We start from the raw sequence: 141936 nt of genomic DNA on the forward strand, positions 1-141936 counted from the left end.
AGGATACACCTCTGTTGCTGTAAGCCCTCAGTTTGTGGTCATTTGTTACAGCAGCCCCAAGAAACAAATATAAGCAGTTAGGAGGGGGAAAGAAACAACTTCTCTACATCAGGAGACTCCATTAACAAAGCAAAAATGGCATGTTCGGAGAAGGAGAAAATATCTACAATATTTTCTATAAACAGATTAGGAAAGGGATAAAGATATAATAGAAAGCCTAGACATGAGGTGTCCACAGGCCATTCACAGAAGTCACACGGGATCAATAAACTCATAACTATATGCTTAGTCTCCTCAGTAACCAGAAAAAGTAAATTTTAAGGATCATCAGGTTGCATATCTGTCAAAACCCCAGTAATTTCTTCAAGTTTGATAGCACGCAGTTTTAAGAAAGATTCCAAGAAAGTTACCTGAAACTGCCAGGGAAAGCTCTTGTGAGGGTACGTTGCCACTAAATATTAAATTTTTAAGAAATCATAAACTGTGACACAGTATTTGTGGCTTCTCCCCCTGGGGAAACCCTCAGCCAGCAGGCAAAAGTAAGGAGTAAGGATGTTCATTGTAACATTGCTTTTACATGGGGTCAGGCTGAAGCCCGCTGAAAGCATGCTGAACAGGAGCGGCTCAATAAATGGGAGCATATTCATCACGCAGAAATCTATGTTATCTTCTTTAAAATAAGGAAGATGCACTCCTTGATCTTTTGGGATTCTTTGATGGTAAAGCTGTATAATTCTGTGAGGCATTCCTCAACCGCAGCTGAAATCCAAACAGTAATTACTTTTATGGGACCTTTCATCCAAGGACACCGCGATGCTACCTGGGTGTTATCCCCTTAAGCTTTGAGGAAGGACAGTAATCCTATGATTGCTCCCACTCTTCTGCGGATACAGGGGGTTCCAGGAACTAGGGTATAGCTTAGGGCCACCTAATAAAGCCAAATGCAAACTCTCCACTAATTAAAACATTCTCCCTGTTAATATTCACTAACAAAAATCTTCTAGCCACTGAGACCAGTCTCGAAAGTGCCTGAATGTTCTTCCAAAAAAACAGAAGCTCCTTCTTTCCCCTACACACCTGGAAAATCATGCATTATATATAACCAAAGCCGCAGTCGACTTGCAGAGCGGACCCGTGGTGGTGGCTGGATGTCCAGTGGAGGACCACCACTATCTTCCTGGTAGTTGTCCGTGTGTAGGTGAGCGAGTCAAAGACATAATTGCAACCCAGGCGGAACTAGGCAAAATTCAGCAATCATACTTGAAATGGAGCAAACAATTGATCATAATTTTCAATTGAGCATCTCCTTCCTTTCTTTGCTATGTGCTGAGAACCAACACCTGCAGCTGGGCCAGTCAACGCAACTAAAGCAGAGGAGATGCTTAAAGACATAAATTCCCACCTGTGTCCCTAACAAGAGCATGAAAGGCACAATCGGGAAATGGGTCAAAAGCACCAGGACAGGCTCTCTCAGTCTCAGCACTGTGGGCATCTGGGGCTGGATAGCTCTCTGGGGGTGGGGCATCCTCGACACTGTAGGATGATGAGCAGCAGAGCGCCCCCTCCCCAGATATGACAACCCCAATTATTCCCACACATCGCCAAACAGCATGAAATCATCCTGTCTCCGTGGTGAGCTCCACTGAACCAGACTGATAGGAAATCATTCTTGATGATTTCAAATCCTGTTTATTCATCAGGCAAGATTCTGATTTTCTCATCCAGGGTTGTTGATTTAGAATAGAATCTCTGTGGTTTTATTATTTTTCTCTCCTAATTTAAATATATGAATAAAAAGTGAACGTAGCAATTTTCTCATTGCTTTATTTTACTAATTCCTGCTGGAAAGAATTTAATATGTTGACTGTAGTATCTTGTGGTTCCTCACTGAAGAGACTTCTAAAAAGATTCACATAAATCCCCAAGCTTCCTCCAAACTGACTGATATTCAATGACTTTTTAAAAAAAATTTATTTATTGGGCACCTGGGTGGCTCAGTTCATTGGGCGACTGCCTTCGGCTCAGGTCATGATCCTGGAGTCCCGGGATCGAGTCCCGCATCGGGCTCCCTGCTCAGCAGGGAGTCTGCTTCTCCCTCTGACCCTCTTCCCTCTCGTGCTCTCTCTCTCTCATTCTCTCTCTCTCAAGTAAATAAATAAAATCTCAAAAAATAAATAAATAAATAAATAAGTATTTATTTATTTATTTGAGAGATCGAGAGAGAGAGCATGAGTAGGGAGGAGGGGCAGAGGCAGACGGAGAAGCAGACGCCCCACTGAGCAGGAAGCTGGACATGGGGCTTGATCTCAGGACCCTGGGATCATGACCTGAGTTGAAGGCAGATGCTTAACCGACTGAGCCATCCAGGTTCCCCTATTCAATGACTCTTGCAACATCATTATTATAAAATATAAAGGAGAATACTCAACAGCATGAAAAAAATTTAAATACATCTGTTATCAAAAACATACTCTTCCCCCGTCAACAATTCATATAAACCCACATTTTCTGCTGGATGAGATAAACCCATCTCTCCATTATTTGCTTTCCAATAAGAAAAAGTCCACTAGTAAAACATTAAATGACAACAATTATGGAGTAAATTCAGAGACCAGAAGCCTGGTTTCTAAATCAGCAAAACTGTTATGCTATGTGTCAACTTATGATTTTCAATATTTTGGTGTTCGTTGACTCACTGTAATGGTATGAGCTGCATTATCCCATTCAGGGATTATAACAGACAGTGTCAAGAAAGAAAGAAGGAAAGAAAGGAAGAAAGGAAGAAAGAAAAAGAAAGAAAGAAAGAAAAAGAAAGAAGAAAGAAAGAAAGAAAGAAAGAAAGAAAGAAAGAAAGACAGAAAGAAAGAAAGAAAGAAAGAAAGAAAGAAAGAAAGAAAGAAGAAAGAAAGAAAGAAAGAAAGAAAGAAAGAAAGAAAGAAAGAAAGAAAGAAGAAAGAAAGAAAGAAAGAAAGAAAGAAAGAAAGAAAGAAAGAAAGAAAGAAAGAAAGAAAGAAAGAAAGAAGAAAGAAAGAAAGAAAGAAAAAGAAAGGAGGGAGGGAGGGAGGAAAGGAAGGAAGAAAAAAAGGAAGGAAGGGAGGAAGGACGAACAAATTTTAAAGTTTGTAAACTTACTTGTACAGACTTTATCATTTTACTGCCGAGCAAAAGCCCCCCACCTCCATGACCTTTGATTAGCGCACTTACTTGTATCCCTTGGAATAGCATAAATACCCTTAAACACATAAAATCCATATTCTACAAGTGTCCACTCACAGGTGAATGGATAAATCAAGTCTGGGACATCCCAAATCCCATGCAATACCACCCAGAACGACAAGGAGTACTCTGTTGATAATCTAGTCAACAACCTTGAGGGATCTCCAAATTGAGTATGCCGAGTGAAAGAAGCTACACAAAACAGTATATAATATCTCCTGATCCCATTTATATAAAATCCTAGAAAACACAAAAGAGAGAGAGAGATGATTTGATACAACGAATCCTCAGCCCTTCACTCTCCACCTTGTTGACCGTTAAAGATTTAAGCACGCCAAACTGGAATTACATTAACTTCACATATTTTCTTTTTTTTTTCTTTTTTTTTTAAGATTTTATTTATTTGACATAGAGAGAGACAAAGTGAGCACAAGCAGGGGGAGTGGCAGGCAGAGGCAGAGGGAGAAGCAGGTTCCCCACAGAGAAGGGGGAGCCCGATGTGGGACTCAATCCCAGGACTCCGGGATCATGACCTGAGCCGAAGGCAGTCGCTTAACCAACTGAGCCACCCAGGCGCCCCAACTTCACATATTTTCTATTGAATTACATGAACTTAACATATTTTACTTACCGGAAACAAGTTGTTTCTCCAGCTCCTGCATTGGTGGACACTGGTCCTGTGTGTCCAGGCTCCTGCCACAGTTCCAAGTGACTGCACTCATTATTATAATTAAATATTTATTAAGTACCATGGTTGGGCACTACTCAAGTCTGTCAATTATCTTTATATGTAAGCATAACCCACCATAGCAGCTGGTACATAGTTATTTAGCAAAGGGATCTTTCATCTCAGCTTTCAACTGCTATCAAACATACATATATAATTAAGGGGACTTAATTAACTCAAATACGTTTTCTGCCAGGATAATTTTGTTAAAAAATTTAAATTTTTTTAGAAGGTTAAAAAAAACCTCCACTGACGGCTCCAGTTAGGTTTTTCAAAATAGCAGAGAGTAGGCGTACAACAAGGTGCTTTTCAGCATTTTAAATTCTATCACAAATTTTGAAGAGTAGCTTCTGTCTTCTGGTCTAAATGTGTCTTATAAACATTGCATCTTTAAGCCTCCACGCACACCTCTGAGGAGGGTGAGCATCGCTAGCTGCATTTATAGGTGGAGATATAATGGCACAGAAGACACCCTGTATGCAAGATTCAGTTACACACTCCTAGAAGAGTAGATGATAGAAAACATGTTTAGAAGATAGACAGGTAGACAGATAGATGATAGATCGGTGGACAGATGGATGGATGGTTGGATAGATGATGGACAGATGGATGGATGGATAGATGATGGATAGATAGATGGATGATGGGTGGTTGGGTAGATAGATGATAGATGGTTGGGATATAAGAATTGCTTCTATCATAGGACTTTTTCTCATTTAATTGTACCCTTTATTACAGTCTACCCTTTCTTACAGTCTGAAAATGGGGATAGGTGTACGAGGACGAGGAGAGACGTTCACATGAGGATTACCATGAAAAAGACAGCCATGTCATCATCCCAGCAACACAGTTTACCCAGGGCTCCATAATTTCTGCAGCTACAAGCAAGGAGCCAAGCTTGCAAGGAGGCCATACTTCAAAGACATTCTAATCCTGGGATCCTCCAAGCCCTCACCCTGCAGTGCAATCTCTGCAGACAGACCCTTCTCCCTAGGGATCAAGTTTCACCTTTAAGGCAATCCCGCAGTCTCCGTGTGATGTCTGGGCTGCTGCTGAATACTATAAAATATGACTCCACAGTCATGAGGCATAAAAGCAAATAGAGTGGAAACCCAAGGTCCAGGTGGGCAGCGGAGGTGGGGGGGGGGAAATACAGTCCAAATTAGAACTTACCTGGCAGGAATTCATGAACGCTATATAGATGCACAGTTACATGTCATCTTAGAGCCCCCAAATGACTCAAAACCCAAGCACACAATGACCTGGTTTCAGGGCAGCAATAAAATAGGTTTCTCAGGAGGCGTTAAATCCAGGGTGTGTACAAAGTAGCCGAGGGCTTTGCTTCTGTGATTTCTCAGCTACGAGGAAGAACCCCCAGCTCCCAGGAGAAGGAGCAAGAAGCCATAAGTCTGGGTTCAGAGCCTCCTTGTGCCCCCTGCCCTGCAGGACTGTGATGATCACATGTGTGTCAGCCATCTGTGAAAGGCATTATCACTGGGGGGTCCTCAATGCAGCAATGTCGGCAGGCATTATGGGTTGTCACGACCCCGGGGTGGGGTGGGGGCTAGTGGCATCTGGTGGGTGCAGACCAGAGATGCCATGTAACACTCCTCAATGCACAGGACCGCCCCTACAGAAGAGAATTTCCTGGTCCCTAAATGTCAAAAGGTCCCCAACCAAGAATGCGGTCTTCTCACTGAAGGGAGAGCAAGGTGCACTGAACCTCAGGTCACCTGGGACTTGTGATTTAGATCTCAGAGACCTGTCTTCTCTTAGTTGACGTCGGGTAAAAAAACAACAGAAGGAGTCTGGCTGCCTTCATTAAATACCAGCATCATTCAGCAGACCTGCCATGGAGCGCCAGGTATCCCCACGGAAAGGGCGCCTACCCTTCTTCCTTTGATTTATGAAATTTGCAAAGAATTTTTGAAGCTGTGGAGTTATAAGACGGTTATCTGCCCAGCGTGAGCCTCAAATCACAACTCGGCCATGCTCAGGCTGCTGAGAGCAAGAAGAAAATACATGAGGGGCTTCGAGGATGCTCTTATTCAGGAAAGTTTTGGAAAGGATCACATTTGCATCTAATGCTGCCTGAAATCTGCATCCTGGCCCCCCCCCCAGGAAGGAACGTGCTCCCTCGTGAATAGAAAACAAACAAACAAACAAATATGGCATAAAACCCAGAAGGAGATCATAAATACAGTTATACGGTTAAGGAGGTGCAAAGCTATTTGCATAGGATGGTGCTTGCTGATGTAAGCAGAGCTGTGTTCTGTTCCACTCCCCCGGCTTTTTTTTTTTTTTTTTTTTTTTTTTTTTTTTTTTTTTTTATTTCTGAGGCAGATGCCAGAGTTAGGGGGGAAAAAAGCTACAAAATTTAAGGACCGTTTAAGAGGCATTTTTCAAGGCGACGACTTTCCCATTTTGGAACACCGCCAGCAAATATCCCTCTGAGTTGAACAAAGGTCGGGAATGAATGAGTCACTGTTCTCAGCACGAGTCCTCCGGGCTCCTTCTGGGAGGGTTCCGTTTTGTAATGAAGAACAGAAGGTGTTCTGTAGGAAACGGGCCCTACCTTAGCACCCAGTCGCCGGCGACTGCCTTGTCCATTCTCTCTGGACAACCGAACTTGGTTTCTGCCACCTCCTTGCTGTGGGTTTGAAGAGTGAATCAGCTGTGCACATGCGTGTAGCAGCCTGAGCAGGCCTGGGGACTCGCAGCGGGTGAGTGCCTCCGGCCCCCGGCAAGGAGAGGCCGTTCCCTGCCTTGCACGAGCAGCCCTCGCCTCCAACCTCCAACCTCCAGCCATTCAGGTAAGCGGCTCTCCTGGGGCTCCTGGCAGGGAGGTCCCAGCACGTCCAGGGATGCTGGGCAGCTGTCCTGAACAGCACGCCGCCATGGAGAGCACACCATGTCCTCGGAGGCGGTCTGTAGAAATCTTTTAGAAGCAATTTTGTAGAAAAGGGGGAAGAAAATGAAAAGCAAAAACATCAGTGACACATTTCTAACCCCTCCCCTTCCCCAGGGTGATTTCAAAAAGCAATGCAGATAGGAAGGAACTAGACACATAATCCAGAGGTGGGGGAAATGGAAGGGTCCTAGGTTCCTACAGGTCTCAAAGCATGTGGACTGGATGTGGAAGGGATCCTGGAGATTGGAAACTCAGCTAAATTTGGGAACAGGGCTCAGACGGAGTGGCAAAGGCAGGCTTGCTGCCCTGGGGCTGGAGGACAGCCAGGAAGCAGGGTTGCAATCTCATCCCGGTCTGGAAGAGAGTCAAAGCCTATATTATGCGTTGCACCCCATTTTCCCTATCTTTTTTCTGTTATCGGTTCAATTGACCGATAACATTGTCCAAGTTTGACGGACACAACGTGTGCCTTTGGTACATGCAGGAATTGCTTTGTGATTACGACACCGGCCTTAGCTAATACCTTCAGGACGTCACAGAGTTACCATTCCTTTTTTTTTTTTGCTTTGAAAAAGATTAAGATCTGGTCTGTTAGCCACTTTGAGCACTGTTGAGGATGAGTGCTCCGTTGTGCAATCGGTCGCCAGAACTTAATGCTCTTCTGGTTGCAAGTTTGTCCCTGAAACCTCACCTCTCCAGCGCCCCCCAACACCAGCCCCTAGGAACCACCACACTGCTCTCTGCTATTCTCTGCCTGTACTTTCTTAAAGTTTTCTCTGCTAACAGGAAGCCAATCTGGAGGAAAGTATGCAGCATTCTATAAACTGCTGAGGTCATTGCAAATATATGTGTGTGTGTGTGTGTGTGTGTGTGTGTGTGTGTGTATACACACTCCCTTTATGTAGCTAAATATCTAGAGCATATCCTTTAGAAGATAGGCCAAAGATTTGGTGTAAGGAAACCTCATATGAGTTTTCAATTACGATTGATTGTCAGATATAGAGTCTCAACTGTAACCAGACACGACAGATAAAACCAGCCACCTTCCCCAGAAAAGTCAGAAGCATCCCCTAATAGGTTTTTTCTGGAAAAAAAACCCAAAATTTTAGGTATAAATAGATAAAATTCCTGTCTCAGCTGCACATAACGGCCATGTCTACTTTATCCTATAGCATATATTTTATATTTTTATGTAGTACATACATATTATACATTACCATATAATAATGTATAGTATGTGTATATATATATTACCATATAATGTATAATATAGTATGTAACTTATAAATGTACACAAATAAAAACATTTATACAGACCCCCCTAAGAGGTCATGATTTAAGATGTGTAGCCCAAAGTCGTGCACTGGACCAAACTAAAGGTAGGTTGCACATGGATAGTATGAAAAGAAAGTATTTCCACCTTCCCTCCTCTGCTCATTCTGAGACACGCTGTTCGAAACCCTCTACCTGTAAAAGCAAGTCAGGTAGACAGAATCCCTGACATCTTAGCTGTCCATCAGAGGAGTGGAGTGGCTTCACCAACAACACACACCCTATGCGCTTCTGACTCTAGGACATTCCGGAAAAGGCAAACTTATGGAGATAGTAAAAGGTCAGTGGTTGCCGGGGTTGGGGGCGGGGAGGGATGAACAGGTGCAGCAGTGGGGATTTTTAGGGCTATGAAACCAGTCTGTAGGATACTATAACGGTGGATCCATGTCATTATACATTTGTCCAAACCCATAGAATGAGCGCCACGAAGAGTGAGCCTCGATGTAAACTAAGCATTTTGGATGGTAGAGAAAACACATAGGTACTATCACAAGGCATAACATCACGCACCCTCCAGAAGCAAAATAAAAATGTGCACGGGGCTGGGTGGCTCACACCTCACGGAAATCCTTCCTGGGAATAAGTGAAGTGAATAAACAGCCATGACTTGGTGCTAGACCTTGCCCGTTGGTGGAACCCATCAGCCTTTATTGAACCTGAAAACTTCCTTACGATGGATGCAGTCTCCGGTATCCACATATGGCCCGCAAAGGAACCTATCTTGTAGGGTCTTTTCCTGCACAAGCTTTGCCTTGTTCCAGTGGCACGTAATGGCCATCCGGTTGACCACAGGCTCATTGCCCTGTCCTTCCGCTGAGATGAATGCCGTGTGCAAAGGTGTGAGAAATCACCTGAGATGGCCAGGGATCTTGCAAAGAACCCTGTATCACCTGTGAGCAAGGACTGACATCCACAGAACATGAAGGATGCAGAAAGGTCAGTCTGGATTGGAAGGACACAGAGCTCGTTGGCCTCTCCCAGGGAGTAGCTCACACGGGACAGGGTAGTGCTCACAGGAGGGCTGGAGGCTCCCCAGACTCAGGAGCACCCTCCCCCGACACCATGGAAGCCATCATCTCTTCAAACAACTGATGAGTAGAGCTTCAAGGTCACTGCAAGGGCCAAGCCAGGTCAAGGTCATTGACCCACAAAAATCCAAAGTTGGCTTTGCCTTAATGTCTGAGCCAGGGGCTGTAGGGTGGGATGGCGAGTTTGTATTTTATCAGGACAGAGTTTCAGTTCGAACAGATGAGAAATTTCCAGAGGTGGATGGTTGCACAATGGTGTGAATCTGTTCAATGCCACTGAGGTTTACACTTAAAAATGGTCACGATGGTAAATTTTGTTATCTGTATTTATGGCAAGTAAAAATTTTTTGAAAGATACATGTATTGGAGATCATTTCAACTCAATAATCGTATCACTTAATTTTGCATTTTCTTTCCTTTCTACCTTCTGTGTCAAAGATCAGGAATCTATGGTTCATGGGGGCAAAACTCACCTGATCTATAAATAAGGTTTCAGTGGAAGACAACAACATCTGGTCATGCGTCTATCGCCCATGGGCTCTGCCATGTTATAGCCACAGAGCAGAATAGTAGCAACAAGGATTATCTGGGTAGAAAAGCCCCAAATGTGTATCATTTGGCCCTCAATAGACACACGTTCTACTTTCTTAAGACAGTGTTCAGCATTTTAAGGGCCTTTTCAATGGGGAAGACCATTCTTTTTATGAGTTTTCAGTCGTTGTTTTAAGGTTTCATTGATAGCATTAGAGAGAGTCAAACTAGTGCACATCTACTGCCTTTGTTCTGATAGACCTCTTTCTTTCTTCCAGGAAATAAAAGGCAGGAGAGAACATGTTACCTCAGGAGCACTCTTGGTAAGACAGCATTACATGCGATCCTTAATCTTCTGCTTCTATGTTTCTTTTTGTCCCTTTGTCAGGACACATGGACAGAGTGGTCTTGCTCACCTAGTCACTGATGGTGCATCTGGGGGAGTGATCGTGGGACTCAGGATTCCTATCAGTGATCCATGCTTCCCCACCCGGGAGCCTCTGAAGGAATTCTATTTCACTTTTCCCAAACCCAGTTGTCTGGTTTTCCAGGGAGCCCCTATTGCAGATCTTCTTCGGAGACTCCGATCTCATCTTTATTCCATGGCACTGGGGATTGCAACCATCTTGTCCTGCTGCGTATGCATGTGCCCAAGGTGGCTTCCATATATATATATATAGGAGGGACTCCACGGACGCCACAGTTATGGTAGTAATGATAGTGGGATACCCACCAAGCTCCATGGCAATTTTTTCTCCTGATATGCCACCACCATATCAGGTGTCTCTGCTCTGGGCTGCAACCTCCATCACCTCAAAAGACCCTCTTCCCATCAGGTATCCGTGAATGAAAAAAGTCAGTTACATTCATGCTGGAACATATGGAGACTTTTAACAGACTCAGAATCACCAGTTGGCATTGGTAAGCCCTTGCCCTGACTTTTCATCTCTGTCTTGCTCTGCTCAGTGGCCCAACTGCCTACAAAGTGCCACAGATACCCAAGTTCAACACAGTTTCCTTATTTAAGGAAAAATCAAGAAGGGGCAAAGAGGAAGGAGCTATAACTCTTCTGGGGACCTAATCCATGCATAAAAAGAAAACCAAATAAGGCTTTTTCTTAATCAAGGGTATGATCACCTAACAACAGACCCCACGGCTTAAAATTTAAAAAAAAAGGGTTTACAGTTAAAATAAAACCATCAAGAGCATGAATTGTTTTCAACGAAGAAAAAAAAAAAATCAAATGCCTAAGAATGTATTCAAACTCTTTGGCAATGGGATGCTAATATCAAAGTCCCCCAAAATGGTGACACACCTACAAAAGTCTCACTTACAGAAGTCACGTACATGACATGCAATAGCAGCGTTAATTAAGCGTTCATCGGCACCTTGTCTTTCAGGAGCTGGTTGACTGTGACAGTCAGCGTGCTTCTGGGTGTGAGGCCATCAGCTTGTGGGGATTTATCTGGTGCGCGTCCAAACATCCTTCTTCTGATGGCGGACGATTTCGGCATTGGCGACATTGGCTGCTATGGCAACAACAGCATCAGGCAAGGGTCTGAGAGTCGCTCATCTGGCACCCTGAGGAAGACACCACTGACAATGGATCTAACTCTTCATATGCGCCATCCAAACTTCCACAGGGTTCTGCACACACTCCCTTTCATGCCCCCTAACCCTTCCTTCTTCCCACCCCAGTGCTAACCCCAGCTCAGATCCATCCTACCTGTGACTCATCACTTCACTTTTAGACGTGGTTTCCATCAGCACGGTCCATGATGGACAAATGTTCAAAAAATCAATGGTGTTGCATCAGAGTCACAGACCCAAGCTTACTCACACTCCAGTTCCACCCATCAGCCCAAGTCCACGCACTCATGCATGACTTCAGGGCTCCCTGCTGAAAAGCTCTGCTTCCGACGGACAAATCCCTGTCCCTGTCACCACCAGATATGACAGGCTCACCTGTCATTGCTGGCCCATCTCTCTTAGAATGAGCTTACCCCATCACCTTGATCACATTCTAATTGCCCTTGGGGACCTAGCTCAGGCAACACCACCTACGTGCATCTGAATCCCACCCTCACGTACCGACTACAATATGTTGGTGCCAAGAGGTCCCATTTTCCGATCAAAACTGTGAGTCCCATGAGAGAAGGCACCCCAGACTCTAAATTCTGCATTACCCATGATGCCCATCTCTGTACCAGTAGCATGTTGCAGAAACAGTAAACAATATTGAATTGAGTTTATGTTTTTTTGATGGTTCAGATGACATTTGAAGTTCTTGCCACTGACTTTTGATTATTCCTAAGAATACCTTGATGTGTTAAATGATGATGCGCCGATTTTCTTTCTTTTCTTAAAATTCAAATTCAATTAATTAACATATAATGTATTATTGGTTTCAGAGGTAGAACTCAGTGACTCATCAGTGTTATATAAGTACCCAGTGTTCATCACATCATGTGCCCTCCTTAATGTCCATCACCCAGTTACCCCATCCCCCCACCCACCTCTCCTCCAGCAACCCTTAGTTTGTTTCTATAGCTAAGTGTCTCTTATGGTTTGTCTCCCTTTCTGATTTCATCTTGTTTTATTTTTTTCCTTCCCTTCCCCTATGATCCTCTGTTTTATTTCTTAAATTCCACATATGAATGAGATCATATGGTAATTGTCTTTCTCTGACTGACTTATTTTGCTTACCATAACACCCTCTAGTTCCATCCACCTCATTGCAAATGGCAAGATTTCATTCTTTGTGATGGCTGAGTAATATTCCATTGTCTATATATGGACCACATCTTCTTTATCCATTCATCTGTTGGTGGACATAAGGGCTCTTTCTATAGCTTGGCTATTGTGGACATTGATGGGCCAAATTTCTATTAAATATGTATAGATATGCTTGTAGAAAAACCTATGTGCTTGTTTGTTAAGGAATAACACTGTTCATGTTTCCCTCTGCAGGACTCCAAATATTGACCGCCTTGCAGAGGATGGTGTGATGCTCACCCAGCACGTGGCAGCTGCGTCAGTGTGCACCCCCAGCAGGGCTGCTTTCCTAACAGGCAGATACCCTCTCCGATCAGGTTTGTCCTCTCTCATGTCTAACCATGGCTCTGGAGAAGAACACGCTCCCTGTATTAGAGGTATTAAAGCGGGGGCCCACTGCTATAGTGGGGAGAGAATAATCTACTCCCTCCATATTTCTACCATCAGATTAGAGTCAGTAAGAGCCATAGAACCCCACAGGTAATGAGGTGACACAGGCAGGGGGACTGAGTAGAGAGTAGACCAAAAGTTCAAAAGTCTGTGTGATGTCTTTGGCATCCTTCTGACCTTTGGCCCTAAAGATAACGAACCTCCATATCAAGGGTTATCTCCTTTAGTTGAAGCCAACTGATTGTAGATGTTAACCATATCTTGAAAGACCTTCACAGAAACACCTAAACTAGTGGACTAGTGTTTGAATAACTGGGGACTGGCCTGGCCATGTGACACACTAAACTGACTCTCACAGACCCTCATATGTATGGGTCCCTGGTACCTTCTCATGCCCCCAAGGAAGAAGGAATCCTGGCTAATGTAAATTTTTGTTCCACTGGTCTTCCACTGAACCAGATGCATGGTCAAAGTTTTGGAAAATCTCAGAAAGAATTCTCCTAGTTCCCAAATGATGACCGATGAGATATGTTCAGTCTTGGAGCCAAGTAGATCTTCTCTAGTAAGACTGAGCTGCATTCATCAAAACGGTCTAGCAGGCACAGAGCATCTTCCAAGTCAGTGTTTCTCCGCCATATACTGCAGAGCTTTAGAAAAATACTTAACCTACATTTTTAAACACTTGAGTAGATGCCTTGGGTATATTGGGTCAGTGTGAACTATATCCATGGCTCCCTACTTTGTTACCACACATGAATCTTCTGGGGCATCTTGCAACCATTACAAATCCCAAATTCCACCCCAACCAAGTAAAATCACAGTCTCTGGGGGGGCACCTGATTGGCTCAGTTGGCTAAGCATCCGACTCTTGATTTCAGCTCAGGTCATGATCTCACTGTTGTGAGATCGAGCCTCGCGTTGGGCTCCACATTCAGCCTGGAGTCTGCTTGAGATTCTTTCCCTCTCCCTCCCCCCCATCTCTCCCCCTGCTCACACTCTCTCTCTCTCCCTTAAACAAACAAATAAATAAATACATAAATACATAAATAAAATCTTAAAATAAAATAAAATCACAACCTCTGGATTGACAACCAGGTTTCAGAATATTTTGGAGCTTCCCAAATGATTCCAAAGTACAGATGAGTTTGAGAATCTCTGCATTATATCAAGAGTTTGGTAAAATTATAAAATCATTTTTAATTCTCTTTCCTTTTTCACTTAATTCTCTTTGTGTTTATAGCCTTCACATAACAGGACAATAAGTCTTCTCACTACGTTTTCAATTAATGTTTCACTGCATATTTTAAATGAAAATTAATAATAACGATAAATGTCAATGTGTGATAGTAACATTTCTTTGAAAATGGTTCCCCAAAGGTATGGTTTCCAGCAATGGTTATCGTGTTCTTCAGTGGACCGGAGTATCTGGAGGGCTCCCAACCAATGAGACAACTTTTGCAAAAATATTAAAAGACAGAGGATATGCCACTGGCCTAATAGGTATGTACATTTTTTTAAGTATTAAGCACATTTCCTTTATATGGAGAGTGTATTCAACCAAAAAACTTGGAAATGAAATGGTTTTAATGCAGTGGGACTGTCCACCACACAGAAAGCTCCATGAATGCAGGAATGACCTCAGTACACAGACTGCCTAGTGCAAAGTAGATGCTCAAGATATATCTCCAGCTTAATGAAACACCTGGCATTTCATAGTATTTGCTGATACACATCATAAAAAAAAAAGGAAAATTTTTTTCTAATGTCAACAAGTTACCAACAATTTCCATAATGTTGTTTTCCCTAAATTCTGCACAGAAATGTGACTGCAGGGCATAATTATTCCCTCTCTGTTTCCATAAATAGCATGCTTATTTTTCTGGATGTCAATAACCATGTCATGTACAGAATGAAGTACAGTTAAGGGTAGTAGTTTCTTGGGGTGCCTGGGTGACTCAGTCGGTTTAAGCAGCTGCCTTCAGCTCAGGTCGTGATCCCGGGGTCCTGGATCGAGTCCCATGTCGGGCTCCCTGCTCAGCAGGGAGTGTGCTTCTCCCTCTCCCTCTGCCTGCAGCTCCCCCTGCTTGTGCTCTCTCTCTATCTCTCTGTCAAATAAATAAATAAAATCTTAAAAAAAAAAGGAGAGTAGTTTCTTGACAGGGGACCAACCTGTCACTGTCGTTATCATGTTATAAGTGACAGTTTTTATTAACAAGGCCATTTATTGATGATAAAGACCAAGACTAGCTGATACACCAAATATCAAATCAAACAGGCTCATTATCTTTTTTTTTTTTTGAGACAGAAATCTATTCTCATGGAACATTCCCTGGAAAATCTCATGAGGTTTTCCGGATGAGAGACAGTCATTTGGGGTGGTGGGAAGACACACAGGTCTCTATCAACACTCTAGTAGGGACGGTAGAGAAGCTAAGCATCTGCCATTGATTGAACTTGAAAGGTGTGCTCTGTAGAACCTATCTCCTACCGTGACCCTGACCACCATTACAGTGGTTTAACAAAGAGAAGGACAATTCCAAAGTCAGGAAACCTTTTACCCATGCTGAGTACAGCAGATTGTTTTCTAGAACAATGTGAGCCTCTGTGCCTTCCTTATTGCTCTGCCACAGACCTTTGCAAATTCAGGTACAGTAGAGTGAATAATGGTCACCAAAGATGTCATGTCCTACATGCTGGAAGCTAAAAAAATATTACCTTATATGGAAAAAGGGTCTTTGCAGATGTGATTAAATTAAGGATCTTGAGATGAGGAGGTTATCCAGGATTACCCAGGTGGTCCTTATAGGCAAGGGCAAAAGTCCTTTTAGAGAGACACAGAAGAATATATGACACAGAAGGGGAGAAGGCAGTGTGCCCACAGAGGCAGAGATGGGAGGGATATGACCACAAGTCAAGGAATGCTTGGAGCCCCCAGAAGCTAGAAGAGGCAGGAAGGATGCTCCCGAGGAGTGTACAAAGGGAGCATGGCCTTATCACACCTTGATTCTGGACTTCTGGCCTCAGAACTATGGGAGCATAAATTCCTATTGTTTTAAGCAACCACATTCATGGTAATTTGTTTCAGCAGCACGGGAACCAATATACCACGTAACGCTGCCACACAGGGTTTTCATTCCTCTGTCTCAGTGAAGCCAGGTTGTGGTCGAAATAGCAGTGAACACTACCTACGTCCCCGTACTTCCCTACCCTATTCCTGCATGCAGCACAGCACCTGGAATGTGGCAAGCACGCAACACCTACTAATCAATGATCAGCTAGTTGTCACGTGGGCATCCTTTTTGCCTTTCAGGAAAATGGCATCTGGGTCTCAACTGTGAATCTTCCAACGATCACTGCCACCACCCGCTCAACCATGGATTCGACCATTTCTACGGAATGCCCTTTTCCATGATGGGAGATTGCATCCACTGGGAACTATCAGAGAAGCGCGCAGGCATGGAGCGCAAACTGAATGTCTGCTTCCAAATCATGGCCTTCACTGCCCTCACGCTCACCACTGGGAAACTCACCCACCTGACATCGGGCTCCTGGACTCCGGTCATCTGGTCAACCATTGCAGCCATCCTGCTCTTCATGACGTCCTATTTCATGGGGGTCTTGATTGTTCACGCAGACTGCTTTCTGATGAGAAACCACACCATCACTGAGCAGCCCATGGACTTTCAAAGGACGACGTCTCTTATTCTCAAAGAGGTCTCGTCCTTTGTCCAAAGGTGAGCACCGAAGGGGTTACCTTCATCCTAGTGCTCTGGTCCCTGATGAAAATGCATTTCAAGAAGTCTTTCCACTTTCTTTCTGTAATGGAGAGATGAATGGTGAAATCGCCCTGGGCCAGAAAGGTATTTTTGGTAAAGTGTGTCAGAGATGATGTTCAGTCGAGTCCAATCTGATTGTGCCCATTGAAACAGGTGACAAGTCAGTTGAAATTTGCTGCTGTCCCCTCCTCCTTGGAGCCAGCGCCATTATATAAGCACCCGCTCATCACCACGGGCCATATTTAACTAACAAAACAAACTGAATCCCTTGAAGACTTATAATAAATTATAAATATTTTTTTATAAGGGGATTAACTTTTTTTCTAGGTTTTTATTTATTTATTTGACAGAGAGAGACAGCGAGAGAAGGAACACAAGCAGGGGAAATGGGAGAGGGAGAAGCAGGCTTCCTGCCGAGCAGGGAGCCTGATGCAGGGCTCGATCCCAGGACCCTGGGATCATGACCTGAGCAGAAGGCAGACGCTTAACGACTGAGCCACCCAGGCACCCCTTAAATTATAAATATTTTTAAGCTCTATCCTCAGAACCTAAGTTGTCCTGTTGCTAACCTTTATCAACTGAATGTAAATTTGAATAACAAAGGCACTTAGTATGTCAAAGCCAAAAGCCGCATGATGAAAAGCTACACCACACAGGGGCAACTCCATGCTCCCCAAGTGGGTTCCAGTAAAGTATGGGATACCATTGAATCCCAATTCACCTGGTGGTGATAAGGTTGTGATCATGTTTCAGAACATTCTTTTCATGGAATTGCCTAACATGGGTCAGAAATGATGCTGATAATTACAGTTGACCCTTGGGGGGAAACTGACACTATGTGCTGCTAAAAATCACATATAACTTTGACTCCCCCGAAACTTAACTGTTAATAGCTTATTGTTGAGTGGAAATCTTACTGATAGCATAAGCAGTTGATCAACACATAGTTTGTATGTTACATGCTGAGTCCTTACTACAAAGTGAGCTAGAGAAAAGAAAACATTATTAAAGAAATCATAAGGAAAATACTTTATAGTACTCTACTGTATTTATATTTTTAAAAAATACACATATAAGTGGACCTGCACAGTTCAAACCTGTGTTAGTCAAGGGTCAACCGTACCTTGCAAACACAGCGGGTGAGCCTAATGTGTCCTAAGTTAAGTCCTAAGATGTTCGCCTTTGTTTCCGTTCTTTAAGAACAGAGTGGACCATAGAGATCAGATGGAGAGACGGACAGATGAGGCATCACCTAGATGGGGGGACAATCAAATTGAAATTAATAACCTAATGTCATTTTTAAAGTGTGCTTTAAAATAACCATGTCATATCCTAAACTTTGTTGCTTGAGAGCAATTAAAAAGAAAACCAAATATGCAGTATCACTTTATTCTGTATGCTAAGGTTCGAGGTGGGAACGTATCCTGAAGTAATTGAAATAAATGTCAGATCAGACAGTTGCCTGCTGTTCTGTTTTACCTTCACTTGCGAGAAGTATGTAGACTTATAAATTGCTAAAATTCAGGAAAAATACGTATAACATCAGTGCAAATTTTTCAACAGACTTTAGAAAGTTAGTCATCACATTAAAGAGTAACAGATACACTCGTTTAAGGACGTGACAGTCTAGATCCTTACTTTGCACCTCTAGGACCTCAGTCTGCACTGTACGTAGAAATAACTCCAGTCACTGTTATTTCAGGAACAAGCACAGACCTTTCCTTCTCTTTGTCTCCTTTCTACATGTGCACACCCCTCTGATCACTACGGAGACATTCCACGGGAAGAGTGTGCATGGGCTTTACGGGGATAACACAGAAGAGATGGACTGGATGCTGGGTAAGTGCCTTTTCCCGGTGAAAACAGGACTGGTGCCCCTTCCAAAACAGCAGGAGGAAGGGACATACACAATGAGATGAGATTAATCCAGCCTGAAGCTGGAAGAGGCAGGGTGCGTACTGTGATCTCATTGAATGTGAAGGGTGCAAGCAGGCATGGCCTTTTCCTCACTGTGTTTGCTTTCTTTCTGTTCATCACACTGTCTTAGGTGGGTTGATTTTTTTTATTTTTCCCTGGGAGAACATAGATTAAAATCCCCGTGGGTGGGATTGTCTTGCTCTGTTCTCCCCGTGCATCTCCTGGGTTTGGAATGACGCGTGGTATGACACAGAGTGCACATTTTTTTCAGTGGGTACATGGATATGGACACAGCCACTCCCCTGAGTCCCAAGCAAGGACTTGGGTGCCCTTGGGTTGACATGGTGGTGGACAGGGAGAGCTAGGGGCTGCAGCATAATGGGAATCAGAGATTTTAGGAGAAAACATACTTTTAAAAATCCATTGAAAACATCACCTTGGAGGAAAATGCATCATTTGAGTGGACTGTTGGGGAAAATGCTGGAGGTTGGGAGACATGTAAGCAAAGATAGATATCACATCACATCCCCAGTGGGGCTTCAGGACAAACTCACTCATCATTGCCATTATGGTCCTTGTGTGGAAAAGATTAAGAATCACTGGAAAATACAGGCTATTTTATGTGATATCAAATCTTGAGTGTTTAAAACAGAATTCACCATGCCACAACTTGAGGGAAAATCTTTTAAATGAATACATGCGCTAATATATCTAATCATATACATATGCAATGATAAAGTCTGAAATTCTACAGCACAGAGCTAAGAACCCCCCTAAGTCCATCAGATAAGGAACTGTTAAGACATAGTTCAAGAATCTTCTCTATGGTTTCAATGCCCCTGTGTTCAGTTTCAAACTCAATCAAGCCATGGTATGATAAGTTTTTTAGTGAAAATTCATTGTCCTGGTGTAGGTAGGGGGGGGGACAGGGGATTTTTAGGAGAGAGAAACCATTTTTCTCTCGTACTATAATGCTGAGTACATGGCATTATGCATTTAATCAAAACCCTTAGAATGTACAACACCAAGAGTGAACCACCATAGAAACTACGGACTTTAGTTAATAATAGTTTATCAGTATTGGCTCATTGATGACACTACGACTCAGCTTATCTATAAAACCTAAAGCTGTTCTAAAAAAAATAAATAAAATCTAATAATTAAAGGAAGGGGATTTCATAGAACCACAAATTTAAAATCTGTGGCCAAAAGAAAGCAACTGAAGACAAAGAAGTGGCTGAACAAGGGATGGAACAAAGAAAGAAAAAGTAGTGACTTGGTTAATTTTAAGCTAAGCAAATGGACAATTGTCTTAATTGTGCTCAATCAAACCAATGAAAATGCATGGTCATCAGACGGTAGGAAAAAAACAAGACCTAACCCAAAAGACCTACTCTTTTAAATATAAGGACACAGATAAGGTAGAAGTAAAAGCTATCCAATAACAGGATCTATTTGAGACCATAGTCAGCTTTCACAGCACCGGGTCCTCATGAAAAAGTAGATTGAAAGTTTTGTCTACTGTTAGAAATAAAATAATATGATTCTTCCCATCCAATTAAAAAAAATCTCATAGACATGGTGAATTGCATCAGCCATAAGATTTCCCTTTGAGGTAACCATAAGAAACTTGGAGCCACAGTGTAAACTATTCTTCATCAATGGACATACATCGCCAGTGCCATTGTCAGCCTTTTTCCTAGACTCTGTTGATCTCTTTCCTTTTTTGCCCCTCTTTCCCTTGTTTAATTGAAGTATGGTTGACTCTATAATCTTCTTTTGCCTCCTTTTTAAGTTTTTGCTATTTTGTCCTATGTAGTCTACACACTGTAGCTTGCCTGAAACTTTTTGGAAACAGAATGGGGCATATATGAATCTTGGGTCAGTGACACTCAGGATAGCACGATTTGACTGCTACTTGCTGCCATTATATGTTCACACTAAAGGCTCATTCTCATGGAGAGGTCCAAAATGCTGAAGCACACACTGAAGACTTTGGTTTAAGATAATTTTCCATTTTGACCAGCTCAAATACACATATTCTTTGCAGGGCAGATCCTTGCTACTTTGGATATGGAAGGTTTGACTAACAGCACCCTTGTTTATTTTACGTCGGATCATGGGGGATCTTTAGAGGCTCAAGTCAGAAACAACCAGTATGGCGGCTGGAATGGAATCTACAAAGGTAGAGATATGACCAGATTCTTGTGTATGGTCTTTATCCCACCCTCTAGTTCCCAACCCTTCCCATGGAATGGGTCCATCCACCTCAAGAGAGTCCCCAGGGACTACTGCTTTTTATAATTGGTCATGTTCCTACTCGATTTTCTTTTCTTTTGCACAATGCAGTGGTTTTGGGTATATTCACAGAATTGTGCAACCATCATCACCACTAAATTGCAGAACATGGTCATCTCCTCAAAAAGAAATTCGTACCCATTTGCAATCATTCCCTGGTTCCCCCTGTGCCCAGCCCCTGGCAACCACCGACTTATTTCAATCTCTGTATATTTCCCTATTGTAACCATTTCATGTAAATGGAATCATGCAGTATGTGGTCCTTGGCCACTGGCTTGCATTTTCATCAAACATGATGTTTTCCAGGTTCATCCACATTGTGCCAAGTGTCAGTGCTTCATTCCTTTGCATGGCTGAATAATCTTCCATTGTATGGATGAGCCACATTTTGATTATCCATTCATCAAGTGATGGACTCGGGAATTAGGCAATGCAGCCCAGGAGAGTGGTGGCCACATCATATTCAAACTGGAATTCTATCAACTACAGACACATCATTATTGGGGTGCACCCAAAGATTGTAAAACATGCTGCCAAAAAACATGGCACAATCACATTCTTTCCTGTTCATGTTTACACACAGGTGGCAAAGGGATGGGGGGCTGGGAAGGCGGCATCCGCGTCCGGCGATCTTCCGCTGGCCTGGGGTGCTGCCGGCCGGCCGAGTGATCCACGAGCCCACCAGCCTGATGGATGTTTTTCCCCACCGTGGTCCAGCTGGGGGGCGGTGAGGTGCCCCAGGACCAGGTACAGAACAGCCCAAGGAAACCCAAGCAACTCAATTTTTCATAGACACAAACATATACGTGAAAGGTCGATGTCACTTTTGCATTGTGTAACACATCCATGAGATCAGTCTCTGGGAAACATTCTAGGCTCCCTGCCATTAGCTGGCCAGGATCAGCTGTCTGCTTCATTTTATACATAGAATGTCCATTTTCCTTCTCCTGATTCTTAAGTGGAGCCATTTTTTTTTTTTTTTTATGGTGGTCATGAAAAATAACAATTCATCACAGGAAATTCCTTTTCATGTAGTGTGGTAGAGATTTTGCATAGATTCCAATTTTCCTCTGTCTAAAAAATTATAGAAATTTTGGGGGGAGATAGAAAATAAAACTGTTTCAGAATCTGATAATTAATTATGTATACAATATATAATCATAATTATTATGCAGTCATATAATAAATGTAGGATTCTCATAAGTTACATATTGTATGATATATATCATCTATCTAGATCTATATTTAGATCTATCTAGATATGTAGATTTAGATATATCATTTATATATATTTTCCATGTTTTATATATATTTATGCAAATATATATATTTAGAAATTTTTGTGCATAGACAAAAAAATTTAATGCCTTTATGTTATTTTCTTTCAACCATCCCCTTAGATGTGGACATTAGCTTCGCCTTAAAAAAAATACCATCTTGTCATGTTATTGCCTTGTCACAATGACCTCCTTAGTAAGAATCCCTTAGAAGGTGAATTCCTGAGTCAAAGAGTATGACTGTTTATAGGTAAATCTCTTGATATATTTTGTCAAATTGTTCCTTAGGAATCACTACTAGCCATATGTGAGATGTCTATTTTAAAACGTAACAGACCTAAAATAAATATAAATTCTGTACATGTAATATATACATATAAATTACGCATACATGTCTATACAAATATACATATATGTGTATATTATAATTTTCAGTTTTATCCTTAGAGAGGTTGAATATTTCATACCTTAACATTCTCCTGTTTTTTCTTGCACTGAATATCATATCTCTGGTTGATTATTTTTTCCTAAGTGGGTGCTAATTTTTAAATTAATGTATAATATATCTTTTGCTTTGAAAATAAAAATTTGTCTGACATGTATATTCCAAATGTGTTGTTGCACTAGAAGGTAAGTAAATATAGCCATATAGCATTGGAGATATATATATATATACACACACACATAGATAGATAGATAGATAATTTTATTTCATTTTTCCGGGTAACTAGTAACTCTAAGTAAAATCTACCTGGGGTTCTGAATTCTCCACCTTGATGAAGAACATTAGTCAAATTAGAAAAAAAGATCCCTTTTTTATGGCTTTTCTAAGTTCATGGCATTTGTAAAAATCCATCCTCAGTACTGATGATTTATATTTGACACACAAGATCCTGAAAACTGACCACGTCCCTGGGACATAAAATGCTCAGGGCCATCCCCTCAAATCACAAGTGGTGGATTTAGGTTTTCTCCTAGGAAGGGTGGAGAAAATGGAAGTGGAATCCCAAGAAACCTCCATCCTGAATGGAAATGGAGCTGGATCTTGGAAACTGAAGAAGACAAGGAAGGGAAGGGGGAGGAAGACAAGGCAGGCAGGGAGGGAGGAGGGGTGTGGAGGCAAGGCGCTCTGCGGACAAGGAAACGGTACCCAGTGTTGACGAAGAATACACTGTATACTATAATGGCTTGGAGTCCAATACAGTATAAAACCAAAAAGACATTTCAGTGAATCTTCAGCTTATTCTTGCATTCCTAATAAGGTTGGGCAGGTAATAACCTAAGCCGAGCATGTTGGATACTTGGTGATCTTTTAGCCAAAGGTGGTGTTTGTAGATGAATAATGGAGGTGGCTGTTCCCATGCTTCCCTAAGCTTGCTAAGGCTCGAGCATGCCTTCTGGGCACCCTTGCAGCATCCCTGAGTCCCTGTGCTCCTGTCTGCAGGGTGATTGATGGCCGGGACCTGCTGCCCTTGCTGCTGGGGGCAGCACAGCACTCTGATCATGAGTTCCTGCTGCACTACTGTGAGAATTTCCTGCACGCAGTCCGCTGGCTCCAACGGGACAGTGAGTACTCTGGGTGACTGAGTCGCATCTTGGCTTCTGCTCCAATGGCCCTGCTTCACACTAGCCCTTTTCTCTCTTTCTTGGCAGTATCTTCCCCTGACTCCAGCAACATAATTCCTGATGCAAGCCGTCAATCACCTTATCACCATATTACCATTGCTTAGGGGATTTTCATATGGCTTTCCTGCACACAAATGTTCCGGTCTGCCTCTCACCTTTGAAGCCTGTGCTCTTAATCTACATTGGTTTCCACCTGTCTCAACCACCTTCACTCAATGACGTGATTTCATCCTTGTAATAATCATAACTTTGTGATATAAGCAGCAAAGTCCATACTGAATAATTTTTGCATTTCAAAATTTCCTGGGTTATTTTGGCCCAACTGGCCTTTTAAAGGAACTGTAAAATCATTTGCAAGATTTTTTTTAATCCCATGGGAATCTGAATTGGCTTTGCATCCCATGTGTAAATTAACGCAGGAAAAAGACTGGTTATCTTTACAATATCAGATTTTCCCAACTGAAACATGTTATGTCCCTCCACTTATTCTTCTTATTTAAAAAGTATTCCTTTCATCAAGCATATTGTTCCTGTCCCAAGTAATTTCATTGTATTTTAATTGCCTCCATGTTTATATGAATCTATTGTCCATCTTCACCTAACTGTCATTCCCAGAGGTTTTCTGTTTTTAGGGATTATTTTTCTTTTAAAAATTCACTTCTTGCATTTACTTAAGAACTGTTATTTTTAAATTTTATACACAATTGATTTCTGCTGCTAACTTTATCTTCTGATAACAAAGTTTTCACCTATTTGAGTGACTTTTCATCATTTCTATTTCCCTATTACTCCGTCGTTTCCTGGTATTTTCTCCTGTCTTTTGGATTTGCCCTACGGATTGATTAGATTTGTGACTTTGTGATTGCATAGGTTTTGTGATTCTTTTTTCCTCCAGTGTTTGGGAAGGGCTGTATTCTCCCTGTGATTTTACTCATCTTTCCATTCCTATTCTCTAGAAGTCTTTAGCCCTCTGAATCAAGAGTGAAGAAATACCTCTTGGGAACTCCCTTGTTTGAGGAAGCTACCATTGACTTTTTTTTTCTTTAAATGCCCCTCCCTTGTCATCCATTCTTTTCAATATTATTGTAATCTGGTAAGGCTTTTATTGCTACCTTTCATTTTTTTAAATTATGTATTACACATTTCCTTCCCTTTTGGGGGGTTTTCTAAAAACTGTCATTCCATTGTACATCTCAATCTACATCCATGCATGCCTGGCAGCACAAATACCTGGGTCCAGTGTTCAAATCTGTTCTTTTACATTGTGGCTACCCCATCACTGACCTCTCATCTGTCAGTCATTGGGTGAATACTTCCGTATTTCTTCCAGGGCAGTAGATGGGGAGTGTATTCTCATTATCCAAGCCTCTTCAGTGGCACCCTAACTGGCCTTCACAGATTCACTGTTTATCCTACATGCATAATCCACTTAGCTCCCTTCTGAAAGCCATCCCAAGACCACCTGCGGCACACACATCAGAACAAATTCCTCCCAATTCCTCCTTGTCCTGTGAGCTAGCCCCTCCCCAAATCTTTGAGAACACTCATAGGGGGACAGGACTTCCACGTGACTGGCTCATTCTTGATATTCAAATGCAATATTACCTTCTCAGCAAGGCTTTCTTGACCCAAACAATTGCCCGCATGAGGCACCCATGCCCCGCCCCCCCCACTCACACCTTCACCATCATCTTCCACACTGCACAATTTTCTTATTTCTGTGTGTTTACCACTGTCGGACCTGTTTCCCCTCACTAAGACTTTGTCTTCTCTTTGTGCTCAACACATTTGCTGAATTATGATAGCAAGGAGTGACCTTAATGAGCATGAGATGGATAGTATTCCATTTCACCCTGGAAACAATGGCAGATGAAGATGGCTATCCCCAGGTCACAGGCTAGCAAGCTGGGAACTGCTAGGTCACCATAAGTGCTCAGAGGCAGACAGAAGCCAGAGATTTTAATCACAGGGTACACATCTCTAAATACCAAAGCACAGTGGTGCCAACCCCAGGAAGCAGGACTCAGGCAGGGGGTAGGAAGGAGGGAGGCATGCCCTCCTTTGCACACACTTGCTAGGTGCACAGGGCTGTGCTTCCTGGCCTCCTTCCTAGATCTCAGGAGCAGCCCTGATCCTGACCCATATCTGTCCCTGCTTCCTGGTCTTTCTGCCCCTGGAGCTGCTCCTGGAGGAGGCAGGCCCACCAGAATCCTGCTCTCTACCTTCTGGTTACACACATGACTTCCCCAGACTCACTGCCCTGTGGCGGATACAAAGGATGGGCGTGGAGGCCTCCCTCCCAAAGCAGCAGGAAGCCAGGGAGGACAGGCTGTGCGGTTGGCACAACCCAACTCGGGGCAGGAGGCTGGTGCAGGGACCTCCATGGTCCCTCCTTCCATTCTTTCAAAGTCCCTTCCTGAGGCAGAGCTCAGTCTGGTGCCCTCCCAGAGGCTGGAGGTGGTTTGCTATAGCTTGCTCCGCCCTTCCTCCTTCCTTTCTTCCTTCCTCCTTCCTTCCCTTCCTTTTCCTATCGATGTTTTCCTGTAGCTGCCTTCCTAGCTAGCTGCCAGGAGCCTTGGAGCAAGCTTCAGGAGGAAGCTGTTGCCAGGGGCGCCTGGGTGGCTCAGTTGGTTAAGCGACTGCCTTCGGCTCAGGTCATGATCCTGGAGTCCCGGCATCGAGTCCCGCATCGGGCTCCCTGCTCAGCGGGGAGTCTGCTTCTCCCTCTGACCCTCCTCCCTCTCGTGCTCTCTGTCTCTCATTCTCTCTCTCAAATAAATAAATAAAATCTTTAAAAAAGAAAAAAGAAAAAAAAAGAAAAGAAAGCTGTTGCCATTTTAAGGCTCTGAGCATCCTGCTTGGAACTACCTAAGACCCTGAGGAATTCCCTTCTTTGCAAACAGCGTACGGAGCTGTAACTCAGTCTTAGCAGATCACCAGGGACTGGTGGCTTACAAACAACAGACTTATTTCTCCCAGTTCTGGGGGCTGGACATCCTTAGATGGGCTTCTGCTGGGCGGTAGACCACCACCTTCTTGCTGTGTCCTCACATGGTGGAGACACACAAGGGAAGCAAGCTCTGTTCTGACTCTTGTAAGGGCACTCACCCCATTTTTGAGGGCTCTGTCGTTGTGACCTGATCATCTCTCAAAGCCTCCACCTCCCAATTCCATTCTGTTGAGGGTCAGGGCTGTAATATATGAATTCTGGAGGGACACGATTTCCATCCGTAACATTCACACACTGTAAAATTCACTCGTTTAAAATGTACAACTCTGGGGCATTTGGCATATTCACCATGTTGTGCAAACATCACCTGTATCTAGTACCAGAACATTCCCTTCCCCCAAAGAGACCCTGTCCTCATTAGCGCTCACTCCCCATTCTCCTCCCCAGCCTCTGGCATCCACTCACGTCCTTTCTGGGTCTCTGGATTTCCCTGTTGTGCACGTCTCATACAAATGAGATCCCGCACTCGGTGGCCTGGTGTGTCTGGCTTCTCTCACTGATCATCCCGTTTTTGAGGTTTATGCACAGGTCTCAGAGCTTTATTTATTTTTATGGCTGAATCTCATCCCATGGCGTGGATGGACCACATCTGTTTGTCCATTCATTTGGGCTTCACTCCAGCAATGCGTTCTATTTCTCCACATCAACCCTCTGAGATTCTTGTCCTTCCCTCAGGAGGAAGACTGTGGAAAGTCCACTACATGACCCCAGTGTTCCACCCAGAGGGAGCCGGCGCCTGCTACGGGAGAGGGGTCTGCCCATGCTCCGGGGACCAAGTGGCCCACCACGACCCACCTTTGCTCTTCGACCTGTCCAAAGACCCTTCCGAAGCCCACGCCCTCACCCCGGACACGGAGCCCTTGTTCTATCAGGTGATGGACACGGTCGCATGGGCCGTGGAGGAGCATCGCCAGACGCTCAGCCCGGTTCCTCTGCAGCTGGACACGTGGGGCAACATCTGGAGACCTTGGCTCCAGCCCTGCTGCGGCCGGTTTCCCCCTCTGCTGGTGTGATCGGGAGGGAGACCCAGAATCACTGCCTGCCAGGGAGAGCTGGCTCCTTCCCTGATCCCCGCACTTCTGGTCGAAATACAACTCCCCTGTGAAGTTTCAGTCGTCGTCCGTTTATGTGCAGTTCCAAACACAGAAGGTATGAGGAAGACGCAGCGGCGTGCGGTCACCCCTAAGTAAACCAAAGCACTGAAGGATTGTTCAGGCCCCCTGCCCCCCAACAACGAAGTGAGGAGTAAAGCCCCTCCAGCCATGGGGATTTCCATCACCGGACCCCAAGCCCCACCTGGAGGAGGCTGTTCTGACCCCCATCCAGAATTCACAGTCCCAGTGGAGGGTATTTCTGTACCAAATGGATGTGCGGACAAGGGCCCGGTGAGCACCACGTATAAGTAGCCCTGAAAAGGTGTGACAGGGGCCAATTTAAAGAGTGTAGGTTTATTAACTCTTTTCAAGCGATTATTCTCAGTGCGTGGATGCCCTAGAGATTTAAGGAAAACCCAGAATTTGGGGGCTGTGCTGGGTTATTCAGTGTTCTTCCGCTCTGAATTGGGAGGTCACTGCATGAAGACCAAGCTCCCAGGTCCACTGGCTTTGCACTGGACATGCCCAGGATGGGACACCAGCAGGACGGGGATTTTATTCCAGACCCCGCACCCAAGACCCCCTCTCTGCACACACGTACCCCTGCACCCCACCACTATCACTCTGCTGAGGCCACCATAACAACCACCAAGACAGTAGCTTTAACCCCGTAAATTTATTCCTTCAAAGCTCCGGATGGGGGAAGTCCGAGATCAAGGCATGGACAGGGGGGGGCTTCTCCCCGAGGCCTCTCAGGAAACGTGAGCTAACTACCTCTGCCAAATCAAAGGCAAAAGGGTCTTTTCTCTGAACATATCCTTCAGCAATGAGTTTTCAAGAAGCACCCCCAGGAGAGTTAAGGCAACCTACCCCAACCCCCAAGCTTTTGGCAAGCCTTAATTCGCAATCACTATCTCCCCCAAATGCAGAACTGAGTTGGAAAGGGAAAAGGAGAACTCGGGGCAGCTAATGGGGTCGAGGACGTGGATATGACTACCAGGTAGACCCCCGATGTCAAGTCCCTGGGTGCGGGTCTAACTAGCCTAGGTGGCATCTAAGCCCTGCCCCCACCTTGGCCATGGAGAAGGGGGCTGGCATCCTGGACCCTAGGGAAACAATTCGCATCCAGGCAGCCTGCTTGCACGCAGCCAGTCCCCAGACCTTTCGAGAGCTTGCTGGAAAAGGGAGCTCCCTGGCCGAGGGCTTGCTGGGGTTCCCCGAGCGCAGGCCCAGCCGGGATTTAGCACCCTCTCCTCCACCCCAGTATATCCCGGGAGTGCCCGCCCGGAGGTGACTGGGACTCGGAAAGCTCAATTCCCGGAAGGCCTGGGGCGACAGGACATTAAACGGATTGGGGCGGGACAGGGCCCTCCCGCCGGCAGGGCTCCGCTGCGTGGGCGGGTCCGGGCACCTGGCGCTGGGGACGAGGTCCTGCGCGCCCGGCCCGCGCGCGGCCATGGGACCCAGGGCTCCGAGGGGATGCAGCGCGTCCGCTGCCAGGTGCGCGGGGGCCCGAGGACGCGTCCCCCACTCGGGACGGGGCTGGGGGGCTGGGGGAGGTGCACACTGGGCGAGAGTGGCCTCCGGGACGCGCGGGCGGTGTGTACTCCTTGGAGTGACCGGAACACAGCTAGACGTCCGTCTCGCAGTCGGAGGGACGCGGGACCGGAGAGCTGACGTCGGAGGGGAGGGCAGAGGAGGCCAGACGGAGGGAAGGGGGGGGCGGCCAGCGGAAGGGGAACCGCCAGGCTGGTGCTCGGAGGCCACGCCCCGGCAGAACGAGGCCTGGTCGCGATCCCGCACCGCGTGGGACGCGCTCCCTCGCCCCGAGTAGCCCCCACGAGCAAGACATGCCCCTCAAACACTCTCCCCTCATAGCGCTGCGGCGTGCCCCCCTAGCACGTGCTCCCAGCCAGCTAGCCCCGGAGCGCGGCCGTGTCCGCAAACCCCAGTCGCTACCACACGCCCGGTCCCCGCCTTGATTCCGTCCCCACAACAGCACGGCGGCGTCTCCCTCTCTAGCACGCGTTCCCCCCACCCCCCGCTCCTTTCCTTCCCCCATCCCCCCTTTGTTCCGTCCCGCCCGCCCATCCCAGCCCGGCCGCACCCTCCCCCACTCTGAGACACGTCCGGCCCAGGCCCTGATGCCCGCCTCCCGGAGCGCGCCTCTTCCTCTTTGCACGGCCCCGCCCCTGCCTGGCCCCGGTCCGCCAGCCCGAGCGGAGCCTTGACCGTAATCCCAAAAACATGGCCAGTCCCCCAAGACCCCCTCGGCCGCGTCCCGGCCCACACCTCCCCACCGCCCTCTAAGACGCACCAGGCCCGCTCCCCGCCCGGAATGCGGCCACCCCCTTAACGCTCCACCTAGGCCCTGTCCCGCCGCGCCTTTCCAGTCCCTGCCCCCCTGCTCCGGACTGCTGGCGCACCAGGGCGCAATCAGAGGACCGGACAGCGGTGGGGGCCCTGCTGGGGGACCCCGGGGCACGCTCGCGCTGCCAGCCAGGAGCCAGGAATGAGGATCAGGGCGCTCCAGGCCCCGCGTCCCTCCCGCTTTATGGGGCGGGCAGGGCCGGGGATCCGCGTCCGGGACGCCCCAGATCCCTTGTCCCGCGCGGTCGCGGGTGCGCCCCGGCCTCGCTGGCAACGCGCGCTGCAAGCCCGTGTTGTCACTACTGGGTCACACCAGCAGTGCCGTGTCTCCCTGTCGTGGCTGGGGTGCTTTGAATCCCACATTCTTCCTTAAAATGCATGTCTCCCGCCGCTCCAGCCCTCTGGGTCCGCCTCCCTCCTGTGCGGTCGCTCCGGGGACGGAAGGCGCGCTCTGGCCGCCTTTGCACCGGGAAAGGGAGGAAGGCGCGCCCGGAAGGCAAGCGCTCAGCCCTCTGACCCTGCCCTTTAGGGAGCTCCCCACACAGGTAGCAGGATTAATGACCAAGGGGAGGGGAGGAGGTCCCTGGGCAAGATCCTCGCGCGTTCCCGTTTTCTGCTCCGCGTGTTAGTATGCGAGCAGTCCGAACAAAAGGAACCAGCACCTAGATGGGATCCCTCGGTAAACCCAATTTAGGGCAAATGCATGTGCCTTCCCAGCAAGCGGCTTTGAAATACCGACTGAACATTCCCTAAATCGTCGACGTTAATTTCGGCCTTTTTGTTTGTCTCTCCAGGGACTCTTTGTCGGTTCTACTCCTTCTGTGTTTGCTCTCGAGGACTTCCGAGTTAAAAGCTGCAAATGCCTTTAAACCCAATATTCTACTGATAATGGCAGACGATCTTGGCATTGGGGATCTTGGTTGCTATGGGAACGATACGCTCAGGTATAATGTCCTGGTGATGGTGGGGGTCCTGGTGCTGTGTGTGTGTGTGTGGCGCGCGCGTGCGTGCATGTGTGTGTGTGTGTGTGTGTGTGTGTGTGTGTGTAAGGGGCTGCATCTGGCTGAATGATGCATTTAAAATCTGCCTGTACTGGGAAATTCCTTAGCGCATCAGATCTGAACACCCAAGAAATTATTTTTTGATCGGGAAGCAGGGTCTTAAACTGAAATGTTCAAACAGCGCAGCACTCTGGCTGCGCGTGGGTGTGTTCCTTTCTTAGGGCTGCCTGAACAAAGGACCTCAAATGGAGTAACTTTAGACAACAGGAATTTCTTCTCGTTTCAGTCCTGGAGACCAGAAGTCTGAGATCCAGGCAGGGCAGGGCTGCTGAGATCCAGGCGGGGCAGGACCACTGAGATCCAGGCGGGGCAGGACCATGCTCCCTCCCAAGGCTCCAGGGGAGGGTCCTTCCTGCCTCTTCCAGCTTCTGGGGCTCCAGGAGTCCCTGGGCTCGTGGCCACGTCCCTCCCATCTCTGGCTCCGTCCTCACGTGGCTTCTCCTCTGTGTGTGTGTCTCCTCTTCTGTCTCTTACAAGGACACCTGCCCTTGGATTTAGGGCCACCCCGATCCAGGATGAGCTCATCTCAGATCCTTAAGTAATTACACCTGTAAAGACCGCGTTTCCAAGTCACAGGTCCTGTTCACAAATACTGGGAATCAGGATGTAGCAGCTCTGCCCCTGGGGCTGCTATTCACCCACATGGGGAGCTTAGTGTGTATTCACAGTGCGCAGGCTTCTACCCCATCCCTGCTGGCAAACATGTGGACGATGATGTTTGCGTGGTCTATGCAACAGGAGGAGAAAAGGAAGAAAAGCACCCCATTCCCTTTCTTTTAGGAAGACCACCACCCCAGCATCACACAATCTGCCTTGCAGTAGCTGCCCACCTTGGGACTGGCCTACAGAGACCCGTGCCCACCCCCTTTGGTCGCAGTCTTCCCAACTGCAGCAGAACTCTGCCCTGTGTATGCAGGGATCTTCCTTCCCCGCGCTGAGCCTGCCCAGTTATACTTTTGCCAGAACAGACCATTCACCCAGTGAAACCCGACAATTCATTGGCTTCGGGTATCTTCAGAGAAGTGCATCCATCACCACGGTGCATTTTAGAATATTTTCACACCCCAAGAGAACGCCGTGCCCTCTCTGAGCCATCTCTCCCTGTAATGGACTGAATCGGGTCCCCCGGGATTCGGATCATGAATTCCTAACCCCTCAGGACCGTTTGGGGCCTGCCGCTTTGGGTTAAGAAAACGTAAGCCAGTAAGAAATTAAGAAACTGGGATTGCATGCCCAATACCACCGCTAGGGGGCAGCACCCATGATTACTATTAGTACTATTTTTATGTACAGTGTTTCGCCTTCCAACTAAAATATAGGCCGAGTGGAAGGAGGGTCTTTGGGGGCATCCTAAAGCCGGCAGAGATATTCTCTTAATTTAATGCATTGACTCATTGATGAAGACGTTGAGCCAACAGGCCACATGGGTTGCAGGGCCCCCCTTACAGATGTGGGGGCCATGCCCCTCGCGATCCGCCTCTAAGGAATGTGGGTATTCTGCACAAACCTACCACACTTCCCTGGTCTTCAACATGTTTCCACTGCATGTCCACCCACCCCAACGCGAGCACGGCACACCCCGTTTAACAATTCTGCCCAAGTAAGCTATCAAGGCTGACAGGTAGAAGACTTAACTTGGGTTTAAGAACCACCCGGTTTAGAGAAACTGTCTTTGCTTTCCAGGAGAATTGGCTGCACGTGCTGTAAGGCCTCCTTCCCTTCATCCTTAGGAGATTTGCTATGAAATTGTTCCGACTCCTTTAGCACATAGTAAGTGAAGCTTCACTAGTAAGCCGTCCCGTAGAATTCTCTCCAGCGACCACGGTATTCACTGTGCATGCCTAAATATGCTAGAAGGCGCTTGTGTTCGAAATCAGGTCAGACACCCTGGTTTGCCAATCACTCTGGTCCCACATGTGGGCCACACCAGGTCTGTCTTTCATATCTGGCCTCGTAAGAAATGGAAGTGGAGAACCCATGAGGTGTGTAATGAATGTGTAGTTACCAAGGGTCAGGGGAACAGGAAGTCAGGACAGAAGAGGGAGCCCCGGGACTGGCTCTGTGGCCCCAACCCTGCTTCTGAATAGCTGTGACATCAGTCACACATCCAGCCTCAGTTTCCCCTCTTGATATAAGGCCATTGGATGATCTCCATGTTTCCTTCTGGGTCCATGATGCAAATCATGGAAGTGACTCCCTGATGCTCTAACAGCAAAGCCACACCAGACATGTGTTAATGACGGAGACGAGTCTGTAAATACATGTGAAACCTGCTCGTTTCATTAGCATAATGGGAAGAAAAGATATCTCTTCTTTCAGGAAAATCTCATACATGCCCTGCCCCTCCATTCCTTTCATGACAGTCACTGGGCTGTTTCTCAGCGTATTTATATCATTCTCAGACACTCTCATACTTTCTCTCTGTTGTTAAAATGAAAATATCTGATCCCACAGGCCAGAGCGTTATTTAAAAGGAAAAGAATGCATAAAAAATGAAGGGCACTTGAGAGTAATATTTTAAGATTATATTTGCCAATCAACTTGGTTAGGGAAAGAAGGAAATAACGTAAATTGATCGAGAAGCACAGAATTTAAAATCAGTAGCATTTTTCCTGTTTTAAGGTATCTTTTAACAAGTAGAGGAATGAGATTCTGCAGAAGATTTCAATGCTGAGGTTGAAACCTGTGCTGTTTTTCATTCTGTTCCACAATGTAGATAATCATGAAGACATCTGTAAGAGATGAATACTTGAAAGAAGAGAGATAGATAGCTAGACAGGCAAATGGATGGATGGATGGATGGATGGATGGATGGATGGATGGAAAGATGGAAAGACGGAAAGATGGAAGGAAGGAAGGAAGAATAGAAAGATGGATGGAGGGCTGGATAGATGGATGGATGGATGGAAGGATGGATAGATGGATGGATGGATGGAAGGATGGATAGATGGATGGATGGATGGGTGGATGGATGGATGGAAAGATGGAAAGATGGAAAGATGGAAGGAAGGAAGGAAGAATAGAAAGATGGATGGAGGGCTGGATAGATGGATGGATGGATGGAAGGATGGATAGATGGATGGATGGATGGAAGGATGGATAGATGGATGGATGGATGGATGGATGGATGGATGGATGGATGGATGGGTGGATGGATGGATGGATGGATGGATGGATGGATGGATAGATGGGTGGATGTGATGGATGGATGGATGGATGGATGGATGGATGGATGGATGGAAGGATGGATAGATGGTGGATGGATGGATGGATGGATGGATGGATGGATGGATGGATAGATGGGTGGATGGATGGATGGATGGATGGATGGATGGATGGATGGATGGGTGGATGGATGGATGGATGGATGGATGGATGGATGGATGGAAGGATGGATGGAAGGAAGCATGGAAAGAGGGGTGAATAGATAAGTGAGGGAATGGATGGATGGGAAGATGGATGGAAGGATGTGTAGATAGATGATAGATGATAGATGATAGATTGGTAAATAATAGATGGACTATTGGCTATCAAACTCATCAAAGAGATGAGTGAATGAATGGATGGATGGAAAGATGGATGGAAGGATGGGCAGATAGATGACAGACTGGTAAATAATAGATGGACTATTGCATATCAAACGAGATAGAACTTTTGTAAACTGAAAAATAGGTCAGAGCTAATATAATTATGGTTAATTAGTAGAATTCTATAAGCCCTTGCAATTCATGTTCATAGTTTAGTCAAAAAAAAAAGTAAATTTTTACAGTTGGGTTATTGAAAACAACCAGCATGAGTACAGAATGGGTGATTTTTAATAACAGCCTTTCTGTTTCGGTTGGTTGCAATTTTAAGAAGAGTCAAAGGTGACCAAAGTGGCCAGAACAGTCTTGACTGACACAGCTATTCTCCAAAACAGAGGCGTGGCAGGGCCCCAGCAGCTGCCTGGAGGAGCAGGCATCTGAAATAGTAGCTTCAGCTGTGGTTTCTGGGCATGCAGGAGGGGCCTGGAAGCCACAGCTGAATGAGTACAGACAATAGCTTGCAAACAAGAGGGAGAAGGCACTCTCTCTCTTTAAATAGGAACAAAGCCATCAGAAAAAAAGCTTTAGTGGTCACAAAGTGGATGGGTGGTCGTGAACTATCGGAAAATCTATGATTAATGGGAGATGGGAGCCTGAGGATGGAGGTGCTTGAGCCACAACCCCCAGAATGCCACACTCGGTGGATCTTTTAAGTCACACGGATAAGGTGTGACTTAAGGAGGTATTAAACCCTCCTTTGGCACTTCCCAGCTCCAGGGACGGACAAGTGGCTCAATCTCCCAACTTTGCTTGCCTCCTCGCAAATGCGGAGATCACTCCGATGACTAGGAAATCGTTGGGATGAAAGATAACACAGGGATTCCAAAAATGCAGCTTTTCACTTTACTAATCTCCAAAGGTGTTATATTATTCTATTACTACACTAACTCAGAACTTACTTAGTGACCTCCCATGCATTTAACACCAAACATCTTTTGAACACTTTCCTTCTGCCCATGACCCCTGTGCTTAACCAGCTTCGAGGATTTTGAAGAATACACGTAATTTTTCTTTTTTTTTTCAGACAACGTATACTATGTTCACTCAGAGGGATCAAAACAAAAGCAAAAATTAAAACTAAAAATGTGTTCTTCAAAATTGGCAACGCCATATGAGTTAGTAAGGAAGGTATTTACCACAACGTTTGGAGAATGGTCTTGGCCGTGGTCTTGATGCGTCTGAAAGATCTTGAACCCCAAAGCCCGCAGTAGGGCTTTGGGATGCCCACTGGCTCCTAGAAGTCCTTCAGCTGGCCTATAGCTCCTTCAGGATTCATCTTATTTCTATCCTCTCTCCATAAAACTTATGGACAGGGACCCTCTAGGACACGTGGCATCCTTCCACTAGCAAGCAGTTTGGGTCACAGGGATTTGGAAGTGGCTTGTGTCCAAGGAAATAGCATCCACTAGCGCTATGACTCAGCCTGGGGCTGCCCAGACCCTCAACAAAGCCATGGTCACTTCTGCGTGCTCTGGGGGAACAGGGACACTTAGAGGCTCTTCTCCCCAGTAGATGATGGTTGTGGACCACTCAGCTCCCTCAGCGCCCTCCACCAACACTCATACTCAGCAAAGAAGCCCTCCACGCATGCCTCAAGTCACCTCCAAAGGTCCCTTTAAACCTTGGGGCCATTGGACCACCTGCCCAGTAAGGAAGTTTTAGGCATCGGCTCTCAAAGATTCTATTCCAGCCAATATAAATATTCCAGCCAGTGGCTTCGGTCTTCACGTCTTCCTGTCTCTCTTTGATCCACTTGCTCTCTACTAGTTTAACCCCTTCACATGGAAACCTGGTGGTGTAGGCAGGAAAGGGCACTCCTTCCCCATTCGATTGGGAAGACCGTTTCCCATTTGTGAGATAGAGCATGCTCACAGAAGAGCAAAGAGTAGCAAGCTCTAAAAGACCCAGCTTCTTGGCCACAGCTTCCTGGCTGACAAAAGCAGACGCAAGAGCAAGGTGGTGCACAACTCTTATTGCTACACACAGCAAGAGCATCAAGGGAAACTTGCTCCTGGCCACCAAGAGCTTTGGGTGATGCAGTGGGCTGGGATGGTGGCTGTGCACGCGGTGGGTTGGGCTGCAGGCCCGGACCGGGGAGAAGGGCTCAGCACCTTTTGCAGCAAGTGGTCCTCAGTACATGTGCTCATGCTGGTTGTTTTGGGGGTGGGTCCATCTGCCTCTGCGAGACACCATATGCAACTGCTTATAAAACCCTCAAGAAATACTCATGTATACCGTGCCATGCCTTTTGTGCAGGGATCCCTGTAAGCCCCGTCTTGACGGGATGTTTTGTGTGTGGTTTGCGCAGGACACCCAATATCGACCGGCTTGCAGAGGAAGGTGTGAGGCTCACCCAGCACCTGGCGGCCGCTCCCCTCTGCACCCCCAGCAGATCTTCCTTCCTCACAGGGAGGCACTCCTTCAGATCAGGTCAGTGTTGTGGGGACAACTGAGAAAGGGGCACGTCTGTGTCCACTCATTACTCGTCCCTTAATATTATTAGCGATGGTTGAGATCCAGGGAAAACGGTGCAGATAGAATCTGTGGTGACATCACCTAGAACTTACATAAAGAATCCTGTGTTTGAGGTAGTCAGGCGATGATTTGGTTGACTGGGAATTCAGAGTGGAACTCTCCAAGGGTAGCTGGTTAGGGTTGACATTGTGTTTTATTTGTTTAAATATTTTAGTCGGTCCTTGATGTGTAGTCATGATTTCAGACAGGCTCTGAGAGCATGTAGGGGGCTGAATGATGTCCCCAAAGATCCCACATCCTAATTCCTGGAACGGGTGAATGTTTCCTTATATGGCAAAGGGGACTTTGAAGATGGGATTAGGTGAAGGATCTTCGGATGGGAATGTTATCCTGGATTATGCAAGTGGCCCAGTGTCATCACAAAGGCCCTTCTAAGGGAAAGCATTAGGGTCAGAGTCGGAGAGGGACAAGGAACAGCTTGGTGAGATGCACTGTGAGGCTGCAGGAGGGGGGGCCCTGATTTGTTTGTCCGTGTCTGCTTGAGCTGAGTGCATGCACACCCTGTGACCCAGCAATTCCTAAGTAGGTGCCCAACATGTACACACATATGCACGTTCTACAGAAGATGGAATGAGCACATTCGCAGCAGCACTGTTTGTACGGTGCAAACACGGACACAGTTCATCAGTGGAAGAGTGGGTTAATAAACTGCACATTCACACATTGGAATACTGTTGTCTTAGTCTGTCTGAGCTGCCGTACGTAATACCACAGAAGGACCAGCCTAAACAACAGAGATTAATTTTCTGATCATCTGGGAGGCTGGGGGTCTGACATCCAGGCGGGGCTGGAGGCTGGGAGTCTGAGATCCAGGCGGGGCTGGAGGCTGGGAGTCTGAGATCCAGGCGTGGGCAAGGCTGGTTCCTCCTGAGGCCTCTCTCCATGGCGTGTAGACTCTGCCTCCTCCCTCTGTCCTCACGTGGTCGTCCCTCTATGAGTGTCTGTGTCCTCAGCTCCTCTTCTTATAAGGACCCCAGTCCTGTGGGATCAGAGCCCATCCCGATGACCTCATTTTTACCTCTTTAAAGACCCTGTCTTCAAACACAGTCACGTTCTGAGGTGCTGGGGGCCAGGTCTCTACGTGCAAGGTGCTAGTAGCAGCCAGTCTCCCCACCGAGTTGTGACAACCAAAAATGTCTCCATGCATTGCCAAGTGTTCCTTGGGGGGCAGAATCACCTTCGGTTGGGAACCATTTCATAGACAGATCATGGATAGAAGATATAGATAGACAGAGATAGATAGATGGATAGGTAGATAGATAGATAGATTGATAATAGATTGATAGATGATAGATTAATAGATAGATACATGATAGATGAATAGATGGATGGATGGATGGATGGATGGATGATAAAGAGAGAAAGAGAGAGAAACAGACAGAATCTCTCATGCCAAGGCAGGGCTTCTCAACCTCAGCACTGCTGACATTTGGGCCGGATGATTCTCTGTGGTAGGGGCATCCTGGGCACCGTAGGCTGTTTCCCCTACCAGACGCCAGTAGAACCCCTCCTGCAATTGTGACAACCCAAACCAACCCCAGACAGCGTGAGCCACGTTCCAACCCAGGCAAGAACCCCTGCTGCAGTCAAGGGAGAGTGAGTGCTTGCTCTCTGCTCTGCTCCACAGGCATGGATGCTGATGATGGGTACCGTGTCCTCCTGTGGAACGGGGGATCGGGCGGACTCCCCGTGAATGAAACCACGTTTGCGAGAATCCTGCAGCAGCAAGGTTATGCAACCGGCCTCATAGGTACTCATATGGTTCAAGGGGATGGAGAATCAACCATCGAAAGCACCTGTTTCCCAACAAGGCAAAAACATCCCATGTCAGAACCAAAATAGGGTGCTGACCCCGTCTGGTCTCTCTTGCATTGGTCACATTGTTGGAACTTCTGTCATCGACAAGCAATTTTAATTCAACATCTTGTGAGATTTGCCTCTTTCCTTCCGTTCCCAGGCTTTGTATTAGGGGCTGGTCTCATAGGCACCCGCTGCCTGGCACCCCCCAAAACTCCAGCCTCCGTAAGGAAAGCAGGTGTTCAGCAAAACCACATTGTGCAAACATTTTAGACACAGAGCCACACTTACTATTTAGGGAATGATGGGAATCCTCTGGAGAGCCGATTGTCACACATCATTAGCAAGGGCCAACCTGGTAAGAGCACCTGTCTGAGAACAGTACTCTGACACCTGCTAGGTGACTTCTAAGCAGATGGGCGCCCACCTGTCATGGACCACATGCTTGTGACCGCTTTCGTTCCTTGCCTCAGCCTGTGTGTTTAGGAGTGGCATCCCGTCTGAGAGGAATCAGAGGCCCGGTGACGAGGGCGTCTTCCCCAACCCCTTGGTCAAGGGAGGGCTGGGTCGGGTCTGTGTGCAGGGGCTCCGATTTGATCCCTCACCAGCTCTTCCACACTCAGACTCACTGTTGAGTTCAGAAGGGACCATGACACCCCCACTGTGTCAGGGCGGTGATTGGCTGGAGGGGTGGGGAATCACCCTTACCCCCCTTTTAAAATGTCCTGCTACTTTAGAAATAGAGATTATGTAGATATACTTCCCACAGAGCTGGAGGCCGAGAAGCCCAAGATCCAGCTTCCGTGTCTGGTGAGGGCCCTCATCCTGCCTCACAGAGGACTGTCTTCTCTCTGTGTCCTCACATGTGAGAAGAAGGGGTGGGGATCTCTCTGGGGCACTGATCCTTTCACGGGGCCTCCACCCTGAGGATCTGCTCTCATCTCCAAGGTCCCACCTCCAAATTCCATCCACCTCAGGGTCAGGTCTCAACATAGGAATTTCGGGAAGACACAGATACTCAGAATATAGCATATCCCATTTTCAAAGACATTTTCAAGGACTTTGTACACATCTGCTCTATCACCTATATTTCTCTTTTCAATCCTAAGAAGTAGAGCAAAGCTTCTTAGCCACCCAAATTGACTGGAACTTTCCATTACCAACTCACCACCATCGGGTCAAAGTCCTTGACCCCACAGCCACCCAGGTCTCTCCTACTCTGTGGGTGGAATCGTGTTTAAAATTAGGTGAGTAGGTTTCTTTTGTGTTTACTGGACTTGCAGACCTGTTTATCGGTTTGTTCTGTGCAACTTTACTCTTCTGGTGCACACACCCCATCTATATTCAGACAAGGCTGTTCTTCACATTCCACATACCTACCCCATCTCAGCATTTTCACTTCTTAAATGGAAGCAGGCACGTAAAGGAATGTCCCTGGGCTTGGAACTAAAACCAGTCCTACAAGTTCTGAAGACGCTTCGTGAGTCATGGGAGGGAAGAGCAGGGCGGGACCCAGTTTAACCTCTGCACCTGGGAAATTAGGGCAAACAGTACCTTGGACCCTTTCCTGTTCTATCTTGTAGCTCAATTAAAGCTGGCTGAGCATCTGGAGATAACCCAATTCTTGTATAACCTGCCAGAATTTGATATATGGGCTTCCTCATGTTCCATCTCAATGATATTATAAAATTACTGCCTTTGGAAAGAATCTATTATAAGCAATTCTTGCTTACTAGTTAGTGGAGTGAGTCACTTCCTTCTGCTGTATCATAAGATTATTCTAGAGCCAGCTCCTGTTATCAAGTAGTTGTCTTTTAAGTAAGAAATATCGTAAGTGATATTTTCTGAGTGATTTAATAGCAGAATAGTGTAGGGTTGCAAACTTGTAATTCCCGACAGCCCAGAAAACCTTAAACCTTTAATCTTTTTCTTTAAACCTTTAATCTCTTGATAACGATCATGACCTCCATACGTTTGTTCGGTATTTGCAAAGTGCAGTGTAACCATTTAAAAACACACCAGGATCAAACCCATTCATTTTATTCCTTTCTATCTCCAATTTATATCATGTTCCTTTTCTATTTCAGATTTTGCTGTTTGCATACCTTCATTTTCATTGGAGCATCCAAATTATTGAGGTGATTGGTGTCAGACAGAGTGCCTTCCATGTGTCTTCTTGTTTAACTTCTTGCTCTTATTTTCAGGAAAATGGCACCAGGGTGTGAACTGTGAACTCCGCACCGACCACTGCCACCACCCACTGAACCACGGATTTGACTATTTTTATGGCATGCCTTTCACGCTTGTGAATGACTGTCAGCCAGGCAGGCCCCCGGGACTGGACGCCGCGACTAGAAGCAGGCTGTGGCATTATACCCAGATGGCGGCACTGGGGGTCCTGACTGTTGCTGTTGCCAAGACGTGCGGGTTAATCTCTGTGTCCTGGAAGGTAGTCCTGGGCGCAGCCAGCCTCGTCTTCCTCTTCTTTGTCTCCTGGTACGCCAGCTTTGGGTTTGTGCGTCGTTGGAACTGCATCCTGATGAGAAACCATGACGTCACAGAGCAGCCCATGGTTTTGGAAAGAACGGCGAGTCTCATGCTACACGAGGCAATTTCCTATATTGAAAGGTAATCCCACTTTTAAAGAGGAGGTGAGTTCTCATAGCACCTGAGTCTCTTTATCATCTTTGGAATTTCTTAAACCAGCCCTGATGGGGAGGTGAGTTTCAAGGACTCAAATGGATCAAAGGCTGTTGAAACAGGATCAAATACAGGTGTCATCGTGTCTGAAGGATGTTTTTCCTCTCTCAGAAATAAGCACAGGCCATTCCTTCTGTTCGTGTCCTTGCTGCATGTACACATTCCCCTGGTAACTACAAAACAGTTTCTTGGAAAAAGCCGGCACGGCTTATACGGCGACAACGTGGAGGAGATGGATTGGCTTGTAGGTAAGTCAAGGCACAGCTGTGCTTCATTTAGTCTCACCACTGAACTTTGGTAACAGATGGGCCACCTCACTAGGAACCAAGCTGCAATAAAGAATAAGAGAAAAGGCAAAGAATAGGGAGAAAGTTTCCCATATCATTCATGTGCTCCTTCAGCACTTCCGATCCCTCGGCCTACTTCTGCACAAAATCATCCTACAAAGTGTATTATTTAAAGCCATCATGAGGGGCACCTGGGTGGCTCAGTCGGTGAAGCGTCTGCCTTGGGCTCAGGTCATGAGCTCGGGTCCTGGGATCGAGCCCCACATCGGGCTCCCTGCTCAGTGGGGAGTCTGCTTCTCCCTCTCCCTCTGCTCCTCCCCCATCTCTGTGCTCAAATAAATAAATAAAATCTTAAAAAAAAATAATAAAACCATCATGAGACATTGCAGAAAGTGAAGCAAGAACTCTTGTCATTCAGGGCAACAGACCAACTTCACTACGGCCTGGAGAAAACCTGGAGAGATCCAGCGAGATTATAGATTGTTTTTTTCACACTGAAGTATAGTTGATACATAGTGTTACCTTAGTTTCAAGTGTATATAGATTCTTGAAAGAATGTAGACATCTAAATCCTTGCAGGATCCGAGGGCTTATCCTGGGAGAAGCATAGGGCTACAGTAGACCAAGTAAAGAGGCAGACAACCCCAAAATGGGAGGGTAGATTACATCATGCTTTAAAAACATGCATTTCCACTGCTGTACATGCCCAAGTGGTATAAAATCTTTACTTTCAGTGCTTTAGATGTGCATTTGGTCTCCGTAGATAAAGCAAGTGCTTGGCTTGTAGATGGCTCGGCTCTCCTGAGCCTTGGCCCCCATGTGCCAACACGCACAGATGGATGCTCACAGCTCTGGCTTCCTCCCGTCTCAACGGGGTTGTCCCATCAAACCCTTTCTCACCACGTGCCCACCCCCATGCGCTCATTATGGACACACGTATGCATGCCAACAGTGCCCATTCAGAACACTCCATTGCTGGCATATTGGCTTTAGGCGTTTATTCTGTTTTCCATATTAGTATCACTAATGATCACTAGTGATACCTCTGTAAACAAGATTCTGAATCCTGTGGTATCAGGAAAATCAGATAGGGGTTCACACTTTGTGATCACATTCATAACGACAGTCTCCTGGTAGGTGCAGAGTCCCCTTATGGGACTTTCTAGCAAGAAAGGGCAAATTTGGGTTGAATTCACTGATGCTGTTTCATTGGCTCTGTCCTGAATTGTTTTATTTCTCTTAAAGGTGAAATCCTTAAAGCCGTTGAAGTAAACGGTTTGAAAAACATGACATTCACGTATTTTACCTCTGATCATGGAGGACATTTGGAGGCAAGGGACGAACGTGGCCAGCTGGGGGGATGGAATGGAATATTCAGAGGTGAGACCAATGCATACTGGGGGTTAAAAGTCAGATATGTGACCCACCAAATGATTCCCAGTGATACAGGCTGGAGAGCAAGCAGAAGGGGAAAAGAGTCTGTGCTTTCAAAGGGGGATTTTCTTGAGCAGCTCCTATACACCAAGTTCTATCCAGATGCCAAGAGAGAGAAAAAAAGACACCTGCACTTCCCTTAAAGAATTCACATTTTAGTAGAAGAGTGAGATATACAAATAAATAATTAAGATAAAATTGAAATAAATGCCATCCTAAATCCAAGGTAGCACAGTAACCATAACCTTAGTTATATGTGTCCCCGTATTCCACAATATCATGCGAGATTTAGGGCGTGATACCTTTATATTGTCATCTTAAAAGTCTGATACAATTGTTCTGCATGATTCATGGATTCCATATTTATGAATTCATTCACTTGCTAAAATGTATCTGTAACCCCAAAAATCAATACTTGCAATGCCTTTGTACTCATTTGAACAGCAGTAAAAATATTAGTCGCCTGACATGCATGTTCTCAACTAAGGTTGGATGACGTAACCCTGTGCCTACAATTTCATCTCTCAGACTATAAACATTTTCACAGACTCTTTAGTGGCCACTTTTTTATAGTTTTGTTTGCTTTTTGTTGGTGACTTTGCTACTTCAAATGGCTCCCAATCGTAGTCCTGAAGGGCTGTTCCCTGTTTCCAAGGGCAAGAAGCTTGCGATGTGCCTTAGAGAGAAAATAGGTGTGTTAGATTGGCTTCGTCCAGACAGGAATTCTAGCGCTGTTGGCCGTGAGTCCAATGCGAATGAATCACAACATCTACTCAATAAGGAGTCTAAACCAAAACACACAGAAATATACTGATTAGCTGATGAAAATACGGGGACCAGAGTCTCCCTGGAACTGAGCCCTATATTACACCTGAGAGTCGTTGTTCAGTATGAGCTGTTTGTGGTGACTTTGTAGAACATCACTCCAGGGAATGAGAGTCGACTGTATATGTTCCTATGACTTGGAAGTGGCTTTTTCCTCCAATCCTCCATATACATCCCCAAGCTGTGGAGTAGATTCTCATCATTCCCGGTGGTGTGTTCTACAAACAGCCTACCCCTCGGTTTCTGACGGTGGGACCCAGAACAGAGTACCCGCCAAGCCACGCCTGACTCCCAACATGCAGAAGGGAGACCTGATACCCAGGAGTGAGGCTGCTGATTTGCACTAACTTGTTACGCAGCAGTAACTTGTTACGCAGCACTAACTTGTTACGCAGCAGTAACTTGTTACGCAGCACTAACTTGTTACGCAGCACTAACTTGTTACGCAGCAGTAACTTGTTACGCAGCACTAACTTGTTACGCAGCAGTAACTTGTTACGCAGCAGTACAAAACAAAGGCAAGCCCATTACAATTTTTGAGCTGCGACAAAGAAGCATTTATTTAGCAAGATTCTGAACACATCCCTCCCTGTTTACAACTCTCCTTCTGTAACGTAGGATGGCTTCGATTTCCATACCCGGAGTTTAGGAAGTGGAAGCACATTGTCTAATGCTCAATATGTATGTGCATTTCCCAAAGAGCCAACCTGGGCCCCAACTCACTGCTAAGGGTCCCAGAAATGAAGAAGAACCAGGAAAAGGGGTAAAGGAACAGGTGTATGGTATGGCGAGCAGGTGGGAGAGGAGGAGAAGGGGGTCCAAGATCCAATTCCTAGTCCTTTCAGAAAGAAAAAGGACGGAGGAGGACGGGGACTATGAACCATGAGCGGTATGAAACCCCAGTGCCAGTTACAGCTCTGAAGCCACGCATTGCACACCCCGTGCGTTCGCGTGGTCACAAAGACCCGCTGAATCTCAAGAGGAGAGCATATGGACTCCACGTGCGCATAGGGAAGTGACGAGGTTCTGGGATTATTGCTGCAAATATTTTTGGGAAATGCAGGCTGCCACCGTGTGTGATTACGTGTGGGGGGGCCCAGGTAGATACACACAGACAGACAGGTGCACCCAGGGGGGTGTGTGGATGGGACCATCTCCTGGAGAATTCTAATGGTGTTTACTTACAGGTGGCAAAGGGATGGGGGGCTGGGAAGGCGGCATCCGTGTGCCGGGGATCTTCCGCTGGCCTGGGGTGCTGCCGGCCGGCCGAGTGATCCACGAGCCCACCAGCCTGATGGATGTTTTCCCCACCGTGGTCGAGCTGGGGGGCGGCGAGGTGCCCCAGGACAGGTACACATGTAATGAGGTCTCCGTCTTCCCCAGTTCCTCACAGCTGTCCTCTTCCTATTTTACACGTAGGGGAGAAACCCTACCACAATGTGAGAACGTTCGGAAAGTTCTCACATCCTCAAATGTAGGGGACAGCCTAAGGCAAAATAATCATACTCACTTAAACGCGATTAAATAAAATACTGGGTCCATCTACTCATTTTGCCATTTTGGTAAAATTTTATAACTCAGCACAACAACGAGGAGATGAAAGCATTAGAAGTCAATCCACTGAAACACATCTCCCTGTGATTTCCTGAGATGCACTCTTGCCTGTATGTTGATGAGTGACAGCACGCTTTAGAAATGATTTATCACCTCAATATTAGCACAGAACCAAAGACTCTTGCAAATACAAGATAAAAACAAGGCAGTAAATATTTTGATAATGATTTCGTTTTACTCCATTTAAGGGAACAAATAAATACTCCTGTATAAGAGAGACAGAACCAATCGTTATATGTGCAGGTGTCTGTGTGTTTATAAAATAAGACATATATCTTAAGAATTGGCTCATGCAGTTGTGGAGGCCGATGAATTGAAATCCTTATGTCAGGCCAGTGGGCTGCAAACCCAGGCAGAATTTCCCTGTTACAGTCTCAAGGCAGAATTCCACCTTCTCTGGGAAACCTCAGTCTTTGCTCTTGGCTGCCGTCAACTGATTCTGTGAGGCCCACCTTCACTGTGAAGGGGGCTCTGCTTTGCTCAGAGTGCACTGATGACGGATGTTAACAGTATCTAAAAAAATGCCTTCACAGCAACACTCAGACTGGCGTTTCACCAAATCACGAAGCACCATGACCCAGCCGAGTGGGCACAGAAAACAGAACCACCATAATTAGGGTATAATTAAAATAAAAGTGTTCTACAACCGTGAGGGAAAATACTACATTTGTACATTAAGTTCAGATTGAGGACTTTTTAAAAATATGGTCATGTGGCCATGACTGGCAAGGTTGGGATGGTGTTTATATGTCTGTGAGCTCACTGTGTCTGTGGCACGGCATAACCAAATGACCCCACAACTTAGTGACTTTGTGTTTAGAAACAGTGACGTGCATCTTGCTCAACAACTTGCAATCTGGACAAAGTTGGGGAGACAGCTCATCTCTGCTCCTCTTGCCCCATAGCAGGGGCCCTTACAAGCTTGGAGTTTCATTTTCAGGTGCAACGCAGCCTGAGCGGCCTTCGCCTGATTCCTTCTTGTGTCTCTTTACTGAATCAGGGTGATCGATGGCCGTAGCCTGGTGCCCTTGCTTCAAGGGGCTGCTGAGCACTCTGCACATGAGTTCCTGTTTCATTACTGTGGAAAGCATCTGCATGCAGCACGCTGGCATGAGAAGGACAGTGAGTACATGCCTTTTCCCAGTGCAGGGGAGGGGCGGTTGCATTAGTCAGGGTTCCCCCTGAGAAACAGAACCAAGAGTGTGTGGGATGGACGGATGGATGGATGGATGGATGGAGGGAGGGAAGGTGGATGGATGGGTAGATGCATGGATAAGTGGATGGATGGATGGATGGTTGGATGGACACATGGAGGGATGAATGGATGGATGGAGGGAAGGTAGATGGATGGTAGATGCATGAATAAGTGGATGAATGGATGGATGGATGGATGGACACATGGATGGATGGATGGATAGAAGGTGGATGCATGTGTAGATGCATGGATAAGTGGATGGATGGATGGATGGATGGACACATGGATGGATGGATGGATGGATGGATGGATGGAGGGAAAGTGGATGGATGGGTAGATGCATGGATAAGTGGATGGATGGATGGATGGATGGACACATGGATGGATGGATGGATGGATGGATGGAGGGAAGGTGGATGGATGGGTAGATGCATGGATGAGTGGATGGATGGATGGACACATGGAGGGATGGATGGATGGAGGGAGGGAAAGTAGATGGATGGTAGATGCATGAATAAGTGGATGAATGGATGGATGGATGGATGGATGGACACATGGATGGATGGATGGATGGAACGTGGATGGATGTGTAGATGCATGGATTTGTGGATGGATGGATGGATAGATGGATGGATACATGGATGGTTGGATGGATGGATTGATGGATGGAGAGAAGGTGGATGGATGGGTGGATGCATGGATAAGTGGACGGATGGATGGTTGGATGGATGAATGAATGGGTGACACATGGATGGATGCATAGATGGATGGATGGACACCTGATGGATGGTTGGATGGATGGATGGATGGATGGGTGGACAGATGATAGATCATGGATGGATGATCGATAGGATAGATTAATAGATAATGAAATAGATAGATGACAGAGAGGTAGATAGGTAGATAACAGATGGATGATAGATAGAGATAGAAGATAAAGACAGATGTAGATGAATGGGTGGGTAGAAACAAGAGATTTTTCAAAGAATTGTCTCATGTGGCTGTGGGGACTGGCAAGTCTGAAATCTTCAGGGCCAGCCCGCAGTCCCGCAGGAGTGGATGCTGCCATCTTGAGGCCAAAGGCTAGAAACTCAGGCAGAATTTCTGTGTTGTGCTCCGCAGGCAGAATTCTTTCCTCTTTAGGGGACCTCAGTCGGCTTTCTCTTACATCCTTCCGCTGATTGTGTGGGGCCCACCCACAGTATGGAGGGCGGTCTGCTAATGTAAATGTTCATCTCACTGGGGAAAAAAAAAAGCAAACCCATGACGGGGACATGCAGATTGGTCTTTGACCGTGTGTCTGGGTGCCATAGGCTGGCCATGATGATGCATGAAACGCAACATCACAGAGCAAATCTCTTTCTGAGAAGCTGAGAAGAATCAGTATCTCGTGGAGAATGATGGCTGGTGCTGGGCACATGTACAGGGGAAGGGAATCTGAGGGCTCCACCCCGTACCGCCCTCTGGTTGGCTTTATTATCTGCCCTGTACGCAAATGCACCCCCTGAGGACACAGCAAGAACTTTCACGATGTTGATGTGTCCTATTTGCTTCTGTTAATGAAACTAGTATGGGGACGTGGAGCAATTAGAATGAAGGGTCAGAATGAAGTAAGCACGGCCCATAGGGTTATCATCCATGCAGGCAGCCTCACCGAGCACTTTGGGAGGAGTCCCTTTGCCTCTGTGTGCCTGGACCACACCATATAGACACACTTTGCAAGAACCACTTGCTTTTCTTCTCTCCTCTCTTTTTATTTGGATGGGATGTTGATGATTTCCCCAGGGCTGGTACTTGGGTCAGGTGTTCACTGCTCTCTTTGTCTTTAGGTGGAAGACTCTGGAAGGTCCACTACATGACACCGCAATTCCACCCCAAGGGGGCGGGGGCCTGCTACGGCCGAGGCCTGTGCCCCTGCTCTGGGGACGGCGTGACCCAGCACAGCCCGCCTCTGCTCTTCGACCTCTCCAGGGACCCTTCTGAGGCAGAGCCCCTGTCCCCTGGCTCCGAACCCCGGTACCACGCGGTGGTAGCACGGGTGGGCGAGGCAGTGGATCAGCACAGGAAGACCCTGAGTCCTGTGCCCCCCCAGTTTTCCCTGAGCAACATCATCTGGAAGCCGTGGCTGCAGCCGTGCTGTGGAACCTTCCCCTTGTGTGCATGTGGGCAGGACGGAGGTCCCCAATGAGACATGACCTCACACTTGGCAGGATGCCTGTCATCAGACAGACAGGGGGCAAATCATGTTGGTGAGGATGCAGAGAAAGGGGAATTGTCTTGCACTGTTGCTGGGAATGCAAACTGGTGCAGGCATTCTGGAAAACAAGATGGAGGTTCCCCCAAAAATTAAAAAATAGAGCTATCCTATGACCCACTGATTGCACTTCTGGGTATTTGGTCAAAGGAAATGAAAACGGGATCTCAAAGATACCTGCACTCCCATGTTCATAGCAAAATTCTTCTCTTCAGAGCAGCCAAGACCTAGAAACAACCCAAGTGCCCATCGATGTGGTCCATCCACACAACGCAACACGACTCAGCCACGAGAAGCAAGGAGATCCTGCCCTTTGTGACAACGTGGACGGAACTCGAGGACATTATGCAAAGTGCAATAAGCCAGACACAGATCCAAAAATACCACATGATCTCACCGATTTGTGCAATCTTAACAAAAAAGAAGGGAAGGGTGTGTTCGGTCTTGGAGGGACGCAACCCCATGCTAGCAGCCTCCTGGCATTTCCAAGCTCTACCACCCTCTGCCTCATGGCCTCGGGATGGCTGCAGCAGCTCCAGCCACCACATAGACATTCCAGGCTGCAGGAAGAAGGGCATTCCTCCCAGCAGAGTCAGCCCCTGTGAAGGGGATTCTGCAGAGGTTCTAACCCTGGACTCCTGTTTCCCTCCGTAGAAACAACTGGGAATTGAGACATTCACTCTTTGAAGTGGGCACATACCTGCAGGGGGTAGAATCAGGGTTAGTCTCATCAGCCTAAAGGTGAGACCGGCTTTATAACGACTTGTCCGAGGTCTTTGATACATATTTCATTGCCAAATTACTTATTTAGCAAATTTCGAGGTTCCAGCTGGCTTATAAAACCTCAAATTTCCCCAAGAAACCTCCTCCTGGGCTTTTTTTCTTTCTTCCGCGCCCCCCCCCCTTTTTCTTCATCCTCTATGACTTCCTTGTCTGCTTCTCATGAGTCAGTCCTTTTTGAGTGAAACCTTTTTCCACTCGCAAAACACGGCCAATATCCAACTCTACACATACATATTTTTTATTGTTATGTTAATCACCATACATTACATCATTAGTTTTTGGTGCAGTGTTCCATGATTCATTGTTTGTTCATAACACCCAGTGCTCCATGCAGAACGTGCCTTCCTCAATACCCATCACCAGGCTAACCCATCCCCCTCCCCCCCTCCCCTCTAGAACCCTCAGTTTGTTTTTCAGAGTCCATCGTCTCTCATGGTTCGTCTCCCCCTCTGACATACTCATATTTTAATGCAAAACTGACTCACAGAATCAGACATGCAGCAGGGAGGGACGGGAGGAAAGACGCCGGGGACGGCCTGCAGATCCACCGGGGAAGGAGGCAGCCCAGGGCCCCAGGGCGGTGATAAGCGGGATGCACTCCCGGGGTCAGGGCAGAGCAGAGCTGATTTACTACCCGACGGAGCAAAAGCCTTATCTTAATCTCCGGGGCCCTGTGTCTTTACTGGCCGCGAAACATTGGCAGCTGGCCTAACCGGTTAGACCGGCTGTAGCTTAACTACGTGCCACCTCCCCCTCCGCCAACCCCGGGAGGCAAGACAGACTCCTCCCCTCCGCTGTCGGCTCAGTTGAAACCGAGTTTCCTCCCACAGACCTTGGTGCTCAGTCTGCAGACACAGCAAACGGGGAGCTTTGCACGGACTGCCGCTGAACCCCCAGGGCTGCCTCTCAGGTTCCGTCTCTGGCCGCCTTCCTGTCCCACGCCTTTATTGCAAGCTCTGCGTTGAGTGTGAGCAGGCTCTGAGGGGCCTGGGAGTGCACTCGAATATCCAAACTAGGGAAATTTTGCAGAATATGGTCAGCTTTGGCTAGCCCCACAGATGAGTCTGTTACACATCCAATGGGGCATTCCCTGTCACAGTTGGCTGTTGACACGCAAAAACACACATTTAGACCTTTAGCCTCTCACCCGTCCCGAAGGGTGAACGCCAAATCCACTAGAGACCCAAACGAAAAAGAGGATCAGAAAGAAACTCACGGCAAAATCTTTGTCCTCTTGGGTCAGGAAGAGATTTTTTAAGATAAGACAACCAAAGCTTGATCTGCTTTTCAAAACTTGATAAATGAGTTTATCAAAATTCAAAGCTTGTGTGCTTCAAGGAGCACCATGAAAAAAAAGGAAAAGATAAGCCACAGATGGGGAGAAAAATATTTCCAAATGAAAACAACTCCATAATAAGGAGACAGACCACCTAAGACGTGGGCAAAAGATGTGCAGTCGTTTTACTAAAGAAGAAATGAATGACTAATAAGCACATACAAGGATAATTGGTCTGCATTTCCTTATTCAGGAGTGGTCACCAGAAAGAAACCCCGTTCTGCTTCAACTTGTTTGCAGTCCCACGCCAAAACCCATCAGCAAGTGAGCTGTTCATGTGCATTCAAGTACCACACAATGGTTTCAGCAAGATAGGACCAAGTGATAACACTATACTTTGTTCCTCTACATCGACACACCTTCACCCACCCTGCGAAGTCACCATATCCACAGGTGCTTCTCCCCACGTGGCATTTCCTCCTGCTCCCAAATAATCATTGGAAAATATTTCTAGAACAAGAAAACGTAAACACACACACACACACACAACCTACCTTTTATGTACCCAAATATTAATGATAGTACAGGTCAAATCACATCTCCTGGGGACTCGAACAATTGTGTGGTCCTGACCTTACGTAGCACAGATTCTGCATTGGCCTTATTCACGTAACAACATCGTATTATACCACTTACACAGATGTTATTTAGCAACCCTCAGAATGTTCTGAACTACTCATTTATGAGTAAGTACATGTCACAGGGCCTGCCCTACAGAGAACTCAATAACCATGGGATGAATGGCTGGATGGGTGGATGGTTGGATGCATGGATGGATGGATGGGTGAGTGATTGGAAGATGGGTGGATGGATTGAATGAATGAATGTGACATTGAAAAACAATGCTAGGAAATGGGTAGCTTCCCTAGGGAGACCTTAGGGAATTTCAACACAGTGAGAAGTAAACAGTTCTACACATTTTACTGCTACTAGCAATTCTGAAAAAAAATGTTGGTGATTTAAATTTACACACACCCACATCCCTTCCCTCTGTGACATATAAAATATTATTTTGATGGCTCAGAACACACACAAACACACACCAGAAGGGACACCATGTTGCTGTTTTAAATTTTTAATTGAAGTGCATTAGCATCCATTCAAATCAAAGATATAGACCAGAATGCGTAACAGAAGTCTGTGTTGAACAGACACCTTAAGCCATTAAACCACTGTCCAGAAACAGGAGTTCTCTTCCGCACAGAAGCTGAACCAGACTCAAATATTCATCACCAGACTCCTCCTTCTCAAGTATGTCAGACTCGGGCTCCTGTTTTTCATAACCCAACACCAGGGCACCCAGCACCCACGGTCTTTCCCCAGAACAAGTTTATAGTGTTACTCTAATGGTTGATTACCATCCCAACTCAATCCCTGTAAGGCTATATCCATAGGGCTATCTTCACTTAGCTCCAGAAGCTTCGTATGTGCGATGCCCAACCAAGACTGCGGACCATTAGCCACCCAGACATAAAGGAAACAACCCCCCGGTAACTCACGTCTTGCAAAAGCTCAGACCACAACTAACATCATGCACTTCCCCACACTCCTCCACCCAAGGGCTCACCTGCTTGACAGGATGTAAAACATGGCCAAACACACCCGCCAAGTTATAGCATAGCCACCACCACGTGGTCCAAACCTGTCTGTAGGAAACCCTCTGATGTTCCACAGTACGTGCATGATAAACAAACCATCCTAACTTTTAAGAAATCACATTTCCCTCTCTTTAGCGCGGTGGTGCCCATTTTTAGGTGGTGGCCACACGCAGTGACCCGGTCAGAGCTGTTCCAACATACTGCGTCAATTCACAAAACGAGGATACTTCTGAAGATGAGGACTTCTCATAGAATAAAGCATCCAGTCTCATAAAACTGAGATTTCTCCCCAAAACAGCTGCATTGAAATGGTCTGGAGAACACAGTGGCTCGACTCGTTATTTAGCACTGAGGTAGTGATATCCAGCAGAGCACAGTCAGTTGTGACGGACTGCAGACAGATCTGCCTCTACACAAAGAGCCTCTCCAGATCCTGTCAGCGTGAGTGAGGTGTCATCAGAACCACCCGGGGTAAACCCTCAGTGCTCCCCAACCAAGAAGACGTTCCATCCCCCAAGCCAGCTAGAATCTCCCTTCCACATTACCTCCAGCATTTCCCAAGTCGGGCATCCGCCAACAGCACTTGGCAGCCCCACCAGGATTTGCAGAAGAGAAGCAACACCTGTGGTGTTGCTCAGACATGCTCCGTGAAGTCTACGTGAGAGTCTCCCTCAAGACGTCTGAACGTCTACCTAGTCCTCAAGGGAAGGACTTTCCATCGTCGAGGCTTCCTGAGGTCCTGTATACATATGCCGCTGTCATTAGCTTAGGGGCAGAAGAGAATCTGCAGTGATGTCTAACCCTACGTGGGATAGAGATGGTAGCACCTGACCAAGGCAGCATCCCAGAGCTCCTTGGAGCAAGACCAGAGAGCATGATCAAGGGTCTACCAGAAGTTTATCCTTGCTCCCATTTGCTGAGAAGAACTGACATCTCAGAGGAGCCAAGAAGGCATGGGTAGCTTGGATAAGCAGGGCAGGGGGGTAGAGGGCTTTAAGCTGGGTTTTTTATGGTCTACATTATTTTTGTGAGGCACCCAAGTTGGTCAGCCATAAACAGAGGCACATAGTTGAACACCTGTTCCCTTCGAAGGGCCTGCAGATGTCCGCGTTCGCGGGACCATGCAGCAGAATATTGCCTAACCACACACGGCGCAATGCGACCCCTGGGGTTACTGCAGAAACCGGTCCAACTTCTCCTGGATGCGGGCGAATGCATCCTTCCCCATGTAATCGATGCGTCCCTCCTCCCATTTTCTCCTCTCTTCCTCGGGACTCGGCTCCTTGACCTTCTCTTCGATGGAAATTTCATAAACAGACATGGCCAGGTCAACCTAGGGAGGACAAGCAGACAGAAGATGGTTTTTGGAGCCATCCCTGGTGCAACTGAACATCTGGTTTAGTGACTGGGTCTACAAATGAATCTCAGTTCTCTTGAACAAAATATGTGCTGAGTTTAATATAATACTCTTAGAAGAAGATGCTTTTCCTGGCCACGTTTTGTGAAATCTTATAAAATACCATGGTACATGTGTTCACTTTTTCATAAGAAGTGTTTTAATTTTTACCACTAAACCATTTTACACACACACCTGTACCGATTTAATGCTTCCACCCACCGGAAACCTCAATGTTTGGTATCACCGTATATAATCAAACTACATGAAATCAAGAAAATACTCGCCTTGTATGAATAAAGCCTATAGTAGTTTGGACAGCCTGCCAAAGCCATTTAAATAATAACCGCAGTGGTTTTCTGCTTGCAAATGGCAGGGTTTTTATCTTCTTAAAGCCAAAATACGAGACAGTATATAAATACAGACATGTGCAAACACACACACGCACCTTTTGTTTGGCACTCAAATGGGTCAATAAAAGTAGTGAATATGTTTGCTTTAAAAATTTCTTACCAAGGATTAGAAAAAGATGTCTAAAAATATGCATGTGCTGATAACACACACACACACACACACACACACACACACACACACACACGCTACAGGAGACACTCAGGTGTTCCCCAGACACTGTGTGTGTTGGTGGGATGACACTGGATGCCAGATAGTTAAATTAGAATTTCGATGCTACTGGGCATATGGGACTTTCTACTCTGATCATTTACAATAGTGTTTTTAAAGAGTTTGTATGGATAACGTTCTGTTTTCTACCCTTGTTCCCTTACATCGTGTTCAAACACTGCCATCCTATTGGCCAAGGAAATAGCAAGAGTTAATAAAGAATTATTTTCCATTAGATCTTAGCCCTTCTCTCCTCTAAGAGCCCTTGGATTCGGGCTCAGTGCATGTCTGGGAACTAAAACTTTTCTGGAATTAACAGGACCCATAGAACACATGGTATACTATCGCTCAACACATGGTATACTATCGCTCAACACAAAACAGTGTGGCGACTGCGTCCTCCGTGATAACAAGAGGAGAGACCTATCTAGGAAAACCACAGACTCCCTTGATTTTATGAAACATGGTATTATACAAAATAGTGAGGGTCATCCACAGTGGAGTGGAGACACTACATAGGAGGAGAAAGTCAACATGCCCCAGTTAAGCGGACAAGTAATGGAGTGCCATTTTCCTGGGTGCTCACAAGGTCCCCTCACAACAGGATGCATCCTGTACAGGTGCATCACCCTAGAAGGTGGGAGTGTTACCGGTGCCATCTGCTGGGAGCAGCCCTGGTGGTAGGGCTGGTGCTAATCTTTATGAGCCAGGTACAATCACGGATTCTTCCAAACCACTGCTGAGTCTAATCCCCACCCCCACCTCCTGCTTTCCCAGGTGGGCACCCCCGTCTCCACCTCATGGATCAGAGAAGGTAATGAACTCGCCAACGGTCCCAAAGCCCCCACACCACATGGCTGAGCTGTTAAATGAGGTCTGCCCAGCAGCACCCCCATACCGTGTCACCCCCAAGCGCTATTTACCCGAATCACTCTGCCTCAAAGCCATACCGCCAGAGCTGAATACGCTCACGTTCCACATGCCACCAGCAGAGTTTCAGAAGAAACCCTGTCATGGAAGCCTCTAGAAATAAGTTCAAAATAGTGCATTTGGCATTTACTACACTGACAAAGTAAGAGGGAGAAAAGCGTACACGTTTTCTCCACCGTACATTCTAGTAAAAGCATCATGCAAACTAAAAAATGTATTATAGAGTAGGCCATATTGCAAATATTGCTATAAACTAAGTATCTGTGTCCCCCCAAAATTCATACTAACCCCCAATAGGGATGGTATGAGGAGGGAGGCCTTTGGAAGGTGGTCTGGTCATGAGGGTGGAGCCCCCATGGATGGGATGAGTGTCCTTACAAAAGGGACCCCAGAGAGCTCCCTCGCCCCTTGCTCCGTGTGAGGACACAAGAAGATGGAGGTCTATGAACCAGGAAGTGGTTCTCACCTTGACCTTGGACTTCCAGTCCCCAGAACTGTGGAGAAATAAATGCACTATGTGCATAAGTCCCCCAGGCTACAGTATTCTGCTAATACCCACTGAAACAGACACGTGCTCAATACTAACTTTCATCAGACACCCAATGTCCAGCTCTAGAGCCATATTAACTACTACTTAAAAAGCAAAAGGTGTCATTCAATTGCTGTTAGACATTTTTTTTTTTTTTTTGCAATTGCTTTCATTCAACATATCCGTGGAAAGAAGAAAATTTAAGACAAGGACATCTGAAAGCGGAAGGACAGCACTGCATGCACCATTTGGCGCCAAACGTTCACCCCCAGATTTTTTTGCTTTTATCCTCTTCATATGAGACAATGGCTCGCTGGGCAATCAGCAAGAAGAACAGAAAAAGCCCCTGAAGGTCAATTAACTTTTGCGGAACAGTGTTTAAAGAGAGAAAGGCCATGATGATTAAGGATGGGAAAGAAAGTGACCAAGCACCCCAGGCAAGCGCCGGAAAGGAGAAAGACGAATCAGAAGCACCAAGAGAGGCAGGCAGAGTCTTATTTCAACAAAGTCAGGCTGGACATTGAGGTTGGCGCATGAGTACTGCCGGCCCCAGTGATGGAGGACAGCATCCAGCAGGAGTGCCAGACGAGACAATGAGGGTACCACCTCCAAAGCATCCTGAGGACTGGAGTCCCCGGTGACATCCACAGGGGGCTCCTGGCTTGGTTCCAAGATTTCCACAGATGGGTCACCTTCTCCTTTATCCATGGGCTGCTAGAAACATAACCATTCCATCGTTAGTCGGCAGATGGTTTCAGGGGACGACGGCTTTAACTACAAGAACAGAGCACTCTGCCAGGGGAAAATAAGATCAAAGGAATGTGTCGTGTCAAAGGCCCTTTCCTCAAAGACTAGAAAGGGGGGCTTCCCCACTCCCACCTTCTCCCCTGACACCCACCATTTCTCACACAAGATGAGATGCTGGAAGTTTTTATGGGAGGTACCAAAGCTAATTTTTCAGACAGGGATTCAATTACAGTTCACCCCTGAATAATGTGAGGTTAGGTGTACTGACCCACACACAGTCGAAAATCCACGTATAACTGTTGACTCCCCCAAAACTTAACTACCAATAGCCTGCTGTTGACCGAAAGCCTTACCAATAACACAAAATGTCGACCAACACATATTTAGCACATTCTATATATCACAGCCTGTATTCTTACAATAAAGTAAGCTGGAGAAAAGAAAATGTGATTAAGACAATCGTAAGATGTGAAAATACACTTATAGTACCATACTGTATGTATTGAAAAAAAATCCGTGTATGAGTGGACCCATGCAGTTCAACACTGTGTCGCTCAAGGGTTGACTATAGTTTATACCAGATGCCCATGGAAGCATTTTACTAAGCTCGTGTCTCAATGAGCACAGCAGACTCTGAGCTCAAACCTCTGGTCATGCACAGTAAAAAAGCCCAGATTCATGAGGGCAAGTTTAGCAAAAACAGGGGTAGGACTCATAATCCTTCAATACTGATATGAAACATGGGTCCAAAGTCCTACCAAAAAATTTATTTTGAAAGGGAGAATATATGTCATGGTGATGTTACAGCTTTGTCATCTCTAATTCTTCCTAAAGGGAAATGGACTAACCAAATGACAAACCAAACAGAAATCTGAATAGACACCCCAGTTCTGTATAGACTAATCACAACAGACATTCAGGGTTGGGAAAATCATGCCGAAAGATCACCGGATGAAGAAGAAAAGCAGGGGGCATCTTCTTTGGTATTCGATGGACAAAGACATGCCAAGAAAACAACACTAGGAGACACAGAGGTACGTAAGGAGTGCAAATGAGGTGTACCGAGGTGGTCTGGGTCCCTGAGGAGTCTGTACATTGGGGGGAGGGTGGTGACAATGGGTCACACCTCACTCCAGCGGATGTCTCAAGTTCAGGCCACCCTATTGTCTGTCATAAAGAAAGAAAGAAAAGCAAATTAGGATAACCCTCCTGCAAATATCTGAAAACACCCCATCTATTTTGTTTGCCTCCACGATACAAAGGCAGCGTGACAAGGAACAGGTGTGGGGCAGACGGTGCCAGGCTCACCGTTTCCTGCGTCTGCTCCTTTGTCTTGGGCTCACATGCCCCCGTCTTCCTCGTACCTAAGTGGAGCCATACGATGACTTCTCATCCACACCACTGAGATGCCACGTGACTCACCTCCACTGATGCGGGATACACTTTTCCTACCCTCTTTACTCACGGGTCAGGTGAAGAACAAGATCCCTCCAACCTGTTTCACCTGGGGTTCCATGAGAAAACAAACCCCTACAGAAAGCAATCTGAGCGACTATTTTCTCAGTGCTTCCAAGGATGCTCCATAGCCAAGAGCATTTCAGGTGCCTAGGAGACAATACGATGCATTGTGTGCCAAGGCTGGCTTCAGCACGAAGGGCTAATTCTCTCTCAGAGAGCCACAGTGGACAAGGGACACCCTGGAAGAAGCTGGACTACAACTACAGGAGGATCCTGGACCCCTTGGTGACGGCATGGAGCCCAGGATGCCTTTGCCACCGCAGCTGACTGGGGCACAGACGTAGATTTTTTCCCTACCTGGGGCTGTTTGTTGTACAGCAAGCCTAATCAATTCACGGTCAGGAAGCAAGCTTGTACCCAGGCGCTGGGGGCCATAAATGGTCCAAAGGCTTCTGCAACACTAACCTGGTCACTGTCTGCTACAGAGGCTAAAGAACATTGACACATTTCCCAATCGTCCCTGCAAACATACTGCAGAAATCATGTGGGTGGGCTGGGTTGCGTCTGTGATGGGAATATAATAAATGCATCTGGCATCTTGTTCGCCCTTGAGGCAACCAAGAGGCTGTAGGAAGAATCTGAGCAGACAGTTCAGCAGTGCTTTGAGGCTGAGGAACCCATAAACGATGAGGTATTCAGGAGGGACCCTCTGAACAGCACAGGCTTTCATGAGGGACTGCGCTAAAAGGAGGACAAGAAACAGAGCAGCTCTTAGACACACGGAAGCCCAATTTCACCCCAGTTCAACCTCCAACAGGGCACGGGCACACCACCTCTATGAAAACTTCCTGCCAGGGGCGCCTGGGTGGCTCAGTCGGCGAAGCACCCGCCTTCAGCTCAGGTCATGATCCCTGGGTCCTGGGATTGAGCTCCAGGTCGGGCTCCCTGCTCGGCGGGGAGCCTGCTTGTCCCTCTCCCTGTGCAGCTCCCCCTGCTTGTACGTGCTCTCTCTCTCTCTCCCAAATAAATAAATAAACTCTAAAAAATTATGCAGTGTGATGTGTGGTATCAAAAATCAACTAGCACAGAGCAAGACAAGACCAAATGAATGAAGAACAAGAGGAAAAACAAAATCAAACCACAAGAGCAGATCCACAATGAAATCCAGATATACGATTTGTCAGACATAGACTATAACCAAGTGTAAGAAATACTTTAAGTGAAATAAAGGGACAAGTTGGAGATTTTCAATGAAGTATGGAAACTGCCCTATTAAATATCTGACGTTTATTGGGGTTCAGAACACAGTAACTGGCATTAAGTGTTCAGAATGTGGGCTTAACAACGGATTAAACTCAACCCGAGGGAGCCAGAGAGAGACAGAATGGGCAGAAGGAATGCAGGCTCAAGCTACAAACTCCAAGTAGGACAAATACAAAGAATAATAAACCCGGAGCCATGATTATACAACAGATAACTGAAGCCCAAGAGAGAAATCTGAAGAGCGGCCAGAGCAAAGAGACCAATGACCCTGAAGTGCATAGACCCTGAGCCTGGAAGACGCATTTGCAGAGAAGTAATGGACGTCACAAGATTACGAAACAACACGGTCAAAGTGCCCTTGTAAAAAGAACTGCCAAGTGAGAATTCCACATCCAGGAAAATACGGCCCCAAATGAAGGTTAAATAAAGGAATTTTCAGATATACAAAGGGAGGGAATTTTTCAGCATGAAACCTGAATGAAAATAAATAATAAAGGAAGTTCTTTGGAGAGAAGACAATGATGACTGATAGAAGGAATGAAATAAGGAATGAAAATAAAATGATATAGCTAAGTGAACTTGGACTGTGTAAAGTAGCTACAGAATTAAAATATTGTTCTGTAAGAATAGAACAAAATGTGGAGGGAAATGGACAGTCTGAAAGCCTTCTGGGGTTCTTCTATTCCCTGGAAGCGACAAAGTCCTGAATATGTTACATTATGTCAAAGTTAGGAATGAAAATTGGAATCTCTGGGTAACCACTTAAAAAATAATCAAAATAATGCTAAACTGACATGTAAAAGAGGCTGAAATGGAATAACTAAAAATACATTAATCAATCCAAAGAAAGATTACAAAGAAAGAAAAAGATCTCTCAAATTGGTGACAATAAACAGCAAACCAAGGGACAGATTTAAACATAAATATACTGGTAATTACATTAAATGTCAACAAAGTACCCCAGGTAAAAGGCAAAAAGTATTTGGATAGAAAGAAAACAAAACCTCATTCTGAACATCTTAAAGAGTTACACGTTAAACATGAGAACACAGAAAGGTTGGCAGGAAAAATGCCGAACGAGATATACCATATAAGTACGAAGCAAAACAAAGCTTTAAGGCAATAAACTTTAGTAGAAATATTGCATAACAATAGAAAGATGTGCCAAGAATAGACAGTAACATTAAATGTCTTGCTTTGTTAACAGCCTTACTGAAGTACAACTTCCATACTATAAACTGGACTAAACTGTACATGCTGCCAAATTTGGGCACAATCAAGAGAAGTAAACACATATCGGCCCCCGAAGTTTCCATAATAATCTCTCCCTCCTTCCTCCTCCATCCCCAGGGAACCTCTCATCTTCTGTTTGTCACTGTAGATTATTTTACATTTTCTACAAGTTTACAGAAATGGAACCACATGGTATGTTTTATCTTTTGTCTGGCTTCTTTGACTCGATATAATTACCCTTTGCAACTTTGCTGCCTGGATCGATAGTTCATTCCTCTTCATTACTGAGTAGTATTCCACTGTGTGGATGGACCACACTTCGTTTATACTTTGACCTACTGATGGACACTTGAGTTGTGTCCAGTTCTGAGCTCCTGGGTGACTCAGTCGGCTAAGCATCTACCTTTGGCTCAGGTCATGATCCCAGGTCCTGGGATTCGAGCCCCACTTTGGGCTCCCTGCTCGGGGGGGGGGGGAGTCTGCTTCTCCCTCTCCCTCTGCTGCTCCCCCTGCTTGTGCACTCGCTCTCTCAAATAAATCAATAAAATCTTAAAAAAAAAAAAACAAATCAACTGCTGTTTTCATATGAACATATGCATTCATTTCTCTTGAGTAAACACCTAGGAGTGGAATGGCTAGATCACATGCTAGATGTATGATCGACATTTTAAGAAACTACTGGACAGTGTTTCACTTGCAGATGATAAGGTGTGTACAGAATAACCAAAAGAATCCAGGCAGAATCTTAGTGTTTACAATGACACTACTTATCATTGCCTCACAATCCACCAAAAACCAGGAATTAAGTCTAGCAAAATGTATGCAAGGTCTTTACTAAAAAAATTAACATATTGGAAGAAATTAAAGAAGATCTAAAAGTAGAAATACACTAAGTCCAACGAGCAGAAGACTCAAACTTTGGTGATATTAATCCTTCCAAAACCCAGCTATAGATTCAATGCAATCCCAGTGGAAATTCCAGAAAATTTTGTTTTGTTTTGTTTTCCAAGACACTGCAAAGCTGATCCTAATACTCATATGGAAATCTAAAGGAAATTTAGAAGAGGCAGGGAAAGGAAAAAAAAAGTTGAAATACTCGCATGACTTATTTTAAAGCCACGGTAATCATATGACAGTATATTATTGGTGCAAGAGAGGGAAAAATAAAAGAATCGAGAATCTGGAAATAGATCCATCCACATATGGGCAAAGGAAACACGACAAAGCATGGGGGAATTAAAGGTGTTGTTGATAACCCGTGCTGAGTTAATGATAGACCCCCATGTAACAGTTGTGAATGTTGACCCCCAACTCATTCATTACCTAACATCCATGCCAAGTGGATTATACACTTACCTATAAGAGACAGAAACGATAAAAATTCTGTAAGACAACCAAGGTGATTATCTCCATGACCTTAGTTTAAGGACAGATTTCCTAAAGAATAAACAAAACATACGCCTCATCAAGGAAATTTTAAAACCTGGCTAAACTTCTATTTATCAAAGGATGCCATGTGGGGACTGAAAAGGGAACAGAGTAGGAGAAAGCATTTAGACTGCACTACTGAAAAAGAACTTGCATCTGGAATATATACAAATTGTTAAGACTCTAACTTAAAAAAAAAAAAAAAGGAAACACCGGAGGAAAAAAATGTTCAAAATATTTGAACGAGCATTTCCAAAAGAGTCAAAGCTTGATAAGCACCGAGAATTGGTTCAAGTTAACTCCACATCATCTCATACGTGCAAAGTAAGACCACAAAGAGATGTCCCACATGCTGATTGGCATTTTGGAAGATTGCTGAAGATGTAGGACAACCATGACTTCCCTAGCCTGCTAGGGGTACAAAATCCTTGGCAGAATCTACTAACGCAAAAGGGTACACACGCATGCCCTTTGCTCTAAGGACCCCACCATTAAGGATAACCTCTCCAAAAATGCTTAGTGAGGGCAACAAGAGGCATGTATAAGGTTGTTCCTAGCGGAGTTACCTGTGTTACCCGAAATAGCAGTGTGTCCACCCACACTAGAATTAAACAGTACATTCTGTCTTACTACAATTGGGTAATATGCAGCCTATGAGAATCAGTGAACTACACTCAGCTCTAGACGAATGGATCTCCTGAAGACGTCAAGTGAAAGAGACCAGACCCAAAAGTAGATACTGTAGGATCCTGTTTATAAGGAGCTCAAAAGCACTCACAAGGAAGTGGTGTGGGTCAAGGTCAGGATGGACTTCCTTAGTGACTGGGAGGGTGCAAGAGGTATTTGGGGTGAGTTTCTGCATCTGGATTGTGGTTATTTAAGATTTTTTTTTTCACTCTGAAAATGCATCAAGATGTATACTTACCATGTTTGCCCTCTTTTACATGCATGTTATCCCTCAACAAAACGTTTTATGAAAAAACAAATACGATGTTCTAAGAAAGCACAATAAAAACAACCAATAACTTCAAAAACCTAAAGGGCATTCCTCATATTTTCATCCACTACATTTCCCCACCCACGATACTGGAGGACAAACATGACACTGGAGGACAAAACACTTGACTGTGAAGACAGTAAATGGCAAATATATTTCTCTAATACATTAATTTATATGGGAAGAAAATTAGACATTTGGCTTTCCTTGTGAAAACTAAGACCTCCTTGTCAATACTGTTGCCATCATTCAAAGGCTCCTGTCTTCAATAAGGATCCCAAATTCAGGACCTAGCTCCTGTACATTTATAGGAATTTATGAAAATAATCTTTTCTTTCTTTTTTAGACTGGGTTCCAGCTCCCCAAATTTAAGACCCAGAGTCAGTAATTCACTACATTGCCAGTAGGTGGCAGCGATGCCCCATAATTAATTCCAAAATAAGGCACTATACCCAAGTTACTGTGAAAGCATCCCTTCCTTGTTTTTGTTTTTGTTTCAAGTTTTTATTTAAATTCTAGTTCGTTAACATATAGTGTAGTATTGGCTTCAGGAGTAGAATTTAGTGATGCATCCCTTCCTTTTAAAATTATGAAGAATTCTTCGCTTTGAGAGACGCATGCTCATGGTTAATTAGTCAAGCCACCGAGATTTCTTCAAAAGTCCATCTCGGCAACGGATTATTCACAGGTGGTAGGACGGAAAGGGGCGGGAAGAGGGGACTGAAGAATGACGCAGACACCCTGAAACGCTCCTCCTTGTTTATATTACTTTTATTCCAGCGAAGTGTTCAATGTGCTGTAGGCTACCAACGTACCTCCCCCAGCTGTTTAGGGTTGAGTCTGTATTTACTTATCAAAGTGGCTTCCTTTCCACTTCCAGCCCTTTCTCCAACAGCTGCCCATTCCTGAGCTCTTGTCTGGATCCATCTCCTCCTCCCCGGGCAATATGATGCACGTAAGGAGTGCTCACAGTACTCTGCCCGGAGCCCCTTCTCCTCTGAGTGTCCAAGACACACAGGAGTGAGCTCGGCGGGGTCTCACATGCCTGAGTCCCCCACTCTTTCCCTCGGATCCTCAGAGATGACACCCCTCTGGTCAGAATTACACATTTCAATAGACAAGGATGCCTTCCCTTGCTGCCTCTTCGTGCCTGGAGGATCCCTTCTTCCTCTGAGCACTTTAATACAAATCAAAGTTATACATCCGGGTGGATCATTCTGTATTCTTTCCTCTGGCTGCTTCCTTTGCAATCTGCAAATACAGGTCATTCACTGCAGGAACCTGCTGTTTGGAGATGTCTTCAAGGCCTGCGGTGCGGGGGTGTGTAGGTGAGCTGGAGCAGGGCCAGTCCATTAGAGCCGCCAAGACGAGAGACTGGAGTTCCACAGTTACTTGTGAGGACTAGTTAAATATCCTGAGCCGGGCACACCCATCCCACCTGGGGAGTCATCTCCCCTCTGCCGATCCCTGGCCTTGGGCTCAGACTCCATTGAGTGCCGCAAGATGGTAGCCCCAGGTCCCATCTATAGACCCCGATGCCCGTACGGACACAAGAAGGGCTCTCACGTTCAGTGACATCCCTCCTCTTGTATGAGGACTTGTTCTGAACCCACTTTTCTCCAACTCTTGGGATCTTTTCCCACAATCTTCCTCTCCCCGATATTACCCCTTAAGGACGGGGTAGGGTTTGGGGCCACAGCAAACTTGCCCAAGTGACACCACCATCTTCCGCCACGGATGTGGCCAGCTGTCCCCATGTCTGGGCTGCTGGTGGTGGACTTGTGTCCTTTGGTTGCCACTGTCCAGCTCAGCAGGCATCGAGGGAACACCATCCTGAGATGCAGATTCTTTCCATAGGCTTTGCCCAGAAGCCCGGTCCCTTTTGCAGGAAGAGCTCCTCTGGGCCTGGCTCTGCCGGCTTGGATTGAAATGCCGCTTGTAAACACACAGACACAAAGACAGATATTTGTTGTCTATTATCAGAGCTTCACCGACAATTGTGAAGCCAAAACTCAGGTATGAAGTAAACACCAAGACGACCCACAGCAATCAAGGAAATCAAAATTAATGAACCAAATGTTTTACCAGCGCGTTGGTGGTATAGTGGTGAGCATAGCTGCCTTCCAAATGTTTTACCAGCTATCTGGGCATCCCTTAGCCCAGTCAAGTTGACAGATAAAATCAACCATCAAGGTGCAAAAAGGGTTTTCTGAGCAATACTTAATCGAGTCCATGTGTTTGCTAAACATTTTGTGAGAACGTTGAATTTTCTTACAGATCCCGTTACAGGCGTGGCTCCTGGTGACATAACAGGGGGCAGTTTGTACACTCACTGTGAGAGCTTAAGTGACCGATTCTTCATGTTCCTGCAACAAGCAGACGCCTTTATTGAACTCACATGTGGCATTTCCTGGGGCCACATTCAGACTGTGGGGGGCTCAGTGTACCATCAGGAGGAATGAAAAACCAGGAAACGCTCCCTTTCTACTATGTCTGTCTTTACCGTGCGAAGCTGAGGGTCTTCTCAATTTGTTTGGGTTGACGTGAATCCAAACTCAAAGGCTATTAACAACTTTGACAATGTAATTTGTTCCGTATTATAATAAAGACTAGAGCGCCATCCACAGACATGTTTGCTAAAATTTAAACATCGACTCTTCCCAATCAAGACACAGTTCTCCCAAACCTGTTTGAAGCACATGGAAAAATATGATGTCCCCAGATCCATCCCCAGCTACAAACTCGTAATAATCTGAGAAATGAAGGTAATAAATGAGAAATGAAGGTAATAAAAATGCTTTTCAACGCGAGGATTCCCAAATTCAGAAGTCTTTAAACACTGGGCATTATTCCAATGTATTCACTCAGAAATTGGGGATGGGGAAACAATGGCCTCATTTGCTGTTCCCCCTTCTGCAAATAACATGCGGTGTTGTTTTTCTTCTCTGAGGCCAGGAATTCAGCAGACCCAGCCGCAGCAGAAATGAGCACATGGGTCAACATTAGTCTCCAAGTCGTATTCGCATCAGGGGTGTGGCAAAAGGTCTCCGGACATAGAACCACGTGGTCTGGCAGCTGGGTTCAAGGGAGAGGCAAGCAATGCCTTTGAAACATTAAAGTTTGGGGACCTTGCAATATCAGGATGAGACCCAACACCTGTTCTCAGGGTGTGTATTATCTTCCTGTGGCTGCCGTGACCAATGCCCACATTTGTTGCCCGTTTGGGTGGCTTAAAACAATGCAGACTGAGCACCTGGCAGTTCTGGAGGTCAGAAGTCCAACGTGGGTGTCACTGGGCTGAAGTCAAGGTGCGGGCAAGGGTGAATTCCTTCTGGCAGCTGCTGCAGACAGTCCATCTCCTGGTCTCTTCCCGCTCCTTGAAGCTCCTGCAGCCCTGGTTTGTGGCCGTGTTTCCTCAACACCAGCAGAACTAGCATCTCCCCGTCTCTGTCTGGCCTCTGCTTCTTCTCTGTCACATTCTGTCAGCAAATCTCCTTCTGCCTCCCCCATACGAGGACCCGTGTGACAACACAAAGCCCACCTGGAAAACCCAGAATCATTCTCTGGTGGTCCTCAACCTGACCACACCTGCTAAGACCCTGTTTCCAGATGAGGTAGCATGTTCGAGTTCCCAGGATTAGGATGTGCACATACATGTTGGTGGGGGAGCATTATTCAATGTACCCCACGGGTCACAGTGCAATGATCTACATGAACACAGGAGCTCCTCGAAGCTAGAGCAGACTGCAGACGGAGCCATGCCCTCTCCCTCCCTGGAAGCCGTGGGAACTCCGGGAGCAGGCTCTCAGCTCTGTCTCCTTGGGGAGCCAGCATCCGATTCTCTGATTCTCCAGGCACACCTGTGTGGAGGGTGGGTACTTACATCTTCCGAATGGCATCCCTTGGGTGAGGGTGGGGTGTCGTCTGTGACCATGGTCTGCTCTGAAGGGCCCTCAGCAGGCCAAGGGTGGCTGGACCCCACCGCTGGCTTTGCACATGGCTCCCCGATGCCAGCCTGAACAAAGATGGATGCACTTGGTAAGTCCTCCTTACATCTTTTTTAACCCTCCGGCTACCCTGGGGACCCCAGGGCCCATCCCGTCCTCTGTGTGGCCCGCGCTCCCCGACCCTATCATCTGTACTCAATAAACAGAAGCTTGCCCAAGGAATGCACACAGACTTAGGAAACCGGGCCCCAAGAACCTATAAACAACCTATCCATGTTCTGAGCTGGCCGTGCACAGGGCCTGATGCTCTGGAAACAAAAGCAAGCACTCCCACACCCCTGGGCCAACACAGACAGCCTCCAGGGCCGAAGGGATCCTGGAAACGTGACGACTCATAAGGTAAGCTCTGATAGAACACGTGATGGGTGGTCCTCTAGGAAGCTGCCTTCGTTCTGGCGAGAAAAACCACACGGCACACATCTCCTAGACCGCTCTCAACGCCTTATTTCCCAGAACGGCCTGACTCCACATCTTAATTTCCATCCCATACAACCAGATGTCTAGCAAACTGCCCAGCAGAAAACAAGTGGCAACACAAACACAGATAAACTCCTATTCCCTCGTGGGAAATGATGGGAGCAACTGAGTCCTTCCAAAGAGAAGCACCTAGTTCCACCCAACAAAAACCATGGCCAAGACTAAAGTACGGATTCTCTTCCATTTCCCGTCAATGCAATGGCTGGGGATTAACTGTAGGGTACTAACACATGTCCTGGTAAACAACGATCAGGTAATAAAGCTTCCTGGAACCGAATTTCAAGAGGTCTTTTGTATGGCAGGTGTATCCATAGTAAACTAGCTACACAAACGTGACTATTTAGAGCATGAAGGGTTACCATTACATTTAAAAAAAAATCAAATTGGTATCAATCAAGAGCTTCAAAAATCCTCTTCAGCAACGTCCTCCAACAGCTACTTGAATTGATGATGTAAATTGGCAAGTGTCTCCTTGAACAACCTGGTAATCAATCATCTGCAGCCACTTAGCTACGAGGGGCTCTTTCCCTGATGAAGGCGGCTAACTGAAATAATCTATTTATGCATCAACCCTCTAAATCACAGCCACATTTTGGCTCATTAAACATTCATGATTTTGAGCCAGAAGAAAACAACCCAGGGTATCTGTATCTTCAGCATCCTTTATGAAATACAACACATAGAAACAGAAGGGAGCATTTTGAGAAAGTACACTGGGTATCGATTCGATCATGCAAAGTGTATGCCCATCCTCAACTCCTGCTTTTAGAGGGTGTCACCCACTTACGGAGTGTCCTGGAGATGCGTGTTCTTCCTCATCCCGGAAGCTTCCGTAAAGAGGCAGGACGCTGTGCTGGTAGATTTTCCACCAGAGGTTAAGGAAGGACGCCTGGTGCTGGTTGGCCAACCCGGAGCCCTCCATCTGGGGGTTGTACTTGTAGTTCCATGGCTTTGTGGGCCCCAAAAAGTGGACTACCTTCACACTTGAACCGAATCTGAGGGAGAAACACAAAGCATTCTACTTTCCACTTGGAAGTGATCACACACGCAGGGAAATTCCCCCACAACCACGAGGCGTGTCAAAGACAGCAGCACATGAACACTTGTCTCAACCCTACTATGTGGACCTGCTGTTATTTTCCTTAAAGATATATGGTTTTAAACAATCAACATTGGGAGTATTTTGTTTTCTATCTACCAAGGAACATAATCATAACCCAGTGGGGAATTCCCTCAAACCAGAAGAATAAATCAAGAGTCTTCTAAAGATGAACAGTATGGTAGGTAGCCCAAAACATCATCTCCTTCAGACAACAGGGACCAAAAAAAAAAAAAAAAAGAAAAAATCACTTATAGATAGTAGACAATGCAAGCTGAAAACAAGAAAATTGGCTTCTCTTTACAAGATTGTGAATTTTCTCCTCTCAACCTTTTTAAACATTTTCCCCCATAATCATCTTCCCATGAAATTTTAACACTACATTTGTGTCATATATCCATGTTCTGTATGTACATCTCTGCTTTATTCGTTAAAAAGAATAGAATGTTTTCACTCCCTGAGGACCCACTTCTGCTCCTTAGAAGCAATACGTTCCCTGTTAAAAATGCGTGCCCTAGAATTATTCTTTCCCTAGATTCTGCTCCGATTTTCCACTTTTGTTTATAACAACATCACCCGCAGCAGCGAATCTCAAACATTTTGGTCCTAGGACTTCTTGACATTCTTAAAACGCATGGAGGACCAAGAGTTTAGCTTTGTCCATGTGGATTCCATCTGTCTATATTTACCTCAACAGACAACAAAACTAAGAAATCTGAAAACGGATTTGATCAATTCGTTAGAAATCAATCGACCCACGAGACGTGGATGTTCACTTCATACTTTTTCATGAAAAATAACTGTATTTTCAAAATACAACTGTCAAAAGAATGACTTTGACCATTTCAGGAAGAGACAGCTGCTTTCTTATATCTGTGTCTCCATTCAGTGCATTGTTTTGTTTTTTTAGTGTATTGTTTAATCATGTCAGGCAGTTTCTGTAAAATCCACCTCGTACACTTATAAAAAACAAATGAGAAGAAAAAGTAACATCTTAGAAGTATTATTTTTTAAGTCGTTTTGACTGCAGACATTCAAAAGAACTGTGGGGGGAATCCCTCAGGGGTTCCTTAGACCACCCTTTGGGAACCACTGTCATTAAGACTTGCTGCTTTGACTACCTATAATTTAAAGCAGTAGGCAAACAGAGGGATGATCTAGCTTTTTTCTCCCCAAATGCCGAAAACTGATAAAGATTCTAGAGACAGGGCTGCTGGAAGGCAGCAGGCGTAGAAGGATCTAGAAAGTGGAGAACTTACCGTTTGAAAGCAGGGCTGTAGGTGTATGCATTGTTACTGCTCAAGTTATAGATGAACGGTAAGTGCTTGTGGATATCTGCCGTTGACCAGCTGCTGAAGAAGCTATTCAATAAGCCTTGATCTGCCCCTAAATGGCGAACACACACCCAAGGAGGTTAATCACAGGTGGTAGAGCGCTTCGAAGAATTCAGGATGTGTTTGCAGGGCTTAACATACACGCTTGCACGCGGGGTCCCATTATCTTTGTTTTCTCTTCCCACTACCATAGGACCGTTTGTCTCCAAAAGGACGGATCATCCATACCATGAATTTTAACAGTGCATATTTTCTCCAAAACTCTCCACCCATAACCCAAACCACTGATAATAAACCCTCGTCTTGTCCCCAACATTCTCCACTGCTCCCGCAATGAATTCCATCCATTAGCCACAGTGCTTTGTGGGCAACTCCTTGTCCTTAGCCAGAGATGATTCTTCATCAGTCTACTACTTTCTTTCATATGACAACAATCCTAGCATCTTCCCCAACTATTGATGCCCATTCAAGTGAAACATCAGCTTCTCTTGCTTACTTGAGTTGTTCCCTTTATTTTCTATCAGGGGCTGGCTGACTGAGGCTTGCATCCATTTTTGCAAATAAGGTTTTATTGGAGCACAGCCATGCTCATGTAAGTCTTATCAATGGCTGCTTTCACTCTACACCTGCAGGGTTAAATATCCGCAGCAGAGATCATACGACCTATGACGCTGAAAGAAAATCTATTATCTGGTCTTTAGAGAAAGGTCTGCCTACCCATTTCTGTATGATCAGGATTGGGGAACCGTTCTTCCTACTCACTGAGGACGTTTTCTTCAGTGGTTTTCTCTGCTGCATGTTTCCTCACTAACTTCACTTATTCCTATCACCCTGTCTGGCCATGGCCTTCCACCACATCTTTAACTGACTCACGTCATTCACATATCTGAGGGAAATGAGGATGAGGCAGGGGTGTGGTCCCGGAAACAGCCCCATGCTCTTCCATCCATTTCCAGCCTCCCATCACTCACCATCAAAGCTGCCGTGGTCGGTGGCATGCTGCAGCAAGAGGCCATGGGTCTCCAGCGACGGCTGGAAGACAAATACGCCACTATTGAAGCAGTCCGGCCATCCGGGATCGGGGGCTGCAGAAAACTCTGTCCTATCAAACAGCTCATCGATATTGGATAGCACCTGGCAAAGCAGAGCATGGAGAACCTGTAGCAAGACTTCTCTTGCCTCCGGGATGCAGGTGACAAATGCAGCAGAAACGTCAGGATGGTCAGACAAAGTCTAGTGTTTGGAAACCTGTGCCCATTTTTTTTTCTTTTTTTTTTTTAAAGATTTTATGTATTTATTTGACACAGAGAGAGCACAAGCAGGAAGAGCGCGAGAGTGAGAAGCAGGCTCCCCACTGAACAAGGAGCCTGATGTGGGACTTGATCCCAGGACCCTGAGATCATGACCTGAGCCGAAGGCAGACGCTTAACAGACTGGGCCACCCAGGAGCCCCATTTTTTGGACTGACTCTTCTATTCGGCTTACATCCAAAAGAGAAAAGTGTATAAGATTGCTCTCCAGTTTATTTCAAGTGATTGACATCACACCACTTCTGAAACTAAATTATTTTCTAAAGGTTCTGAAAATCCTCTCTGGAAGTCGCCTGACTGTGTATGCTCTTTAATCTACCAAATGTGACCAACAAAACTCTGAAAACACATGAAAGGAGAGCTTTGCAAGTCACTCCAATGTCATCAGTTGCTTTCCAGAACTTGACTACTGATTACAGACCCCTCCGACACCCACTGCCTTTCTAAATTGTGCTGTGTTTGAAAAAAAAAAAAAGAAAAAGGAAACATGACTCTGACTGTGTTATCAGTCTTATTTTCCTCTGCACCTGTTCATCTTCCTATAGAGCTGCTTTTGCACAACCGAGACAAACGAGAATGGACGCCAACACCCCAGCTTCGTTTTACATTTCAACTTCCCAATGGCTGTTTTTGAAAGTAGCCATCGTAGGCTCCTACACTGCAGGTCACTACCCCAAACGACAAGCGGAGGATGCCACAGCCTAAGAAGCCAGGTGTACCAGTCCAGTCCGAACTATGCAATTCAAGATGCAATCAAGGCAAAATATTTTTTCTAATTATTCTATTTTGTGTAGATGAAATTATGTGAATATGAAGCCCTCCTAGGGAAGGAGCATGCCTTCAAGTCCTGTAGTGTCCTGGGCGGGGTTAGAGCAGTGCTAGTGCTGCGTCATGCCTGATTTTGATGGATGTCAATGCTGGTGATAGAGATGCATGTTATTTGCTGGGAGTCCACCTGTAAGAACTAGCAGCCTCCTTAAAAAGGGAAAGGCATTGTCTCTGAGGGGTTCCTTATCAAGTGGAGTGTCTGGTCCTCACTTTCCCCCAGTACTCACCAGAGTATCTGCATCTAGGAAGACACACTTGCTATAATGGGTGAGGGTCCAACAGTGAAGCTTGGTGAGGGTGACCCCAAGCTCAGGCCTCTTCAGAAAGGCCAGGTGGATGTAGTCTGCACTGTCGATCAGGTTCACCTCAATTACCTCATCAAACACCTTCGTGAGGATAACCCTGGAAAAGACACATGCCAGGCACCAGGAGAGCAAGGAAACATTCAACCCGGGACATGCTATCCCTTCAAGATGACACCCCTTTGTGACTCACACACATGGAGCATGGATCCAAAACCCCATCAACCTTCATGTTCAGGTTTTATTTTTCCCATATGGAGCTTTGCATACTTTCCACATTCATGCTTAAACCTTATGCAAACTTGAAAATCTTAACAACTGTACACAATTGTCTTAGGTGCACTGAGTCCAGTCATCCCATAAGAAGGTACTTCTCTTTGAAAAATGCATGGGCCATGGGAATGAATGCCGAGGAGGTACAAATTGACAGATGTCCACGACGACCTCTACTCGTTTTTATCTTACGTATTTAAAACCTCCATTGTTAAGGGCATACAAGTTCAAGACTCAAATTTTGGAAGACTGTACTTTTTATCAAAATGAAATTTTCCTCTATTCCATTAAATTTTTTTTTATTAAATTCTACTTCATCAGAGGTTGGAGTATCTTGGGATGACAAAAAATTAAGGAAGAGCCAGAAGAAAGATGGGGGCATGTCAAAAGGGTACAGGGGGCCAATCAGGATTTGAACAAGAAAACAAGTAACAAACTTAAAGTATAAAATGAATATTCATGGGTCCATACTGATATCATAATTGAATAAATAAGTAAACGGGGAAGAAGGAGCAGCAATTCCTTAGAGAAGAATTCCAAATACTAAATGCATTAGGAAGGAGGGAAATAGAAAATCACCATTAGGCTAACATGACAGTAATAATTATTGCTGACAAGGTTCACCGGTGGAGGCTAAAATCAATGCGTAAATGTTTTGAGAAGAAATAGCATGTTTTCATAGGCTGAAAGTATCTCCTCCAGGAGACCTATCAATTACAAAGAGAAAAATCATAACCCCACAGATAATACCTTATCCATATGATCAAGGTTTAATATCACCAGTAACAGGTCACAGCAACATCACATACTCCCTGATAGGGCGCCCTGGTAAAGGTACATCACTCCTGAGGACTTTTTTTTTTTTTTTGCCAGAAATACATAACCTCAGTCTACTAATGAGAAAATATTGGACAAATGCAAGCCCAAAGAATTCTATAAAACAAATGACCAGTACTCCCCGAAAATGTCAAGATCATGACACATAAGAAAAGAAGGAGAAAATGTCATAGATGGGAAGTTACAAGGGCAGACCTCTCTAACGCAACGTGGGATCCCGGATGGGAACAGAATCATTACATCAAAGGCATCCTTTATTTTCAACATTTTGTGTTGCTATTGAAAGTGCCTCCTGTACACATGCAGGATATGGCTGGATTTTACGTTTATTTTCCCATGACAAAATTCTCTCTCCTTTAAATGGTTTTTTTAACCCATTCACCTTTAAAGATTTTATTTATTTATTTGAGAGAGAGAATGAGAGAGAGAGAGAGAGAGAGAGAGCATGGGGGGGGAGGGTCAGAGGGAGAAGCAGACTCCCTGCCGAGCAGGGAGCCCGACGCGGGACTCGATCCCGGGACTCCAGGATCATGACCTGAGCTGAAGGCAGTCGCTCAACCAACTGAGCCACCCAGGCGCCCTAACCCATTCACCTTTAGTATGATCATTGATATATTCGAGTGGAGTCCTGCAGTATTATTTTTTCCTTTTTTTTTTTTTAACATGTATCAGACTTTCTTCTTCTTTGTAATCCTTTCCCACCTTCCACTGCATGGGTTAAGTTTTTTTTTTTTTTTTCCCATTCCATGCATTTTCCATTAATGCTTGGGAAGTTGTACATATCCTTTCTAGTCTTCTGATAGTTACCATCCTCAACTTTCGACACACATATTTAAACTTAGATTTTCTACTGAATGTAAAAACGGTCAGCATCTGTATCTTCACCCCAGACAAGACAGGAATATCAGCCTATGTTCACTTCCGCCCCTCCCCTCTGCCCCCCTCATTCACCTCTGTGTGGACTGTAAATCCGAGATTATTTTCATAATTATGCCTCAACACATTTACAATTAACTTTGAGTTTCACTCATTTATTTGCTTAGTGCTACTTCTTTATTGCAAGGTTTTCTTCCTTGGATTCGCATTTCACTTTGCTTGAGTATATCCTCAAGTAATTTTGTTCTCAAACATCTTTGAGGGGTAAAATTTTCAAGCTTTTATGTATTTGGAATATCTTTAATTTGCTTTCGAATTGCACTGATTTGGTTGAATACAGACATCTCATTCCAAAATTACTTTTGCCCCACCATGGCAGGATGGTGGGGGGAGGGGTGAAACAGGTGACGGGGATTAAGAGGTACAAACTTCCCATTATAAAGTAAATATGTCACAAAAATGAAGAGTACAGTATAGGGAATGTAGTCAATAATATTGTCATAATTTTCTACAGTGACCATACTTATTGTGGTGAGCATTCTGTAATGCACAGAATGTCGAATCCCCGTGCTGTACACTCGAAACTAACGTAACACTCGACATCAACTATACTTTTGTAGACACACACATGAAATTGCTTTGCTCCAGAAAATTTTAGACATCAGCTATCTCAACCTGACTGATGCTGAAATGCTTTTAGCACCTTTCTCTGTTCTTGATGCTCTGTGATGCCACCCCTCGGTATCGACATTTGCGTTCGTTCATTCTGCCCAACACTCAACGGGGCATTCTCAGAGCTGAAATAGGAGAGGAGTTATTTCCTACAATCCGTTCTCTCTTTTGCTCCTTTTGAAACTTCCAGTATGAGGGAGATGTTTATGCTTCCAGAGTCTTATCTGTTATATCCTGTACCGGCTTGTACCTTACATTTTTTGGTGCTTTTTCATCGAACGGTATTAAAAGTACCTACATCTCTGAGAGTGTACTCTCTCATCACCAAGTTTCCCTTGCTTTTAACCCAGTTATTTATGGAATTCATGGCATCCTTAGGGTTGTATAAAGATCCGGGAGCAGCGGGGCGGAGGCCAAAAGAAATATCACTCCATGTTGCTACAAATAGACTGTGATGTATGTCCTTAAATCCCTTTGTTCAGCTCTGCCTGTTTTCTCAAAATAAGTGCCTGGGCTTGGAATGAAGTTTTAAGACTACAATTTGAAGCTTTCTGCAGAATGATTACCCCACTCTGCTCTTGGACCACACAGCCTGGAAGAGCAGAGTGGTGGTCCTCATACCCACACCCTCGGTCACTTGTGGTCACCTGTCACTGTTTGTCAGTGGACCATAGGGCACTGTTCCTCAGCTCTCCCACTGACTGCAAAGTATGTAACGGGTCCTATAAAAGCGACATGGTTCTGGAATACCGAACCTTCCCAGGAGTCCTGGATGTGTCTGAATATTTTACAGTTCATCTTGAGTGGACCAGGAGACTGAAGAGCGTCAGTGTTGACAGCTTTTCCTGACCCTGAGGAGACAGGAATGGAGGACAAAATGGTGCGTTCGTGTGGGGTCCTTTTGGCTTTATCAGGACAGTTCTATGAAAAAATATGGCTGCCTCCAATCACTAGGGGGACTGATGGCCCAGTAGGCAACCAAGAAAGACCCCATGTTTCCTGTCTTGGTCCCAGACGACACACACAGGGACACGTGTCTACCTCAGGGTCAGCATTCCCAGCTCTGCGGCTGCTGGAGCCTCTGGTCTGACTCTGAAGAGCAGGGCTCTGGACATAGGGGAATGTGTTTCTCTCCGGGGACGAAGAGCTCAACTTTGGCAATAGAGGAAATACACTGTACACACTAAGTTGAAACACTTTTGAGAAAATGGGTTACAGCCGATTTGCCTCTAGTCTAATGATGTCATTTGGTATCAGAGATGAAGGTCTGCCCCCCCAAAACAGCAACATTTACAAAGACAGTCTGCCAACCTAGCTGGTCATAAATATCCCCCATCGATGTAATAATGGTTCATACCCTCCACCATTGTGAGATTCATCTGTCCATTTGTGAAGTCTGGTTGTAAGACTTTTCTGGAATATTATATAGACAACAGGCCTCCTCCCCATTAAAGCTTTTGTAAATGCGTTCCTTTAGTTTATTTGTTTGATCTTTTACTTTTACACATAGTATTTCTGCCCTGTACAGGTCCTGGTATCCTCCTTTGCTTTCATTTAAGATGGTTTCCCCCACATTCGGACGAATGAAACATCCATCCATGTCAGTGTTTGAAGACGTTTTTCCTTATCCCGACTTCGGGGAGGGTCGTGGGTGGTGATCCTACCAGCAGATGGCGGGTGCAGACCAGGGACACCCCAACTCAGGGAATCATCCAGCCCCAGATGTTAACAGTGCCCAGGCTGAGACATCCTCATCTACTGACTTCTAAGATGTCTCTATGCTTTAAAACTTTTACCTTTACACTCACAATCTACCCGGATTCATCTTGGTACACATTTAGCTTTATAGTCAAAGGACCATATCATTGCCTTTCTCAGATGATGGATGGGCTGAATTACATGGAGGCCATGAACGGTCTTCCTTAGGGCACCATTCGTTTCTCTACGATATTCTCTACGATACACCTCGAGTGGTCTGGCTGCTGCTGTGTATTTGGCGGCTTTTCTCATCTATATGTAAAACACAACCAAACCTGTAAATCAAGTTTGGGTATCAAGATTGGGACAGTTTCTTCAAATAAATGAAGGCATTCATTTTTTCCCCTTGTCTCTGAGATCACTCGTATCACATGGAAATTCATTCATTGTGACCAACGTAACAAAACGTCCTTGATAACTGCCCAGGCTCAGAACCTTCTACCAGATAAGCTTTTGGTAACATTCTCTATTTTCCACCCCGGCGTACTGAGCGGTGTTTTCTACGCTTTCTAGTATCAGTGTGGGGTCATCTGAATTTCCCTACAAGGATCAAGTATTTCGTCAATATTAGCAGCAAAGTGCTCTGTGTCCTGTTTGCTTTTAAAATTGAAGTTGCATGCAAATGACTACTTTTTCACTTTTACTTTGGATACTTATGTTTTCTGCCATCTTAATTTACTTTTAAATAATCCAACACTTGGGTTTTTTTCCTGTTCCCAGTTTTTAGTTTTTTATGGATCTCTTCCTTCTTGCCTTATGTATTTTTTGTTTGTTTTTTCTTAATTTTTTTCCAAATGGATCATTTCTTCACTGATTTTAACTTTTGTATTGTTTGCCTTCTGTATTTTTTGTTTGTTTTAATATAAACTTTTTTTGAACTTGATCATTTATTTCTTCACTGATTTTAATGTTTTTCTCTGGCATGACTTCAGCCTTCCCGTTTGGCTTGTATCGGTAGTATTCATATTGCTAATATTTTTTTAAGCACCGTAGAATTCAGTCTTCGATTTGTTCGCTTATGAAATGTTTAGGAATTTCTAATTTAAAATGTCCAAGGGTAATGTGGTTTTTAAATTCGTTTTGCTATTAATGCCTACTTTTATTACATTATAGTCAAAGACTATAACGTTCAATTTCTGCTCCAAGTGTCCCATTAAATGCCTCCTTGTACCATGAGTATAAAATCAATTTTTCTAAGTGGTCTATGGCTGATGAGACTAAAGATCACTGTTTACATAATGCATAACATTTAAGAGATCCCTCATGCACTATTCATTAGATCAATTTACTCACGTGTCTCATTTGTGAGTTAAACACGAGGAAAACTACACAAAAAGACTCTCCCTCTACCCTTCTTTGCATGTGCCTGTGTATCAGGTTGGGTTTTTTAATATGCTTCACATGGTGATTGTTGGCACATAAAGGATCTTGAGCAGTGTATCTGAAATGTGAATTCTCCGCTTTATTACGTAGTGTCCCTTGCCCAGATTCTTATACTCAGAAAACCATATGATTGTTTCTGCTTTTCCTTTCTTCTCCATGTGATCCAACAACTCTGTCCATCGTTTATTAAATAAATACATCAGACAGAGGAGGTGAGTGGGGGATGGGTTAAGTAGGTGATGGGGATGAAGAGGGGGCATTTGTTGTGATGAGCACCAAGGGACGCATGGAAGTGTTGAATCACTATATTGTGTACCTGAAACTAATATTATGCTGTATGTTAGCTAACTGGAAGTTTAAAACATATATAAATTATATATATGATATACATATAAATAATATACATATTTTGTATGTAAATATAAACATATGTAAATTATATATATAAATATATTAAAAATATATCTCAGATAACATGGGTCCCTTTTCAATGTGCATAGTTTCATAAATGTATTTACAATGGTTATTTACCCTCAATACTAGGTTTTTACTCGCCTCCTCACCCTTCCAGAAAGGGCTTTCTCATTAAGTTGTGCTTTTCGATATCACATTCAGCCAGCAGATAATTTTTTTTTTCTCTTTTTAGTAGCAAAGCCCCGAACCACCTGTGTGCTTGAGAATCACTTCCGACCATGTTGTCAATGACCGATAAATTTGGCCAAATGGCTTCTTGGACAAACCCAGAAATCATCACTGCAACTTTAAAAAGTCATCAATACGTAGACATCTACGTTTGGGGGCTTTATTTGCTTTTCTCACGTTTGGTGATACCCACAATTTCCTGGTGTTTCTTCACTTTGGGAAATTTTCTTCAAATACAATCTTGTTTCCAAGCTGGTTTCATTTGTTCTCAGCTTTGGAGCAGGCCCACCTCTGTTTTAAAGCTTCCTACTCTATAAACTTATGCTCAGGTGCCCGGAAGCATCTGACATTTTCCATATAACAATGACTCTCACAGTCTGCAGGGCGGATTGCACGGAATGGGGTCTCTAAAAAGTTTAATTTTTCGTAATTGTTATTATTAACTGCTAACATTTCCTCAGCTCACAGCCAGACCCCTTTCAACTCCATCTGTCCTAGCAGCTCTATTTGTACCAACAAATCTCTACTTCCACGAATTTTACTAAAAGCACTCCTCGGATCTTTTTTCAAGTCCTTCCATCCATCCCGTAGTAACTTGTTTCACGAATACGGTCTCTCCCCTGAACTTGAGTATGACGTCCCCACCTTCACTTGGGGAGATGTCTTGCAGGCTTGGTGCTGGTTTAAATTCTTCTGTGTGTCTTCACCTTAACTTAAAAAGTGGGCTTTCCCACCTGATGCTTCGTCAAGGAGTGGGTGGGCTCTCCTCATTCCTTCAGACTGCCTAGTCTGGATCAGAACTGGCCTTTCAGATCTCAGCCCCGAGAGCTGGCTGAGCGAACCTGACACCACTCCTTTAATGGTGTAGTGAAGGAGAGAGTGGGAAATCCCTCTGGGAGCCATGTCCTTGCCCCGAGTAATGAAGTCTCTGTGCCTACTACCGCCTGACTGAATTCCAGTGGTCACCCCAGCTCCCACAGCTCCCTTTACTGGTGCCCTCTGCTAACTGGGACAACCCCTTACTGGAGTGGCCATCAGCGTACCAGAGATAAGCCCATGCACACTTTTCCAGGTTTCTGCAAACTCTGGGCCTCCCCGTGTCCTCCGACGCTGCTCACCCAGAGCCTGACTCTCTTCTGCCAACCCCTGCCTCCAGGAAGGCCTCCTCTAACCTCCCACTACCCTTCCAGGCTCACCCCACACATGAACACAATGGCCTTGTCCACGCCACCCACAGCCAAGAAGAAACTGGAAGACCCTCATGCCTACGTGTCTATCACAAAACTCTTCTGCCATTCTTTGCATTTGCCATGGCATACTGCAAACCCCTCCATATCGCAGGCATCCGGACCATGCCTCCAGAAGCCACAGATTCACGAAACTCTGTTCTTACAGCAGCCACCTTCAAGAGAAGTCTCCACGCACACGGCTACACCGAGCTGACATCAGTCACCTGGGAACACCCAGAGGGAAGAAATGGTCTCCCAAGTGAACTAGCACCACTCGTGATATTGTGGAGATAGCACCGCGCGTGTGTCTACAGATGGGAACGTCCCCACGCTCAGGCTGGAATGCACAACCCGCTCTACAGAACCAAGGCGCCAAGGGGCTCAGGCGCCTGCATTTGCGAGGACGCGCATGTGGACCTGCAGGCATCCTTGAGCTCCCCTCTCAAGCCGGGCATGGCAATCTTAAGCCAAGAGCACGCAGCTCCCGGACTCTGGGAGTCACGTGCATTCAGATCACTGCAGGGGCACCCGGCTGTTTCCAGGACACATATCATGGACCCATCGTGGCAGCAACCTGCCCCCACTTCCTTGTCCCTGCCTATGCCATGCTTCCTTCTATGGACCCTGTGTCTGCTGAGTGTGACCTCACTGGCTACAAAAAGGGAGTACTGCTTATCTTGAGTTGGCGCTGCCCCCGCCCCACGGTCTCCCCTCTGCTCCCTCAGACCCTCAAATCCACCCCCGTGGACCACTGACCTTTGGACAGCTCACAGTCTCTCGTCATGAGGAGTAGACGGTGGACTGGAGCATTGAGTGGGGCAGGCTGAGATCCCCGCTCTGCTACGCCTGCCCGAGGAGCCTTGGTAAATGGCAGCAAGCCTGGCACCAACAGCAGCCAACCCAAGAGGAATCACGTGATTCACACGAGTGAGCTCGTGTTGGAAGCTCGTAGTGGAGCCAGCCACGTGGCACCACTCACGTGGCCATCAGGTGTCCCATGAGTTCCAGCTCTCAGGGGCCACGCATCTGCTCCGCCTGGCGGCCCTGCTCTTTGACGCTCATCTGTCACCGATCCCACGCTCGGCCGGCCCCCACGTCCCACCTGCTTGTTACATCTCTAAGCCCTAGTGAACACCCTGTATCCAGCCTTTGTTTTCCGGAGCCATCGAGAGAAACTCGGAGTAACCCTTTGCCCCTAGACATGCACTCACCACCACAACAGAAGAGCCAGGCACATGGCACGGCCCCTTGGAGGTACCCCGAGCCCATCTTCCCTGGGAAACGTCCTACATGGGGATGGAGACGCACCAGGATGTAAAAATCTATGCTGCACGTTGCAGGATTTTGCAGAACCACATGCGACTTGCTACAACCTCCAATCTTAAACCTCTCACTCCCTCTACCGAGACTCACTTCCTTTAATAGCGAATCGAGCGTACCACCGTCAGATGCCGCCCGAGTCAGCGGGAGCTCCAGATGCACCGACGGTTCCCGGGACCTCCGCAAGCACAAGACGCAGGAATCAGCCAGGCACGGGAACATCTTCCCGACTTACCTGAGCAGGCTGGACACCTGCGGGGTGATAAGCACCACCAGCTTCCTGGTCGCACGCTGGTTCCTCAGTGACTGTCCCAGAACCAGCGCACCCTGGCAGTAGATGTCGTTGGTGGCCAGCGTCACGAACGCCTGGTCAGATACTGCGGGTGTGGACAAAGACACCAGAGTCACGTTCCTGGTGGGTCTCAGGAGGTGGAGGGGCTGGCGGTCACCCCTCTCTCTGAAGCTTCACCAACTGAACCGACCAACTGCTCCAGAGTTTACAGATGTTCACTAAGAACACTTCATTTCCTTCCTTCCTTCCTTCCTTCCCCCTTTCCTTCTTTCTTTGTAATCTCTGTGCCCAACATGAGGCTCGAACTCATGACTCCGAGATCAAGAGTCACGTGCTGAGCCACCCAGGCACCCCCTACATCTTTTCCTTTGAACACACACAAACACACGCATACAAGAGTGTAAGGAGCCTACACGTAATGCCGTGTTCTGCTCTGCATTCGAGTTTAAAAAAACTCATCTCAAATACCTGAATCTGAGAAACAAACACATCAAAACATGTAAGCAACTGCCCAGTTGTCTGAGCTAGGACGCAGATGTCTGCCCAACTCAAAACAGAACAAAACAACAAAACAAAACAAAACTATGCCCAGTTTCAGTGTCTCACTAGGTGGGGAAGAAATGCTGACAGGGGAGATCCAACGGACGGCAATTTCCAGTCTAAGTGCATCCTCGCCGTGCTGGTAGCTTTTATGGGGACTTCCAACCAACTTAATTCCTGCTCCCCCAGGAGCTCGTTGCCGGGAGAGAGACAACAGTTTAAAGAAAAATCCTGTGCAGGCTCCCGTGCTGTCTGCAGAAATTAAAATTCGCAGCACGCAACGTGGGGCAAGAACACACAGACGTCACTTCTCAAAGAGCCGAGCGCCCTCCCCTCCGCGGGCCGGCGGCTCCCAAAGCAGGGCCCGAAGGACTGGCATTCACGCTAAATAGAACGTGATGAGCACAAGCTTCTGAGGCCTGGTTCCGGGGGGGGGGGGGGGGGACCGCCTCCTTGACCTTTTACATTCCATGGGGGTAAATTCCAAAACGTGCCTGTTACAACAGGCTCCTGTCACACCCCCCCGCGACAGGATGGTTGTCCCGACAAGAGGAAGGTGCAGCTGCATTCGCCTGACGGAAGGTACAGGATGGAATATAATACAAACAGCAAAGTCACCCAAATTGGTAACTGCATACACTGGTTTTGCTGCATTTTTATAAGCACATAAATGTAACTGCTTTAACCAGTGGGTATTACGAGCTGAAATATGTCCCCCCTGCCCCCCGGCCAACGTCGCAGGAAGTCCTCACTCCCAGGACCTCAGAATGTGGATGTATTTGGAGATGGGGTCTTGGAAGACGGGATTCAGGTAAAATATTGGGGTGGGCCCTGATCCCCTAAGACGGGGATCCTCACAGGAAGAGAAGATGAGGGCACAGACACAGACAGAGGCATGGCCACGTGAGGACACGGGGAGAACACAGAGTTTACACGCCCAGGAGAGACACCTCGGGAGGAACCAGCCTCGGCTCCGCCGGGATCTCAGACTCCCACCCTCTAGGACTGGGAGGAATAAATATATGTTCTTTAAGGCAGCCCATCGGTGGGATTTGTCTGGCACCCTAATAAATTGGGGCATTAAACTTAGGAAGTAGACCAGGTAATCTCCGGGCGTGCTGTGGGGTCATCCTGTTGATAGGACCACGAATGCCTCCAACCTAAGCAAGGGCGGAGTCTTTCCCCCATACCCACCCTGGGGCAAAGAAGCAGAGCAATCAGCTGGTGACCCTGTCAGGTTTAATTTTATATGCAACTGCCCTTTCCAGGCTGAGAAACTCATCTTTTTCTACGAAGCTACATTTCCACCATTGTAACTGGCTATACATTTCATACGTAAACAATTTAAATTGGATCCTCCTCAAAGAAAAGGAAAGTTCGCAACACAGCTTAGTTGGATATTCCTAAAAAGAACCTCAAATTCCTTCTAAATGGAAGTTAACACAAAGACACGAAAAATATCCAACTAGATTATTCCTACTGCTTTTATCCTCTCAATGATCACTAAGGAAACTGTTATCCAATTGGCGGGGTCTGTTTTGACTCACCATGGTTGATAAATATGGGTCTCCTTCCCCGGAGAGTTATCAAAGCAGACACCAGAAGAACAATTAGATTTCCAACCGTCTCATGTTTCAGACCTACTTGGTTGGAACACATCAGCTGCTTCCACATGAGAAACAAGTCGCGGGTGAGGCAGGGGGAAGCCGGGAGGTCCTGGGAGCAGGGCTGCTCCACGGTCCGTGGAGGGGAGCACCTTACCTGGGAGGGCTTTGGGGACCCCAAGCGACGCACTGAGGACAAGCTATTTGTCCAGAAGCTTCCTGATTCGCGGGATGGATGGAGATAGTGCTGGGTCTAGAGAGAGGGTAGACTCCGCCCTTGCTTAGGATGGAGGGATTCGTGGTCCTATCAACAGGATGACACCACAGCACCCCCGGAGAGCAACCCCCTCTCTCCAGCGACCCCAACAAGCAAACCCACGCTCTGCGAGAAAGACGCACACGTCTGAAGGCTGGCCACCAGGGCCCCGTGCACCATGTTGCAAGATCACTCGCGGACAAGAGCCCGTCAGAGGTGCAAAGGCAGACCAGTGGATTTTAAGGTATAACAAGGACGAAAACTCATTAACGGGTCTTCAGAGGCCACACTGCCTTGCTTTTAAGAAGCTACCGATGACCAAGTCTCGCTGTATCAAGGAATGTCCATGACCATCCAAGGACACTGCTATTAGAGTCAGTGGCTAGCTTCCTCCCTGGCCCCTCCTCTTTTACTCAAAGGTGGTTTTTGTTCCCCCGAAAACATGCCGAATACCCACTTCGGGTCTTCGAGCACATTCCAGGGCTGATGGAGATGCATCCGAAGGTTGCTCATTGAATGCTGGCATTATATGGGCCCTAGCGGCTTTGGGGGCAGAGTGGTTTTTACTGTGGAGAGCTGCACACCGCCCCCTGGAACAGAGAAACCGTTCTGCTTCTCCTCCGAGACAGAGTCCTGCAGCGGGAACCACAGGAAACCCCGCCTGAACCATTTTCCTTTCCGAGGCCAGGCAGGAGAAAAACAGCATGGAAGCTCCTCTGTGATTTTACCAAATTGCTCCTCCAAATACAAAGTAACCTGTTGTTTAAAAAAAAAAAAATGCGCTCATGGATGATCAGGTCTGGTCTCGTGCAAGATGGGGTGTCTTCATGATAAAAACAGGACAGGCATCTCTCTTATGGGTTAAGGGCACAGTCCCATTGTCTAATTTCTTTTAGCCCTCTGAACTGCCCACATCTGATGTGTACAACCCCCCCTGAAGGGCAGGTGTGTAAGACTGAGTCTGACCCCTGGGGGCCAGGTCTTGCCCTAAACCCCAGCCATGTGGCCACCCCAAGCCCACTGCCCTGCCGGGGGATTACTGCAGTCTTTATTGGAATAAAGGAGTACGCCCGGTGGTCTGAACTTGGGAACCCCCAAAGGCACTGTGTTCCTAAAGTTTTAGGGGCACGGACTTCCTATCTGTCTACCAGTGGGTGAGAACTGCCCAAGAAAGTAGCGCATCTAAACTCCTAGGGCTGCCTTTTACAGAAGGGAAATTCAGGAATCTCGAGGCCCCATGATCAGGCTATATATGGACCCCTCCCAGCGGGTGAGACTCACCCCATCTCCCTCTGCAACCAGGCAGCGCCAGGCTCTGCAAACGCAGGGATAGGCTGGGGAGGCGTTGGGGAGGCCAGGGGCTTGGGGGTGATTGTGTCGGCAAAGGGGGGGGTTCTCCCCAGAGCAGATCGATCTCACAGGTCCCAGAAGGAGCAGGGAGGCTGGGCCGAAAGCGTTCGCGGTCTTACCCGGCATGGTTTGGGCACAGTAGTGCCGACGTGCGCCTGGGTTCTCTTGGGCGTGGTGGGTGGACTCTGCCGCCGGGAGCAGGGCCTAGCAGAGGCTTCGTCTCCAAGGGACCCTCGCAGATTTCCAGGCCTGCAGGCGACAGCTCGGCATTCCAGACACCCCATAGTAGCTGCAGCCCCAGCCCAGCGCCCCCTTACCCGGCCCCGCGTCACCTGGGCCCCGCTGAACCGAAGTCACCTCCACGACTCCCATGCCCTGCCCCTCATCCTCCGCGCTCCTGGGCAGCCTCTGTCCTCCAGCCAGGCTCCCCTCGAACCCCCCCCCCCCGGCCTCGCCCCGGAGTCACCTGCGACCCCTCTGCGCCCCGCTTATACTCCCCGTTCTGGGACACCCTCAGCCCCTTGGCCAGCCGGGTGTCAGAAGCGTCCCCAGTGCGCCAGGCACTTCTTCCTGGCTCCAGTGGGTCCTGTACTCCCGCCCGGCGCCCCCACGACTCCTCGGCCGCTCCCCAGTCACCTGCGGCCCGGCTGCGCCCCGCCCCTCCTCCGCGCTCCTGGAGGCCCCGGCCCCACTCCGGGCTCGCGCCCCCGTCACCTCCTTTCTCGCGAAGACCCCACTGCGCGCCCCACGCTGCACACCTCGTCCCTCGGCTCTCTGGCAGCCCTGCGGCACCTCCCCCCTCCCCCCGCCCCGGTTCCCGGCACGCCCAAGCGGCCTCCACGCCCCCGCACCTCCTGCGCGCTCCCGCAGCCCCGGCCCTCCCCACACCCGCCGCCCCGCGCCTCCCTAGCGCTCCCGCACAGCCGGCGCCCCCCCGCACCTCCGGGGCGCTCAGGCAGCCCCCGCGCCACACTCCGCAGATCCCTCCCCAGCCCCCCGCAACCCCTCGCCCCCCACACCTCCTGCGCGCTCCGGTGGTTTCTGGCCCCGCCGGCGCTGGGAGGGCCTCGCGGCCCGCGCCCCGCGATTGGCCGCTCGTCGGAAGCCCGGCCCCACCCCCGCTCGGCCTCCGGGCGCGGGTCCCCCACCACAGAGCTGCGGCCCCAGCCCGCCTTGCCGGCGCGCCGCCTGCCGCCTGTCTCAGTGCCCGGGGAGAGAGCCGCAGAGGGGCCTGGGCCGCCCTTCGTTCCCGCGCCCCGCCCCTGCCCCCCGCGGCCCCCTCCCCGCGGAATCCGGGAGCCCGTGGTTTCTAGTTTGGACATTTAACCTTCACCCAGCCCGCTCCAGAGTAAATGTTTGCAGTGGCCTGGCGGCCTGGGCCCAAGGCCAGCCGGCTGCCCTGGAGAGGCCACGCTTGGAAACCTCCCCGGCGGGACAGAGGCACACGCGATCTTACTGAATTCGGGGGTGGGCGAAGGAAGGAGTCGAGCATGGGCGCACGCATGGACGCCAGAGAGGATCACAAGATAAATGGAGACTTGGCGCCTCAGCGGTTGAATCCATGCACGCATGGGCGGATGCACCAGGGAGTGTGTGCGTGAGTGAGGGCGCGCGTGCGCATGCAGGAGTGGGGCTGTGCAGGCCCGCAGGGAGCGGGTGGGTGCCGTCCACGCTCTCCGGGCTTGGATGTGTGAGTGACGGGCCGCATGCATGAATGCAAGATTGTACCCACGAGCGAAGGCATGAGTGAGGATATGCGCGCACCGGTGCGTGAGTGAGTACGGACAGGAATAACTGAATGCATGCGTGCGTGAATGAAGGAGGGGATCTAGGAATGAGTGAATGAGTGCGCTCAAGGCATGAATGAGTGAGTTCATGTATGCGTAATTGGATGAGTGCGTGAGGGTCCATATCCAAGAAAGAGTAGTGTGCGCAGGAGTGAATGACTGAATCAAATGTATGCAGAAGGGAATGAGTGAATGCAAGTATTCATGAATGAGTGAATGTGTGCACGAGTGAACGAATTAAATGTATGAACAAGGGGATGAGTGAATGCGTGCATCCTTGAATGGATGCAGGTGCGCACAAGTGAAATTTAGGAAGTAGTTCAAGTCAACCGTCCAGAACTGGGCAGGACAGGGAGGCATGTGGCTCGTGTGTGGACCCAGGAGCCCCCCGGGTTGAACCCTCCCACTATTGCATGAGTATAGTTGAATGTACAGAGAAAGGGGGAGCACAGGGGCAGCGGGTACCCAGGGATGCGGCCCTGGAGAGCTGAACATGTTGGACACACACCTTGAAGGCTCATTAGAAGAATGTGGGGTAGGAGTTGGTGTTGGGACAGGAGACATGTGAGCCATGGAGACTCACAGAGGGAGAGAAGCGTCTGCCAGGTGGGCCAGGAAGTCGTGGGGGAGGGGACAACTCTTGGCTGGGGCCCCAGGAGAGAGCACAAGGACCAGTGATCAGAAACACCAGGCAACTCTTTCCAGAACTCTTCATTGTCTGTGGCCCTCCTTGGTCCAGCAGGTTGTCATCGTCCTGCCGGCTGAGGGGGTCCAGGGGACGTACGTCTGCAGGGGGGAGCTGACGTGCTGTTGCTCAGGAACGGAACAGCAGGGCTTCCTGCCCTGTCAAGTCACCTGGGGTGGGGGAGGAGGAGAGAGGAGTCCCAGAGGGGGGTCACCCAGCCACCTGCCCCACAGGTTCACCCCACGTCGTGTCTACACCATCAGTGCACAGACCAACGTGGTTTAAAAAGATGAACAAGGTCTTTGTGCTATTATGAAAACTGCTCCTCCCAACCCCGCACTGACATCGGGGTGTCAGGGAACCCCCAGCTAGGATTCCACATCCCACACTGTGGGAACCGGCACAACTGAGGCTCCAGAAATGAGAGAAAAGGGTCCAACAGGACATCGCCCATGCTAACCTTCATTAGCGATCCGACGGATATTGCCCAACGATATAATTATTATCCGGCTATTATTATTACTGTTATTCCAGCATCTCGGCTTCCCCAGAGCAGGGCTTTGCTGGATCTCATCTGGTTCCCCAGTGGGTCAAGTCACCCACTTGCAACCCCATGGGGAACAGGGGCTTGGCATGCTCCAAAGGCACCCGGGCAGAAATATCTGGGAAGAGCCCCCTCTGGGGTCAGTACCCCGTGTTCTATCCCCAGCCCGCCAGCCTGGAAGGGGAGAAGTGTTCACATGAAGGTGGACAGGCGGGGGAAGGGGCAGGTCTCACGTGAGTCCCGCTCAGCCCCCGAAAGCCCCCTCGCTTCCAGGGGAAGGCGGAGGTTCCCTGGCCTCTGTGCTGGTCCTGCGGTTGTCTCTAATATTTGCCAAGTGTCCCCACACATCCGTGTCACAGCTCATTCTGTTTGGTCTCATTCTGGCCTCAAGTGAGCAAACTGTGGAGTGCTGTGTGCAAGGGCCCTCTGAGGAATGGGTCCTGGGACAGACCTCCAACAATCAGAGATCTATTTCCGAATGTCCCAGACAGCTCCTGCCTCCTTTACTACATGGGGCAGTGAGGTTCCCAAATTGTCCCCTTTCCGTGGGTAAGAAGTTACCCAGCAGCAGGATTTCGACCTGGCACTAGTAACATGTGGGGCGGGTCACTGTCTGGGGTGGGGCATCCCGTGCACTGTAGGGTGTGGAGCACTGTCCCTGGTCTCTACCTACCACATGCCAGGAGCATGCTCTTCCCTCCCTCAGTGTGACAACCAGAAACAACTCCAGACCTTGCCAATGGTCTCCTGAGGGGCAGAATCACCCCTGGGGTGCTAGCTACTGTGATGGATGGATGGATGATAGATAGATAGATAGATAGATAGATAGATAGATAGATAGATAATAGATAGATGATAGATAGTTATGATGGGTGGGTGGATGGATGGGTGGGTGGATGGAGTCTCTTGTGCTAAAGCAGAGTTTCTTGGCATCAGCAGGACTGACATCTGGGGCTGGACCATTCTTTGAGCTGGGACGCCCTGTGCACTGTGAGATCTCGAGCAGCATCCCTGGGCTCGACCCACCAGCTGCCAGGAGCACTCCCACACCCAGCTGTAACAACTGAAAATGTTTCCAGACATTGCCCCTCACTGAGAAACTCTGTCCTGTAGCAAGAGAGACTTCTGAGTGCAGAAGCCAGCTTGGGGCTGAGCCAAGCAGAACCCTCTGCCAGGCCCTGAGAAAAGATGTGGGGGTGTTCTCCCTCCCCAGGCCACCCCCACAGCTTCCTCGACATATGTCTCAGCAGTCTCTGTGTGGAACGATGGAGACGAAAATGCAGTGGGCACCATCGGGGGTGTGCATGCTCGATGGGAGTGTCTGGTGGCTGGTCAGCTGTGCAGAGGACAGCCTCCCGCCTCTCCAACTGCCGTGGGACAGGCACATCTCTCTCCAAGTGGAACACAAGCCTCTGGCTCCGATGCACATGCACATCATGGGCATCTGGGCAAATTACCAGGAGCAAAAGTCAGGTCACGCCAGCTCCCTGCTGGGGTTTCACTTCTCAAGGGCTTCAGTCCTTGCTGGGGTAGGGCGCCCTGCTCATGGTAGGGTCCAGAGTGCATCCCTGGTCTCTACCTCCTCCCCAACCATTCTGTATCCTGTCAACCCCATAAGCACTCCAAAAGGTGGAGTTGGAATGCCTGCCGGTGTTCTAACAGCTCTCAGCAGAACAGGAAACAACACCAGGTGCATGAGGGGGTTGAAAGAAATAAGCATCGCCCCCTCCCCAGCCCCTGAGCCTCCCACCCACTCGCCAGCCCTGGGTCAGCCCTGAGCAGACAGCATTAGCAGCTCCCTGGGGAAACTGTGAGGGATGCACATCCTCCAGCAACCCCCTGAGCCCCTGGAATCAGAAAACTGAGCCTGGGGGCCAATGGGGGCCTCACGATCCATGCTCAAACCACAAGCTCTGCTGTGGTTCCTGGAGGAGGTGGGGATGGGGCAGGAGGAGGTGGGGATGGGGCAGGAGACGGTGGGGAAGGATGCGCAACAGCCCGAGGGAATGGAGAGGGGGAGGGAACCACCGAGATGTTCAAAACAGAAGGTTTAAGATGTCCCAGCAGCTGCCTTGTGTCCCAACACCACACGTCCATCGTGACTCCACCCCTGCCCCACACACCCGCCTGCCTCGTGGGACCCTTGCTCCTCCGAATTTGTGCTCAGAAAGCAGGGCAGATGGCAGTAAGACGCAGGCGAGCCTCCCCGGTCCCCGGCCACAGGCTTTGTGCATTTTTAAACCCAGAGCAGGCATCCTGCCCTGGGCGTCGCTGGGCTCCTGTGCATGGTGGGTCACCAGGAAGCCGTGCAGAGGGGACATGTGGCGACCTCCACCGTGAGCGCATTGGGTGGAAGGTGGGCTCTCCTCTGGGCTCCTGGGAAAAGGTGTTTGCTAACTGTAGAAGTGAGCCTGCCTCCTCCCCGAAGGAGACCCGGGGAAAAAATGCGACTTTTCGTTCATTCACCAGAAACAGCATTATTAGAGAGGTATACAACCTTACTTTTTTTTTTTAATAATAATAATAACCATGTGTTGGGATAGATTTCAAAACCAGAAACTACAAAAAAAGACACCAACCGATTTGATTGTGCAACACGCTTTTTTGTGTGTGTGTGTGATCAAGGCTTTAGGAATTAACCTGAAAGACAAGCAAGAGAATGAGACAATATTTGCCATATATATATATATATATATATACAGGATATCACGATTGCAATTATTTATCCATATTTTACCCACTTGTAAAGACACGTGATGTATAAAGAACTACAGTTGCAAACCGCTTGATACAACAAATAAGCGAAGCGTTTATAGGACAGGATATTGGTTTACTTTCAACCCCTACTTTACCCTGACTCAGCATCATAAATGGAAAAAAGATCTGCCTGAAGTTTAAGATAAACCGGTGGAGGGACACCTGGCTGGCTCAGTCCGGAGAGCTTGCGACTCTTGATCACAGGGTTGTGAGTTCGAGTCCCAAGTTGGGTGTGGAGATTACTTAAAACTAACTAGATAAATAAGATAAACCCGCGGATCTTTGACTTGGTAGCATTACAGTAACTTGGATTGACAGAGCTGGGATTCTCCTCCAGGTTTCACGCATCCTCATCTGCTCAATTTGGGTGAGGGGTGCTGTGGCCCATTGTGGGTCAATCAGGACTGAGAAGTTGGCTGGTAGCTTCTGGAAGGAAATCTCTATCCTTAAAAGAAGAAAGTGAAAGGATGTGGCCTTAAATAGGGCCCTGGATATTAATGGATGAGGCTGTGATGACTGGAGCTACAGCAGGATCTTCGGCCATGAGTAAAACTGGCTAATGCCTTGCAACAGGGGAGGTCACAAAACAGAGAATGGTATTATTGATCTCTCAAATCACTCCACCCCAGAGGCTGAAACCTCAGTAGGTCTTCTTAGGTGATACATTCTTTATGGTTTTCCCCATTTTGAGATGGGCTGTGACTTCAACGGCCAGATTCATACAACCTAGCAGAAGTTCTCAAACGTTCCGGCCACACGATTCCTTGAGACTCTTAAAAACGATAGAGGAACCCAAGACATTTGTTTACGTGGGTTAATGACATCCCTGCTTTCCGTATTAGAAATAGTAACGGAAAGACTTTAGATGTTTGTTTACTTAATACTTTGAAGGTCATCACAAGAAGCCCATTACGCTTTACAGAAATCACACATTTTTAGTGGAAAAATAAATATGTCTTCCCAAACAATAACTGGGGGAGGGGAAGGGTGGCTTCATTTTGCACATTTGCAAATCTCTTCAATACCTGGCTTCCTAGAAGAGGGCTGCTTTCTCACATCTGCTTACACATGGCTTCGTTTTCAAGACACCATTTAGTCCGAAATTATCTGGCCTCATTCAGACATGCGGTTGGAAAAGAGGAACTCTGGTCGTGGCATATTAACCCCACACGGTGTGCGGTGGGTTCTGTAAGACACCATACCTTCCCCTTCTCCCCTGCTCCTGTTCGTTACATCTTTACAACAATGCCCACTGTCATGTGCACTTGTGTAAAGTCTAATTTATTTTAAAAGTTTACTTTTCGCACAGTTTCCTAATGAAATAGAACACATATATGCATGCTACTGCTGTTACTATCATGTATGTACTGGCGTTCATATATTATATGTATCCTGTATATGTAGATCTGTCTATATTATATATAATATCATGTAATATAATAACAATATACTATATTATGGAATATGTTATGTTCCTCTATATTATATATCCTGTATATTACATTAATTTATTATTAAATGATATGTTGATACTTATTTATATATTTATACATAAATGTATAATTTATTTTACAGATATTATATACATAAGTATATATAATTATTTTATCATCTATTATATAAATAATATATGTAAATATATAAACATATATAAGATAAACTTATCTATATAAATATATAGATAATATAAATTTAGAAATATATATAATTCATATAATTATACAAATTATACATAAACATATATAAATTATACATATAATCTGTAAATAAAATATATATACAAATATATATGTAAAACTATATAAACATATAAAATTTATATATTTTTATAAATTTTTATTTATAAATATATATAAATATATAAACATTTTTCTCAATTTTATTTATAAATATATTTATATAAATATATAAACATATTTTTATAAATTTTTATCTATAAATATATTCATATAAGTATATAAACATCTTTTTATAAATTTTATTTATAAATATATAAACATCAATTTTTATCTATAAATATATTTATATAAACATATAAGCATATTTGTATATTTACATATGTTGTTTATAAATTATATATTTATTTAGCATATATTATTAAATGATATATATTTATAATACATATGTAATTATATATATACGAAATATATGTCTTTTTTTCCTTTACCCAAACGCCTTAAAATCACAAGACAACACAGCACGTATCATCAGCTAACCTGCCTTGTGTCCGTTTGAGATTGTGCACCCCAACCCTTGCCCTCAGCCCCAAAGTCTCGTGTGCCGGGGAGCTATAAGCCAGGCATGAAATGCGTGGCCCCGCACCACCCCACAGCCCTTCCACCCACAACCAAGCTCCGCACTCTTTCACGAGTCTGCGAGGGCACAGCGTAATACACAACCCTCTGAGCACCCTGGGTACAGAAGCATTTCATGTCTCAAAAGGCAATTACCACCTGCACCCAGATGCCTCACAGAGCTGCCGAATCTCTCACTTTGCAGTCCTCAGGGAAGCCGTCCACACCATGCTTTGCACCAGTGACGCCGGGGAGACGGGCAAGGTGTCACATTTGCACGGTGCTCTTGGCAGGTGTGTTTCGGGCACATCCCGAGACATAGAGAGAACCTGCACACAGCAGGTCTTCGGCACAGGCTGATGCACCTCACAGGCAGCAAGGCACCTGCATGCAAGGACCATCCCCATCACAATTCCTAAAGAAAAGTCCTTCACGGTGTCAGGAAGAGAAAATTCTTCCTGTACCTTCTACGGTCTTCCAGCCGCGTTAGGAATTAAATCGACAGTTTAACAAGAGAACAAACAAAACCCCACAAAGTTTTATTACGTGTGCACGGAGGCCCAACATCGAAATTTGAGAACCAAAGAAATGACCAAGGCAGGCAGTTTTTACACATTTTCCATGAAGAGACAATATATTTGTGAAGCATGGACAGCATTAAAACAAAACAAAACAAAACAACAGGTGTTTGGGAGCTGGAATGAGTAAGGAATTCTGAGCAGAATTTGGGCAGAGGCAGATCAGAAAAAAATAAGATTTATTTACAGAGTTTTCTCAGCTTTAAAGCTCCAGTTTCTGGTGGAAACGGTGTATGTTCACTTCTTAGTACAGGGAGGGCATTTTTCATTTGGGAGATCTATTTCCTCGCTTTCAGGGGGACAGAGGAGGGTCTGAGTGTCCTTGTCCCGGCCGTGTATTGAGCAACTTCTATTTAAATAATATGTTTTGTTTCTTAAGTTCCACATATGAGTGAAATCACATGGCATTTCTCTTTTTCTGGCTGACTTAGTTTACTTAGCATAATACTCTCTAGATCCATCCATGTCTTTGCAAATGGCAAGATTTTATTCTTTTGTATGGCTCAGTAACATTCCATTGTGTGTATAAATATATATATATATACACACATTTTATATATGTGATACATATGTGTATATACACACATATATAATGTATACATATGTATACACACTATATATAATGTATATATGTATACACACGTTGGAATCTGATATATATATACAATACATATTATATAAAATATATTACAATGTGTATATATTATATACGTATATACATATACACATATATATATATCATATCTTCTTTGTCCATTAACAACAACAAAAAAAGAGAGGAGGCGGGTGGGGGTGATGAGTGAAAACGGATGATGGGGATGGGGGAGTGCACCTGTTGTGATGAGCACTGGGCGATGTATGGAAGTGTTGAATCACTATATTGTACACCTGAAACTAATGTAACACCGTGTGCTAACTACACTGGAATTTAAAAAAATGAAAATTAAAAAGATAAAAAAAATCCATATGCCAAAGTGGTGCCTCTTGGGGTGGCCTGCCCTTGGCCCCTAAAAAGAACTGAAGGCGTGTGGAAAACCATCCACTGGGAATGGAACATGCTGGGGAGGGGGGCCAAGAAGCCCACTGAAGAGATTCAGCTTTTCTCAAAGAACCACCTACATTTGGGCCAAGGTGACGTCTACAGGGCGAGGAAGCATTGTGTACATAGAGAGCGTGCCCCGAAACCCAGAGACTCCAGAAGCACAGTGTTAAACAGTTTCATAGCGGACCTGATTTAGAGTTTGCCTTAGCTCTTCATCCCGCATCAGAATGGTGAATTTCTGGAAAGCCAAACTCTGCACCCCTGTCCTTGCAGACTTCACAGGAGGAACCGGGGTCAGAATACAGACGTCTGCTCTTCCTAAAACTTTCCAAAACTAGGGTCCCATCACTAGCTCGTGAGCAAAAAAAACTGAGTAATTTTTTTTGAAACAATGCTAAATCACAAATCACAGGTTATTTGCTTCCAATGATTTGTTAGACTATGTTTCTGGGTATTTTTTAAAATTTATTTTATTATGATTATTTTTTACTATGTTTCTGACCATATGACTGGGTGTCAAAGAAACAAACCAACAAAATAAATCAAGGCCTGCGTCATAGGAACAAACAGAATAAATCAAGGCCCAAGTGAAAGGAGAGTAACATGCATCAGAAAATTGACAGTGTGGGTGGAAATCCCCATCTTCAGGGTTCCCTAAAGCTGCTTTTCTAGGAAGCCCAAGGATGCAAAGAAAAAGTGCGTAAAATCAATAAGCAAACACAATGTCAGCAAACACTTGCTCAAGATAGATGTCCGGCTGCTACGGACGCTGGGGCTTGGAATTGGGGACAAATGCACGAGACCAGGTGATGAATCGCAAGGAAGAAACTCAGAGAAAACGATGAATGTGTTCACATAAAGGCTCAAATTCTCTGGAACAAAAAACAACCCAATCTACACTGAATTATCTGATAGAAGATAAAATAATGGTGCCCACACAGCTCTTGTTAAAAAAAGTCTCCAAAATGGACAAGCTTCATTGCAGTCAGGAAAAAAAAAAAAAATGCAATTTGAAAGTCAGATTCCATATCACACACGGAATGCGCATGCATTCCATGCATATCAAAATGTCAGCGCAAACATAAAGCCATAACTGAACCACATCCAGATGTATATAAAATTATATATAATGTATATTTATATTTATATATACATGTTTTCTATAGTTTTATTTTATACAGTATATATTTTATGTATGCATTTATATATAAATACACTGTGTGTATATATTGTATACTGTACATATGTAATTCTATACATGTCATGCATTATTACAGAATATTGCATTTATAGTGAATTTACCATGGAAAGAAACGGGGGCGTCTTTCCAAAGTCTCCGCAAGCATCATCTGTTCATGGGGACGCCTGCACGCTCCAAGCAAAAATGCTTGTGGGGGAAAGCCAGAACTGGTTTTTTGTTCCTTTGTTTTTGTTTTGCAGCTTGATTGCGTGTTCTATAGAATCGACATAGAACCTTCTGTTAGTGTCAGGTGTGCACCGTGATGACTGGACAGACTTACACCTTGCCATGTGACGACCACCACCACCACGTTAGCTAACACCTCCCTCCCCGGCACATGATTTAACTATGTCTTTCTTTGTGCCGAGGACAGTGAAGATCCGCTCTCTCGGCGACTTTCCCATGCACCATGGGCAAGAGTGAACCAAGTCACCATGCTCATTCCCCATGACTTTTGGGTCCTATCACTGGGAGCTTCTGCACTTTTTATCGGTAGGGCATGAGGAGGACCCACAGGTGAAGGGTTCCTCCAGCAGGGCAACCAGGTGGTGACACAGCAGCCCCTCCCCAAAACCAAAATCGACTCCTGATGCTCCTCAAGCTGACTGGTGCTGAGTTTTTGGGAAACAGGAGGGTCCTGCAGCCCCAGAAATCAAGGTTGCATGCCATTGGCCAGAGCTGTCACATGACCATAATGACCTGCAAAGGGTGCTGGGAACTGTAGTTCAGTTGGGAATCCCTGCACCTACCTAGAGCACTATGGATTCAGAAAACAGAACAGGTTTTTTTGGAGGAAAACCCGCATTTTCAAACACTCCTTGTTTTTAGTTAGTGTCTGCACTTTTGATTTCATGGTCTCAACTTCTCACCTGACTCTAACACATATCTTATATATTGCAATGAGCGTAATTCTACTTATATTAAGGAAAAAAAGTTTATTTGTATTTTTTCCCCCATCCCACCTGCAGCCCTCGATACCTACCAGGCACGGCTGGGAATGCTTGTCACACAGGAGCTCATTCAACCTCACCATTTGGGGGAAGCAGAGCCCATGATTACACCCATTCTTCAGATGACGTAACTTGAAGCCCAGAGAGGTCGTTTAACTTGCCTCAGGTTGCACAGCTCGAAATGCAGAAGGCAGCCTGTGAACTCATGAATTAGGCCTCAGCGTCTGGAGATGAATCCTGACCGGCTTCACGGCTATGCCCCTAGGGAAGCTCAGTGAGGTCCCCATCCTCTCTTGTAAATTAGGAACACTCGTACCCAACACATAGTGATGGACACGTGAGTTTCCTCGGGCTGCCATAACAAAATCCTGCAAACTCAGCGGCTTCAACAACAGACATTCTCTCGCTCTCTCAGTTCTGGAGGCAAGAAGCCTGGGATCCGGGCAGGGCAGGGCTGCACTCCTTCTGAAGATTGTAGGGGAGGCTCTGCTCCAGTCCCCGCTTCCCAGCGTCTGGTCCGTCCTCGGCTTGTGGCAGCTTCGCTCTGAGCTACGCACGACATTCTCCCCGCGTGCGTGTCCGTGTTCACATTTCCCCTCTCACACGGACGCCGGTCCCCTGTGGGGTTAGCGCCCACTGTCCTCCGGGATGACCTCAGCTCATGGCCGCTGCAGACTCTACTTCCAAATAAGGTCACATTGTAGTTGCTGCAGGCTACAACTGGAACATATTAACTTGGGTATGTGTGTGCCTGTGCGTGTGCGTGTGTGTGTGATTTCTTCTTCCCACTCTGCAAGTCACACGGCAAATCAGCGTGACCACACCTCCCCCCCCCCCACTGGAAAGCCTTGCACTTCGCCATGGATACGTGGCGGGGGAGGGGAGCAGAACTTCTTTCCGAGGGCGTGCAGGAAAATGGAAATAAAAGTATGGCTCCCGTGGTGGTCACCGTCCTCTCGACCCGTCTAAAATTCGATTCCGGGGCTTCGCTCTGTTCCAGCGTGAAGATGTTCCTCCAGGCCCGGACCCCCAGGCACCCACTCAGGCTCCCAGGAAGAGCCGGGAGTGTTGCTTTTTACACAATACGGTCAACACCATCTTTTCCTTCCTTCATGGGCATGCAGAATGCAGCCAACTGTGACTTTTCTCCTCTTTTTAGCAGGGAAGCATGCCGTCCTGGTGGCCCTGGGGTGGGGCGGAGTCGGGGGGTGAGTTCCTTAAGGACATATGCTCCCCACCTGAGACTCAGGTAACACTCTGGGTCAAGCAGACTTCAGGCATCAACCAGTCAATCAATCAATAGGAGGCTTCTGCTATAAAATCCCCACCCACCCCAAAAAAGATATGCCTCCAAGTACTCATGATTTGAAGATTCTTATTCTAACTAGGTTGAACCTTAACCAGTTTCTGCTTGTCACTTGGGTGATTTTCTTTTCCTTTCTTTTAAGATTCGGTTTATTTATTTGACCCAGAGAGAGCACAAGCAGGTGCAGAGGGAGAAGCAGGCTCCCCGCTGAGCATGGAGCCCCACGCAGGACTCGATCCCAGGACCCTGGGATCATGACCTGAGCCAAAAGCAGACCCTTCCCTCACTGAGCCCCCCAGATGCCCCCCACGAGGGTGATTTTCATCCCTTAAGATTGTAACTATGCTTAAGTGTTCACCCTCCATCGTATTCCAGAAGGCGCCGGTGACAACTCGTCTTCCTCGGCAAGGTTTCAGGTGCCCATCTGCTCCCCAAACCCCTGCCGTGACCCTCGGAATGGAGCAGACACCCTGCCACAGGCAGACACACACCCAGCGGGCACTCTGCCCCGCTCAGGACGACATTTATCCGATGCCGCTAAGCTGGGTAGATAGCTTCCTGAGTCGTGGACCTACCGCGTGCTGCCTCCTCCTTCTAGGTGGGAATTACAGAAAGCAAGAACACGGCGAGCCAACCGCGGTATTTTTTCTTTTTTCTTTTACATTTATTTAGAATGATGCAAACTTATGTATGACAGGTGTGGGAAAAAAACAAAACGGATGGATGGATGTCTTTATAAAGGCTTCCATTGCATCTAGGTCTGTATGTGAAGGTGCAAATGCGTGTGCCCACGCACGGACGCACGCACACCTTCACACAGGCTTTTAACCAGCGTCAAAAGAAACTCACATACAGAAAACGTGCGGCAACCGTGCGGCTTCGTCCCTGGGTGCAAACAGTTGAGAAGCGTGCTAGGACATCCCTGTCCCAACAGGAATTGCGGGCCGCTGTCTTGAAATGGCTCAAATCATATGTGAATCCCTGACATGAGACACCACCATCTTAGCTGCAAGTTCCTTTTTGTATTTGGGAAGCTCTCTTTAGGGCTTTCTGCTTTTGGCGCCCCCTTCTTTGGAGACCTAGCTCCCAATCCATGATGGTGAGCACAAAGCATGCATATTTAGGACTTTTCTGGGTCCTCTCCATGAGTTGCAGATGGCAAAAATTGTCTCTATTCTGATATTTAGGGCAAAGCCCAAAAGTTCTATAAGCATGTACCTAAATTGGAAGAAACTGTGCCAATAAGCCCAAACTGTCTTTTTCCTTTCCCCCTAAAATGTTACTAACATAGAAGCAAATAGCTAGTATGCATTTCAGATGCTTGAGCATTTTTTAAGGTTCTCTACTACGGGTGTAAAAAAAAAAGTATAAACTAAGAAAAAGGATGGCGTTGCCTGAAGAACAGAAACCTAGAGAGCATCAGATGGAAACTGATATGAGAACAGTCAAGAGACACATATTGCGATCGCCGTCCCCTATTTTCCTAGAAAACCCGAAACCATATAAGATTTCACAGGAAAAGGTAAAGCATCCCCAGGCCGCTTCCCCCACCCCCCCCACCCCCGAGATGGCTTGCACTCGAGCGACCATGCATGCACAATCCCGAAACCCAGCCTCAGGCTCCGTAGGTTGGGGGCAGGGGATGGAGGGCTGGTCGAAGCCACCCCGAGTGCTGAGAATCCCGCATTCCACATCAGCTGGACCGGTGGGCACTGACTCCCTGATGAACACTCAGCCTGGGTCAAGCTTCTCCCCACAGCTGGCTGGAAACCGCCCCCCCACCCCCAGTGGTGCTCCTGAGACCCCAGCAGAAGACAGCACCCCTGCCCATGACCCCATGCCCCGGGACACCCCCCGTGCTTTGGGGCGACACACACGGGTCGCCCATGTGCACGTCCCGCACCATGAGGTCGTGTTGGGAACCCAGGACACAGTCGGCATCTATCCACATTCACGATCGCACCAACAGATGAAGCAATAATCTTCGTTCGACCCAGGGAGGAGCCCAGTTAGCCTCACCAACGCACCTCATCCAGCAGATCTGGGGATGCTTTGGGAGGCGGCTCATCTGTGCCGAACAGAAAGCACCTCAGGGCGGCAGGTGATGTCGACAATGAAAGGAATTGTCCCAGGAGCGGCGAACGGGGTTCTGGTCTACACCGAGCTTCTCCCTAAGCGACCGCTGGATCTTGAAACCCTCATACATGTGCTGGTTCTGGAAGGGAAGATGGGCAACCATGTGTCACAGCTAGGATGAATTGACCAACTATATATTTTTGGTCGCAGCTAATATTTGCACAAACCCCCTTTTATGGATGTGGTTTCATTAACCTCCACAACCTCAGGAGGTTTTATTCCTTGCAGTTTACCAAATAAAGCCGAAGCATCATGCTCAAACAGTCCACCTGTTGCCCCGTATGTGGCCCCATCCCCAGAAGTGTGTCTCCAGAAGGTGTGGCAGCTTCAAAGTGGAGCTGCTGCACCTGTCCAGTTCCGCAGGCTGTGCACTGCAAACTCATCCCCCTACAACTTGCCAAGACGGCGTGTGAGCCGTCCTTCAGCTGACAGGTGACCTCCCGGACCCAACCGCACAGCCAAGCAACGTCAGCGTGACTGCGTGGAGCCAAGTTCGCTGTAATGCTGAGACCCTCCCCCACGCCCCGGGTCTTGAACAAAACCCTAGATGGAGCCGCCATGCTCATACTTGTTAGACGGTTTGCAGGTTTGGCAGCCGGCAAGACCAGGTAGCCCCAGGATGAGTCTTGCCCACCTTGAGGGGGGGAGTCCCCTCATGCTATGACAGCGAGTGTGCAGTCTTGGTGTCTGAGGACCGTAGCTTTAACAGATGGGAAGGCAGACGTGGTCTCCGCTGGACCCGGTGACGTCATCCCTGAAGAATAGCTAACGGAGGGGACGTCTGGGGGGCTCAGTCGGTGAAGCGTCAGGTCATGATCTCAGGGTCCTGAGATCGAGTCCCGCATCGAGCTCCTTGCTCATCAGGGAGCCTGCTTCTCCCTCCCCCTCTGCACCTCCCCCTGCTCATGCTTGCTCTCTCTCTCAAATAAATAAATAAAATATTAAAAAAAGAATAACTAACAGAAAAACTAGATGGGATGTTTATCTAGCCTTCAAAAAAGCAAAAAGAGCTTCCAGGCAGGGAAAACAAAACAAAACAAAAAAAAAACAAACAAACAAGCAAACAAAAAGAGTGCGCTTTGTCTCAGATAAACGGGGAGATCATGACCCACATTTAAAAAAACCAAAAAAAACAAAATAAGAACAACTCCAGGTGCTGCAAAAAGAAAGTCAGGTAAGGTGAGGCGGTTGGGCACAAAATTCCGGCAGGCACCAGGAAAAAAGCCAACTCAGGTCTACACTGCTGGGTTTTGAAATGCCCACCGGCCCGTGCCGAAGTCGGAATCCAAAGTCACGCTCGGTGTGTCGCAATGACCATGAGAGCTGCCAGCCACGGGAGCGGTGTTTCAGAGACTTGGTTTTCCCCCAGGCTTCTCGGAGGGCCAGGCGCGGTGCAGACCCGAGCTCCCCCGTGTCTGGATTTGGTCAGTACTCCCCATCCACCAGCAGAGGGAGGCCCCGGGCAGGTTTTGGGATTTTGCAATCCTACCTAAAACCCCGTTCCTGCAGGCCTCCCTTCTTAGGGACACAAAGGAGATGTGGGTGAACATCGCAGGCTCAACCCAAACATTTCCGAGTCCCTTACGATGGATCGAAACCATATCAGCCCTGCCGATTGCAACCCCGAGCTGAGAACGTTTCAGTCTACGTGAGTTACAACACCCACTCTTGCAGATCACAAAGCTGCTTAAAAATACCGGAGGGCGGGTGTAGGAAAAGCATCCCCCATGAAGCCCCAACTTAAAACCACTTCCTTAAGCAAGGCCGCTATATGGGACGTCCCCAGAAATAACCCAGCCCTGTAACAGGCTCCAGGAAGTATTTTTATAGAGCCTAACACTTACCATTTGTCCTGAAACAGTTTCTCCTTCTGTTGCGTTGGCAGTAACCCGCTGCGGCGCCCACCAGCGTGACCACCAGCACTGACACAATAGGAGACACGATTTTCGCTACCATGTTCCCTGCAGGATGGAGAAACCAAAGACGGTCTCAGAAAACACGTGGCCGGCGAGAAAGCCGTTCATTGTAAATCCTCCCGCAATCTCACCTCGGGCCCTTCCCACCCTCACATGCACGGGAAAAAAAAAATAATAATAATAATAATAACAACAATAAAGAGCAAATCAGAACAAGAAGTCCGAGGAAAGGATTCTGCTTCTGTAAGCAGAAGATTTTGAGATTTTTGACGATGTCTTACCCGTTCAGGACATTCAAGGCAGAGTATTGCAAATAAGAGGCACTCGATTTGTTTTCCGTGGATTTGTTGAACTGGATGGGTTTGTACCTTTTTCGAAGTACAATGTTTGTGCCCTTGCAAAATATATTCAATGCACACGTGCCCACAAAGGTCTGGACACAGGCACACACCTAACCTGACACCTTGGAGGCCACCTTACTGCCAACAGTTTGGTTTCTCTGCCTGGGACCTTGCGTGACAAAAATCGACGGTCCCGAGAAAGAAGAAATCATTGCTTTTATTGGCGAGAACCACCTGTGTCTTCTATCAGAGTGGGTCAAGCAGCTGGTGTGTTGTTGGGATGGATACATGGCCCCCATGGGACGTTGGCTTGGATACTGTCGCCTGCAGGAAGCATCACTTGCCCTCTCCGCACCCCGGTCTGGCATCAGACGCTCTGTCTGGACGCAGGACCCTATACGTTCCATGCAACCCCATGTGTGCCACCTCGATTTTTGTCTTGGGCTTCACCCCTCCGGCCCCCAGCTTGTGTCCGACAGGAGAATGGTAGGGATGGATGGCTGTCTTGCGAACGCCAGTGCAGACACCCAGCAAATAGCAACCCCGAGGCTGGGCACGCGCGTCGGGACGCAGAGGCTGCAAAGCGCTTCCATGCGTCCTTCTCGCGGAGCATCTGTGACGCACAGAAGCTTGGCGTCGGGGCAAGCGCATTCATCCTCAACGTGAAGGCAGGATTGCTAAGAGGCTGCGTTCTGCCAGCAACGTGTGACCAGCGTGGGCCTCCTGGCCTCCACCCCTGCCCTGTCTGACCTGCTCTGGGGCGGGCAGGGCACTTCTAGGGGGCTTCTCCAGGGCCGAATGTCCACACCCTCCTTCCCGTTCTCCTTCTTGGCTTCCGTTCGTGCGCTTGCTCAAAGACACATGAGCCATCGGTGGCCCCGGGACAGGTCCACGAGACCCACCCTGCCCTCGGAGGAGCCCCACCTCCGCCCTCCTTCTGTGAGCCCCCAGGGAGGTGAGCACCCTGCAGAAGCAGGCTGCTCCATGAAAGCCTGTGGGTTAAGACAGTATGTCCAGACCCTGCTGGCCCGCCCACAGCCCTATGCAAAAGCGTGTTTTTATTAAAGACGGGAGCGGCACGGATCCATTACCCTGGGGGTTCCCGTAGGTCGAGTGTCCATCTCCGCCTGTAAAGAGGAAGGCACATGGTCATGGGATTATTCAGCAGAGTCTCCACCGCCGGGCACCCCGGAGAGGCTGGGCATGCAGCGAGAAGCGCCGCGTATGGGGATCTCCGTGTGCAGGGAGCTTACCTTCTCCCAGAGGAGGGGGCGCACACTCAGCCTCAGGAGGGGGCTGTGGACGCTACATCCGATGCTGGGAGTGCGAGGGGGCAGCATAGCGACAGGGCAATGCAGCTTCCATTCCAGGGGACAGGGGATACACACACACATTTACAGACACAACATGCACGTGCACGCGGCCATGCACGTGCACCCACGCACAGGTGCACACACTCACGCCGCCACCCATGCGCGCACTGCCCCCTGTGCCTGCCCCTCTACCCATGCGCGCACCGCCATCCATGCCTGCGCCTCTACCTATGCGCACCGCCACCTGTGCCTGCGCTTCTACCCATGCGCGCACCGCCACCCGTGGGCGCACCGCTACCCGTGCCTGCGCCTCTACCCATGCGCGCACCGCCACCCAAGCGCGCGCCACCACACATGCGCCCGCATCCTCACATACACACAAGCACACACTCACATTCACGCTTGTGAACACATAAAGACATGCATACACGCACACTGCCACCCATGCGCGCGCCTCCACGCATGTCCGTGCCTCCACACATGAGCGCATCTCCACACGTGCAGGTGTGCACACCTCCACATGTTTGCAGAATACATGCAAACAGACCTGCAGGCACGCATACAAGACACACACATATACACGTGCACACATCCACCTGCACACGCACGCACACAGAGACACATGGACATCTGTATGCAAATCCATGTGCACAGACTCATGCACACAGAGGCCCATGTGTGCACAGGAGAAATACATTCCCATATGCATTAGCAAGTAGACGTGTGTGCAGCCAAATACAGAGGCACGCACACACATGCAGAGGCAGACATATGCACACATACAACCATAAATGTGTGCACCGGCATGCACCCATCTGCACTCATGCACACATGCACGCGCATTGGCACACACATGCACAAGCACAGGTGAACACTAATGTGCACACACACGCATGTACAAACACACACACACAATATCAACCTTAAGCAGGGCTTACTTCCTTGCAAGAAAGTAAGCCTGCACTGCATGCAAAGTAACTTTGGTGACCGGTGAGCACATAAATTAGACCCGGATGGTCAGTTAACTTCCCACGCAGGAGACAATAGGACAAGCTTCCCACCAGCGCCAGATGGGGTGTTAGTTCTCCCCAAGGACAGTTTCTCTGCACACAGCTCGTAAGAAATAATTCCTTTACCATAAGTATTTCCGTTAGAGTTGGGTCTAGAGCGCCCTCCTCCTGCAGGACAGAAAGACCACGTGTCCAGAAGTTTGGGTGACACCACTCAGCTCACCGGAAGCAAGATGCCGCATGAAGCTGCGGAGATTTCCAGCCCTCCCTCCCCGTGCAAAGGGAAGAGGCACAGTCACCACGGGGCGGCCTCTGACCACACAAGGAGCAGCAGCTGAGGTCAGCCTGCATGATGCACAGCTTCCCCTGACACCCTCTGGAGCTCACGGCGACTGGGGCACATGCCATGCTCATGCCCGAAGACTGGGCGCTTTCCTTAGCTCGCGTGCAAACACGCTTTCCATGAGGCCAGCCTGAGCAGTGCCGTAGGCACAGACTACAGTCATCCCGGCCAGTGAAACAGAAAGATTTCTGGCACCTTCTTCTCATGTCTGGAGACCAATTTCTCAACGAAGGTTTGAGATGACAAACGGAATGCTTGATGCTAATTTTGTTAATTTGGAAGTGGGAACATTTTTGTTGGTGCTGTTTAAACACTGATGGGTCATTTGATCAACTGCCTCCGGATTGAGCCATGTCCCCCTCCCCAAAATTCATATGTTGAAGTCCTAGCTCCCCGGAACTGCAGAACGGGACTGTGCTTGGAGGTGGGGTCTTTAAAGGTAACAACGTTCCAAATTAAGGTAAAATGAGGTCTCGCTAGGATGAGGTCACTAAGCTGTTAGGACTGGTGTCCTTTGTGCAGGAGGAAGGGACATGCCCAATGCATTTTGCCACCTCCAGGGAGAAGCCGGGTGACGCAGTCACCTGGTGCATGAACCCAATCCTCGGTGCTAGTTTGAGAGCTGACTCACAGCTTGGCGCAGCTCAGCACCACAGAACAGGGGTCCAGACACGGACAGGGCCGGATGCACGTTCCCAGAGCCTCACATGCCAGTGAGCGTGGCCCTCCGGAAAACCACATCAGCCAGGCTTTGTCCTGCAGCTTGACCCTGGCCCCACCTGGGAGCATGGGGTCAGGGGAGGGGGGTTTGCAGACATTTTGCCCCCAGGGTGAATGATCATCCTGATGAGTGTGCTTTTCTGCACTCGGAGGGGAGGCAGGTCCCCAAGACATGGCGGCGTGGGATCAGAGCCCTGACAAATTTCCTGGGGAATAAATGTAGGCATCCTTTGGGCTCCCGGGAGCACGGCTAGATGAGTCATTTCTTTCCCGCTTGTGAATCTGGCAAAGAACAAAACAACAGGTTCTGGGAAGGATCCTCGCAGAGGGAGACCCTTCAGAGACACCTGCGTGGGGTAAACACATCCCAGGATCGGGATACTTCCCTGGCCTGGAGGGTTGTGGGGGCGTCATCTGACCATATGCAATGTTCCACGTGGCTGCTTATAAAAATATCGAATAAGCGTTTGTCCCACAATTTCCAAAGAAAGAAGACGATGGGCCCATCACATCTGCACACTGAGTTTAAAGCAGACAGCCTTTGACCCCTCTCCACCAGGACCCTTCACACGCCGCCTGTCCCATACAAGCGTGTGCACCTTGGAGGGCCAGCGTTATGGGGATGGGACCATCTATAGGGTGACAGATATCTGTCCCTTAAAGCGGACTGTTTGAGCACCGTGCTTCACCTTTACTTTAGAAAATGGGATATAAAACAAAAATTTGCCCTTCAGAGGTTAGGGAGGTTAATGGGACCACATCTCTGAAAGGACCATACCCCTTGCCAACAACGCACCATACAAATATTAGTTTTGGCCAAAAAGGTAAGTCTCTCAATTCATTTATGGTGCTCAAAACGTTTAGCACATGGCAAACGGAAAAGAAAAATAATGCTTTGAAATCAATCCACAAATTGATTGAAGGGCAAAGGGGACTCAAAGGTACAAACGTGTAGTTACGGGATGAATAAGCCCTGGGACGTCACATAGAGCCTGGGGACCCTAGTTAACAATCCTGTATCCTATATTTAAAAGTTGCTAAGGGAGTAAATCTTTAAGGTTCTCATTTTACAATAAAAAAATAAAATCTGTGGGGCGCCTGGGTGGCTCGTTCGGTGAAGCATCTGCCTTCAGCTCAGGTCATGATCTCAGGGTCCTGGGATGGAGTCCCGCATCGGGCTCCTGGCTCCGCGGGGAATCTGCTTCTCCCTCTCCCTCTGCTCCTCCTGCTTATGCTCACTCTCTGTCAAATGAGTAAATAAAATCTTTTAAAAAATTTAAAAAACAAAATTTGTAACTATGTGCGCCAATGGACACAAAAAATAAAAGTTGTAACTGTGTGCCGATGCACACACAAAAATAAAATTTGTAACTGTGTGTGCCGATGGATGTTCCCCAGACCTAGAGCCCTGATTACTTTGCAACATATAATAAATGTTGAATCACTCTGCTGTATACCTAGAACGAGTAAAATGTTCTATGTCAATTGTATCTCAATTTAAAAAAAATCAATTTTGTTTTCCCAGCGAGACGTTTTTTCTCAATCTTGTTTTCCCAGCAACGTTTTGTTCTCAATCTTCCCTTACGGAAGCAGAGAGCGTCTGAGGGCTTCGAGATCTGCTGATCTGTTTGCAAAGAGCTCCATGTAGACAAGAACCCCACGAGTCATTCCTGTGGACTTTTCTATTCCTTCTTGGCAGCATCTGCCTCCCCGAAATGTTTTCTGCTGGCAGTAGGCCAACCGCCTGACAAAAAGTCCCCAGTGTGTTGGATGTTGTCCCCCTGGCGAGTGTTGCTGTCTGCCGTTCTGTTTCCAGCTACCTGGACACTGGGTTCCCTGGACAGCAGGCCGCGGCCAAGCCAGACGGTCAGCGCGGAGAGGGCTGAGCACCCCGGACGCCAGCACACAGAGCCCCAACACCCAGGACCCCAGGAAGAGGCAGGGATGGGCATGCAAGGGGGAGCCCGGCAAAGATGACCCCCACCCCGCCGTCCACCGGAAGTCCGGGTGCTGGGCGTACCGTGCGTGTTTCCGGACCCATCATTGCTGGGGTAGTAGCTACCACCGCCTGTGGGAGAGAAGGTACGTGTCAGGGACGTTCTGCTGGGAGGCGCAGGGTTCCTGGTGATGGCACCAAAGCCGTGCCCACGACTCACCCCAAAGAGAGCCCCACATGGTGGCAAAGAGCGGGAGCCACCAGGGCAAGTCCAAGGCTGCCCGCCTAAAGTCACAGCTTTCTGCTAGGACAACTCCCGCCAAGACAGATCCCCTATGGAAAGCCCGGTGCCTTCAGAGAGCACACATGGACCCAGACGGCTCCCCGTGCATGCAGGTGCATCGCCCTCCTGCAGAGAGATCTGAGCGGGACCTGAAACCCTCATACAGAAGCACCTTCATGAGACGGGCAGACTGGGAAGGCGAAGCCCATCATGAACTTTCCCTCTTAGGGGCCAGGCATTTTTACGGTTGGCTGATCGTGGCCATCACAGCCCTGAAGACAAAGCTGTTTGTTCACGGTGCCGAGCATCGCAGAAAGAAGGCGCACGTGCACCCTGCTTGTCCACATGACGCATGTGCCCTTTGGCAAGGTTTCGGGGAGGAGGTCTCACCTCTTCTGGAAAACATCGCGCACGACCAAACAGAGGAGAAACCTCGCCTACATGACACAAAGCCTCATGCATTACAGCCTGGAGCCCGAGACTACAGAGGGCTCTGTCCCAACCGGCCCCCGCTTTTGTTTAGGTATGAAAAACTCTCGGCAGGGGGTTCCATTCCAGTGATAGCAAGAACGTCCATAAAAGCTTTTTGTATGCCTGTGTACGTGGGCATAAACCTGTATCTATATACACAGGTATATATACATACATATGCACAAATAAAACTATACATAGATATGTATAAAAGTACACGTACATATAAAAGTAGACAAATATAAAGATATGAACACACATATGTAGATAAATGTATATAAAGATATATATACTCAAAATATATGCATACATTTTTAAAGCTGTCTGTATGTACATATATAAACATATATCTACACATATAAACATGTATCTACACATATATAAAGGTATATGCATATGCAATATTATAGAAGTAGATATATGAACATGCAAATATAGAAATATGTACATATTCAGAGGTGTGCATGCATATAAATATAAATATAAAGACATGAATATGTACATACATATATAAGGCATATATAACTAAGTAAAGATATATAGACATACATATATAGGTGTTTATATAAATATATATAAAGAGATTCATACATGAATATAAAGATATATAAATATGTACATCCATATATAAGGGATATACAGCTAAGTGAAGATATAGAGAGAGAATATATATAAAGTACATATAGCATATAAGGTGTTTATATAAATATATATAAAATATATTTTTATGTATATATAAATATATATAAGGGATATATGCATACGTAAAGATATATAGAGACATATGCATATAAAGATGTTTATATAAATGTATATAAAGGGATATATAGCTAAGTAAAGATGTACAGAGACAGGCGTACATCCAGGTGCATGTGTAAAGGTCTGTACAGGGATCCGTACACGAATATAAAGGTATATAAATACGTGCACCCATACATGAGGGATCTATGCCTAAGTAAAGATGTACAGAGACAGGCGTACGTCCAGGTGCATGTGTAAAGGTCTGTACAGGGATCCGTACACGAATATAAAGATATATAAATACGTGCACCCATACATGAGGGATCTATGCCTAAGTAAAGATGTACAGAGACGGGCGTACGTCCAGGTGCATGTGTAAAGGTCTGTACAGGGATCCGTACACGAGCATAGAGACACAGAGAGAGCTGGATGCCTCTAAAGGCAAGCACACATCACGCCTTGCAGGATACCTCCATGCACAGAAGTGTCCGGAAAAAGGCAAGGCCCAGGTGTGTGCCGAGCTCTAAAGGAACGCGCACACACGGGTACACACACACACGTGCGCGTGTTTACACAGACACAAGCACCACTTGTCAGTGCAATCTGCCCTGTGGCTAGTGTTGCCCACGACACAAACCTCCAGAGGGGACAGGTGCACGGAGTACGCCCTCCGATGAGGCATAGGACACGTGGGACACGGATGCCCTGTGCAGCGCATCTTCTGCTCGGGGCCGATTCTGCACCCAGACCTCCCCAACACCTCCCCAGTCAAGAGAGAGAAGCCGCGGGCATACCTGCGGGCGGCTTGGGTCTGGGCGGGTAGCGGCCGTCGTCCCAGTCCGTGTTGCCAAAGTAACCTGTGGGGTGCACAGAACATCCCTGAGACCCTGTACAGACAGTGCTCTGTAAACCCCAGCCCGCATGACAGATGCATGGGCAGCTTATGGAGAGTGGGGCAGACCATTTGCAGGACACCGGGACAATGGGACCAAACTGCAGGTGTTCCCAGTGCCGTCCAGGTGGGACACCATTCTTCCTGTGGGGAGAAGGCATGGGGGACCTGGCAGCCTGGGAAGGGCAAGTACTTGGACGGGCCCCTTATGATCTGAGAGTTGAAGGGAGGTGTGGAATGCAGAGTAAGACAGTGATCTATCATGTCTCAGACCCCCAGGCCCCAGGACCTTTGCACATGCCCTCTGCACCGAATGCAGGCTTCTCTTCCTGCCTCAGCCCCTGGGCTAAGACCATCTCCACCCTGGGTGGGACTCCACAGCTCCCACTGTCCCATCCAACCCCGTCCGCTTGGTGACTGCCACACCCCCACGCCGAGAACCAAGGACCAGCCTCGGCACAGAGCATGTGCTCACGTAAACACTATGGAACCGCCTCTGAATACTGAAACCGTGGAATTTCCAAACATACCTGAGCTGACGTGAAAGGAGGTGCTTCTGAAAAGCCCTTAAAGATGGGCGCTGGTTGCCGAGGACACCAAGCCCCCCTGTGACGAGCGGGTCCTAAATTGCAATCCCGTGGCCCTGACCTCTGGGGATGGGGAAGATGCCAGAGGTTGAATTAATCCCCAGTGACCCACGATTTAATCAATCGTGCTTCCGTGATTGAAGCCCGCCAAAAACCCAAAAGGACGGGGTTCGGCGAGAGTTGTGGTTGCGGAACGCATCCACATGCCGCATGGGGGATGCACCGCCCCTCCCCGGGGACACAAGTCCTGCCCTCGGGACCCCTGCAGATCTCACCTCATGCACCTGTTCCCCCGAGAGCTCGTGCATATCCTTTATCACACCCGGTAGGGTAAACTAGCACCCGTGTTTTCCCCGAGTCCCGTCAACCACTCTAGCAAATTAACGGAGCCCTGGGAACCGCCGACCTATAGCCAGACGTTCAGAAGCTCAGAGGACAACCTGCATTTGCAACTCTTGTCTCAACTGGGGGCGGTGCCCTGGGACTGAGCCCTTACCCTGCGGGATCCGGGGCTATTTTCGGGCACAGTGTATCAGAAGCGAGTTAACGGCTTGGTGGTGTTAGCAAACACACACGTCGGATACACCATGCAGCCTCCCGCATGTTCCCCTGTGGGACACTGGCATTGGGTGATGCGTGCTCACCAGAATTTCCCTGCCCTCTTTTGAATAAGCTTGCTTACGCCCTGAGCCGGTTTTGCATTTTTTTAAATCAAAATACCGTGAAATTTAATGTGCACTTGGGTCCCCAAAGCTCAGTTTGGGGTTCAGTGATTGCCTTTGTTAACATTCTCCGAGGCACCAACTGCCCTGACCCTTTTCTGGGGATGCTGACATATGAAGTCTGGCGAGGGGCCCTGAGCTGCCCACTGGGGCCAATGGGGGAACGTCAGTGTTTGCAATCAGAATAAACCTCGGGGCCTTTAGAGGCGGCGGGGGGCAGCCTATCTGCAGAACCCGGCTGCAGGATGTGAGTCGTACTGGGGTGTCGGGGTGCAAAGGGGGTGCCAGGAGGCAGGAACAGCACCCATGGCCAACGATCGCCGTCCGCAGATAGGAAACTGAGTATTTTGTCATTGCACTGGCCACAAGCCACAGCCTGCCCACCTCCCAGGTGTCTCCTGCACCCACGGGGAGGCGGGTCCCGGCACAGACCCCACAGCCCTCACGTTTGAGCTAGGCGGTTGCTAATGCCACGCAGATGCATGCAGACGACTTGAGCATTGGAAGATGTGCATCCAATGGAAAACCCCACAAAAGGTGTCCACCTGCTTGGAAAACCCACAGAAGGTATCCACTTGCTTGGAAAACCCACAGAAGGTATCCACCTGCTTGGGAAACCCTACAGAAGGCATCCACTTGCTTGGAAAAGCCACAGAAGGCATCCACTTGCTTGGAAAACCCTACAGAAGGCGTCCACCTGCTCGCTGCTCCCAGATGCCTGAAGCCTGCATGCTTTCTCCCCAAGAGCCGAGACATGGCTCCAGAGATGCATGTTTAGGGACTTAGGATGCCCTAAGCATCTGTGGGCAAAATCTGTCTGCACAACCCGCCAATCTCCCCAAACACCTTTCTCTCCCTGTGGAGTTCCAATGCCCCCTGCCCTCCCAGGGTGTGTGTATAGGACTGAGCTATTGGGGACCCAGATGACATCCAAGGGGAACTTCTCAGGGTTTGCAGGACTGTCCGTAGTCAGCCTGCACCTCTTTCCCCTTCCCCATATTTATGATTTGGTCTCTGTCCTGTCTCTGAGAAACTCCCATGGAGATGCATGGCTGTCCGACGCGGGGTCTGATAAAACTGCGAAATGCAAAATCAGGCAGTGACCTGTCCAATTTCTCTCCACAAAAATCGCTCCATCAGGGACACCCCCCCAGAGCTGTGGGGACCCCTGGGAAAGCAGTTTCCGGAAACCTGTCCTGCCATCCAGGAAGGGGCAGCCGCCCAAGACATGGCGGCATCTTCAAGAGGCTGTCTCGAGACTCTGGAGAGCTCATGAGAGAGCTCGTGATTTCTCATCAATTTTGCTTCAAGTGGGATCTCCAGAAACATCTGTGAGCCGTGACCAGCGTCCGTCATGACCCCTCATTAACATCTTGGAGGACCCTGGATGCCACGACCAGGAATTTGGGGAGGGCATGGGGTCTGTGTAGAGCATTCCAGCAAACGGAGTTGAGGACGTGTGCACCCTGATGGAGGGATTTTAGGGTGGATCCTCCATCCCCAACATTGGAGTGCACTCCTTATAAAACAGCCTCTGGACATTCGAAAACCATTGCCATTTCACCATTGAGGACGGAATTTCGAGAGCGTCGATGTGGGCGGTGCATCCATCCCCAACGCTTCCGAATCCCGTCTTAATGCGCTTACCTCCACCGCCGTCAGAACCGCCAGGCTGCGGGCGAGGGGGTGGCCTCGGCCTTGGGTAGATACCTGCCGGAAAAGAGCAAGGGGATTTTAGGAATGCTTCTGCAAGCCCTTGGCTTAGCCCAGCCTCACATGGCTCTACCTGGTCTTAGGGTTTAGGTTTTTGGTGCTGTTGTATTGCTAAGGACTTTATTGACAATGTTTCCTTTTATTTTATTAAGAAATCTATGGGAACTGGGTCTGCCAGGTTTTTAAAAACAAGGAGACATGGAGGGTGAATGACTTGCCATGCACAAGTGCACACAGGTGGGCGTTTTTGAACAGGACATAATTTGGAACCCTACAAACAAGCGGGAAAGGAACTTGTCCTCAACCTAATTAAAAATCCATCACAAGAACGTACAATACCCTCTGATCACGCAGTATTTTCCAGCGCTCAGAGCAAGGGGAAACAAAATGAGTGACGTCAGTTCAACCTTCTGGCCTCCCCTGCTTAGGAGCATGACTCCTGCATGAGTTTCCTGCAGAGCAAACTGCTCCTTATTTCAAAAGCAGCCTGATGACCACCCCACCCCCATAAAGACAAGGCAGGCTTCATGAAACCAGGTTGGAAAGGAGCCCGAAGGCTGAAAATTCTTACTTCCACTGTCGTCTGGCATTCCAGGTTGGGGGTGGTACGGTGGTTTTGGTTTTGGGTAGATATCTGCGGGGAAAACGACATAGCGTTTTTAGCGGAGAGAAATAGCCTTGTGTTACGAGCAGCCTATAAAACAAGGACATCTGCGCGGCTATAGATTTTCTATCTTATTCACATTTGTTGTTCACGGTGTTACAGATGACTATCGACCCGCTGGACATGACCGAGTCTAGAGACATAAAATCTCAAAACTGCAACTTCAAGAAAAAATCCACACATGGGTGCACATGTGCGCGCACACACACACACACACACACACACACACACACACACACTGTTCCTAGAAGCTAGCTCTCCTGGCAAGAGGGTGCTAGAGCTCCAGGATGCTGACAGGTGCAGGCTTAATAAAAAGGTTCAGCTTGCAACTTAAAAAAAAAAAAAAAGGCAGAGAAATTCTCCCGGTGCATTTGTAAATTGATGTCAACATTTTCTTACTAAACATATTCTTCTCCTGGTTGTTGGTTATCTCTCTCTCTCTTTCTTTTATTTTAACTCTATTATTTACTTATATATAATATATCATATGATATAATATCAAATAACATCATATCAAACATCATACAATATGATACATATTTTATGTGCTATTATATAACATATATTAAATGTTATTATGTTATATAAATATACTATTTATTATATGTATAATTTAATAATGTACTACATATAATATATATTGTGTGTTATATATATTACACGATACATAATCATAAACCATATAATATAAATATATCATTTATTTTATATATAGTGTATATGCTACAAAATATATGATATATATTATATATAATTACATATTAGTTTATTATATTATATAAATATATTATTTGCTTTACATGTGTAGTATATATGTCATATTATATATGCTATCTAATATATATGATTATATATTGTCTTTTATTATATGGTATATAACTATGTTATTTATTTCATATATAATTTAAGAATGTATATTACATGTGAGCCTACCTATGGGCTATATAATTATATACTATATTAGAATACATATATTCTATAAATCATACCTGTATTACTGAGGTATAATTGACATATGAGATTATATTAGTTTCAGGTGTACAACGTGATGACTAGGTATTTCTCCACATTTCAGAATCCACCTATCACTATACATACCAGCTACAACATATTCTTTTCTTCTTGTGGGGAGTTTTCAGATCTACTCTCTGAGCAGACTTCCAACACACAATTCGGCATTATTAACCGTGCCACGCGTGTTGGCGAGCCGTCTTCACTGTGATGCACGTGGACACCGTGCGTTGATACCCTTGATTCTGTGACCCGTCTCCCACAACCACCCCACTGATGGACACTTAGGTGTTATTTTGTATCTCAACTAAGAGGATTCTTTTTACCCAGAGCTCATAAGATGCGTCCCTCTATTCTTCCAACACTTGTAAAGTGTTCCTTTGCATATTTAGGCTTGTAATCCACTTTATTTTTAAGTATTGCATGAGGTAGAGAGTGAATTAGCTATTATCCAGAAGAACAGCCACTCACCTCAGCCCTGCTTACAGGACGTTCTCCCTTCCCACTGTTTTCTGGCTCTGACCTCTCTCAGGTACCAAGACACCCTAGCCCTGGTCACACCTCAGACTTCCACCCTCCCTGGGTTCTGTGTCTGGGCTTCCTTGTCGAGACCCCTGGTCAGAAATGTGCCCATCCCTGCAGAAGTAACAGACTGTCCTCATTCTTAAATCATCCTGTGCTACACGAGTATCTACCTCTGAGCTAGAAAGTGCACACATAATAAAAACTAAAGAGTATATTGCACGGTGAGATATCACCTCACACCTGTTGACTATTACAAAAAAGACAAGAAACAACAGATGTTGGCGAGGATGTGGAGAAAGGGGAGAACTCTTGCACTGTTGGTGGGAATGCAAGCTGGTGCAGCCACTGTGGACAAGAGTTTGGAGTTTCTTTAAAATATTAAAAGTAGAACTACCCTGTGTTCCAGTAATTCCACTAACTGGATGTTTATCTAAAGAAAACAAAATTACTCTCTTGAAAAGGTATCTGCACCCCCATGTTCACTGAATCATTATTCACAATAGCCAACAGATGGAAGCACAGAGAATGTAATATATGTGTTACAATGTAATGTATAGATAGATAGATAGATAGATTGTATCTACATGTAATATGTATAAAAGAGAACGTAATATATATTTTGCAATGTAATGTATGTATCACAATATATACAAATATAGATATGTTGTGTCTATATGTAATATGTATATTATAATGTAATATATATTATAATATATACAGATATAGATATATTTATATGTAATATGTATATTGCAATGTAATATATACATTGCAATATATACAGATAGAGATATATTGTATCTATATGTAATATGTGTATTGCAATGTATTGTATATATTACATTGTATCTATATGTAATACGTATATTGCAATGTATATATTATAATAAATACAGATATAGATATATTGTATCTCTGTGTAATATGTATATTGCAATGTTATGTATATATTGCAATACAGAGAGAGATATATTGTATCTATATGTAATATAGATATTGCAATGTAATGTATACATTGCAATATATTCAGATATAGATATAATGGAATATTACTGAGCCATGAAAAAGAAGAAAATCCTGCCATTTGTGACAATATGGCTAGAACTTGAGGGCATTATGCTAAGTGAAATAAGCCAGACAAGCAAGACAAAGGCCACCCATCTCACTATATGTGGAATCTTAAAAAAAAACAAATATAAAGCAACGGCCAGGTCATACACACAGAGAACAGAGTGGTGGTTGCAGAGATGGGAGGTCAGGGAGGCCAAAATTGCTGAAGCTGGTCAAAAGGAAATCATGAAAAAATACGTCGCTTAGGTGCACACATCCAGCAGAAATCAAAATGAAGCAAAGCGAGGGAGCTCACCTATACAAAATTCAGTGTCATGTTTAACTCTGATGGGGAGACGGGGAGATAGGAAGGGAGTTCGCAGGTAGATGTAGCCTATTGCCAAGTACCAGTTCCTGAATTCTTCATGAAATTACTTAAAATACAATAAGACTCTCCTTGGACAAAGACAAAGGCACATAAAACAAGGATCACGATTCATTGAAATTTTGTGCAGGTTTTAGGTTTTTGGCGTTGTTGCATCGCTAAGAACTTTATTGACAATGTTTCCTTTTATTTTATTTTACTTTATTTTATTTTATTAAAAAATTTATGGGAACTGGGTCTGCCAGGTTTTTGAAGCCAAGGAAACACAGAGGGGAAATGACTTGCCATGCACAGTGCATACAGGTGGGCATTTTTGAACAGGACATAATTTGGAACCCTACAAACTTGTCCTCAGCCTAATTAAAAATCCATCACAAGAATGTACAATACCTCTGATCACACGGTATTTTCCAGCACTCAGAGCAAGGGGAAATGAAATGAACAATGTCGGTTCAACCTTCTGGCCTCCCCTGCTGAGGAGTGTGACTCAGTTTCCTGCACAGCAAGCTGCTCCTTATTTCAAAAGCACCCTGATGACCACCGCCCCCCCCCAATAAAGACAAGGTGGGCTTCACAAAACCAGGTTTGAAAGGATCCCAAAGGCTGAAAATTCTTACTTCCACTGTCGTCTGGCATTCCAGGTTGGGGGTGGTACGGTGGTTTTGGTTTTGGGTAGATATCTGCGGGGAAAACGACATAGCGTTTTTAGCGGAGAGAAATAGCCTTGTGTTACGAGCAGCCTATAAAACAAGGACATCTGCGCGGCTATAGATTTTCTATCTTATTCACATTTGTTGTTCACGGTGTTACAGATGACTATCGACCCGCTGGACATGACTGAGTCTACAGACATAAAATCTCAAAACTGCAACTTAAAGAAAAAAAACCACACATGGGTGCACATGCGCGCGCGCACACACACACACACACACACACACACACACACACACACACACTGTTCCTAGAAGCTAACTTTCGTGGCAAGAGGATGCTAGAGCTCCAGGTTGCTAGCAGGTGCAGGCTTAATGATAAGGTTCAGCGTGCAACTTAAAAAAAAAGGCAGACAAATTCTCCCGGTGTATTTTTAAATTGATGTCAATGCTTTCTTAGTAAACATATTCTTCTCTTGGTTGTTGGTTATCTCTCTCTCTCTTTCTTTTATTTTAAATGCATTATTTATTTATATACTATATATCATATTATGATATATGCTATATTATATCTTATATATAACTATATGTTAAATGTTATGTTATTTAAATATATTAAATATTTATATTATTTTTATATATATTTTAATAATATATGGTACATATAATATATACTATGTGTGTGTCATAAATGTAGTATATCATATATAATTATATACTATATAATATAAATATATTATTTATTTTATATATAGTATATATGCTACATAATATATATTGTCTGTAATTACAGATTACATTTTATTAAATTATATATATTATTTACTTTACATGTATATCACATATGCTATAATGTATATAATTATAGTCTATTTCATTATATGGTATATAAATATATTATTTATTTTACATGTAATTTACTTTTTTATGTTTTAAAAGATTTTCTCTATTTTAGAGAGAGAGAGTGGACAGAGGAGAAGCAGAGGGGGAGTGGGAAGAAGGGAGAAAGAATCTCAAGCAGACTCTGCTAAGTGTGGAGCCAGATGCTGGGCTCGATCTCAGGACCCTGAGATCATGACCTGAGCTGAAACCAAGAGTCAGACACTTAACTGACTAAGCCACCCAGGTGCCCCTTATATGTAATTTAATAATGTATGTACTGTATATAATATATAGCATGTGTGCTCTATTTGTGCTATATAATATATATAATTAGACATTGTATTTTATTGTATGGTATATAAATATATTATTTATTTTATATATAATTTAAGAATGTATATTGCATGTGACCCACCTATGTGCTATGTAATTGTATATCATAACACGTATGTCGTATATGTCATGTCTCTATTACTGAGGTGTCATTGACATATAAGGTTATATTAGTTTCAGGCTTACAACATGACGATTGGGTATTTCTGCACAGGTCAGAATCTAGTTAACACCCATCACCATAGCTACCAGCTACCACACATTTTTTTTTTCTTGTGGGGAGAACTTTCCAGATCTACTCCCCGAGCAGCCTTCCAGCACGCAATTCGTCATTATTGACCGTGCCGCTCCTGTTGGCGAGCTGTCCTCATTGTGATGCACGTGGACGCCCTGCGTTCATACTCACCTGAGCCTGGCTTCTTGGTGGGTTCTGTGCACAAAGAGAAAAAAACAAATCCAGTCAGCATCGAAGATTTGTGCACAGCTCACAGAAAGAACCGTTAACACCCTTATAAAAAGGGAAAATTTCAAGGCACTGAATATGACGTGTTTTGAACACAAATCTCATTGTGTATTGTTGGTGGGGGAGGAAAAGAAAGCAAACACGCTTAGAATCCATACCTACCTGTCCTCCCCGGGAGCTGTGCAGGGTTGGGATGGTGGGAGGAAATTTAGTGAGGTGGTCCGCCCGGCTCATGAGCACATAAGTTAGAACAAAGGCTTTCTGGCGGCGAGGGAGAGATACTTTGCACAAAGGCCGACTTAGCCAAGAGCATCCAGGGCCGGCGGGCACGTATGTGGTGCCTCGTGCATCAGGAAGGCAGCCACGTGTCATCTCTCTCTTTCATGTATGTTTATTCAGTCAACAAACACTGCCTGAGTGCCCACGGGTACTGGGGACTGTGTAATGGGGGTGCACACAGCCCCCCAGGTGATTGCACAACCGTGAGGCCAGCATTCGAGGTTGTGGACATTGGCTGAGCGGTGCCTGGGGTGCAAAGCACAGTGTGGGTGAGCATGTGTGTGGGGTCTGGGGGAGCAGACGGAGAGCAAGAGGAGCTCAGCGGAGGGCATGTGGGGTCTGGGGGAGCAGACGGAGAGCAAGAGGAGCTCAGCGGAGGGCGTGTGGGGTCTGGGGGAGCAGACGGAGAGCAAGAGGAGCTCAGCGGAGGGAGGACGGATCGGACGGCCTTGGTGCACGATGGCCGGACTCCTTCTGAGCAGACGAGACCACGTGCTTCAGACGAGACCACGTGTCCTCCAAGCAGACCAGACCACGTGCTTGAACTCCCTTCCTGCAGTTAGCATCACGTGTGCTCACGGTCTAACCACGCGGTGGCAGGTGCCAGTGCTCCCTCCTTTCCGGGGCTGAGTCAGATTCCTTCCGTGCACGGACCATCTGCCCCGGGGCTACCGTGCCCTCCAAGCTGTGCACACCGGGGACAGTGAAGCCTGAGGACCCCACTGCAGCTTGACGGGGGAAACAGAGTCTCCACCTTGGCGTGCGTCCACCATTAGCTTCTCCCACTATGCGGACCGTCACCCCCTATCTGCTCCATGGTGGTTCAGATCAGCGAAAACCTCCGTGCATGGGGAAAATCCCCATGGGGGTGGGTGGTTTTGCATCAGGCAGTCTCTGTCCTTTGTAAGGTAGGGGTCTGTGTGCCCAGCCCGTCCTTGTTGTTACCACCCCTTGTCTACCTGCGCTGAGGGACCGAGGGATGTTGCCGGAGCCAGAACCCGCTGATGATGGTTCTCAGAGCAGACAAGCCTTTGTCTTTCTTTTAAAAGAAGACCCCCCTCCCCATCCCACCGTGTGTGTGTGCCACCCATCCAGGTGTGGACACTGCGTGCCTCCCAGCTGGACCCGATTCCGGACCCTCCTGCATGGTCCAGGAGCTGAATATTCAGCTTTCTGGCAGCAAGCACGTCCAGCTGGGCTCAAAAATGCTAAAGACAGGGCATGGGGGGCTCTCCAACCCCACGCCCCCTTTCCGGGGAAAGCAAGCAGCCCCGTTCCCGGAGGTGGATGGAGAACCTGCTGGGAGGGAGATGCCGCAGACCCCCAGAGCAGTTGCCAAGCTGCGGCAAAAGCAACCCCCGCCCGCCCCCCGGAATACAGTCACTCACCGGGGTCATCGAGAGCGTCGGCCAAGTCGAAGTCACGCTGACCTGTGGGGAGCACAGAGGGTGTAAGTGGACCGGACGGGAGACGTCAGGGGTCCTGGCTCTTGGCTGCAGGCTGCTCCCCTCCGCCCCATCTGCCCGCGCTCAGCCAGACAGGGGCCTCGGCGCAAAGGCCAGCCCACTGCGAGAGCTCCGCGGAGGGTCGCAGTGTCTCGACCTCCCCCCAGTGTGTTTGTCAGATGAGTATCTCATCTTTCCAAGCAGCTGGGTGCCCCTCACCCAAGACACATCTTACAGCAGATTATTACGGCGTTGCAGCCTCCAGGGAGGAAAGAATCCTTCTAGCTCCCTCCCGAGCAGAACACGGGTATGTGTCCGAAACGCCGAGCATCCGTGCGTTCTGCAAACACCGCTGGTTGTTGGGCGTGTGCCAGTGAACCCCCCAAGCCCTGCTTCCTAGCTCTTTCAGGGGAGACAGGTGCATGAGCACCCCCAAAAGGGAGGGACAGGTTGCCTTGGGGACCAGAAAAACGAGGCAGCGGGCAATTGCTCTTCTTGTGTGAGCACACCTGGAGGTCTTCCCAGAGGAGGGGATGTGTGAGCTGTTTCTAGGGTGCCCGTTTTCTCACGACAACGAAACACCCCAATTATCAGACAGCAGCACTTCCGAGACAAGAGAAGTTCCCTCACGTCAAGGGACAGAAACTCATATTTTTAAAATCGGGCCGAGGGGTGGCCACGGCCCGAGGCTCACACCAGGACTAGCAAGGTGCACCCCGCTTGTCCCTCTGCTCCCGAAGCTACGGTTTGGGATGCGATCCTGCCCGACTGACCGCAACAAGGACTCAAAACCAACTGTTTTTCTCACTGAACCCGGAGCCCAAACCTCCCCCTGCCGATTGAGCCAGGGAAGTGTTACTTTCGCTTTGCAAACCGGGGCCTGACAACAAAGGCTTCTCTCACCTCTGACTGAGTCCTTGCGCTGTAGGAATTTGGGGAGACGGTCCCCAGGAGCCAGTTCCCACCCCTGTTTCTAACTTAGAGAACGCCCCCCCGGGGGGGAAATGCATATGCAGAATTTGGGGTATTTTTCTTTCTACGGGTGGGTGTGCGATGCAGGCCCGGCCACACGCCACCCCCTCGCTCTCCAGGACCTTCCCCAGAAGGCTTTGCACAACACTCCGAACCAGGCCCTCCTCCCCGAGCTCACAAATTTCTGCGGCTTTCTGGCAAAGAAATCTGGAATCCTGGCAGGAGCCCAGACGTATTTCTGCTTTTTTGCTGGCTCAACTCGGAGAAGCTCTGGGTGGATCAACGTGCATGGGGGGCACGGGGAGTGTGGGCTCTCCAGCTCTGGGGACGGGGAGCCCCCCGGGGCTGACGACTCGGATGCTCTCCAATCCCAGGGTGCTGATGCTTGGCACCACCTCCTGCATTCACCAAAACTCTCGGAATTTCTCCATCTGAAATGCTTCAGCTGGAGACCCTTATCCGTGTGTATTTTCTCTAAAAAATACCCAAAATCTTTTAAATGAGCTGAGGATGGCCCTGGGCCACCCCCAGGTTCCTCTCCTGCCCATCAAGACTCTCCTTCCCGCACAAATTTGCCCCTCTCGCTGTTCCCAAAATTGCAAGAGCGACGTCAGAGGACGTTTCCGATTCTGGCCCATTTGAATCCCCTTTTGGGGGTGACAACTTTTTTTTTTTTTTCCAAACAGGTTCGCTGAGATCGAATTCGCCCTGCGGACGATTCGCCCATTTAACGCGCACACTTGGGCGGCATGGAGCACGTTCCCCGGGTCATGCAAAGACCACCTGTCTCTATTTCCAGAACATTCCACTGCCTGCAAAGGAGTCCCACCAGCAGCCCGTCTCCAGCCCCCTTCAGCAGACCCCGGTGACCACAGACCAGGAGCCGGTTTCCTGGGAGGCTTTATGGGCAGAGTCAGAATTCACACTGGACCCTCGGGCAGCCTCTGCCGGAGCTCCACGCCCTTGGGAAGGAGTCTGGGCGTCGGGAACCAGGTGACCCCTGGACGCTGGGTGGCCTCCGCGTGCAGCAAGCTTTGCTCGGCAAGCCCAAGCCTCTGAGGGTGGGGGACCCCTACCCTAGGCTGGTGTGCAGTGAGCAGCAAGCCCCGCGGTCCACCCTGAAGGCCCCGGGGGACGTGCCCCCTTCCAGAGCCAATCACACTGAGCGGCTTCCGACTGTGGAGGCGTGGCTATGTCCCTGGGGGGCAGGGGGGGCCCCGTCTGCCCCGCCAGGGTCTGCTCTGCTCCAGTCTCTGACTGCTACTCGTGCAGGAACAGCCTGGGCTCCATCTGCCGCCCCAGGGGCTCTCTCTGGCCATCCTCGTCCAGGGCGGACGCACAACACTCCGCCTCAGGCTGGCTTCTCAGACACCCCCTTGCGGGACGGCTGGAGGCGCACAGGCTGGGGGCGCACACCCCCTTCCGTGCAGCTCCTGTGCGCAGGACTCCGCGTCAGCCTGGCTTCTCAGACACCCCCTTGCGGGATGGCTGAGGGCGCACAGGCTGGGGGCGCACACCCCCTTCGGTGCAGCTCCCATGCACAGGCCCCCCACCCCCGCAGGTCCTGACATTCAGGAATGATCATCGCCATTCTGTGCCAGGGCCTCACCCCCCGAGTTCCAGGCACCCCCGCAATAACACCGGCCTTCAGAAAGCTGCTCCAAATGCCTCGACCACGCCCGCCGTCCCAGATAAGCAAAGGCCTCCGTGTTATCCGCCCTGCCGGCCCACACGGCTGGCCTCTTCCAAATGCCTGTGCCCAGCGGGTGGGGGCTCCACGCGCTGCATGTAGGATCCCTTTCTGCCTCCTGATCTCTGCGTGCATCAGGAACCAGGGTGCCCCCTCCCCGCCTTTGCAAACCTCCCCGGCCTCCGTGTCCCCTCCCTTGTCAGCAGTACCTTCGCCAGGATGGAAATGCTTCCTGAGCTCTGGGTGGGGGAGATGGGTCACCGCATGGGTCACCAGGCAGCCACACCTGGAAATGTGGGGTTTACCCTTCAAGGGCTGCTGTGTGAGCAGGACTTATGCATGCAGAGGGGAGGGACTCCCCGGGACCTCTTGCATCAGTTGGCGACTCTGGCCAGCATCAGGCACCCGTGTGGGGACCGTCCAGTCCTGCAAGCCAGGCGGGAAACGGCCAGGTGGAGCACCTGCGGCCAAGACACGGCAGGGGTCCCACCCGTGGCAAGGGGTCCCCGTGCATTTCAGGTCCTAGCTGGGCTGGGAGCTCACTGGGCTGACGAGGCTGCTCCTGGGCCTCAGTCTCTGGAGACACCCAGGCAGGGAGGGTGCTCACGAGCCCACTGCGCTCATCGGCATTATTTTTCCACTCGGAGCACATGACGTGGCTCGTATCCCGAGACCTGTTTCTGATCTTGTCTCCCCTTTTGCTTAGTGAGTTTGGGGACGTTTCATCAAACCCACATGTTTTGGATCCATGACCCCGGGGAGGAAGCAGCATCCTGGGTCCTGGGGTTGTGACGCTGGTGATCCTGCTGAGATCCCGGGGACGTGGGCTCACAGTGGCTCGTGCTGGTGGGTGGCTGGCGGTCAGCATTATACACAAGACCCCCCTCCCTCCACCAAAAACAAAAACAAAAAGCCATCTGGGGTCTTTGAGTAGCGCTTGGAGGAATTTTGTCATCTCCAGCGGCTGTCGTCTCCTGGACCGCCAACCCCTCGACCCCCACGAGACTCCCATCTGCTTCTTACTGCACTTTTCATGCCCCAAATTTCTCAGCTTTACTGCAGACCCTCAAGTCAACATGACACACGGCAATCTGCAAAGCAAACAGCAGGACCCTGGTTGGGATAATCATCATACCACGCCGATGTTGTCAGAGTCCCCGCCGCCCACTCATCCAGGGCCGCCATGCAAACAAGGAGCCACACACAAGCCCACGCCCGGGCTCCTCCCTGCCTCACCCCCACAACCACTGAATTACCGACTCTGATCTAAAGGAGAAAATCAGCCCCAGGCAAGCTCCCAGTACAAGAAAGTGAAAAAAAAAAAAAAGCATGAATTTAATGACTGTGGACCACACTCATCGCGTGGCCGGTCACCCACTCATGAACGTGGACAGGCTCTAACATGCTACTATTCCCACCAACCTCCTTGTATCTGCGTCCCATCCAGGCAATTATGTGTCATTTCTTCACATAGGATTTGACTGATTTCCCCGAGTGGAGGGCTAATTGAAATCAATCCTTCCGGGCCGGCTGCCGCCGAGTCCATGGCTCACGTCTATAGGATCCGTTCTTGTCCTTGAGGATCGCCCCCATGGGGGACGGCACTGGAGCAGGGACGCCCAGAGAGTAAATTGTGACTTCCTCCAGGCAAATCCTTTGACTCTGCTCCATTGTTCTTAAATATATATATAATGTACAGAAAGCACGTTTTGGGGGCTCTTCCCCAGGATAGAGAAAATTAACAGTGCGCGCAGGTGAGCCGTTTAGGTTTGCACAGACCGTGATAAGGAGCCCAAGGGTGATGCGCCCAGGTGGGTGTGGGTGCATCGCCGCCGGGCTCCATGTTCTCCCACTGGAACACCTGTGCATAAATCCGTAAGAGTCTCCAGGTGCTCGCTAGGTTTCTGTTTCCAGCAGCAGCAAGGGTTATACAAGAGGGCTGGGTTCTCATGATGCATACCTCAGCATGCACGTGCGGGGGCCATGAGGGACTCTCTCCCCAGAGGTGGCAGTGCAGACCCTCCGTGGAGATGAGCAGGTGGTCCCTTCGAGCTCCACCCCATCCTGCTTGCCCTGCAGCTGATTACAGCTGAGCCGCTCTTGCAAGGTCAACCAGTTGTCCCGGTTCCTAGTGTCCCCAGGTCTCCTTTCGATGAAAGCCCTCCACTGCGATGACACGCACGGTCCTGGGAGGGGAAGTACTTCGTCACAAAGGACTAAAGGATGGACGCTCACCATAAAAGCCAAGACACCCATCGTGGAATGTAGACCGCCCAACGAGGCGGTGTCCCAGAATGATGCGTACACGTGGACCCCCAAGGACGTGGGTGACGTGCAGCCTCTACCACGGCAGCTCTGGGTGTGCCCGAGAGGCTGCGTTTCTCTCCAGCTCCTGGGGGAGACTGAGGCTGCGGGCTGTGGACTTCACTTTGCAGGGCAGGGGCTTTGTGTTCCCTCCGGGCAGGTCCTGAAGGCTGAGAGTCTGAGATCCAGGCGGGGCCGAGGCTGGTTCCTCCTGAGGCCTCTCTCCTTGGTGTGTAGACCCCGTGTTCTCCCCGTGTCCCCACGTGGACATCCCTCTGTGCCTGTCCTCATCCTATCTTCTCAGAAGGACCCCAGTCCTATGGGATCAGGGCCCACCCTAATGACCTCATTATACCTTAATCCCCCGCTCTTTAAAGACCCCCACCTTCAAACACAACCCCATTCTGAGATCTTGGGGTTAGGGCTTCATCCTATGACTTTTGAGGGGACACAGTTCAGCCCATAACAGACTTAAACTGGCAGGAGAAGCTGAACCACCATGGAATCACCGCCGGACGCTCTGGTGGGATGGAGTGGAGGCCCTCACCCGGCCCCAGTCCTAGGAGGAAAAGGAAGGAGATTTTCGGCAGGCCACGCACCAAGTGCTGAGTCCACACCAGTGCTGTTCCTCAGCGTCAGGACTTCTGCCTCCGTGCCTCTCAGACCCTCAAGGGCATGCGGATCAGCCCACAATCTGCTTATGAGCAGATTCTGGATCAGCAGGTCTGGGCGAGTCCGAAACTACGTTTCTCCAGGGTGTTGGTGCTGCTGGCCTGGGGACCTCAGACTGCAAATTCACCATGTGAACAAGAAAGACAACCTTCCTCCCTGTTTTGTCCAGTTGACCCACCCCCCCAGGATCTGAGACGTCCTCACCCCCTCCAAGAAAATCAGAGCCAAACAAGAGCTCCAGGCTGCTTCTTCCCAGCAGAAGGAGGGAAGGCAGCTTTGCACCAGCCACGGAGGACTCTGTCCATGCAGTGTGCAGATATTCCAAGTTGATGCCACGTGGGCCACCTTCAGAGCAGCCCTGTCAGTAACCCCAGGAAACTCCAAGGGATGGTCATGGGTCTTGAGCAGAAACAGCTCTGTTCTCTTGCAAAAGGAGATCTATCACCTTTTGGGTATGACTTGCATGCACATGGGACCTTGCTGCTTCCCCAGAGACCTCTGAATACAGTGAATCTGGCCTCATATTTACACAGAGCCTTAAAAAGTCGAGAGGCTGACGGATGTCATCTGGGGTGACGACACTAGATGCTCCCCACGTGCCCTGGATAAGAGGCAGGGGCTCCCCAAATTGCCGACGCAGGAGGACCACCTGCAAAGCTGAGAAAGCATCCAGAGCGGGGCCCAGGACTCTGCATCTTGACCCCGTCCCCCAGCAATCCTGATGCCCGCTGCCCAGCAAAGTTTCCCAACTACCTCCCCCGAGTATCAGCACTTTGTCCAGATCATATTTTATTGTGATCCACAAGGATAAAAACAAAATATCGGAAGAAAACGTTTTGAAAACTCTTGAGAATTTGCTCCAGGGTCGCCCCGGAAAGCCATCTGAACACTCACAGCAGAAGGCACAACACTTTGCACGCTTTGCCCCCTTGGTTCTCCAGAATGTGGCAATTTCTACAGCAGCTGTGCTCACCAGAGACAGCCCCCTCAAGGGCGTAGCTCAAGGTCACAGGGAAAGTGGGGATACTAAAAGATTTAACAGCCCTGGCTCCATTCCAGTCCTGCAACAGAAACAAACACAGGAGTATTTTTGACGATGCAGCTGAGGGAGCCTGGGGGGCTGAGAACAGGCAGAAAGACCTTGGAACCCTCTGGAAAACCTGCAGAGTTGGCATCTCAGGCACGGGAAGTGGAAACATGAACCCAGATGGTTCATATTTTGTGTCAGTGTGGCCAGGCTTCAGTGCCCAGATGTTTGGTCAAACGCTAGTGTAGATGTCACTGTGCCAGTAAGTTATCAATGGGATTGCCATCTGCAATCACGTGCTGGGAAAGTGTATCACCCTCGGTAATGTGGGTGGGCCTCTTCTGATGTGATGAGGCCTTAAACACAATGAGTGAGGTTTCCTGGAAAAGAAGGGAGTCAGACTCAACATGGCAGGTCACATCCGAGCTGAGTTTCTAGCCTGCCCTCAAGGTTTTGGACTTGCCAGCCCCACAGTCCTGTGGGGCAATTCCTTAAGACAAATTTGAGTCTATAGATTGACGATGATGATAATGATGATGATAATGATAGAAGATAGATAGATAAATGAATGGATAGATGGGTGGGTGGGTGGATGGGTAGATGAATAGATGATAGATAGACAGATGATAGATAGATAGATAGATATGATGGATGGGTGGATAGATGGGTAGGTGGGTAGAATGATGAATGTATGGATAGATAGATAGATAAATGATGGCTGGATAGATAGATGAATGGGTGGATGGATGGATGGATGGATGGATAGATGGGTGGCTGGATGGATAGACAGAAAAGTGATGGATGGATGGATGGATGGATGGATGGATGGATGAATGGATGGATGGATGGATGAATGGATGGATGTGTGGATGGATGGATGGATGGATGGATGGATGGATGGGTGGATGGATGGATGGATGGATGGATGGATGGATGGATGGATGTGTGGATGGATGGATGGATGGATGGATGGATGGGTGGATGGATGGGTGGATGGATGGATGGATGGATGGATGGATGGATGGATGGATGGGTGGCTGGACGGATAGACAGAAAAGTGATGGATGGATGGATGGATGGGTGGATGGATGGGTGGATGGATAGATGGGTGGCTGGACGGATAGACAGAAAAGTGATGGATGGATGGATGGATGGGTGGATGGATGGATGAATGGATGGATGGATGGATGGATGGATGGATGGATGGGTGGATGGATGGATGGATGGATGGATGGATGGATGGATGGATGGGTGGATGGATGGATGGGTGGGTGGATGGATGGATGGATGGATGAGTGGGTGGATGGATGGATGGATGGATCGATAGATGGATAGATAGATAAATGATGGATGGATGGATGGATAGATGAATGGACGGATGGATTGATATATAAGTGATGGATGGGTGGACGGATAGATGGATAGATAGAAAGATGAATGGCTGGATGGGTAGATGGGTAGATGGATGGATGGATACATAAATGATGGATGGACAGATGAATAGATTGACAAATAGATGTACGTATGTACAGGTGGACAGATAATAGATGGATAATATTTAGATACATAGGTCAGACACACAGACAGATGGAGTCTCTCGTGCTAACATGAGATTTCTCAACCTGAGCACCAGCAACATTTGGGGCTGGATCACTCTCTGACGTGTGTGGCAGACATTGGGCAGCATCCTCAACCTCCACCCATTTGAGGACACCAGCCAACCCCCTCACAGTTGTGACAGCCCACCATGACTCCAGATATTGCCAAGTGTCCCCTGGGGGCAAAGTGGTCCCTAGCTGAGACAATGGAGGCTCCTACCTAGGGGATGTGCCTTCTGGCTTGGCCGTGCTGGCTGATGATGCATCACTGAATGGGGAACCCCAGAAGAGCTGTCCCCTTATGCCATGGATCGGTGAGTCCCCCCCCAAGGGTATACCGGATGGCCCGGTGCTTGCTCATCATCCCTTCAAGGGAGCCTTGACTCTGCATGGAGTCACTCTGGGTGCTTTTGAATCTACAGGTCCCGAGCCCCACCCACATACCGTATGAGCATCTCAAGGGGCAGGGCCTTTAATGCAGCTCCCTCCCAGGTGACTCGGCACACCAAGGATTGAGAACCACTGCTCTACATAGCTGGACAGGTTCGGGCCCACTGATGGGCATGGTGACAAAACAGCGTTAAATGACCCATCTGGGGCTTGGCCTTCCCACCCACAGATCAGCTAGATCAAAGGTAGTTTGGGGGCCATGAGGAGAGAGGCAGAATTAAGGGAGACTCTTGATTGGTTCTGGGGTGCAGCCAGCGTGGGCTGGAGTTCCGTGGCCCAGCATGGCCTGGCTTGTTGCCTTGGGCACGCCTCCCACCCTCCGAGTATCACCAAACCACAAGGCCCCACAGAGCTCAATGCAGCACGTGATGCAATAATATAATAATATATTGACAATAATATATATACGAGATAATATATATTTAGGGGGGAAAAACACATAAAGATAGATATAAATAGTTCCTTTTTTCTCAACAGACCCAAAACCACAAGCTGGCCTTGGCAAGTCTCATTTCTGATTCTGCTTCCCCATCGTGACCTCAGGCAACATGATGGAACCTCACCCCATGCCTCAGTTTACCCATCTATAAGGTGGCGGCAAGCACGGCACCATCATCGGGCTGCGTGAAAATCAGCTGGGAAGCTGATGTGTGCGTGGGATGCAGGAAGCGTTGCCCTCACGGAAAGAACTTGGTGCACGTGGGCCAGTGCCGGGGCCTCGCCAAGCGCACCTGCTAAACACCCAGCATCCGTTCCCCCAGATGCCCGACGAATCACGTGGCTCCTGAAGGAATTTGCCTTCCGTGTCCCTAAAGCATCAAATGGACGGCACTGTGAAGGTCTAGTTGTCCCAAGGGGGTACGCTCAACCTCCTGCTGTCCCCACACGGTGACGAGAATCAAGTCTGGGACGCGCTTTCCTGGAGCAGGGGCTGGGTCTGCAGCTGGGCATCTCTGCGTTAACACTGGGGCTCTGCCCTCCGGCTCCTGGGCGGATAAATGTGGGGACTGGTCTCTTCCTGTACACAGGAGCTCCTGAATGCATTTCGTGCTGGGTGAGATAGCCAGCTGACCCTCAACATCCCATCGGCCCCCAGACAACCAACGCCTCTTCCCAAGAACACACCTCGAACAGGATAAATGGGACGCGCCACAACAGGGACATCTGAATTCAACCCTGCCACTCCTAACCAAGAGCACTTCCCAATCCTCCAACCCACCCGGCCTTCCGTGCTTGCAAGGAGAATATTAACATGACCAGAGGGGCTGTTTTGGTCCCGTTTCTCATGAGTTCATTACAGTTCCTAAATAGCCTAAATAGCCGCCTGCCCCACCCTCCAACAAACCAAACACCACCCCCCCCCCCCCCCCCCCCGCCCCGCATCTGGGAGACAGCCCGTGAGCTCCAGCTCCAGCTTTGTGCGTAAACAATTCACATGACTTTCTTTTGCAACAAGGAAGGATGACATTTATCCAGAAGGCTGCAGAATCCAAACCCGTGTACCCGACGAAAACGGGCAGAACTAATCTTTTCCATCGGGAACAAGGAATTTAAAAGACCCCTCGCATCCCGTCGAACTTAAATCACGGGGTAGGGCGGGCTGTGTTTGAAACGCAGAGCGGAAAAGCAGAGAACTCCGCCTGCTTCCAAGCGCTGTTGGTCCGCATTGTGCACTTCCAGGTCCAGCTCCCCGGGCTCCAAGTGGCCCCCATGTCCCCTCTGCCTTCTCAGAAGGCACCGTTCCCGTCTCCTCTAATCCCCTCTGGCAACTGCTAAGTGTTTGTTCGGTAGAAGCTGCTTTGGAAGGAGTTTTGAGAAGGAGCCGGACCGCAAGCACAGCACCCACGTGGCTCTCCCTCGGGGCCAAGACGCCTCTTACCTTGAACGTGCATCAGAAAGCCCAGCACCGTGACACAGAAGAGGCCCCAGCGGCTCTCCATCCTTGGCGGCCAGCAGGAAGGAGCCTCCGTGGAGGCCCCAGCCCAGCGGCTCGTGAGATCTGGCCCTCCCGGACCCCACCCTCCGTGTGTTGACTTCCTGTCTCTCAGCTTGGAAGGAAGGGAGGTGACTTTCCAAGCGGAAAGTATGAACGAAGCTGCAATCCCTTTGCCAAAAGCTAATGAGCCCTGTGCTCAGATTCCAAACCCCACAGCCTAGAGCCCGTGAGACAAGTGCGTGCGTGCTGAAGGCCGACCCAGGCCTCCCAGAGCAGTGCTCGCCAGCCAACGCTCAGCACGGCGGGGAAATCAGGCACCACCTGGCGCCAATGGGCATCCTCCGCTTTGGGAAGCTGGGCACACCTGCTCGGCAGCTCTGCTCCCTGCAGGCGTGGGAGGCGCCATGAGATCAAAGGCTGGCCAACTCTGAGCACAGGGAGGAAGCTCCCTGCCCACAGATTTGTAGATTCTAGGCTTGCTGCTTCCCAAGAGTAGGACTTCAGATGAGTTCATGCATTCATTCCACAAACATTGTGTACGCACATCTGTTCCGAGCCAGGCCCAGGCTAGGTGCCGGGGTTGCGGTGCTGAAGAACGAATTGTTTACAAAGGGGAGGGGACATCGAAAGTTAAACCAGACGACGCAGTGTGACATTGCATAATGCAGGGATGCACACAGAGGCCCTGGGGGGGGGGCCTGGCAGGGTCTGAACTCAGCCAGGCATGGCTTCTAGAGAGAGTGGTGGCCTCTCTAGAAGGTAGATGATTTTAAAAGCTGAGTAGGAAGGACACGAGATGGCAGGGACAGAGCGTTCGGGCAGAGGAAGGTGTGGGGTAAAGGTACTCGGTAGGAAACAGGAAGCCCGGGGCCACTGTGAGGGACAACTCTAGGGGGCGCTGTGCACACCGCCAACTGTTACAGACTGAAGGTTTGTGTCCCCCCCCAAGATTCATAGATTGCAGCCCTATCCCAATGGGATGGGATTGGAGGTGGGCCCTTTGGGAGTGATCACACTGAGATCAGGTCATGATGGTGGGCACCAGGATGGGATTTGTGTCCTTATAAGAAGAGGCAGAGACACCATGTGAGGACATGAGGAGGACACAGTGTCTACAGCTCCAGGAGAGAGGCCTTAGGAGGAACCAGCCTCGGCCCCGCCTGGATCTCAGCCTCCCAGCCTCCAGGAGAGTGAGAAATGAGCGTCTGCTGTTTGGAACCGTCGCGACCTTGGCATCTTGTCCTACCAGTACAGACGGACGACCGTGCCAACTAGGATGAGTGCTCTAGAGGTGAAGAGTAGCCATTATTTGCCTCATTCCTGTTGACGTAGAGTGTGACTTAGCTCATGTCCATGTGACAGCACCTGATAGAGAACTCATGATATTCTGTACATCCTGCCGATGATACTTTCTCCGCTAAACCATTACTTGTCCATGTAGGGATGGCGGTGTGCCATTTGGAGGTCAATGGTGTTGCGCAGTTGACCCTGGGACCCCTTCATTGCTTTGTGGGCCATCAGAATAGGGAATGCATTTGTCCCGATATTTATGGACTTTGTCTGATTCTGCGTTTATGGAGAGTCCATATTCCAAATTGAAATATGCCATAGCCAATGTTGAAAGTAGCCCAAGGTCCACTGTCTTTTGTGTCTCATTTTGTGCCGCAGCAAAGGGAGCTAATGACCGTGTGGAATGGAGGGGCAGGACGTCTTCAAAGTTATCTTATGGCTGTTCCTTCCCCCAAAACACTCAGGACCATGAAACATCTGAGTTGGGCCTTCAAGCACAAGTACAAATTTGATGGAGAGAAAGGGAAGGGAGAACATTCCGGGTGAGCAAAGCAGGATGTGCGGACCTCTTCTGCGCTCTTGAGTCTTGTCTTCGATAATAAGGTCTGTGCTGGGTCCGTTGAGGATTAAAATGACAACCGGCCAGGTCTTGACTTTGCTAGTCCTGAATGCTGTATAAAGATTTCAGTTCTGCAGGCTGGGGGGACCACATTGTACATGTCATCAGGGGACGATGGACATGGGGACCTCGTGGTAAGAGAAGCCCAGGAGTGGCCAGGAGATGAGTTACAGAAGGGGCCGAATTTGACGCAAGGAGGTCACAAAAGACATTGATGTCATGCTGGGGGAGGTGACATCAGCAGAGGTGGGCAGATTTAACGGTCATGGGGTAAGGTGGTTTCAAGCATTCTTTAGAGAAGGAACTAATGGAAACATGGTGCCCATATTCAGTCACAAATGGACCTTCAAAATATTCTTCTATGGATCTGGAGAAATTTCAATCACTAGCATATGGCAGATCTAGGATTCAAAACCAGGAAGGCTGGGGGCGTCTGGGTGGCTAAGTCAGTTGAGTGTCTGACTCTTGATTTTGCCTCACGTCATGATCTCAGGGTCATCAGATCGAGCCCCGTGTGGGGCTTCCTGCTCAGGGGGGAGTCTGCTAGGGATTTCTTCTCTCCCTCTACACCTCCACCTGCTCCTTCTTTCTCTCTCTCTCAAATAAATAAATCTTAAAAAAAAATTAAATCCAGGCAGCCTGAGTCCAAGGCTCGTCCCTCCTTAACCTGCCCTGTTGATTCCTGGCCCAAAGCATGCGTTCAAAAATCACCTGTTAAGTTAAACTGAGGGGAAATCGGATGAAGGTGCCTGGCAAAGGCAATAGAGGTGACCATCCAGCCGTCCGTTTTCGGTCCAGAGTGGGTCGGGTTGACCCCCAAAATGAGAGAGCGAAGCCAAGAGTGACGTCCGGCGCTTGGCGTCAAGAGAAAACTCTTGCTCGGGACGGCTTGGCTTTTCAGTGAGTAAGGAGGGCATCTGTTTCCCTGGTTTCATGAGTATTCTTCTCATCTCAAAGACTCCAGTCTGTCACCCATCAACTGTTTGGCAATGATGCGCTTGGTGTCAAGCACAGAGGTGGACTGTGACAGAGCGAACTCAACAGGCACCCTGCCCTTGGGAGATACACAGATCGGTGTTTTCGGCTGAGTTGTGTCTCTCCCAAAAGATATGTTATGGTCCTAACCACCAGGAACTCAAAATGGGACCTTATTTGGAAAGAGGGTTACTGCAAATGTAATTAGTTAAGATGACCCGGGTGGGTCCAGAACAGGATCATCACGTGGATGATCCAGGTGGGCCCTAAATCCAATGACACTGGAAGACACCGAGGAGCAGAGACACACACACAGAGGAGAAGCCACGTGAAGACGGAGGCAGAGATGGGAGGGACGTGGCCACCAGCCCAGGGACACCTGGAGCCCCAGAAGCTGGAAGAGGCAGGAAGGACCCTCCCCAAGAGCTTCAGGAGAGACTATGACCTTGCCCCGCCTGGATCTCAGCAGCCCTGCCCCGCCTGGATCTCAGAGTCTGGTCTCCAGAGCTGGGAGAAGATGAATTCCTGTGGTTTAAGCCACCTGATTGGTGATTCTTTGTCACAGTAGGAACGGGACATTCGTAGAAGTTCCTTTCTTTGAAAGAAAAGAAAAAAAAGGTACTAAGCATAAACATTTTGCTTCTAGCACAGAAATAACCCCCCAAGCCCCCACATGCTATGTATCAGCGGACCATCACCCCTGCCACAATATCAAAGCCTCATCACGTTAATCAGCACCGTTGCACAGAATTACACTTGTACCTCTTTTGTGTTGTTGCAGGGCTTCCCACCCCCCATCCCCTTTCCATCAGCATTTGGATTCAGACACAAGGTTAGAGTTGGAGCCAAACCGAATGCATTTCCAAAGTGCCCGTCACTCCTCCCTGACACGCTGACCCGAGTGAAAAAACACAGGCACTCACCTTAAGAGCAATTTCGGGGACACAGAGCCCAGCTTCCCCATGGCCGCCCCGAGGTGGAGAATGAATGGCGGAAGAAAGCGGGATGATCCCACCAGATGAATAGCGCAATCAGCCGCAGAAGCACTCAATTGCCTGGAAGAGGGTAATTACCCGCTTTGCCCTCTCCGGGACCATTCAGGATGGAAACCAAGGGCTGGAGCTTTTAAGCTCCATCTGACTTTGCGAAATTTGCCCTTCTGTTTCTTTCTTTCTTTCTCTTTTTCTTTCTTTCTCTTTCTTTCTTTCTCTTTCTTTCTTTCCTTTTCTCTTTCTTTCTTTCTTTCTCTTTCTTTTTTCTTTCTTTCTCTTTTTCTTTCTTTCTTCTTTCTTTCTCTCTTTTTTGCCTCTTTCCCCACAAAAAACAAATATATAGATAGATAGATAGATAGATAGATAGATAGATAGATAGATAAAGACGTATCGTTGATTTTGCAGGCATTTTACAGAAGCGCCAAATTCTTTACATCTCCTGTTTGGGAATCTGTCTGCAGAAGAAATACAGCTGGTGGCCAATCCAGGGATTTTTTTCCCCTATTTTCTCTGTAAGGCTCTGTGATTATGCCTCCCTTATGCACCTATACACACTGACTTACCCTTGCTAGTTGCCTCCCTCAACGTGCAGGAAAGACTACAAACCCACCATTTCCAAAAGGCTTTGAACCTCTCTGATCTATGGGATTAGTGCACAAGAAAGAAAAAAATACTAATAAATCGTGGTGGTGAAAGCTGTTTGTAAACCACTTCCCCTCCCCCCAAAAAAGCTAGATTTAGGCTAAACAGATATAAAAGGGGGAAATGAATCCTGACGTTTTCTGCATTTTTTTTTCTGGTACCTAGAAATGTGTGCATGTGTCTCGAGTGTCTGGTGTTCTGGTTTTCGTTCTTTACGTGGAGCATCATTATAAGGCGATGTTGGTGATGCAGACCAGGTTGAGGTGCACACAGGAGGGTGTGGGTCTGTGTGTGATGCTTTAAGGAAACCTGCCATGTCCAATCCCAAACTCCCCGTGGGACAGTCAAGAGCAGTGGATGACACGCTTGGACAGACGTTTTCTCCCCATTTCCCCGACCACGAAAAGGAACAGAGATCTCTCTGTCTCTCTCTCTCACACACACACAGACACCCCGCAATGTGGATAAACTTTCAAAATTGTACGTTCGTGACAGACAACAGACACCAAAGGCCACATTGTGTGTGAGTCCATGTCCCTGAACCGTCCAGAACAGGCAAATCCAGAGACAGAAAGCAGATGGGTGGTTTCCTGGGTTGAACTGCGGACCCCTATCCCCTCCCCAAAAAATCATACATTGGAGTCGTCACTGGTAATCCTGCAGGGTACGACCTTTGCCGGACATCGGGTGGGTGTCAATGCAATTGGTTAGGATGGGGTCACCTTGGAGTCAGGCGGGACATGACCATATGCGCGCTGGTCCTATAAAGAGGGGGACGTTTGGATAAAGATGGACACATGGAGGCAGAGGTGGGACCAGCCAAGGGACGCCCAGGACCTCCAGCAGCTCCCGGGAGCTGGGACGCAGATATGGAGCAGACTGTCCCTTGGAGGCTGCAGCACGGACCAGGGCTGTCCACACCTTGGTCTCGGACTTTTGATCTCCAGAACCAGGAGGCAACACACTTCTGTGATTTAAGCACCCCTCCTCCCCGTTGGTGGTGCTCGGTTATGGCCGCCCCAGGAAACCAGTACATGACAGTTTCCTTTGGGGGTGACAAAAATAACTAGGAACCAGACGGAGGTGGTTGGTGGTGCAATATCACGAGCATGCTACATGCAAGACAGACGTGAGTGTTTTTGCTTCCAACGTTGGCCCTCTGCAGCAGACGAAGGGGCTAAACGACCCCCATGCAAACCTGCTGAGGTGGGGGAGCTCCCACGTGGATGAAGGGGTGTCCAGAGCCTCCCTCGATCTCAACAGAGTTGGGTATAAGGACAAAAAGGTGCACAGAATATAAAACACCTGTTTCAATCGCCCCAGGTTAACAATAAAAAAGCAAAGGGCTGCAGGTGTCAGGGGACCTTCAGGCAGCCAGCAAAGAAATCACGGGGAGGTAGAGGAGCCCAGAACTGCCTAGAGGGACGCCAACCTCCAGAGTGAGACCTCAGACCACGTTCCTCCCTCCGGCAGCTAAGCATGCAAGATGCAAGGCAGGGATGCCAAGTTGGCTCCTGGGAGCAGAGAGAGAGGAAACTGATGCATTTGCTACGCCTGCAAACCACCATGTGCCCGGGAAGGTGGGTGTGAGAACAGAAGGGGACGGGCAGAACAGGAAAGGAGGAGCCAGCCCCCGGGAAGCCGGCTTGACCTTAAACCGGGGTGTGTGCACAAGTCATGTCTGCCACACATGGGCATCCCCTGAGCTGCATAACGACGCATGCCGATTCCCTTGTCAGACACTCGTGGCTACCCACACCTGTCTCAGCCTAAACAGCTCATGCAGAACACACACAGATGCCTGAAGAGACAGCTGATAAGGTGGATTTCACGTTCACATCCTCTATACCTTCAACGCTGAGAATCCACGTGTGTCTCCACGTTCAGGGAACTTCCTCAGAAAGAAAAGCTTCAATCCACTGGAGGGGGGAGAAAGAAGGCAGAAATGATATATAGGCAACATTCTGGTTGCACACGGCAATCAAACCGGGAGACTGGTGACCACATCCAAGAAAGCAGAAAACACAAAAACATCACGTGGACGTTAAAAAACAAAACCAACAAAAAACCTTTTAAAACCGTTGAGTTGACAAGAAAGAAAAAAAACCGGAAATGGCGACTCTCTGGAAAATAGAAATAGGAATGATCCGTGTCTACCCTTGAGCTCAGAGGAAAAGCCAGAGCCTGGAATATTTACAATATTGCATAGGAAAGGATGAGAAAGCATATGGGAATTAGCGTTCGACTCAAGGCGCGTCTGCATGGAGGGCAGATAAACCCAAAGAACGCCAACAACCGGGACCACGAATGAAAAGCGCGGAAACGGTGAAGCTTATCACCCAACCATTATTCGAGAACCGAAACCAGAAACATAATAACAATACAAAATCACAAGGACATAGAGTTCCCCACAGACCCGGAGCACAGTGAACAATTAGAAGGAAATTCTGTGTTCAAATCTACGTGGTGACATTTTGAAAACTCAGGAAACGTGGATGATTTTCAAATGAAGAAGTGGAAATAAAGTTTTTTTTTTTAATTATAAATCTCTGTTTCCCTAAGAAAGAAACAAAAGACTGAAATCACTTATCCCCTCTACACACACATACACACAAGGCCCAGGTAGCTCCAGTCAAACCAATTTCTCACGATGAAAAGAAGAAAGTCTATCAGAATCGATGGAAATCATGCAAACACAGAACACAGAGCAAGGTCCCTCTTGAATATGGACACAATAACCCAAACCAAATGACAAGCCCGCCACCAAATAAGACCCAAGTCAAGGACAACAGGATGTTTCTACATCACATTAGGTATGATCATGCATGTAATCATCCTGAATTCATTATATTCATAGAATAAACCGGAAAACCCTACGATCATCCCCACAGATCCTGAAAAAGCACTTAATTCAATTTAATACCCACTCCAGGTGAAAGCTCTAAAGAGCGATATTCTCTTTTTTTATTTTTTTAGACATAAAGAAGGATATTCTCACATGATTACACATATATATTAGGGACATGGTTTGGGAATAATAGCATGATACCCTACACAGAGGGTGGGAATTGCATAGCAGAATCTCTTCCTCATCCCTATACAAACATGCATCTCTAGGGAATCAAGTATTTGAATGTAAAAAAAAAAAAAAAAAAAACCATAAAAGTGTTGGAACAGAATATGAGGTTTTGGGAGAGGTTTTAAAGATTTTATTTTTAAGTAAATCTCTACACCCAACATGGGGCTTGAACTCACAACCGTGAGATCAAGAAACTCATGCTCCACCGACTGGGCCACCCATTTGTCCCCTGATGTTTAAAAGAAAAAAATGTTAGTAAGATTGATGTCTTTCTAACAGCATGCCCAGAAACCATTAAGTAATTTCACTACATAAAAATGATAAAAATGAATGGAGAAAACATCACTTCAGTTAAAAGGCTAAAAATAAAGTGAAAAAGCTTATTGGCTGCCTATTTCAGAGTCAAAAAAATGGCAGTGCCTTTAATATGTAAAGAGTTCCCATAGATCAATAACAGCAGGAACAATGAGGCATGTAAAAACGGACAAAGGGCATATTCAGAATGGAGCGAACATGGATTTTCCACACACACATTCCCAGTCCCACCTGTGTTGAGAGAAATGTAATGGAAAACCGTTGATTCGATACCATGTTTTCAACAGGCTGGCAAGGCCCATAACGTTTGCAAGGCTATTTGAGGACAGCTGAGACATCACTGGGAACACCATAGATTTGCACAACTTTTGTGGAGGACAATTAGGCAGTGCCCATCAACAATCTCACACACACACACACACACACACACACACACACATATCCTAACAAAGCTGACTTCAGACAATAAATGTACACACACACACACTCGGACAAATGTACAATATCAGCTCATGTTGTTTGGCTAAATACATTATGACCCAGGTTTAAACCCTCTGTGTTACTGTCTCCCGCTAGCCTACATAAATTTTCTTTCTTTTTTTCAAAGATTTTATTTATTTATTTGACAGAGAGAGACACAGCGAGAGAGGGAACACAAGCAGGGGCAGTGGGAGAGGGAGAAGCAGGCTTCCCGCCGAGCAGGGAGCCCGATGCGGGGCTCGATCCCAGGACTTTTTTAAAAAAGATTATATTTATTTATTGGTTTGTCGGAGAGAGAAAGAGAGAGAGAGAGCACAAGCAGGGGGAGCGGCAGGCAGAGGGAGAGGGAGAAGCAGACGCCCCGCTGAGCAAGGAGCCCGATGCGGGACTCAATCCCAAGACCCTGGGATCATGACCTGAGCCTAAGGCAGATGCTTAACGACTGAGCCACCGTGGCGTCCCCCTACATAAATTTTCTAATCCTGATTTCAAAACCGTGACACTAAGACTTCTTCATACAAAAACTCAGAAATAATTAAACAAAGCCATTTTTGTCAAGGAGGAAGAGTATGCTTTTGGTTCATTTCAAGTTGTTAAGAAACATAGCAGGAGCTCCTGAGCCACAAAGC

The 141936-nt window shown here is 47.6% G+C and overlaps 4 protein-coding genes across 20 annotated transcripts; 2 read left to right on the forward strand and 2 right to left on the reverse strand.

Moving 5' to 3' along the window:
- The first annotated feature begins 6320 nt into the window (after positions 1–6320).
- ARSL (arylsulfatase L) lies at positions 6321–27917 on the forward strand. Its single transcript, XM_035725356.1, is given in 14 exon segments — positions 6321–6756; positions 10024–10068; positions 10582–10666; positions 11146–11295; positions 12716–12837; positions 14288–14410; positions 16221–16644; positions 18389–18525; positions 20654–20788; positions 21485–21520; positions 21523–21599; positions 21601–21644; positions 23620–23744; positions 27490–27917. Coding segments are annotated over 12 exon segments (1764 nt in total). The 5' UTR covers positions 6321–6756; positions 10024–10068; positions 10582–10613; the 3' UTR covers positions 27828–27917.
- A 2724-nt stretch (positions 27918–30641) lies between these two features.
- Positions 30642–50546, forward strand: ARSD (arylsulfatase D). Its single transcript, XM_027607786.2, is given in 13 exon segments — positions 30642–30762; positions 30765–30845; positions 30848–30927; positions 30929–30957; positions 31073–31222; positions 37232–37353; positions 39086–39208; positions 41460–41883; positions 42067–42203; positions 43488–43622; positions 45689–45851; positions 47116–47237; positions 49140–50546. Coding segments are annotated over 13 exon segments (2031 nt in total). The 5' UTR covers positions 30642–30656; the 3' UTR covers positions 49499–50546.
- Positions 50547–52742: 2196 nt separating this feature from the next.
- On the reverse strand, positions 52743–87817 carry GYG2 (glycogenin 2). 14 transcript variants are annotated; one of them, XM_027607791.2, is made up of 12 exons: positions 87729–87817; positions 86392–86521; positions 85380–85678; positions 82466–82607; positions 73166–73340; positions 71772–71934; positions 70726–70852; positions 69155–69362; positions 67767–67898; positions 58567–58671; positions 57364–57471; positions 52743–54614 (listed from the first exon to the last, which is right to left on the reverse strand). In XM_027607791.2, the coding sequence occupies exons 3-12, from the start codon at positions 85396–85398 to the stop codon at positions 54453–54455; spliced, it is 1341 nt and encodes a 446-aa protein (XP_027463592.1). In that variant the 5' UTR covers positions 85399–85678; positions 86392–86521; positions 87729–87817; the 3' UTR covers positions 52743–54452. The 14 variants fall into 14 exon arrangements, with proteins under 14 accessions (XP_027463592.1, XP_027463593.1, XP_027463598.1 ...); XM_027607792.2 differs by lacking the exon at positions 87729–87817 and adding an exon at positions 87421–87458; XM_027607797.2 differs by lacking the exon at positions 87729–87817 and adding an exon at positions 87292–87427 and having other exon boundaries at positions 71772–71832.
- Positions 87818–99840: 12023 nt separating this feature from the next.
- On the reverse strand, positions 99841–133009 carry XG (Xg glycoprotein (Xg blood group)). Of its 4 annotated transcripts, XM_027609259.2 has the most exons (12): positions 132859–133008; positions 122210–122251; positions 120486–120509; positions 118832–118894; positions 115151–115213; positions 114514–114576; positions 111460–111522; positions 109255–109302; positions 106298–106339; positions 104940–104975; positions 103436–103552; positions 99843–101670 (listed from the first exon to the last, which is right to left on the reverse strand). In XM_027609259.2, exons 1-12 carry the CDS (start codon positions 132917–132919, stop codon positions 101654–101656), a joined length of 639 nt encoding a protein of 212 aa, XP_027465060.2. In that variant the 5' UTR covers positions 132920–133008; the 3' UTR covers positions 99843–101653. The 4 variants fall into 4 exon arrangements, with proteins under 4 accessions (XP_027465063.2, XP_027465060.2, XP_027465062.2 ...); XM_027609262.2 differs by lacking the exon at positions 115151–115213 and having other exon boundaries at positions 99841–101670; positions 132859–133009; XM_027609261.2 differs by lacking the exon at positions 106298–106339.
- Positions 133010–141936: the final 8927 nt, after the last annotated feature.

The sequence above is a fragment of the Zalophus californianus genome, chromosome X (assembly GCF_009762305.2).
Source record: "Zalophus californianus isolate mZalCal1 chromosome X, mZalCal1.pri.v2, whole genome shotgun sequence".
NCBI lineage: Eukaryota > Metazoa > Chordata > Mammalia > Carnivora > Otariidae > Zalophus > Zalophus californianus.

Excerpts from the sequence above, each read along its gene's own strand:
- GYG2 (XM_027607791.2), bottom strand. Across the intron at positions 71,935-73,165 it reads TCCTAGATGCAGATACTCTG|GTGCTATCCAATATCGATGA; the intron begins GTGAGTACTGGG and ends CTGCTTTGCCAG. Across the intron at positions 69,363-70,725 it reads TACAGCCCTGCTTTCAAACG|ATTCGGTTCAAGTGTGAAGG; the intron begins GTAAGTTCTCCA and ends TTTCTCCCTCAG.
- XG (XM_027609259.2), bottom strand. The coding sequence starts at position 132,919 with ATGGAGAGCCGCTGGGGCCTCTTCTGTGTCACGGTGCTGGGCTTTCTG. Across the intron at positions 115,214-118,831 it reads AATGCCAGACGACAGTGGAA|ATATCTACCCAAAACCAAAA; the intron begins GTAAGAATTTTC and ends TTTTCCCCGCAG. Across the intron at positions 114,577-115,150 it reads AATGCCAGACGACAGTGGAA|GTATCTACCCAAGGCCGAGG; the intron begins GTAAGAATTTTC and ends CTTTTCCGGCAG.